The 144,179-nt window shown below is 40.3% G+C and overlaps 2 protein-coding genes across 5 annotated transcripts; both read right to left on the bottom strand.

The window, feature by feature from the left end:
• Positions 1-28,498: 28,498 nt before the first annotated feature.
• On the bottom strand, positions 28,499-95,461 carry Scfd1 (sec1 family domain containing 1). 2 transcript variants are annotated; one of them, XM_021178899.2, is made up of 25 exons: positions 95,364-95,461; positions 91,248-91,318; positions 88,688-88,776; positions 86,217-86,307; positions 85,153-85,275; positions 83,326-83,413; positions 81,656-81,745; positions 78,730-78,785; positions 77,681-77,766; positions 75,168-75,267; positions 65,266-65,405; positions 63,732-63,822; positions 62,990-63,063; positions 62,311-62,392; positions 54,685-54,781; positions 52,112-52,182; positions 50,294-50,373; positions 46,726-46,788; positions 44,904-44,979; positions 39,281-39,334; positions 36,050-36,102; positions 33,635-33,668; positions 32,913-32,978; positions 31,020-31,088; positions 28,499-28,694 (listed from the first exon to the last, which is right to left on the bottom strand). In XM_021178899.2, the coding sequence occupies exons 1-25, from the start codon at positions 95,413-95,415 to the stop codon at positions 28,671-28,673; spliced, it is 1,920 nt and encodes a 639-aa protein (XP_021034558.1). In that variant the 5' UTR covers positions 95,416-95,461; the 3' UTR covers positions 28,499-28,670. The 2 variants fall into 2 exon arrangements, with proteins under 2 accessions (XP_021034558.1, XP_021034559.1); XM_021178900.3 differs by lacking the exon at positions 31,020-31,088.
• A 570-nt stretch (positions 95,462-96,031) lies between these two features.
• G2e3 (G2/M-phase specific E3 ubiquitin protein ligase) lies at positions 96,032-132,289 on the bottom strand. Of its 3 annotated transcripts, none has more exons than XM_021178958.3 (16): positions 131,885-132,289; positions 128,986-129,026; positions 126,659-126,756; positions 126,455-126,556; positions 117,742-117,866; positions 116,376-116,541; positions 113,713-113,819; positions 112,485-112,601; positions 110,221-110,345; positions 109,985-110,114; positions 109,495-109,563; positions 107,976-108,280; positions 105,620-105,801; positions 104,346-104,518; positions 101,666-101,856; positions 96,032-100,642 (listed from the first exon to the last, which is right to left on the bottom strand). In XM_021178958.3, the coding sequence occupies exons 2-16, from the start codon at positions 129,020-129,022 to the stop codon at positions 100,350-100,352; spliced, it is 2,220 nt and encodes a 739-aa protein (XP_021034617.1). In that variant the 5' UTR covers positions 129,023-129,026; positions 131,885-132,289; the 3' UTR covers positions 96,032-100,349. The 3 variants fall into 3 exon arrangements, with proteins under 3 accessions (XP_021034617.1, XP_021034618.1, XP_021034619.1); XM_021178959.3 differs by lacking the exon at positions 131,885-132,289 and adding an exon at positions 129,600-130,192; XM_021178960.3 differs by lacking the exon at positions 109,495-109,563.
• Positions 132,290-144,179: the final 11,890 nt, after the last annotated feature.

Raw genomic sequence — 144,179 nt, 5'->3', positions numbered from 1 at the left:
AAAACAATTCCCAGAAGATTTCACCTCAGTGATGCTGGTCTCTTCTTAATTATTGCTAATTTCTTAGCTCCAGCTAACCAGCATCAATTGTCCCAGTAGTTCCTTCCATTCTTAACTCTAGAACCAAAGCCACATGGCTGAAACTGCCGAGTTCTGCTGCTTGCAGAACTAGAACATGACCCCCTTGTACTATTACATTATCACTGGCTTTCTGTTTTCCAAATCCTTCACTGCCTAAGCTTGGCTATCCTGGATCTTGCTCTGTAGATTGATCTTGAATGCAGAGATCAGCATGCCTATCTCCTGAGATTAAAGGTGTGTACCACCATGCCTAGATCTAAATTTAGTTGGGTAGGATTTGCCCCAAGGTCCCACTTCCTTAATCTCTTATCTCCTAGAACACAGGATTTTGCTCTATTTCACTTCCTGGTACCTCTTTAAAACTCGAACCATTTTTTTGTTTTTGTTTTTTTGAGACAGGGTTTCTCTGTTTAGCCCTGGCTGTCCTGGAACTCACTCTGTAGACCATGCTCGAACTCAGAAATCCACCTGCCTCTGCCTCCCAAGTGCTGGGATCAAAGGTGTGCGCCACCACGCCCGGCTCAAACCATATATTTTATATTTTTCCTTTCTAAGCTTGCTATGCTTGTTCAAACTTCTCTTCATAAGACTTAATCAGAGAACAAAGTCACTGCTGGGCTTTTATGAAACTTCCTTTGTCAATGCAATTAATCTGAGTCTCTTCACCTTAGCCTCAGGCAGACTTTTCAGACAAGGGCAAAAGGTAGGCACATTCTTCACCAAAATACCACAAAAACAGTCTTTATGCCACATTCTGAAATTCTTCTCCTTTGAAATCTCTTGGGCCAGGTCAACACAGTTCAAATTACTCCCAGCAACAAAATCTTCCATATTCCTACTAGGATGACCCATTAAACTCCATTTAAAGCATTCCACTGTGTTCCAAGTCCAAAGTCCCAAAATCTACATTCTTTCTAATAAAAGCTTGGTCAGGCCTATCACAGCAATACCCCACTCCCTGGTACCAATTTTTGTCTTAGTTAGGGTTTTACTGATGTGAACAGACACCATGACCAAGGCAAGGCTTATACAAATAACATTTAATTGGGGCTGGCTTACAGGTTCAGAGGTTCAGTCCACTATCATTAAGGTATGAGCATGGCAGTATCTAGGCAGGCATGGCGCAGGGGGGAGATGAGAGTTCTACGTCTTCATCCAAAGGCTGTTAGTGGAAGACTGACTTCCAGGCAACTAGGGTGAGGGTCTTAAGCCTACACCCACAGTGACATACCTACTCCAACCAGGTCACACTTCCAAATGTTGCCACTCCCTGGTCCAAGAATATACAAACCATCACACCAGACATGAAAGAAAAACAAAACAAAACAAGCATAATAGTCAAAACCAACAACTGTTTCATGAGCTAATCTTGATATGTTGGAGGACAGTAATATCTCTGATGGCAAACTCTGAAGAGCCCCAAGGATGCAACAGTGCCTGAAGAAGAGGCCAGGTCACTGCTGCTTTGAACACAGATTGGTCCAGAGATGTAGTCTAGAACTCACAAAAGCATCATGATTATCTCAAGAAAGAAATAGTGGTGGGTGTGGTGGCACACGCCTTTGATCCCAGCACTCGGAAGGCAGAGGCAGGTGGATTTCTGAGTTCGAGGCCAGCCTGGTCTACAAAGTGAGTTCCAGGACAGCCAGGGCTATACAGAGAAAACCTGTCTTGAAAAAAACAACAACAACAACAAAAAAAAAGAGAGAGAGAGAGAGAAAGAAATAGTGGGACTATTTCTAGTTGCTGTAAGTTCTTGTAGTGTCTATTGCTGTCAGTAGTCAGCTTTATTCCATAATGGTCTGATATAATGCAAGAAATGTTTTCCATTTGGTATACTTGTTGAAACTGTCTTTGTATACTAATATGTGGTCGATTTTAGTGCAAGTTCAATGGGATGCTAAAAAGAATGTGCATACTTTAGTGTTTGGGTGGAATGTTTTGTGGGCATGTTAAATCCATTTGATTTTTGATGTCTTTTAATACTAGAATTTCTCTGTTTAGGTTTTTGTCTATTTGGGTTTTTTGTTTGTTTGTTTGTTGGGTGGTGGTTGTTGTTGTTGTTTAATGGAATGACCACAAGCCTGTGCAAGTTCAGGACAGATGAGATTACAGCATGAAGTCCCACTTCTAGCTAAGGTGCTGTTGGCAACTGATGGCTGCATGGGAAGGAGAGAGTAAGTTGTCCTTAAGGGTGCTGCCCTGGTGGCTTGACCATGCTCGATTGAAGGCCACACATCTGAGTGTATGTGGGCAGCACAGGGTTTTAAGAAAAACAGAGGACACAAAGATGGATGGGAAGCAAGGAGATCTAGAAGGCCAGGGGAAGATCAAGTACACTGTATGAAATTCTCAAAGATCTAATAAAAACGATGGGAAAGAGATTGTTGGAAAAGGCTCCAGCTATTTATTCATTTTTTCAAACCTGTTCATTTTCTGTCAAGCTTCTCAGAGTATTTAGAATCTCACTATCAGACAAAACCCAATGTCATGAGTATGACTAAGCTGACGGCGGAGACGGAGGCTAAAGTGCTGGGCTTGTGAGATTTCAGTCAGGAGCAAGAACACTGACAGAATAGAGCTGCCATGGGGAAGCCACAGAACAGGGGCTCACCATAAGCCACACTGCCTGCAACTGTCATTGGTTTCCCACTTTGGGGCCACTGGCTCTCAAGATGGCGTCAGAAGAAGTAGCCATTCCTGAAGTATTTCATCCCAACAGAACCTGGCTTGAATTGACTTGTTTCCTAGCATAATCTTCTCATGGTGTTACGGTTACTGGCTGAGTAATCAGAATCTCATCCAGATGCTGACCTACTGGATGCTTCACTGTTAGAATTCACATGGACCCAGACTGCAGGCACATTGCAGGCCCTGGAACAGATTTGTTACCAGGACTCGGGAGTCTGGAGAATAGTTCAGTCCTGGGAGGTCAATAAAGATGTTTGGATTTGAGCAGTGCAAACTTTGCCTGTCTGGCTTCTCTTAGGGATTCACTAAAACAAACTAATTCTCCTCTATCAGTGGACTCAGTCACACGGGCCTTGGTCCTAACCTCCTCTGCAGAACAACCTGTTTCACCTAATACTAAGTACCTCTTCCTTTCTGTGTGTCTTGTCTTCACACTCCTTAAAAGAAAGGACTTATGGGTATAGGTACCACCTGTCAGAGGGTTCCCCCTTCATAGGGTTCCCCTTGAGCTAAAATTGCCCTGCCTCAGTTTATAGATGCTATTCTGGTCCAATTACCTGCCTAGACTGGTAGGCCATGTGCTTCTGCACATTTTTAGGATAGCACAGGTATATTTTCAGTCTGTCTTCCTTAGAAAGGACCAAACAATAGGTGGGTATCAAGGTCCCTACTGGACCAGCTTTATGGAACCTGAAGCTAATGAGCTAACCTTTCCCGACTTTGGTAGGGTAAACTATGTCCTGTACAAAGAACCAAGGATTACCACGATACTCCATCTCCATTCTCAGAAATAGTCACTCAGGTCCCACTAACCACCCCAGCCCCATCTCCTATGTGTCCTTGGGTCTTTGGCCAGGCAACTCCAATGCTGCCCCATGAGCAGGCAGCACAGCAGCGGGTGGAGTTTAGAATGATAGTCCAGCCTTCCAATCCCCCACTCTGCCATTGGTTTGTTTGCTTTTGTTTTTGTTTTGATTAATGACATGATTAACTTCCTATGCCTCACCGTTCATTTTTAAAATGGGCATATGAGTAACTCTTTCAGTGAGTTAGTATGAAGAGTACAGGAGAAAAAGTGTGTATCCAGCAGTCATCCAGCCTGCCCTAGCACCAAGCAAGATGGATAATGTTCCTGGGGTCCCTCGAAACCTCCATAGCAGGGCCCAAGGTTGTAGGTTCTCTTGTATTCCATGTGCTCCTGCTCCCAGGGAGGCGGTGATTGTGAAAGTCAGGCCTCCTTTCTAATTCCACTGACTGTTAGTGCGATAGGAATTAGGAAGGCTGGGGTGGAAGACATTTTCTTTTCATATTGACCCACCAGAAAAAAGTGATTAAAATTTGTTTTTGTTCTGGGGGGGGATCTGTAAATAGAAATTTGTCTCTCTTTTCTTTTCTTCTGTTTAAAATTAAATTAGATCAATCTACATAGTGTTGTCCAATTGTGTTGCTCTGTGTGCTGGCTAGCTTGACACAGCTAGAGTCATTTGGGAAGAGGGAACCTCAATTGAGAAAAATGCCTCCCCTGGGTATGCATGTGAGTAAGTCTGTGGGGGTGTTTTCTTGGTTGATGATTGATGTGGGAGGTCCCAGCTTGTTGTGGGTGATGCCAACCCTGGGCTTGGTGGTCCTGAGCGCTCTAACGAAGCAGGCTGAACAAGCCGTGGAGAGGGAGCTAAGAAGCAGTACCCCTTCTTGGCCTCTGCATTAATTTTTTCCATGACTTCCCTAGATAAAGGACTCTAAGCTATAAACTGAAATAAACCCTTCCCTCTCCAAGTGGCTTTTGGTCATAGTGTTTTATCATAGCAATAGATGTGAATCTAAGACACTGCTGGTCTGTGTACAGGGCACTATCTGGGGGATCCACAGGGCTCTGGCCCGGTTGGAGTAGCCAAAGAGTTGGAGTTCTCCGAGGGGAAGCCAGAGCAAGGTGGGCTGCCAGGCCTCTTCTGCTGCCCTAGAGTTGATAGCAGGTGGCAGGATGCAGCAGGCAGCTAGGGGCCAAGGTCAGGGTCACCAATTAGAAAGTGGCTGTGGTAGGCTCGAGCACCCAGCTGGCTGAGCCACGTCAAGGTCCAGCATTGAAAAAGCTTCAGTAGAGAATACTCTTCCTAGAGAGTAACAATTCGATAAGACAGACATTCTCAGACATCTTAGGTGAAATAACCAGTGCACTTTATTCCTTGTCCATAGGACCTTTAAAGCATTTGGGTGTGGGTTGGGATCTAAAGGCTGATGTTTTCTGTTGGCTTGATCTGAGATGTTAGGGATGCCTCATCTGCATGAGAAGGGACTTCAAGATGTTGTCCCTACATGACTGTCATAGTGCTTTTAATGGGGTGTAGTAGTCATGTGTTCCAGGACACGCACCTGCCCAGGAGTAGATTTAAATGCCTACCGTACTTAATTATGAGGATTGCTGGGATTCCTGGATCCACTTGACCTTACCAGGTTTTCTGTCTGGTGGCATAATCCACTGCCTCACAAGACACTGTACATATAACAGAGTATGGTTTAAATGGTTTCAAAATACTTAAGCACATGAACTGCTTAGCCCTGCTGTGGCTTCTGCAAGTGTGTCCACTGTGAGTCACTTCTGTAATTATAGGGGTCCTCAAAGGAAGCACTGCACAGGCAAAAGGAAGGTTGGACTTGAGTTTCCCATGCTGACAGCCTCCTCCTGATGGGCTTTTCATCTGGAGGATGCTGGTGGACCCAGTTATCACGTGCTTCTGGGGAGTGTGTCCTTACACACACCCTGACACACTACACAGGAGATGTTTTTCAGCAAATGGAGCCCATGAGCACAGCTGTGATGACTCTTGGGGAATGAGCAAGGTGGCCCCTAAAGGAGGTGTGCTTACCCACAATTCTCAGAGCTCCTGCTTTCTGATGGCTGCTTGTAAGCATTTTCTTCAAGACAGACTTCCCTCAGCAAAATGATGAGAAGAAGCAGTATTGGAAGTCTGCTTCGCTTGAGCAGATAGAACATGGGACATCCTGTGCTTCCTCAGAGTCAGGTCCAGCTACCCAAGAATGGCTCAGGCTCATACATCTGACTCTTGGGGGACAGGGGGCGGCTGTTCTGGGCAAAGTCTGTTGGTAGAGGTGTCAGAAGAGGACTGGGTGATTGGGCTGAATCACTTGTTGAGCATTCCTGAGTTTCTGTAATCCTGCTTCCAGAAGCTTTTATCTAAGAGGGCAGTGTCTACCAAACTGCGTTAAAGATGTGCTTAGTCAACTACTCCCTTTTCTTTTTAAAATACAATAACTTCATCATAGTCTTTGAAAAGAAAACATGAAATCCAAGTCAGGCAACCTGAGGCCATCCTGAACTACATAGCAAGTTAGTGTCTGTCTGTCTGTCTGAAGTCCCTAAATGCAATGATGGGTCAAAGGGTTTAATGCTGTAGGTCCCTAACAAGAACATACAGGGACATTTGACTGGAAGATAAATTAACCTGGAATAGTCAAGGCTTGGTTTGCATCTCCCTGAGCAGAATACCTACGCTGAATCTACCAGCCTATAGTTTCCTTTCCGTTGCTGCAATAAAGCACTGAGACAAAAACAAACTAGAGAAGGAAAGTGTTTCGATTTAACATTTAATGTCTATCATGGAGAAAAGTCAGGGCAGGATAAACTCAAGTGGAAACCACAGAGGGATGTTTCTTTTATTTGCTCCCAGTTAATGCTTTGGTAGCTTCCTTATACAGCTCAGGACCTGCCTAGGAAATGGTGCTGCTCACAGTGTGCTGGGCCCTCCTATGTCAATGAACCATCAGACATGCCCGTGGGTCATCGCTCTGGGTAATCCTTCAAATGAGACTATGTCTCAGATGACCAGGCTCTATCAAGTTGGCGGTTAAAATTAACTAGAACACCCTGTTAATCTGAAAGGTGGGGAGGGAAGCGAGCTTGAAGAGGTGGAGGAGAAGAAAGTATTAGGCAAGAAGGGTGCTTGCTTGCCTGAAAAACAAAGGACAAAGGTCTCTTTGATGTGGAAGCTTATTTTTACTTTTTGGGGGAAAAAATTGTTGTTTTCAGTAGCTTCAGGTCCCTCTTGCCTTTGAATTACTTTCCCTCCAATCACAAGCAGTTCATTAGAAAGCCATGCAGCAAGCTGCTGGAGCCAGAAGGTTGTCTCCAGGCTAGATCCCCACTGACCATTCCCCTGAAGTTGGGGTGTTGTATGCCAGGGCTGCTGAGGCTGAATCCTGACCTTGCTGAACCTGGAGCATGTCCTGATGTATCAGGATGCAGAGTGGGCCAAGGCAGATGTGTGGGGTGTGGACATTGGCAGATGTGACTATGAGAGCAGCCAGGAAAAATATGACAGCTGGCACGCGGTCCACACGTAGACCACACGAGAATGGTCACATCATCTGCTGCGCCAGAAGGGAGGCAGAGCAAGTCACACATGACAACTGAGGAATGAGAAAACCGACAGGCTTGGTTCCTCCCTTCCTGTAACTGCAGTTAGGGGATGTCTTGGAATGCTTCATGGTACTGTCTGAATCACTGAGTTCACAGGACTTGTGAAGGAGCCACGTCCCTCCAACTGGAGCAGTACACTGCTCCATGGACCCCACTGGCAGCATCCTGAGAGAGGTACAGAACGGGACACAGAATCATGCCTAGCTGTCTGGACCACAGGGCACACCATGGTGGGCGATTTGAACAACAAGGACCACCAAGTCTCTGTGGCTTTTATAAAAGTCTCAGGCAGGAGTCTGACCACATAGGGGGAATCAAAGATGGCAGTGCCAAGGGATCTCCTGGTCCTTGGCAAGAACCATTCCAAGGGAGCTACCTCACATCATGTCTCTAGATCTCTGCTGGGTGCAGTTAGCAGCAGCCCAGGTGGGTGGCAGTGCTTGTCCCCCATGGTATTGGTGTGTGTGTGGCAGGGATGTAAGGGCAGCAGGGAACAGGCACTGAACTTTAAAAATGGGACCTAAGCATAAACCACGAAGGACTGTTCCAATCCACAGACATCTAGCAGGATTCATATGCATCCTCTCCCTTTTAGCAGTAAGGAGATTAAAGCTTATTGGGGCTATGTAGCCTTCTCAAGGCAACACAGCTAATAAGACCCGAGGCTGGAATTGAATTCAGATAGCCTGGTTTCAGATGCCTGGCTAGGGATTAACTTGGGTGAGGTGGGTCATGTTGGCGCTTAAACTCAGGGCTTTATGTGTGCTAGGCAATCCATGTTTGTTTTTTCGCTGATGGCAATAAACAGTAGAATTAGCTGTTTCCAAACTGCATTGTGGCAAATCCACTGTTGTTTTTGAATTTTATTTTTGTGTCTCTCTCCCTCACACCTGCCATGGTATTTTGTAACCTTGATTCTTATCCAAGATGCTGAGACCTTGGAAAGTGACAGAGATAGGTCATAGATCAAATGATTCTCTGGGTACTTTGAAGTCAAGAAGGCTGGAGAATGAGGTCAAGAAGAGAGTCGATGGCAATGCTAAGTGCTTCAGAGAGGTAAAGCTAAGCTGGCCAGCGGTCCATTGGATTCACAGTTCAAGCTAGCGTGCCGAAGTTGCTTTCCCTTATGTAACCATGCACCCCTGGCCCCCTGGCCTCTTTCTAGGAAGCAAACACTATTACCAACTTGTATATACACACAAATACACTATATTTAGTGCTCTACAGCTCTCCTCTACAATTAAAATGAATCCTGTATCTATAGTCATGTAGACTAGGATGCCTTTAGGCTTCTCCGCTGGTGAGTCCTTTCTGCTCGAGAGACTCTTATGTGCCCCCCCAAGTATGTTATAGAACTCCATCATTTACTAATGATAAACCATGAAGAATTTATTTTAAACTAATTCTTATATATATATAAGAATTATATATATATAAGTGTGTGTGTATACACACATATATATAATTTTACCATTTTAAAATGCAAATGCAAATTTGCATACTAATGACATGGAAGCATATTTGTTTAACACAAAGAATTAAATCTTGACTCAATATTTCATACTATAGACCAGCCAATATCAATATTTTGATTTTATGGTTGCCAATGCTGAAAGTCATGCCACTTTACATAAATATGAAATACAAAATGGAAGTAGTACTTTTAGGGCCATTTTTATAAATTGTTGGGAATTCTATCTTAATTCCAAATTCATTCAGTGATTTTTTTAAAAAGGTATTCTTCTCTAATACAACACATCCCAACCACAGTTTCCCTTCCCTCTACTGCTCTCAATTTCCCTCTCCTCCAGATCCATTCCTCCTCCATTTCCCTTCGGAAAAGAGCAGGCCTCCTAGGGATATTAGCTGAGTACATTATAACAAGATACAATAAGGCACAAACCCTTATATCAAGACTAGGCAAAGCAACCCAGTAGGAGGAAAAGGGTCCCAAGAGCAGGCAAAAAAGTCAGAGACACCCTCTTCCCATTGTTAGGAGTCCCACAAAAACACCAACTCACCAACCATAACACCCATGCAGAGGACCTAGCGCAGACCCACACAGGCTCCATGATTGCCCCTCCAGTCTCTGGGAGCCCCTGTGAGCCCTGCTTAGAAGTTTCTGTGGGCTGTGTCTCCTGGTGTCTTTGGCCTGTCTGGCTCCTACCGTTCTTCCTTTTCTTCTTCTGTGGCATTCCTAGAGCTCAAAGGGGAGGGGCCAGATGAAATCTTCTAATTTGGTCTCTCTCCACCTAATGTTTGACTGTGTGTCTCTGTGTCTGCTCCCATCATCTGCCTCTCTGATGACAGTCGGGCTAGGCAGTGACCTATGAGTATAGTAGAGTATAGGAGATATTATTAGGAACCATTTTATTGATTTTTTTTTTTCTATTCTAGGTCTCTGGGCTACCCAGCCTTCAGTTCCTGGCCATCCAGACAGTGTCCAGTGTGGGCTCCTTCTTGCGGCATGGTCTTCAATTCAGACCAGTCATTGGCTGGCTGCTCCTATAAGTTCTGCTTCTCCCCAGCACATCTTTCCGGCAGGATAGGCTATGGGTCAAAGGTTTTGTGGCTGGGTTGGTGTCCCACTCCCTCTACTAGAGTTGCCTGGTTACTGAAGATGGCTGGGTTCAGGCTCTGTATTCTCCATTACTAGGAGTCCCAGGTCCAAAATCATTCATTGATTTCTTTTTTTTTTTTTTAAATATGAAGCTCTGTAAACTACCTTTTAGACCAAATACTCTAACACAATCGAATCTAAAGCTATACCAACCCAGTATGTGCTGAGGTGCTGCGTGATGTTGGGAAATACTGTCTTTGTTTCCCATCATTATGACATTACACTCTATAAGAACAGGGTTTAGTCAGGGTTTGTCTTAGTCAGGGTTTCTATTCCTGCATCATGACCAAGAAGCAAGTTGGGAAGAAAAGGGTTTATTCAGCTTATACTTCCATGTTGCTGTTCATCACCAAAGGAAGTCAGGACTAGAACTCAAGAAGGTCAGGAAGCAGGAGCTGATGCAGAAGCCATGGAGAGATGTTTCTTACTGGCTTGCTTCTCCTGGCTTGCTCAGCTTGTTCTCTTATAGAACCCAAGACTACCAGCCCAGAGATGGTCCCACCCACAAGGGGCCTTTCCCCCTTGATCACTAATTGAGAAAATGTCCCACAGCTGGATCTCATGGATCCAGTTCCCTAACTGAACTCTTTTCTCTGTGATAACTCCAGCCTGTGTCAAGTTGACACACAAAACCCGCCAGTACACACAAGAAACTTTGAACGTATAGTAAAAACGTGGTGGTTAATAATATACCCTAGTCTCGAGTCTGACATTGGTAGTGTTTGCCATGACGGTGTACAGTGTAGTGCACACATGCTGAGTGAAATGTGGGCTGCCATCCGGCAAACATTGCTAATCATACCTCGGGTTCATCCTGCATTTGGTTACAAATTAATGTTTGGCTGCTGTGCATTCAGAACCCCTTTTCTGTGGCCAAATTTTTCACCATCTCCACACTCAGTTGGGGCCACAACTGTAGTTTAAGAGCTGCAATGAAACCATAACAACAATGTAGCAAAAAGGATCGCCATTACTTTTGGTGGTGGCATAGTGTTCCACAGTACGGTTGTATGACGATTGATCTAATGATGGTTTGTCTTGAGCTGATACCACAAAAGCACTTCTATCCAGGAGAGAAGCTGGAGAAGGCTGACTCAGCTCAGCTCAGGAGTGTTAGGTTAAAGAAACTTGCTAAAGTACTAAGGGCTAAGCACCCCCTTTTGTTACCTCTAGTCAGAGTTATCAGGGTAACTCTCTGAAGCAAGAAGACTGGGCTGAGGGCCAACCAAACACCAGGGGGCCAGACTGGGTCCCAATATTGCCAAGGGATTTTTCTTAGACTCTGAACCTTGTTGACTGGCCTAGCTGAACCTAAGGATTCCATTATTGCCAAATGTTTTCTTACAGCTGCAACTCTGATATGATTTAGAACGTCCATTTCTGAATGTGGCTTACTTTTTCATGTGTCATGTATGGTACTGGCTCCAATGTCTGGGAAGTTATAAATCTGTTTTTCCATCTCTGTAACTCTTGCTCCCAGAGCGTTCTGAATGGAGAGAGGTTTAATAAGTGCTACTTCAATGGATGGCTGGTTGGCTGGATGAATGCAAGCAAGCACAAAGGCAATTTGAAGCAAAGTCAAAATGAGGGGTGTGGCTCCGATTGTCTTTACCTATCATCTGTTCGTCCATTAGACATGTTCTGTAAGGACTAGACCCCGCTGAGCCACCTTGGCTAACCAAGTTGTCAGGAGGAAGTACCCTAGTAGGAGTGCCTTAGTCACCCAGTTTTATGTACTCAAATTTCTCATTTCTGATGGGAGAGTCTAAGCACAGATTTGTTCTGTTCAAATGCCATTACTTGCGAGCAACGTAGGACAGGGACTGAATTCTACACTTATCATCTGTAAAGCAGGCTTAAATGAACTTACATGGAGTGGACGTAACAGAGTCCTTGAAAGATGAGAGAGGCATGTTGTTTTCCTCCTCTGCCTTTTGTCAGGTTGACCCATGCAATTGATCGCTGTGGATTTTGAGTATATGTTAGTTAATAACAGGATCAAGTTTAGAAGTCAGATTTCTGTGACTGGCTGGTATCCTAGAATGATAAGGGTCATCCTGTCTGTGCTTTTCCTAAAGTCGACGACAACAAACCAACATTTATTTGTGTTTAATGGTATAGTTAGAAAGTTTAAGAGAACCGGGGCTTGGGAGGTGGCTTAGAGGTTAAGAGTTCTTGCTTGTTCTTGCAGAGAACCTGGGTTCAGTTCCCAACACACAAATGCCTGTAACTCCAGTTTCAGATCGGGGTTCTCTTCGGACATTCTCAGGCTCCTACACACACATGCACACCCTCAGACACACAACACACACATAAAATAAATACATTTAAAAGTTAATAGAACTCAATTAAAGATATTTTGCAGGGGGCTGGTGAGATGGCTCAGTGGGTTAGAGCACCCGACTGCTCTTCCGAAGGTCCAGAGTTCAAATTCCAGCAACCACATGGTGGCTCACAACCATCCGTAACGAGATCTGGCACCCTCTTCTGGAGTGTCTGAGGATAGCTACAGTGTACTTACATATAATAAATAAATAAATCTTTAAAAAAAAAGATATTTTGCAGCACACAAATGATTTTAAAGCTCCATTATTTTGAGAAAGGCTCATAAATAATTAATTGGTCAGACCTAAGTTTAAAAATCACCCATTCACTCTTTTTGTTGTTTTTTTTTAAGTAAGCCATTTGGCTTATGGTCCTTTTTATTTCTATTTTTTGTTTTTTATTAGATATTTTCTCCATTCTAATATTTTATTAGATATTTTCTCCATTCTAATACTCAACTTACAAGCAGCACATTGTTGAGTGGTGGCTTTTATTCTATGGTTATATCTTTTAAAATATTTTATATTCATTGAAAAATTTATATACTTATATGGCTATATCACCAATGTCCATCTTAGCAGTTTTGTGAAGGAGAATGGCAATGATATAAAGACTTCTTTAAAAAGAAGAAAAATGGAAATATTCCCAAACTGTCTTAAGACAAAAGGGGAATCTTTGAAGTGTGTGATGGTTGTTAACTTGGCTGGCTTAAGAGTTGTGAAGTAAATCCGTGTGTCTGTGGGCGGCATTTTTCAGAGGCCTGACGATTGGGATGGTGATGGAGGAAAAGATCCACCCTCAACGTGGGTAGTTAAGAATTAAAAAGTCAGAGGAAAGGTGGTTTACACACACTCCCTTCACTGCTGCTTTCTGAGTGAGGGGTCTGCTGCTGCCATCTCTCCTTGCCAGCTTCTTTGTCCTTGGCAACACTCCGAGAAACCTGCAGGCTCTCACTACCCAACTGGAACTGTCCAGGTGTCTGCTTTTTTTCTTTTCTTTCTTCCTTTCTTTCCTTCTTCCTTCCTTTCCTTCTTTCCTCCTTCCCCCTTTCTTTCTTTCTTTCTTTCTTTCTTTCTTTCTTTCTTTCTTTCTTTCTTTCTTTCTTTCTTTCTCTCTCTCTCTCTCTCTCTCTCTCTCTCTCTCTCTCTCCCTCCCTTCCTTCCTTCCTTCCTTCCTTCCTTTCTTTCTTTCTTTCTTTCTTTCTTTCTTTCTTTCTTTCTTTCTTTCTTTCTTTCTTTCTTTCTCTCTCTCTCTCTCTCTCTCTCTCTTTCTTTCTTTTTTATTAGATATTTTCTTTATATACATTTCAAATGCTATTCTGAAAGTTTCCTATACCCTCCCTCCACCCTGCTCCCCTACCCACCCACTCCCACTTCTTGACCCTGGCATTCCCCTGTACTGGGGCATATAAAGTTTTCAATACCAAGGGGCTCTCTTCCCAGTGATGGCCGACTAGGCCATCTTCTGCTACATATGCAGCTAGAGATATGAGCTCTAGGGGTACTAGTTAGTTCATATTGTGGTTCCACTTATAGGATTGCAGACCCCTTCTGTTCCTTGGGTGCTTTCTCTAGTTTCTCCATTGGGAACCCTGTGTTCCATCTTATAGATGACTGTGAGCATCCACTTCTGTATTTGCCAGGCACTGGCATAGCCTCATATGAGACAGCTATATCAGTGTCCCTTCAGCAAAATCTTTCTGGCATATGCAATAGTGTCTGTGTTTGGTGGCTGATTATGGGATGGATCCCCGGGTGGGGTAGTCTCTGGATGGTCTATCCTTTTGTCTTAGCTTCAAACTTTGTAAGTCCTTTCATGGGTATTTTATTCCCTATTCTAAGGAGGAATGAAGTATCCACCCATTGGTCTTCCCTCTTCTTGATTTTCTTGTGTTTTGCAAATTGTATCTTGGGTGTTCTATGTTTCTGGGCTAATATCCACTTATCAGTGAGTGCATATCTAATGACTTCTTTTGTGATTGGGTTACCTCACTAAGGATGATAGCTGGACTCCAGAAATGCAAATAACCCCATTAAAAATGGGGTTCAGAGCTAAAAAAAGAATTCTCAACTGAGGAATACCGAATGGCTGAGAAGCACCTGAAAAAGTGTTCAACATTCTTTTTTTTTTTTTTAGGTTTTTTTGAGACAGGGTTTCTCTGTATAGTCCTGGCTGTCCTGGAGCTCACTTTGTAGACCAGGCTGGCCTCGAACTCAGAAATCCGCCTGCCTCTGCCTCCCGAGTGCTGGGATCAAAGGCATGCGCCACCACGCCCGGCTGTGTTCAACATTCTTAATCATCAGGGAAATGCAAATCAAAACAACCTTGAGATTCCACTTCACACCAGTCAGAATGGCTAAGATCAAAAATTCAGGTGACAGCAGATACTGGCAAGGATGTGGAGAAAGAGGAACACTCCTCTACTGCTGGTGGGATTGCAAGCTTGTACAACCACTCTGGAAGTCAGTCTGGAGGTTCCTCAGAAAATTGGACATAGTACTACCAGAAGATCCAGCAATACCTCTCCTGGGCATATACCCAGAAGAAGTTCCAACTGGTAATAAGAACACATGCTCTATTATGTTCATAGCAGCCTTATTTATAATAGCCAGAAGCTGGAAAGAACCCAGATGTCCCTCAACAGAAGAATGGATACAGAAAATGTGGTACATTTACACAATGGAGTACTACTCAGCTATTAAAAACAATGGATTTATGAAATTCTTAAGTGTCTAATTTCTTAGACTGAGGTTCTTTCTTAGACCTCTAAGGTTCTCTTCATGCAGACAGACATTTTTAGATTACCCAGCCCTTACCATATTAGACAACCTGACAAATCCCCGAATACTTTGTTACACACACACACACACACACACACACACACACACACACACACACACACTTGATCTGGAGAAGGCTGCCTCTAGTACTTAGAGCTTCTATTTCTGTTATAAAACACCATGACTGAAAGCAGCTTTGGGAGGAAACGGGTTACTTCAGCTTTCAGGTCATGCACTGAGAGAAGTCAGGGTGGGAACTCAAGGCAGGAACGGAAGCGAAAGCTTCCTGGCTTCCTGGCTCGCTCCCCATGATTTTCTCATCCTGCTTTCTTAAGTACCCCAGAACTAGAGGGAACACCACCCACAATGGGCCATGCACGCTCACATCAATCACTAATTAAGAAAATGCCCTACAGGCTTACCTATGGGCAAGAAGGCTTTTTAACTGAACATTTTTTTTCATATGATGTATTTTGGTTATATTTTTCTCTGTTCTACTAATTCTTCCCAGATCTTTCCTACCTCCCCAACTTTATGTTCTTTTTCTCTTTCCTTTCAAAACAAACCATATAAGAAACAAAGGCAAACATAGCTCAAAGACCTTACCCACCCACACAAATGAATATCAAAACAAAAAACTAATAAGACAATAAAATGCTGTGGGCTGTCTTATGGATGGGTTTTCTGATATGTAGTCCCCCTTTCTCAGATAACTCCAGTGTGCGCCATTTTACAAATCAACTGGGTCACTGTCTCATACAAAATGTTCGCCAAAGAGCTTCAAATCTGTACTTATCTTGTCAATGTAAGGTTTTAGTCACAATAATTATTTAGGATTTTTTGTTTATTTAAAATAGGTTTGTGTTTCATTAAAGGTAAGAAAAAAATTTCTTTTCTTTTTTTTTTTTTGAGACAGGGTTTTTCTGTGTAGCCCTGGCTGTCCTAGAACTCACTCTGTAGACCAGGCTGGCCTCAAACTCAGAAATCTGCCTGCCTCTGCCTCCCAAGTGCTGGGATTAAAGACGTGCACCACCACGCCCAGCTAACATTCTGTTTTTATTACTATACTTTTGTAGTACAACTTGAGGTTGTGGGTGTTGATTCCTCCAGCATTTTTACTTTTCGTGATTGTTTTAGCTATCTTTAGATTTTGTGTTTCCATATGAAGCTTAGAATTGACCCTTCAAGACCTGGGAAGAATTGTGTTGGAATTTTGATGGGGATTGCATAAAATCTGTAGATTGCTTTTGGTAGGCTAATCATTTTTATATTAATTCTATTGATCCATGAGCATGGGGGGGGTCTTTCCATCTTTTGACATCTTCAATTTCTTTCTTCAAAGACTTGATGTTTTTATTCGTACAAGTTCTTTTACTTACCCCAATATATCTTATAGAATTTGAGGCTATGGTGAAAGGTGTTGCTTCCCTGATTTCTGTCTCAGTCTGTCATTGGTATGTATATAGGAGGGCTTATGATTTTTGTGAGTTAATTTTGCATCCAGTTACTTTGCTGACAGTGGTTATCAGGTATAGGAGTTTCCCAGTGAAATTATGATCACTTACATATTCTTCTGTGTTGTCTTCAGTCTCTGAAATTCCCCCTTCCATCTCTTGTGTTCTGTGGATGAAGCTTACCTGTGCTTTTGTTTGAGTTCCTACATTTTTTCATATCCAGTTTTACTTTGGGGTTTCTTTAGTGATTCTATTTTTACTTACACAGCTAAAATTGTTTTATTTCCTTCCACTGTTTGTGCTTTATTAGGTTTTATTAATGGATTTATTCATGACCTATATAAGGTCCTTGATCATATTCATACTAGCTATTTAGAAACCCCTTGTCTTATGCTTCTCTATTACATTTCTCAGGGCTACAGTAGTAGGGTTGCCCATGCTGATGGAGACATATTGTCCTGGCTGTTATTGTGTTTATATGCTTGTGTCTAGGTATCTGGGTTTGGAATGGTTGTGATTTCTAGGTGTAGATATCTGGTCTCGTCTTTGTTCAATGGTGTTTTGTTCCTGGGTTTCTGTTTCCCTCTCTGGATAGTAGGAGAGTGTGGAGGCTGTGGGTTCTGTGGTAAGAAGTGCTTCGGAGTCTCTGCCTGGTGTGGCAAATGGGAGTCCTGGGTAGAATGTGTTTCTAGACTTTGGGAGCTGACATGAAAGAGTGGGGATGGACTAGAAGTAGGGGTGCTGACAGGGTCTAGAAGATAGAGGATTGTTGGATCTGCAGAATCTACAGTGATTGGGGGCAGAGGGGGAAGACAGGCCTCTATAGGAATCCTGCCACAGGACTGGGGCTTAAGACTGGAGATAGGAAGACTTGGAGGACAGGAAGGAGAGAAAAGATCACCTACCTGCTTCCAAGGCCAGTATGACTAGCTGTTTTCCATAATGAGAACATAGTAAATTTTATAAATTAAGCTATAAAGAAAAACCTGAAACTTTAAGGAAAATGGGTAGACCTGTAAAGTGAGGTGACTCAAACTCAGAACTCCACATATATGGAACTTAACCTATAATATATACATGAACGTGAGTGTTTGTGTAAATAGGTGAATATCTAAAATTTAGAGAGATCGATGGAGGTAACATTAGATGAAGGACGGAGTACAGGAAAATGGACACAGGAGTCTAGAGAGGATATAAAGTAACTTTGTTTCTATTTCCAATTCCATCGTAAGTGTTCTTTCTTTTGCGCGCGCGCGCACTAGATTTGTAGGTTAAGCTTTCCGAGGACTGAAGTAACAAGAAGCATTTTTGCACTGCAGAAGCATCCACCATGTGCTGTTCCCTGAGGCAAAAACTGTGAACACAGCTTTCTTTTTAATTCTACCGAGTGTCAGTGCAACAGGAACTACATGTGACTGACTGGTCACTAAGTACATTTTTGCACTGACCCACTTGGAGAAAGGAATTTTAAAATTTTGTTATTTTTTTTTTAATGTCAACTGATGCCTCTACTGATTCTTTTCGACACTGTCAATAATATTCTCCTGTTTACACAGAAACACACACTCACCTTCACTTGGCACTTTCTTAGGCTGTCAGGAACCTCTGAGACATTAGTGTCAGAACTCACACCTATAAGCTCACCCCTGTATTCCTGAGTGTGTCCTAAAGGTCCCAGTAAGTTGTATGTTCATTTTCATTGGACTCTAGGAATTTAAAAGTTCTCTAATTTTTATTTTAATTTTAATTTTTTTATTTTTTGGTTTTTCGAGACAGGGTTTCTCTGTGTGTAGCCCTGGCTGTCCTGGAACTCATTCTGTAGACCAGGCTGGCCTCGAACTCAGAAATCCACCTGCCCCTGCCTCCCAATTGCTGGGATTAAAGACGTGCGCCACCACGCCCGGCAAGTTCTCTAATTTTTAAGGTGATGGCTAGCAATTGAAGAGCACATTATTTAATGCTCATATGTTTGTATTTGCTATTGACTTCTAGTTTTGTTCATAGTATTCTGATAAAGTACAAGAAAAAATTTCATTTTTTTTTATTTGTTAGGATATGCTTCATGGTTGAAAGTGTGATTTACTTAAGGAAAAAGTTTGAATGTATTCTCTGTATATTCTCAATATTCTGTGAATGCGTGTTAATTTTTAGAAATTTTTTGAGACAGAGTTTCACTATGGAGCTTTGGAGCTTATTACATAGACCAGGCTGGTTTTGAAATCACAGAGATCCCCCTGCCTCTGCCCCAGAAGTGCTGTGATTAAAGGCGTTTGCCACTGTGCCCAGCTTGCTTATCTTCTTGATGGATAGGTCCTTTTGTTAGTGAACTTCTTAGCAATTTTGTCTTCTAGATATTTCTTTATGTGTGTGCCTATGTTCACAGGAATGCCATGGTATGTGTGGAGGTCAGAGGACAACAGGTAAGCACTGCTTTTCTCCTTCTGCCGTGTGTGTTCTAGAGGCTGACATCAGATCATAAGGCAGGGTGGCAGTGTCCTTACCCATGGTGCCAGCTTGCTGGCCTATTACTTGTGTGGAAATTGGCTTTATCAGATCGATACGAGCTGGTGCTGCTTGCTTTATGGGTCACACTTGTTGGCCTATATGATATTGGTTTCCATCTTGCCACTATCAGTCTGTGTGTCTTTGCCAGTGTTTGTTTCTGGTAGAGAACAATACTTGTATCTTGTTTTTAAACACAGTCAGCTACTCTACATTTTTTTATTGGAGAGTTAAGACCTTGTGTGTCTTTGAAGGCAGGCTTGATAATTCCTGATATTTAATTCCCTAATTGGTTTGAATATTGCTTTGTTCTTTACTTTGTGCCATATTCCTATCAGGGAGTTGCTGGTTTACTGAGCTAGACATACGTGACTGTAATTTTTTTCTGAATCGGTGTCGGGATGAAGTACTTTGTTGACCTTAGGCGTCCCTAGTCATCTTTTCTCTGCCTGATGTGGCTTGTTGGTGATACTGTCCATTGTTCGCTTGATTCTCTGAAATTTCATTTCCAAAATTTGTTTCCTTAATGTTTCATTACTGCATTTCTCCTTGATATTGTTCACCTTGTCTGCTTTAAAATGTAGCATGCACATCATGTATTGTTTTTTCTTCACTTATTCACTTGCTTATATTCTCTTCAAAGCCAGTGACTTCTTTTCCAGGTGGTCTTTTGAAATCTTTGCCTGGAATTTCAGCTATTTCGGTCTCTTTTGAGTTGTTAATTGAAGAGTTATGATGTCCTAGAAGCAACATTTTCTTGTTTACATTTTCATGTTTCTTGTATCTCTGATGCACATCTGTTGGCATGCATAGCTCTTCCCGTTTTATTTGGCGATCCCAGTGAGCTGCTTTTTCTTGAGGGCTTAATCTTTAGTGTCCCTCACTGAGGAGAAAACAAACTCTGTGACCACAACAACAAACCAAATAATACATTCAGATAGGAAACACACTTAACATTAATTAAAGCTAAGTGCTATACTACCAATAACTACAGAACAGAAACTGGCATGATTAGAATGTGCTATGATATTAAGAATAACCTCAAAATAATACCCGAGTATGGGGGAAGGGGAGGACTGTGGAGATGGCTCTGTTGATAAAGTGCTCTCTGATATAGCATGAGGAACTAAGTTTGATCCCCTGAACTCATTTTAAAAAGCCAAGTGCTGCACTGTGCATTTGTAACTCCAGCCTTGGGGAGTTGGAGGAACGAGTGTTTCTCAGCTAGACTGCCACTCTAGCTGAATAAGTAAGTTCCAGGATCAGTGAGAAGCTCAGCCTTAAAAATGATGTAGTGAGCGACTGAAGAAGACACCTGATGGCATCCACATGCACACCTATGCGAACATGTACGCACATGTACATACATACACACATTACATATATGATACATACATACATACATACATACACACATACCCACTTGTCTTAGTCAGGGTTTCTATTCCTGCACAAACATCATGACCAAGAAGCAGTTGGGGAGGAAAGGGTTTATTCGGCTTACACTTCCATCCATACTGCTGTTCATCACCAAAGGAAGTCAGGACTGGAACTCAAGCAGGTCAGGAAGCAGGAGCTGAGCAGAGGCCACGGAGGGATGTTCCTTACTGGCTTGCTTCCCCTGGCTTGCTCAGCCTGCTCTCTTATAGAACCCAAGACTACCAGCCCAGAGATGGCACCACCCACAAGGGGCCTTCCCCCCTTGATCACTAATTGAGAAAATGCCTTACAGTTGGATCTCATGGAGGCATTTCCTCAACTGAAGGTCCTTTCTCTGTGATAACTCCAGCTTTGTCAAGTTGACACAAAACTAACCAGTACAATCGCAAACGCATTTGTAAATTTACAGTGGGGCATTCATATTACTTTATTTATTTATTTTTAAAGATTTATTTATTTATTATATGTAAGTACACTGTAGATGTCTTCAGACACTTCAGAAGAGGGCGCCAGATCTTGTTACAGATGGTTGTGAGCCACCATGTGGTTGCTGGGATTTGAAATCTGGACCTTCGGAAGAGCAGTCGGGTGCTCTTACCCACTGAGCCATCTCACCAGCCCTCATATTACTTTATAATCCTCGTTTCTGCAACTGGTTACGTGGCCTTAATTGGTATTCATAACTACCTTCCTCTACTACCCATTCTGTATTTCCTTCACCTTCAGCCAGCAACCTGGTGGCAGATTGACTACATTGGACCACTTCCTTCGTGGAAAGGACAGCGTTTTGTTCTTACTGGAGTAGATACTTATTCTGGTTATGGATTTGCCTTTCCTGCATGTAATGCCTCTGCTAAAACCACCATTCACGGACTGACAGAATGCCTTATCTATCGTCATGGTATTCCACACAGTATTGCTTCTGACCAAGGAACTCATTTCACAGCCAGAGAAGTACGACAGTGGGCCCACGATCATGGAATTCACTAGTCTTACCATGTTCCCCATCATCCTGAAGCAGCTGGTCTGATAGAAAATGGAATGGCCTTTTGAAGACACAGTTACAGCGCCAATTAGGTGGTAACAGCTTGGAAGGCTGGGGTAGTTCTTCAGAAGGCAGTATATGCTTTGAATCAGCGCTCAATATATGGTACAGTTTCACCCATAGCCAGGATTCATGGGTCCAGGAATCAAGGGGTGGAAAAGGTAATAGTTCCACTCACTATCACTCCTAGTGACCCTCTAGGAAAATTTTTGCTTCCTGTCCCCATAACTCTAGGTTCTGCTGGCCTACAAGTTTTGGCTCCAGAGAGGGGAGTGCTCCTACCAGGAGCTACAACAAACATTCCATTGAACTGGAAGCTCAGACTTCCCCCTGGTCATTTTGGGCTTCTAATGCCCTTAAACCAACAGGCTAAAAAAGGAATAACAGTGTTAGGAGGAGTGATAGATCCAGATTACCATGGGGAAATTGGATTACCTCTTCACAATGGTGGTAAGCAAGATTATGTCTGGAGTGTAGGAGATCCCTTAGGGCGTCTCTTAGTACTACCATGTCCTGTGATTAAAGTCAATGGGAAACTACAACAGCCTAATCCAAGCAGGATGACAAAGGATGCAGACCCATCAGGAATGAAGGTATGGGTCAATCCTCCAGGAAAAGAGCCAAGACCTGCTGAGGTGCTGGCTGAAGGTGAAGGAAATACAGAATGGGTAGTAGAGGAAGGTAGTTATGAATACCAATTAAGGCCACGTAACCAGTTGCAGAAACGAGGATTATAAAGTAATATGAATGCCCCACTGTAAATTTACAAATGCGTTTGCGATTGTACTGGTTAGTTTTGTGTCAACTTGACACAGCTGGAGTTATCACAGAGAAAGGACCTTCAGTTGAGGAAATGCCTCCATGAGATCCAACTGTAAGGCATTTTCTCAATTAGTGATCAAGGGGGGAAGGCCCCTTGTGGGTGGTGCCATCTCTGGGCTGGTAGTCTTGGGTTCTATAAGAGAGCAGGCTGAGCAAGCCAGGAGAAGCAAGCCAGTAAGGAACATCTATGGCCTCTGCTCAGCTCCTGCTTCCTGACCTGCTTGAGTTCCAGTCCTGACTTCCTTTGGTGATGAACAGCAGTATGGATGGAAGTGTAAGCCGAATAAACCCTTTCCTCCCCAACTGCTTCTTGGTCATGATGTTTGTGCAGGAATAGAAACCCTGACTAAGACACCACTTAAACAAGAAAGGAAGGAAGGGAGGGAGAGAGAGAGAGAGAGAGAGAGAGAGAGAGAGAGAGAGAGAGAGAGAGAGAGAGAGAGAGAGAGAGAGAGAGAGAGGGAGAGAGAGGGGGAGGGAGGGAGAGGGAGGGAGAGGGAGGGAGAGGGAGGGAGAGGGAGGGAGAGGGAGGGAGAGGGAGGGAGGGAGAGGGAGGAGAGGGAGGAGAGGGAGAGGGACACACACACACAGGTGAGGTTGTGATGGCTGGAGCCATTGAGCCCACTTGTTTTTGCTGTGCCATTCCTCTGCCCCCCCTTCCCTTCCTCCCTTCTCTTTCTCTTCCTTTTTCTTCTTCTTCTTCTTCTTCTTTTTTTTTTTTTTTTGATACAGACTGTCCTGGAACTCACTGTGTAGACCAGGCTGGTCTTGAACTCACAGATTCACCTGCCTCTCCTTTCCAACTGCTAGGATTAAAGGCATGTGCCAGCATTCTTGTGTGAGGTTTTCAGCTGTCTTATCACAATCCTACGATTTCCAAACTCTTCTCTTTTTGGAATAGAGTCCATTCTTTGTTATTCTGATTCTTCACGTACACCATGTCACATAAAGGATTTTAGATGTTTCATTTTCCATTTCCTTCTTATTGCATCTTCCTGATACTCAAATTTGTTTAAATAATTATTTTCTTTTAAAAAGTATTAAGACATGAATTTGTTTTGTACAATATATCTGTCCTATAGTTGCATTCATTAGTGAGTTTGTGTCTTCTGCTCATTCTGGGATGATTTGTGGGAGAGTCGGGTAAGCTGTATTGGTGTCATTGACCTGCCCTTTCTATTTATCTTCTCTTTAGGCCATTATCTCTTCTATGTCTTTGAATAATCCTTTCCCTAGCCTTTGACATTATCATGGTCCTCTTGGTTTCCAGGAACTTGGGAGTTTGCCCCTGCAATGCATTTCATGTTACTGGAAACTGTCTCCATTCTATGCATTTTTTGAATGACCTGTTTGAGCTCATTAAATTTTGTCTGTTTCTCTATTTGGCTGTTGATAATATTTTGTTCTTTTTTTAAAAATTACATTTATTTACTGATTGTGTGTATATGCCTTGATGCAAATGTGGAGGTGGTCAGAAGATAACCTGTGGAAGTCTATTTTCCCCTCCCACTGTGTGAATTCCAGAGAGGAATCTCAGGCCATCAGGTTGACAAGTGCCTGATGAGCTAACAAAATGTATCTGGTTGTATGTCCAGTTTTTTACTATTGTTCTCCTGAGATATACAAGTAAAAATTGGGGAAGAAAATATCTGGGTCAAAAATAAAAAATCAGGGAAAATGACTATGACAGGCATGTCAAGATGATATTACAATCAGTTTCATTTTCTGGAGAGGGCTAGAGCTCACACAACTGCCTCTGGCTACCCATCACACAAGATACAGGCAGCTTGCTTTCAGGGTAGCCACCTGTCCTCTTGAGAGGGAGCTGCCGTCATGGGCTGATGCTTCATAGATTACAATGGTGAGGTTTCCCCAGTATTAGAAGATACAGCTGTTTAAAGGCAGGCACACATTCAACCTGGAGCCTCAGTGGATAGGGACTTTTGAAATCTCCTAGTTCTGTTGAACCCAGTGTAGTGTGTTGAATCGTTCCCATTTGTTTTCTGCTCAATGTGTTTATTTGGTGTGGTCACTTGAAGGAATCAGAACTTTTGGCTTCCAGATTCATTTACTCACATGTCAGACTGGAAGTTTCATTTCCCGAGGTTTTCTTTTCTCCTCAAATGCTGTAACATTTCAAAAAGTTGTGAGAAACTGTCATCACGAGTGAGATGATCTGGGAGGGGACATTTCGGTGCAGATGTTTTCTTCTTGTGAATATTACTTAAACATCAGGAAACTTAAGGGTATGTGTCGAGGCGTCACCATCTGGAACCAGTCAGGATGTGAGCCATGTGAGCCACACAGTGAGTGACAGACTGGAGGCTCCTGTTTTAGGACAAACTTTTCTGAATTTCTTTTGTTCCTTTTTCTTTTTAGTACAGCCTCATCTACTGTATGAAAATTGATCTTTCTGATAGCATACCAAAATATTAAATTCCTTCCCGATCCCCCGTAGGTCTAAACCTGCCACATCCCGTGGATGAGCTCATTAGGTAAAGACACGTACTTGTTCTGTTGGGCATCCTGAGTTGGCATGTTTGGGTGAGCTGCATGGGTCCCATGTTAAATGTACAGCTGTCATTGAAAGTTTAAAAAGTATTTGACTCTGGATGACTTGTTAGCTGGATTCCCAGCCCCTACTAACTACCCTGCCAGGAACTTGGGACAGTGTGCAGAGATGGACTAGGGATAGAGGTATATATCCTGTCTTTGGCTCCATCATGCATCAAAAGCAACTCTGCGTGGTACCTTAGCGTCTCTGACCTTGTTTCCAGGATATAACTAGAGCTGCTGTGAGAAGTGATAAACCTTTTATATATTTACCTTTCATGTGACCTACACCACTGCTGAGATTTCCTGGGACAGGAACCGATCAATTGTTTAAGGAGAAGAACATTTAGAGGCAGATAAAACTTTCTGAACCAGCCAAGTTGTGGGCATGATGGTATTGGCGTTGTTGACCTGCCTAGCCTGTATGACCCTGACAACATGAAGGATAATCACACTGGTAATCCATGTCAGGATGGGTAGGAAGAGCTATGGGTAAGGAAGACCAAGGTTTTCCTAAAGAGTTATACAAAGAGAGGCCATGAACTGCCATAGGGCCCGGGGATGTTTCTACCTCAAAACCTTGGAAATAACCTGCCCTGCAAAGTATTAAGACAAAGCATTTATGTGAATTTAAGGCAATCTTGAAAATAGTTTTACTTTTTCAAGATTCTTGTATTGTTGTAACGTTTCTCCCTTCCCTGTCCTCCTTCCAAACCTTCCCATAAATTCATCCTCACTTTCCTTCAAATTCATGGCCTCCATTTTCATTCTTATTGCATATGTAATGTGTAAACATGTACATATGTATTACTAAACATAAACTGCCTAGTCCCTATGTCACATGTATGTTTTCAGGGCTGACCATTTGGTATTGGACAACCAATTGGTGTGTTTTCCCTGTGGAGACTATTTCTGCCCTTCCCAGCACTCTCCAGTAGCCTATACTTGTGTAGGGCTGAGGCCTCATGGTCCACATTGCATGTCCACTGGTGTCATCCTTGTTCCACTCATATTTGGGCAGTTGTCTTGGTGAGACTTTCTGGAAACACCCTGCTGCTCCGGCTCTTATCTATCCCCTCTGTCTTCTGCAATGTTCCCTGAGCCTTAAATACAGGAGTGTTTTATAGATGTGTCTGCCGGGCCTGGGCTCCATAACTCTGTATTGTGGTTGGTTGTGTTTTTCTATATTGGTATCCATCTGCTGTATAGAGAGGTTTCCCTGGTGAGGGGTGAAAACTACACTGACCTGTTGGCATAAGGAGAAATGTTTAGATTGATGTTAGGGAATTTTGCTGGTTTGGTAAATTAATGATTACAGACTCTCTCCTCCAATGTCCACTTCACTCGTACTGAATGTTTAGCTGTTTCCCATTACCAGGGCTGGTTTCCCTTTTGTTGAGCAGGTCTTAAGTCCAACTTGAGAATTGCTACTTACCTCCAAGATATGTGTGACACTATTACACCCTTAAAGAGTTTTTGTGCCATACTCATCATCGATGTGGTTTACGGGTGCCATAGCTGGGTGGGACTGTTGATTTCCTCTTTGTTGGAAGCTTGCGTAGTGCCTCAGGGAGGAGGCACTCCAGTCAGTTCCAGCTCATGGGCCTCTGCACCTTGTGTCAAATATGCAGGGTGTCTTTAGCAATAGGAATTTACCCTCTGCTTCTGGGGGACAAGCAAAGGTAATAGCAATAGGCTGTATGTACTGAAATCACTATTAATGAACTGATGGAAATCTGGTTTTTTAGATCCTGAAGTAGAATTTTTTTTTTTTAAATGAATTTGGACACACCAGAGTTTGGTGCATTTATGTAATACCTTCTTCGTTAATTGTTCTCTTGAGTAAAATGTCCCTCTTTATTTCTTCTGATATGTTTTAGTTTGAGGTCTATTTGGTTATATATTATTATAGTGACATCTTCTTGTTTCCTGGTCCCATTTGATTGGAGTACTTTCTGTCTATCCTTTTACTCTAAGGTGGTGCCTATCTTTAAAACTAAGATGTGTCTCTTATAAGCAGCAGATAGATGGATTTTTTTTTTTTCTGGACCCATTCACTCAGTCTATGTCTTTTCATTAAAGAATTGAGGCCATTCCTATTTAAAGTTATTACTGAAATGTGTGTTAATTGTGGTTGCTTTTCGGTGTTCATTTGTTTTCAATGGTGTTTTATGGCTTTGTACTTCTACAACTCCTCTGTTCTGCTCGCATTACTTGCCTCAGCCTGAGATAATGCTTCCAGTGCTTTAAGTTTGGTTTGTTGGATATAATTCTTTTAGGTTGCTTATGTTGTGGGAAGGTTTTTCTCTCTACTTCAGTCATGGCAGACAGTTTTGCTGGGTATTTTATTTTAGGTTGGCTGTCTTCTAGGTCTTTTAGGACATACAAAAGTCCTAAAAGGACTCCAGGCTCTTCTGGATTTCAAAGTTTCCACTGAGAAATCAGCTGTCATTATGATGAATTCAGTACACAGCACCCTGTCACTGATTCTGTTTCAATAATTTCTCTTTTTTTCATATTAAAATATTTTTACATTCAAAGGTTTATTATGTTGTACACATGGAGGGCAGAAGACAAGCATTGGAAATCAGTTCTCTCCGTCTTTTATGTGGCTCTGTGGGTTCAAACTAGCAAAAGCATCGGGTTTGGTTTAACTTATTGAACTAAGCCATCTCTCTGGTCCTTTTTTGTTACATAATTTTTTTTTCTAAGTCATGATGGACAAGTATCAGACAGTTTCCTGATCTTTTAACCATGGTTTTGAACTATACAGATGACTTTAAGCTCTTTACTTGTAACAGTGCGTTTTAGTGTGTGGTGTTTTGCAGTTTTCTCAGAATGCGTTGAAAGTTATGCCTCTAATTTCCCACAGTCTTTTGGATTATTAGTCAGTTACTAGTTCCTAATGTAAATAATGGTGTGAAAAGTCTACAACCAATTCTATTAATCCTGACGGCTCCATGCCAAGGCCAGCATTTTAAATGTCCTGTAGGTACATTGTTCAGTAATTGAGTGCAGAAAGTTTATTAGTCCATCCTTTCACATTTTGTGCCTGTTCTGCATAAATTTCTGCTGTGCCTTTAACTCCCGAGACAGATGTTCCCTAACTTCTGACACAGCTCTTACTCCAGATTATAATTATATAATTATAATTATCCGTGGCCCACTTCCTAGTGCCCGATTCCGAGTACCAGTGAATGGACGATTACTGTTCTCTGTGGTACTGTACATTTTTACTTTCTATTCAGAACTCTCAAGAATGGATGGTTTTTGTCTGTCCATTGCAAATCATATGTTGTCCTATCAACATCTTATAAACAGCAGTCTTTACTCTGTGTGTGTCTCAGAAGAAATACATATCAAAGTGGCTTTAAAATGTCCACCTAAAGATCCATAAGCAATGTGGAAAACCACTGGAAAGGAAATGAAAGGTAAGCCGTGCATGGTGGCGCACGCCTTTAGTCCCAGCACTCGGGAGGCACAGGCAGGCGGATTTCTGAGTTTGAGGCCAGCCTGGTCTAGAGTGAGTTCCAGGACAGCCAGGACTACACAGAGAAATCCTGTCTCGAAAAACAACAACAACAACAAAGACATGAAAGGTAGGTAGGGAATTCCTCAAGCAACGCTGGTGTGTGTGACAACAGCAATGTTGACCAGCTTCCCCTGAGAGCTGTAAGCTGTTTTAGTATCTCTACATTGGGCTTCCTTGTTCCCAATGTATGTTTTCATTTTTCAAACAAGAATAAGCTGTTATTTCTGAAATGGTTTATTATTTTAATCATTATACAGTATATGAAGTATAGAATTTCTTTAAAAATGACTGATTCTGACAGGCTGCAGTTAGGGCATGGCCATGGAGAAGGACACAGCTGGCTCTTTTTACATCTATCCAAACTGATTACCCCACTGTGGTTCTTCTGTGTTATTTTTGTCCAAGCTGTGACAGCTAAAATGAAAGAAAAATTATAAATATAATTTTTATATTACAAAAAACCTAGGTTTCCTACTTATTATATACTCTTAGAACAAAACATTTCAACAAAATAATTTAACATATGCTTTCAAATATAACCCTGTCATGGCATGTAAATCTAAACATTACAAGCAAACCCTGGGCATAAGTCATTGATATTAAACTGTATGAAATTCTCTATAGAGAAATGTAAGTAAGTTCTTAAGAAATAGAAGTGCTAACATATACTTTATATTCCTAAAAGTATATTTATAACATATACTTTATATTCCTAAAAGTATTCCTAAAGTATATTTGCCATATACTTTATATTCCTAAAAGATTATTAAAAGCAGCAACAGAAGATTAAAAAACCCAACTCCACTTCCAGCTCGGGAAGACTAGAAAAACCCCTATAGAACCAACTCTCCCAGAGGTAACAGTATGAAGCCTTCAGCAAGACCACAGAAATCAACTCCCCAGAGGCAGTGGAGAACAACTTAAGGTAAGAAGGTTCTAGAGATGACTTAAGCCTAACCTTTAGATGACTGTGGTTTTGTGGCCCTAGCTGGTGTTGCACAGGCAGGAAGACCTGTGACAGAAACCCTGCAACTGATCAGCTTGCCTGAAGAATCAGAGCAGAGTTTAGGGCAACAGTGAGGGAGAAAGCTCGAAAGCAGTGTGTGGTGGACTCCGTGTTTATGGGGGAAATCATAAACACACAAGTCACACTATACAGCTGAGAATGTAAGGTGATATGTATGAAACACAGAGGCCAAGGGAGGGACTAAAGGGAGAAAAGAAAGAGCAAAATGAGGTAATATTTTAATTAAAAAAAAAAAAAAAAAAAAACAGCTTAGAGTTCAACAACAACAACCACAACCACAACAACACCCTGCATAATGAATTACAAGTCAGGATTCTTTAGAACACTGACATTCATTTGTCAGAGCACAAATCACACACGTGGCTCAGGAGAAAAGGTAATAACAAGAGAAGCAAGCAGGAAACGTAGCACCCTACGTGGCAGGCAATGCCAACGGACAGAGACGACCACACTTTTCAAATAACAGACTCTCAGAATCAGTAATAATTACTACTGGTGAAGGGAAAGAAAATATGCTCACAAAGAACAAAAAAATATTAGCAGAGAAAAAAAATCAACTAAACAAACAAAGCAAACCAACAACAACAAACTCAAATGAAAATAATGGAACTGCTAACTACCCTCTTTAAGGAGAACAGAGAACAGAAATAGAAGAAAGATTTATTAAAACTTGAGATAGAAACAAATGGTTCAGTTTGAGAAACAGAATCCTTAGCAATTTGTGGGCTAAGATATAAAACTCACACTCACTTAATGACGTGCTTGTATTGTGAAATGCAACATGGTGTGAAAACTCCAGAGAGCCTTCATGGTTTAAGCCCACCACACTTCTAGGCTATAAATGCTCTGAGACTGCAAATCTATGTAATAAGTTGCCAACATGGTACTCAACTATGACAATGGCTAGGCACAGTTAAAACGTACAGTGTGAAAGATAAACCGTGTGGCTGGTGAGGACGGTCAGTTAGTGCCCATCATGCAATCATGAGGGCCTGAGTTGAGATTCTCAGGACATTGGTAAAAGCTGGGCTTCAACCTGCTGTAAATGTCTTTAATAGAGCCTCCGACTCCTGCTTAATAAACTCGTTAGTCCTTAAATTCTTTTCAGCATCAAAACCATGAATCATGGTCTGGCCTGAGTTGGCTCCTAAGTCATAAGGAAATTCCAGGGGCTGAGGGTGACAGCGAGAAGCTGTGGCTCCTTTACCTATACCCTCATGCTACTGACCGGGCTACTGGATGGACCGATTAAAAAAAGCTCAGATCAATATAATACTGAGAACGTTAATGGGGAGGATTTAAAAGGACTGTATGGAAATGAGCCCAGTCACTCAGCTACAGGTGCCACTGACATTCAAAGTCGACATAATCATATCAACTGAGCATGCTGCTGTTCAACAAAGGAGTCCTGAGCCCCAAATATCACATGCCTGGCAACACCAGACATGTTGACAACATATAGGAAATGCTCAATTCAATTTGGCTTACTAGGATAACTTCAATTTTAAATAATTACCTTTTCAAAAGGGTTGTTAACCTTATTAAAGTGCACCAGACCTGCCCTTATAGCCATAGTGAAACTTAGTCACTAGATGGACTTTTGTTCAGTTGATTTGACTTCCACTGAATAACTGATAGCTTTTACAGAAGAGAGACCCAAACAGCACCTTGTGTTATGCTAAGAGAAACCAATAAAAAAGGGCCCACTCTACCTGTTTTATGAACTGTGTAGCATTAAAAATCTCACTGCAGCCATATAAAATATGCTTGCCTTGCTTTGCCTGTAAAAAGCAGAAGAGAACTCAGATAGACCTGTGCAACAAGAGAGAGCATACACATTCCCAGGAATGAGCCTGCTGGGCAGTCTGGGGAGAAGGGTTATTCTTAAAAGTCTTTTGTCTGATGCTGGTGTTAGATTTAAAATGTGTGTGTGGTTTTTTTTTTTTTTTTTTTTTTTTTTGGTGTTTCGAGACAGGGTTTCTCTGTGTAGCCCTGGCTGTCCTGGAACTCACTCACCCTATAGACCAGGCTGGCCTAGAACTCAGAAATCCACCTGCCTCTGCCTCTCAAGTGCTGGGATTTAAGCATGTGTGTGTGTGTGTGTGTGTGCCTGTGTGTGTATATGTGTGTGTGTGTATGTGCGTATGTTTGTGTGTGTGTATCCTAAACCGCATAAACATACAGGAAGAAGGTCTTTCTCTCTCAAGAATGGAGCATCATGTTTTCAACAGATCTATACAACAGAAAGGCAACAAATAGCAAATACTAATCCTTTGCATTGTCTAATGAATCAGGTATAATTTTAAAGACACTCAGCTTACCAAATATTCTAGTACTAACTTGTTCTTAGGCCGTCACTTGTGTGCATGCAGCATAAAGATGTTCCTTGTGCAAGACTGGGGGCCCTTGACACACAGATTCTCTTCTTGTCTTTTCTTGTCTTCTTTTCTTGTCTTCTTTTCTTTTCTTCTTTCTTTCTTTCTTTCTTTCTTTCTTTCTTTCTTTCTTTCTTTCTTTCTTTCTTTCTTTCTTTCTTTCTTTCTTTCTCTTTCTCTCTGTCTTTTTCTCTTTCCTCCCCCGCCCCCTCTCTCTCCCTATTTTATCCTCCTCCTGGTCCACCCTCAGACTCTTCTCCATCCCATCCCTCCTCCCCCCCCCCCCCTTCAGACCTCTAAACTCCCTGGGGCCTCCAGTCTCTTGAGGGTTAGGTGCATCTTCTCTGCCTGAACCCAGACCCGGCAGTCCTCTGCTGTGTATGCCTGGCACAGATTCTTAAAAGTACATTAGGGTGCATGACTGAGGGCAAGCAATCAAGTGAGACTCCTGGGAGTAATGTGTTCCCCTGTTCCACTGTAGTTTATATTAATTCCTATGTAAGGAGGGCATAAAGACTGACAATCATACCTTAACAACTGAATAGTTAGGAAATGTCACTCTATTATATAACAATAGCCAATTTTCCAGCCTATAGATTTTATTTTATTTTGATCTTCAAATTAGGCTTGGTGCCTCATGTATTTTTAGTTTTCTACCACTCTAAGGTTTACAGTAGGATTCTATTTCTAATTTGCTACCTTAAATGCTTTTTAGAAGTATGTTGCTGATGTAAGTTAATATAATTGAATAAAGCATGTATTATTTAGGTAAATGAGTTCTATAAATCATCTTAAGGGAGAAAAATCTTGGAAGAGCTTGAGGTCTCTAAATATTTAAAGTACATCAAGAGATTGCCCAAATAATTTATAAAATATTATTTTTAATCCAGTACAATTTTAGTAGAATCATGACTATGACAGAAAAACTGATAAATTGGCAATTTTCTCTATATACAGTATTTGTATTTATATTATTTTTATAAGAGATGAAATCTAGCCAAGTGGCCTCGACTGACCCTGAATTCCTGGGCTCAAGATCCTCTTGCCTTGGCCTCCCAAGTAGCTGGGACTCTAATGTATGATTTAGTGTGTTTTGCTCACAAGTATAACTTAAAAAAACCACCTCTTAGAAAGTAGTTATGCAGAGGTCAGGATAGGCGCTGGCCAATGCTAATTCTCTAATGACATGACTCACACCACCAAGAGAGAGATGAGAAGGCTCAACTGTACCTTTATGTAGTCAACAAGATTCTGATATTCAATATAGTTGCCTCCTCCTACCACAAAGACAATGGCCTAAAAGTACAAACGGAGGAAAAGGGAGAAAACACGGTTAAAGCATTTTACTTTTAAGCAACACAGCTTTCAGTCTGGAAGCTGTTCAGAAACTGAGATATGATGACTAAGACTACAATCTAAGCCCTTTGCTGTCTCAAAGTCTAACTGCAGTATCCGATCCAGTAATAGCAAACAAGAGCAAACAATAGCTCTGAAGGTTAGTTTTGAGTTTTTATTATTTGCTGTAGGCAGAAACACTGGAAAACCCAACATGCAACTTTCAACACATCACTCACAATGAGAAGTGTCTGTATTCAAATAGTCATATAGTCACATCTTCATAAACACTGGAATCACTGTAGGAATTCCATATGTATAATGCTCATATAGTCATATAGTCACATCTTCATAAACACTGGAATCACTGCAGGAATTCCACATGTACAATGCTCACTGCAATGCAAAGACTCCTTTTTCTGCTATTCTGTCACGCGTAAGCTTAAGGAAAGCAGGGTGACACAAGTTGCTGAGGCTGTATCAAGGCTGTATCTTGGGTACGCAGAGTTGAATTTACCTGAAGGCCATTCATGGTCACAAGCTTTGCCCATGACAAACTATTCCTTGGGACTACTGTTACTTTTTTAGGAGCAGAGAAGTTTTTTTGTTAAACTTACCTCTTGGAATGGACTTTTGTTCCTAGGAACTGAGCTGCAATAAAGAGAAACTGCACTGAAAATTTCATCCTTGGCTTCTTTTACAGGTAAGATGGGTATGGGGACACACGTTCATGTGCACTTGTGAGCAGCATTAAGAAGGTATTCCAGGTCCACCTTCTTGGGAAGCAGGGGGTTCTTCAGTTTTGTAGAGGAAGGAGCTAGAAGGTAGATATCTCAATGTCTAAAAGGGAAGGGGACAACCTACTAACAACTGACATAAACTCTAGATAGCCTCTGTGAGAAAGTGAGGAAGGTGGGAACGGGTGCAACCTTGCCACACGCAAACACAACACCTCCTTTTGCATCCTCCTCAGGGTGGGAAGGGGAAATGAGAGGCCAGACCTACAGTCTGTGTTAGCTTCTTCTTTTTTTTTGGCTTTATCGATACAGGGTTTCTCTGTGTAGCTCTGGCTGTCCTGGAACTCACTCTGTAGACCAGGCTGGCCTCGAACTCAGAAATCCGCCTGCCTCTGTCTCCCAAGTGCTGGGATTAAAGGCGTGTGCCACACATGACATTTTTAAAAATAATAACCTGGCATCCAAGAGATCCAAGTTTCCACATGTCAGAGTTGAAATGCACACTGTGGTAAAACTTCATTTTCTCCCAGTGTGAACTGTTTAGTTGTTGAGCATACTTCTGTCATCTTTTCTTACTTCTAATGGCCTGTTTAAATATTCTATACTCCACAAAAATGAATAAATGTTCACCTCAAAAAAATGTTTATATAGTTTAATTCCAGAGTTTTAAGTTCTTCGGAGGTAGAGAGGAGGTGGTGAGAATGGAGACTTAAATAGCACAATATCATGAGTTATTAATAATCAGGGCTTGGGATAACATAGGAAAAGGCTGATAAAAGAGTGTTCGGAGCCTGTTTGTCTTACAATTGCTGGCATCCTTTCTAATTATCTCTAATATGCTTCTTTTAGGAGTAAACAGTTCTCAGCTCCTATGGTTACGCTTAGCTGAGTGCAAGGAAGAATGATTAGCATAGACAGAGTTACACATCCTCTTTGAAGCAAATGACCACGAGTATATGTGCAAACATCACTCTCCAATTGAACATTCTCATCACTCCTAAAGAAAACCCTGGACCACTAGAGGTCAGTCCTCATTCCCTGTTCTGTAATTTGCTGCCAAATTCTCTTTTGCCAGTGACAGCTATTATTAGCTATTATTATTCTTATATACCAGCACCTCTGCTAAGTTCAGAAGAAAAAGAGACTAACACTAGAAATTACCAGGCAATTTAATAACTTAGCAGCTAGCCCACCCCTGCAAACACCCATGCCGACATGAATGCTTGGGAGGAGACTGCTGGGGGTTTACCCTCAGGCACAGGCAGGAAACTTACTCCTGGAGTTTTATTGCTAGGGACATCCAGTCATTTCCTTCTAATTCTGCCTATTTGTTATCTGTCTTTTAAGTTACTTCTCATACTACCAGGAATCCACTCTTGAAAAGTTAATTGGATAGAAAGGGGGAAACGTTGTGTATAGCCCTGGGGCTAATTATATTTGATGTTAATTCCGTTCTCCTATGAACAGTTGAGAACAAAGAGTCAGTACTCAGGTGATTTCCTGTAAACCTGCTTCTCACCTTAATTTGTAAAATAAAGGAGAGCTGATGATTGGGCAGATAAAAGGGAAGGTGAGGAGAGGGAGGAGGAGGAGAAAAAAGAGGGAGAGGATGCAGAGAAGGAGGAAAAAGAAAAAAAGCGGAGCAGAAGCAAATGGCCTGGAGAAACCTCAAGTTCTAAGGGGTCTCATAGATATGGAAGATGGTAGTGTAGTGGTAGATCTGCCCAATCTAGGCGCACAGCATGGATTCATATTAATTGAGTTGTGTTTTCATTGCTGGGGCATATTTAGGTAGAAGATTTACCACAGCATGCCAAGGTCAATTACTATATCCTGTCTTTCATAAAATGCAGAAAATATACAGTGTGTGGATTTATTAGCATAAAATGCTTTTATAGAAATGGCTCTCAGGGACACGAGATTGCCTGGACCATGACAAACCGCCACTCCTGCCGCCACCACCGTAAATAACTGTTTCCATCAGAGTTCTTGTCTTCTCATTTAGTTCAATAACTATATTCACTTAAAAACACTTTCTCTAAATCCTCCACTTTGTTTATGATAACACCATTTCATAAATAGTAAACAGCTAAATTTATTTCTCTGTGTGTACACTAAGGGAAAATAACAAGATACTAATCCTAATTACCAGTGATTATCTCTGAAAGAGATTAAAATACACACTGTTTTAACTAGTCTCCCACAGTTAGAATTTTAGTAAAGTCTTATAACACATTATTTCCATTCTCAGAGGGAAAACCCACAACAAACACCACCACGATAAAAGCTCCTTACCTGTCATTACTCCGCAGCATTTTGGGATCAAAATATCTATAATCATCAGTTTCCTATTAAAAACAAAAATAAGACACATTGCCATGACTATGGAATTTCTGTTTAGAAGGTCATAGTTTGCCACAGTATTTGATTGTAACAAATCTTCCTGTTTCACCGAATGTGTAACAACTGTCCCTAATCCTTAATGAGACGTTACTATGTGTTAATAAGGTGTATTTTCAGGGCTTTCCGTGCACTAATCCTCAATCCTTCAGCCAGTTCCTATTATTACCCCACAGTTTTAGATGGGCAAGCTGGGATAATGGGAGATTATTTGACTTCCCTAAGGTCACATACTTAGTAACAGAAATAGGATGTGAACCCAACTAAGGCATATATTGTTACTGCATAAGGGCTTTTGCTTAGAACTTTGTCTTTCTATGACTTTACTGAATATACAGGACACATAATATATAGGAGGCTCAGACTTTTATATGCAAGTTTTGGGACCGGATCAATTTTAGAATTTAGAATTGAGACATAGATAATCCTGGATATCAGCTGTATATGTGGCCAGCATTTCACCATCTAATGCATTAGAATTTCTTCAGATTAATAATGACTGTTAGCATAAAATAGGATAAATAAGAGCTGAAAAAGAGCTTCAATTTAGTCCAGGGGAGATGTGCCTCAGACTGAGTCACCCACACTCTTAGCTTTCTAAGCTTCTCTGGCTCTATGAGTTGTGGAACGTTATAATAAATGGGAAGCTTCTTGATATTAAAGGAATTGTGATGTACAGATCTGCTACTTCATGCTATAACTACTTCCTGACCTCAGTCTTCTTGCCAAAGAGTCAGACCCCCAGCCCCCTGCAAAAACAAAGCAAAGCAACCCTCTGGCAAATGACAAATGTACACATGCTGGTAACATTCAGTCCCGAGCCTAACGGTCAATACTCTGAAACAGTATAGCACCTCAGGGCAGTCAGACTCCTTCAGCCCACGGGAAAGCCTACCAGCAGACTGGAATGCATTCGTGGGCCTCCAGGATGGTCAGCAGGTAAAGGCACACTTACGGCTAAGCCCGATGCCCTGAATTTCATCTGCAGGACCCATGTGACTTCGAAAAGATCGAACCAACTTCCACAGTTTTCCTCTGACTACACATGTGCCATGCATGCACACACACACACACACAGTAAGGATGTGAGAGTATCTTATGTAGCCTAGCCTGGCCACTAATTGTGTGGCCAAGGATGACCTCAAACTCCAAATCCTCCTGCTTCCACCTTCCAAGTGCTGGGAACAGAGGCATTTGTCTCTATGCTAGGTTTATGTGGTAGTGAGATCTACCCAGGCCTTGAACACCAGCTAAGCTACATGCCCAGTCCAGGCTCCAGTATTTCAAAGCATCTGAAGTGAGATGCATACAGCCATTCACCATTACCTGTCAGGTCTAAGTTATTGTACTTTGCTAACTTCCTCAGTGTCTTCAAATCACCTTGGAATCCTATCTACAAACAGGAGAGGACTGGGAAAGCAGACAGCTCCCTTACATAGCAGGTGGATGAAGAAATATGTTCAAAACAGAAAAAAAGTCTCTTCTAGTTAATAAAAAACCCCATCTGTAGTAATGTGCTTTTAATTATAAACTCAAGAGTATTGATAACTGAACTTCTGCAGCTCAAAGAAACATCTGATTAAGACTCATTCAAATTTAGCTATCCTTGTTTTTATTGTGAAGACTGTGGAAGGAATGGCTGCAACTAGTTCTGGGCCGGAGGAACAGAGGAGCAGAACTCAGTTCTGTTGCATGAAGCAGCCATGTCTCCTGGTCACCTTCTTTCCCTTGTTAAATGACCTGCAATGGTTTTCACTCTATAGTTCTGGGAGTCTGTGAAGAGCATACAGTCCCTACTCTAATTAACACAGTATAATAGTCAAAGAGTTATGTAACCCCAGCAAGTTAACTGACCTCACCCTGTTCCACTCTCCTTATCTATAAAAGGAGAGTAACAGTAGTACTTTGCTTGGATGGTTTAACTGAGGATTAAATTATTTATGAGGTAACAATTTGCTGAGTGTTTCCTGGCACATAAGTACACAATTAATGTACCTGCTGTTATAGTTATTGGTTGATAAGAAAACATCAAGACAAAGACAGACAGAAATCAGTAACAAAGCACCCTGCGTGTCCTTAACCTGCTGTATATGTCCTCTATATTTTCACATTCATGTATGCCCACCTTTATCATGCTCAGGCCACCTTTCAGATTATACTGCCCAGAATGAGATATTTTCTAAGACAACTAGTCATATATGCACAGGGTTTCTTAGTATAGCCCTGGCTATCCTGGAACTCACTCTGTAGACCAGGCTGGCCTTGAGCTCAGAAATCCGCCTGCCTCTGCCTCCCAAGTGCTGGGACTAAAGATGTGTGCCACCACTGTCTGGCTTTATACATATTCTTCAATTCGAGAATCTTTTAAAGTTTATTATACCATATAATTTTCCAGTAACTTTCATAACAGCAGTTGGACATTTTCTGGTGTTTTAGTTTCCACATGTGTGAATTTAAAAATTGTTTTTGCTAATTTCCATAAGCCATGTTTTAACAATTACTGAAGGAGTCACACTGGTTTAAATATTATTTTCATTTTTTTCAGGTCTGAAATCCTCAGCTCCACCGCCACGTCTACAGGCTTCAGATGGACCTAACGTAAGAGTTTCGATGGGTGGACACATGATATAACCAGCTCCTTGGCTGCCAGTGATGAACCATGGTGACAGCTTTCTAAGTCACTGCTGGGAGCAGCCAATGGATAGACAGCTTGACCAACTATTTGCCAACAACTTTGTTATTTACTTGCTTGGCTCAAGGGGATTTAGTGCCATCTGAAATAGTCACAAGTTTTACTATGTACTTTTCTCCTAATTTAATTTCCTTAAATTGGTCTGTTTCTCTCACATTATTGATGGTCAACTTTTTTTTTTTTATAGAAATGTGTTCTTCAGGATGTATTGACATTAAACATGTAAGATTTAGTATAAATTTAATTCAGATGACTACTAATCAGAATGCTTGAATCACAATTCTGTGCTGCTGTCTACAAGATGCCACTGAGAACATGGACTCTGCTACTCTCACACATTGTGTTCAACAACACTGAGTCAGCCTGGATTTATCACCTTTTGTATCCATTGGTCTGGTACAACCGAGAATTTATATAATGTAAATGCTACTTACAGGGTTTGACTTCATCTCCATGAGATTGTCTAAAATTCGAGTAACAGGTAGATTCTGTGGAAGACATTAGTGTTGTTAAATACTAGAATAACAACTTGCTCACTCTATATATGTGAATACGTTTCAATCAAACAAATGCTAAGTTTATGTGCACAGTTAGCACGTCAGAGGTAAATAACCTTAGCACCCAGCCAAAGCATTTCCAGAGCAAGGAAACGCTACAGAGATGAGACTTTCTGTTCCCTTCTTGCTTTCCACCCAGGCCCCACTCACCTTCTGAATCTGAGTGCACAGCTAGAGCTGTGCAGTACAGAAAGAGTATGGAGAAATATATGTCATAAACCAGGAAAGAACAAAGCGTTTTACTCTGAGAATAAGTAGAAATGTAGGCATTTAAACTGTTTATGATGAATCTTTGTGTACTGTAAGAGACGTTCAGGACGGGTATAATTAAATCTTGTTCTGTATTTGATAGCCATACTACAAATGACGACACGTTTGCCAACAAGTATGTGATAACCAGAGGAAACTGTCTTCCTAGCAAAATTGTTCAAGGTCTCGCAATTCTTATATTTTCCATGGTCTCTATAACCTGATAAAAAGAATCAACTACCTCTGCTTCATCCTTCAGTCAATATTTACAGATCATTTTAAGACTAAGGGAAGCCTCCATCTGTACAGAATGAGGAAGGAAACACATCTTTGAAGATAGAAGGCATGGTGCTTATAAAAACAATGGATATGTGTCACCAACTGACACTCCACTAAGGTGTCCTTTGTGTAAATGAAAGCTTGGGTTAATAATTTAAAAAAGAAGTGAGGAGTCTTGGCTTATGCCTGTAATCCCAGCACTCTGTAGGCTAAGGCAGGAGGACTACCATGAGTTAGTGGCCAGCCTGGGCTACAGTGTGAGTCTCATCTAAATAACCAAAGGGGGGAAATCAATTACACACTAAATCTCTTCATAGAAGGTAAGTAAACTCTGTTGTAGTTTCCTCTCTGTTGCTGCGATAAATACTCTGACCAAAACCACCAGGGGAAGAGAGTTTCTTTGGCTTACACTTCCAGGTCATAGCTCATCTAGAGAAGGCAGAACCCATGGAGGAATGCTGCTTGCTGGCTTGCTCACAGGTTCACCCTCAGCTATCGCATAGGCCACAGATGGACAGTTCTCCCCACAGTGGGTCTGGCCCTCCCACATGAATAAAGAAACAAGATAATTAATTTCTCACCAATATGGCCACAGATCAATCTTTCAACTGATACTCCCTAAGGCTCTCGGTTGTGTTAAATAACAGCTGAACTAAGCCAGGACAAACTTTTATGAATGAAGAATTTGAATGGCTGGGTGTGGTGGTGCACACCTTTAACCCAGCACCCGAGGGGGCAGAGGTAGGCAGATCTCTGTGAGTTTCAGGCCAGCCTGGTTTCCATGGTGATTTCCAAGGCAACCAGGGAGACTTGATCACAGAAAAGGAAAATTTGGACTGCAGCCATGTGGACCACAGCAAGTAGAATGCATCAGTCTCCCTGCAGAGAACTACCGTCACAGTTTATAAACCTCACCGAGGGAAGGACAAACAAAATTAGATGAAAACAGTCTAAGCACAATTCTCTCTATACTTAGACACAGGTTTTTAGAAATAAAATGGAAAACACCGTATATTTTGCTTTGTTCTCGAGGCAGGATTTCACTATGTAGCCCTAGCTGGCCTGGTACTTGCTATGGATGGAAGGTTTTTTGGGTGGCCTGAAAATAGAAATCCACTTGTCTCTGGCTCCTAGTGCTAGGATTAAAGGCCTAGGAGGCCTAGACTAGGCATGCTTGGCAGAAAACATTTACATAGATTTAAGATGCAGAGTCCCATAGACAATAAATCATAAATTATGATTCATCATTTAAAAAATCTGTTTCTAAACGGAGAGAAATTTACCAGAAGCAAAAATAAAAACTATATACTAGGAAGGATTTCCTAAGACTGGTTTTATGATGCTGATGGAGGGAGCAGGATTGGAAGCAGGTTCTGCTGTCCCAATCAGTGTGTTGGAGAGTAAAGATGGAAACTCACAGAGGCTAAGGGATAAATAATGTTTCCCAAGTTGTAAGGTAATAGGCTAGAAGCAAATCTACAGACTAATTCCAATGCTCATATTATAGATGAGGAAGCCATAAAATCTTAAGGGACTTTCCTTTTCAATCACAGTGTAATAATGCCTCCAATAAAAATCAACCGAGTAGGATTATATGGGCCCACATCTATCCCTCCACACCTAATTTCACCAGAGAGCTGCAAACTGACGCAAATCTTACAGCCCTCACTATAGTCCTAAAGTGTTCAAACAAGCCCCTTAAGTCATTACTAGACAGACCACAGATATTTCAGTAGATCTCCCAAATGTAACTGGGCCTTAGAAGGAAACCCATCGACAAATTATCTCCACTCCTGCTCATTTTACTAATGTATGCTTGACATTTAGACTGTTAATATACAGTATAGTGCTACGATGTCTATTTATACTGTGAAATGGTTATTATATAATATTCAGAGTTCAAATTTTCTGTTGCACATTATTTTTAGTTTTCTTACAAATAATAATCCTAAATAGAGATCATACATGGCAATCAAGTTTGTCTTCCAGGATGTTTTAATTGGTTGTATTTTATTTATTAATAATTCTTTTTTTAAAAGACAAATTGCTCTGGTAGATGAGTCAAAGACAGTGGGGATTTCTAAATTATGCAACTTCATGCTTTTATCATAATTATATTTTTGTATAATTATGCTTACACAAATTGATTCAAGTCTGTAAATATCACTCAACTGGCTATGTGAAGGTTGATACTTAAGATGCAGAAAACTCATGCTGCCCATAAAACAAAACACAAAGGCTCTTATAAGTAACCTAGAAAACGGAACACTGCTAATTCTATCCGTTTTTAATTTACTGACTAATTTAATTCTTGTCCAATTAGTTAATCTTAATAGTGCCAATGAAAAGCCTCAAGCAAGAAAAGGTGCTTAGTGACCCAAGTTCCATTCCTGGAATCCAGATAAAGGTGGAAAGAGAGAGCCATCTCCACATATGTCCCCTAATATAAATTTAAAAAATTAAAAAGCCAAAACAACCCTTTATAGATGTAAGCAGTATAAATTACAGTATCCTAAGTTTGTATCTGCTCAGTCTTTTTGATGATTCTTCCCGAATTTCCATAGAACTCCATAGTGCAAGTGCCTCTAGATATTGGGTATCAGGATAGTACAATGTCACAATGGCTTCTATGAGTTTAACATGCATTTCTAGACTAGAGAGACTTTACACTGGAGAGCAATTTGGCAATATTTATTAGAATAACTACAAATGTCCATACCCTTTGACTCTTAAGTAAATTCTTAATGCTAAGAATTTACAGTGTGGGTTGGAGTAATCAGAGATGAATACTCATCTGGAAAAACTGAATTTAAAGCTGTATCCACACAACTTCCTTGTTAATACTATGGTTCTGACAGTGGCAGAAGAGTTATATAAATAGGAGAATTCAATTTTCACCACAGAGAAATTTGATTCTCCTCCCCTGCCCCCTATTTATTTCTGAGATGGCATTTCTCTGTATAGCCCTGGCTGTCCTGGAACTCACCCTTTAGACCAGGCTGGCCTTGAACTCAAGATCCACCTGCCTCTGTCCCCTGAGTGCTGGGATTAAAGGTGTGTGTCACCACTGTTGGGCTCAATTTTTACTTTTAAAACTAACTGCCTGTGCCAAAACAGATTTCTTAACAGTTTGAAATGTTATGAAAAGCAAAGTAATTTAAGGTCATAAATGATAATTTTGTATTTCATGAACTCCAAAACAAATTTTTGTGTTGCCATAATAAAATACTTAATAGCAAACCAATTTAGACAATCTTGCATATTACTTTGAGGTGCCGCAGGGCAGTACTGTGAACTAGGTACGGTGCTGCCAGCAAGCACTAAAGCATTTCCTGTACTGAGGCTCACGAGTACTCTCAAATACTCAGGAGATCATGCCACTACCTTAAAAAGAAAACTTGGAAGGCTTTTACTCAACAAAGCAGATGAAGATTTCTCACTATTCCTTATTAACAGCACATGGTGTTCATTTGTTATTTATTCCTAAATAAAAAATTTGAAGGTTCTTTGAAACCAGAAACTCACTTTATGCAAAGTGCCACGGGATTTGTTATATATATACATATATATATACACACATATAATGATTATATAAACTACCATAAGAAAACACGAGAAAGATGTAAAAAGTATGGAGGAGGTTCAGAGAAAGAGAACATCCTGAAACAGGGATCTGTACATCTGACAGTAAGATCCAGCTAAGCATCTTTTAATTTGGCCTTTAAAAGCTCTCCTAAGGATAGAGCCCTCAAGGAGATGGTAACCCCACAGGAGGACCAACACTGTCAACTAACCTGGACCCCCGGAGTTCCCAGACACTGAGCCACCAACCAAGGTATACACAGGCTGGTTTGAAGCCCCAGGCACATATGCAGCAGAGGGCTGCTTTGTCTGGCCTCAGTGGAAGAGGATTCATCTCCTCCTGTAGAGACTTGATGGACAAGGGTGGAGGGATATGGGAGGGGTGGCCTCCCTCTCAGAGGTGAAGCAGAGGGTAGATGGGGGAGGAACTCTATGAGGGGAACCAGAAGGAGAGACAACATTTGGGATATTAAAAAACAACAAAAAAACCTCTTCTAGCCGGGCGTGGTGGTGCACGCCTTTAATCCCAGCACTCCGGAGGCAGAGGCAGGCAGATTTCTGAGTTCGAGGTCGGCCTGGTCTAAGCAGTCTCTGCACTGACATGAAACACTTTATCTAGGTATTTACATGAACCGCTGTATCTCCGTACTGATGAGAAACACTGTATCTTATCTTAGTACTGATATAAAACTCTGTACCTTACATATGCCAGAGATGTTCCAGTTATTAAAACAAACAAACAGCCAGGAGTGGTGGTGCATGCCTTTAATCCCAGCACAGGGGAGGCAGAGGCAGGCAGATTTCTGAGTTTGAGGCCAGCCTGGTCTACAAAGTGAGTTCCAGGAAAGCCAGAGCTACACAGAGAAACCCTGTCTCGAAAAAACAAAAAACAAAAAACAAAACAAACAAACAACAGGCTGGGCAGAGGTGGTGTACGCCTGTAATCCCAGCACTTGGGAGGCAGAGGCAGGTGGATTTCTGAGTTCGAGGACAGCCTGGTCTACAGAGTGAGTTCCAGGACTGCACAGAGAAACCCTGTCTCAGAAAACCAAAACCAAAACCAAAACCAAAACCAAAACCAAAACCAAAACCAAAACCAAACCAAAACAATAAGATAAAAGAAAAGTTGGAAGTCATCAAAACACAGTACAAAAGACAGTACAGTTTAAATAAGCAAATCTTTTTAAAAAAAAGTATATAGTCATAGAGTTCTAAACTACACATAAAAAAGAAGTCTTATTTCCCTACTATGCCAATAAGGATCCTTTGGTTCTAATTTTCTCCTCATACGTCTTACTTGAATAAATCCAGAAGTTTCTCTGCCTGGGTAGCGAACCTATCAACATCTACATTTCAAGTCTGCAAAACGTTTTCTGACAAGTGTACTCACCTGCTGCTTCAATACCAGGTTCTTCACACCTTCCATCACAAACTGGGATCCTGTATTCATGACTCGGGACAGGAGACTGGTATGGGAAAGACAAATGAAGATGGCATTAAGTACAGACTGCTGTACAGTCTGCGCTGACACACAGTTTGCCCAATTACACACCACAGGTTGCTCCCTCTGCCACCACCTTGTTTCCCACAGACAAAAGGGCTGTGAACATTTCTACTTCCATGGATATCATTGCTGCAGTGATATTTAATAAGTGATAAAAAGTTAATAAACATTTATTTAATAATTTAATAAAAGTGATAAAATAATCACTATAAACTATAAAGAGATGCCCTCAATATAATTGCTTAGCCTTGCATATAGTTTCTCTTTGATTGTTTTAATGCAAAAATAATCAGATGTAAGACAGTAATTCAGACTTTGCTTCTGGAGTTCAATCACACATAGTACTATATTGCCTATCAATATTAAAAATATATCAAGTTGCTGTGCTCTCTGCATCACTAGAGTTGGATTCAATTCTGTTACGTGTACCATCTCCACTCTATACACAGAAAACCTACATGTAAGCACAATAAGCAGTGAGCATTGCCTTACTTGTGAACTTTAAACAAACACAGAGAATGCCAATAACTATTTGCCATACTAGGTTTACAGTTCTACTTCAAAGTCTTATATCATGGATCAAAGGACATTTGGTAAGACAAGAATAATTCTATACCACATAAGAAAGCTAGGGGCAGTTTTCAATTTAGCCAAGATTTTCTTAAAGCACATTTATTAATAGCCTCAAGTATAAAATACATAAGGAACGTTAGGCTCTACATATTCTATATGATTTGCAGACACGACACTGGGATATGTACCTATTAAACTCTGGAATTATTTTCCTTTCCCTTATCCTGTCCTTTCTCCTGTGTAACTAAGAGAAACAGGATGGAAAGCCTATGAACAGAGATAAGAGAAGTAACCTTGGATGGGATACATGGCCCTGAAACTATTCTTCATGCCAGGTAAGTCTGTTACTGGGGCAGCAGGGTTTAGGGCAACCCGTATCATGCTCTCCAGAGGGGAGGCCCGCTGGATTGCTGAAACTAGATAAATTTCTTTTTCTCTGGGCTTCATACTTTTATTTTAGCTTAAAAAAAAAAAAAAAACTAGGAATTTGAAATGTGTGTGATATAGAAAAGAGTAGCCAGAATTGCCTTGTCATCAATAGTATAGCAGTCTGTAGAAGAACAGTGGTTCTCAGCCTTCCTAATGCTGAAATCCTTTAATACAGTTCCTCATATTGTGGTGACCCCAACCATAAAATTACTTTCGTTACTGCTTTGTAACTTTAATTTTCCTACTATTATGCACATATGTCATAAACATAAATATCTGGTATGTAGGATATCTGATCTGCAACCCTTGTGGAAGGGTCAGTCAACTCCCAAAGGAGTTGTGATGCACAGGTTGAGTGCACTGTTCCCGAGCGAGGTCTCATCCGCAGCCCTGAGGACTGTATTTGTTACGCTTAGGCTGAGTGGCTAGCTTTAACAATATAGTTTTAACTATATATTCCTAAAAGTGAAGACAATGTTTTAAAAAGAGAGGATCATATGAAACCGATGGCTCATACGCTCGTATCTTTGGGAAAGCTGCCCCCTTACATTTTCAAAGGAGAATCTCAGCTACTCCAGGAAGCCAGGAAAACGCTGACATTCTGTATCATAATGGACTTTCAGGACGGTATTAGATACTGGGTTTTTAAGGCATGAATGCTTAAAGCTTGAGTACAAAGATCCATCCAACATTACTAAATCCTTACCCCATTGGTTTAGTGGTAGTGTTTCCGTAGCTGGCAGGAGTTGAGGCCATCTTGGCAAAAGCCCTATGAAATAAGGAGATATGTATTCACATGTGGACAGTTATCGTTCAGTATGCTGGCATTAAAGGAGTTGACGTCTAAGATGCCCTGGCTTTTTAGAAAAAATAAAAATGTTTTAAACTAATTACATTATATTTAACATCAAAACCTGAGATTCCCTAATGCACAGCAACACAGGGCTGGAGGTAACTCAGTGCCAGAACACTGGAGCAGGTCAAGGCCCAGGGTTCCAACAGCAACACTGCAGAAACAAGCAGAAACCAGAAGTGCAGCCCCGATGGGAGGGGTTCTCCTCTTTCTATCCAGTCACTAACAATAGAACTCAGGCAGAGACGTGCACACATAGGAGAATGAGCATGTACCAACTAAGCTTGGCTTAGAGCTGGGTACAGCACATACTCCCCTGCTCCCTGACAGACCTTTGCTCAAGCTGTGCTTTGGGGACTTCAAACTCACTGCCCTTTTTCACACCAGAGGAAATGCCACACTTCCTCTCAGGACTCAGCTCAGACATACGTCCTTTATCATTAATCTTTTCAGTCACTACCCAGTGATGTTTTCCCTTCAGTTATATTACAAACCATGCAATTTTATATGTAATTGCACAGTCATGTATTTTATGAATTTTATGAGAGTTTAGAATCTCTTTAAATTGTAATTATTAAAAATTGGGGAAAAAAGATATCACTTCAGTGTGTTTTAAAAAAGACCTTCCTCTACATGTTTTTGCAGTCCTTTACACGTTCTGGAATACAGAATGTTCCCAGAGGCTCCCAGTACTCTGAGGTAGTCAACTGCCAGGATGCTGATGTCTGCTCTTCCCACTGCAGATGTGTGCATAAAATGCAACACAGATGACTAAAATGAGAGTCAGCATCCTTTTTGCCCTGGTCCATCACACACTAGTAGCACACGACAGACATTATGGCAACCGTATTTTTTCATGACTTTTAGCTACTTCATATGTTTTTTACAAGAGGAGGGATGGGCAGAAGTGAAAAAAATAGTAATCACTAACAATGGAGTAGTTGAAATATTAAAAATATTCAGCTTCTGTCCTGACAAGAATCAAGTAGCAAGAGAGAAATCCCCAAGTAAACCCAAAATTTTCAGTTTTATTCAAAAATGAGGTTATAAACAAAGCATTATTTACCTCCGGGGACTGGAACTAATGCCTTCACTAGAACTGGCTTTTGTACTGGAAACTACACAAACAGTTAACGGGAATGAATAGAAGTAGCTCTTTATGGCTGAGTTGTGACGAAGCTTCCTCGGCTTCCTGATGAGACATTGCTCTAACAGTGGGACTAGAGGACAAAACACTGCATCACTGATTCAGGGGAAATGTGTAATTATGTAGCCCAGGTTAGCCACGTACTTAAGATCTACCTCAGTCTCCTAAGTCCTGGGACTAGAGACTGTACCATGATTACTAGAACAAGTAAAATTTTCCTTTTCTTTAAAAAATGATTTATTCCTGTTTTGTATATGCATGCATGCTATGATGACCATATGGAGGTCAAAGGGCAACTGTGTGAAGTCAGTTCTCTCTCCTACCTTTAAGTGGATTGTGGGAACTGAATTCACGTCACCAACATTACAGTGACTTCACCTGCTAAGCCATCTTACTGGCCCAAATTGTTTCTCTGTGTAGCCCTGGCTGTCCTGGAACTCACTCTGTAGCCTTGAACTCACAGATTCACCTGTCTCTGCCTTCCAAGTGCTAGGATTAAAGGCGTGTGCTATCAACACCCGGTGAATTTTACCTTCTTTTTTATCTTTCTCAATTTCTTAAAATTGTTAAACTAATATCTTATAATTGGAAAGTAAAACAAATGTTACAAATTAGAGATTAACTATATTTTAAGTGCAAAGAACATGGTCAAACAGAAGAGAAATTTCAAATGTCATCAGAAGCATAGATAATAAAAGGCACCCACATCACCCTCTAGAGAAAGCCACGGTTAAGAACCTGGGTGTTTCTTTCGTAATGGAGACTGGAATGCAGACTTAGTCTTATTGTCTGAAACTGATGAAGAGCAGTTCACAGGCAATGCTTGCTTTAGAGGTCTGAAAGGAAAAGCAGCCAAAGGAGAAGGCCTGCACATGAAGTGACACTCAGGCACACGCTTTTCAGCTACACAACCAAATGTATGCATGTCACATGCAGGCGGATCATACTGTAATCTGTCATTCTATTTCTGGCTCACTGTCGAAGTTTACCCTACTGAGCAAATCTAGTCACTGGCTAAGCTCTTATCACTCAGTGTTACTGTCTCTGAATCATCCAGCAGAGTTCAACATTATTCTTTCATTTGTTTGTTAACTGTTTCTTCAACACATGTAAATCCAATGGCAATGCAGGTCCTGTTCATCATGCTCCCAATTAGGAAATATAGATAGTATTGTCAGGCATTCATGAGGGTTGGTTCCAGAATCCTCAAAAGTATGACAATCTCTGAATGTTCAAGTTCCTTATATAAAATGTATAGTATGTCCATACAACCTCTGCATGCCATCTCCTATAATTGAAACCATCTCTAAATTATATGGAATATAAAATAAAGGCTATGTAAATAACTATTATACTGTATTGTTTAGGAAATAACATTAAGGAGAAAACAAACAAACGTATATACCAAGTTTAGCAGCTGTTTTTTCCAGAGTATTTTCAGCCCATGAATGCTGAGCTGATAGGTATGGGGAGCTCAGAGTATTTATCAAATAAATCATCTAAGTGTTGTAAACAACCCTTCCCTTCTTAACACAGTAACACAAATGTTGCCAATGCCTTAAGTCCCCTATCTTATTTAATCATCCAGCTGGACTCTATCTTACAAAAATACCACAATTTTAGCAAGGATGGACAGATGGACGTGGTGTTGCTATGTAGCCCACGCTGTACTGACTTGTGATGGCGTCTCCTAGCTCAGCCTTGCAAGTGCTGGGATTATAGGAGTGTGCCACTGCACGGGGCTAAAGCACCTCCATTTCCCTGCCCAGTTCACTGCTGGGCACTCAGGCTGGTTTTCACTGCTATACTTTTATGGCTCCAGTAACTTCTTTGGATAAATCCTTAGAAGGAGTAGAAGGTCAAGACCTTTTATGGCATTCTGGAAAATTATTGAAATTTACATTCCTTCTAATAGACTATAAATGCACCAATTAATTTGCCATTTCCTTGGAACAAAGGTCTTAAAATTTGGTATTGTTCTTGCTGCTAGTTGATAGTTTTGACACATTGATCCAGAAGACTTCAGTCTCCAACTTTCTAATGCATCAGAAAAGAAAATACCAAGTTTTTCCCAGGATAAAAGATGTTTCTATTTTATGTAGCTTTAAGTTGTGAATAAGGTGGGCTAGACAAGGAACTGCTCTGCACTTGGACATAAAAATTTTCCACGACATTACTCAGCCTTCTTACCAGCCTTCCTATTTTCTTAGGAACCAAATCTGAATTACGACCTTACCTTAAACCACAGGAGAGTGAAAAGAAACTAAAACTTACTTCCACTGCTTAATATACTGTAAAGGGCTAAGGTTGCAGCCTGCATCTGTTAAAGCCTTTTTATACTGCTCCAAATCAACCTGCAATAAGAAAAGAATTCTATGGTAAAAAAATACTTTCACAGAAGACTGCTGTTATTTGATTAATCAAGATTTTAATCCAAAGCCTGAATTTAAATGCCAGCGCCATGTCAGTCCCTAAGTGGCTATGCATCTGGGGCAGAAAGCACAGTTGATGAGAAGACAGCCATGGGAGTGCAAAGCATGGAACTGGCCTCCCTCAGGAAGTGCATCCCTTTTCTTCTCTTCTGCTTTGCTTCGGGACAAGGCGCACGCCTTCAATCCCAACACTTGGGAGGCAGAGGCAGGTGGATTTCTGAGTTCCAGGCCAGCCTGGTCTACAGAGTGAGTTCCAGGATAGCCAGGGCCACACAGAGAAAAAACCCTGTCTTGAAAAACCAAAAAAAAAAAAAAAAAAAAAAGGAGGAGTGACCCAGGTTGGGAGGGCTTGAGGTGGCTCAGGCTTCTCTCCTCAGTTACACCGGAGGGCTCCAATTCCCTTGCTGAGAAACAGCTGTCTTCCCATTTTAAAACTGTCTTCTCTTTCTTGACTATTCACTTTATTCCCTGATGAGTAAGCTGAACTGAATTTGTGTCAGTTAAGAGCCTAGCACCATAGTGACTCTGATATAAGAGGAAGAAATCCTCTGTGTGTGTTCTTGTGACAGTGTGTGGAGTCCCCTGATCACTCCTCACCCTTTGAAACAGTGTCTCATTGGAGGCCATGGAGTCAGCCTGCAGCTGGTCAGCAGGCCCTGGGATCCTCGTGCTGGGATCACTGGTAAACGGCTGGCTTTTTTTTTTTTTTTTTTTAACACATGGATGCTAGGGACCACACAAGCAAGCACTGTATGAACCAGTTATCTTCCTAGGCCTGCCAAGGGAAAAGCTTTTAAGCTCACCATCAACTTTCAGGATGATTAAGACGATACTGGTCATCATGATTTAATGATCCTAATGATCACCAACGTTTATAAAAAGTCTTTACTAAAAATAAGGTAGTTAAATTAAGGCAATACTAAGGTTTAAAAGAATATGTCCCTAGAATATTAGATAGGACACGGGAGACTAAGCCACAGGCAGACCTTCACTGATAAAAAGCTTTTCTAGGAAAGAAGAACCGCGCTTTTTTCCTGCATAAAGAATAAGAAAAGTTAAGTCATGAACGTAGTCCACAGCAGAGTAAAAGAGCCCCAAGTGAACAGTGATTTAACACACTAATAATTTTTGACTAATGGAAGCTTTACAACTTGTCAAACAATAATAACAAAAACTGGTGTTAACAACTATCTCTCAATAGCACCTTGGAGGCTTTTCTGCTTGCTGCTTATTATCTAAAGCGATGCTTGGTTAATTTAAGGAAGTCCATGGCTTCCAACCCACCTTCCTTATAAACAGCACACAGGGTATATTCTGGAAGAGTCTTTGGTTTTAAAACAATCTTAAAATGATAAGACCAATCTTCTGAAATGTGCAGCAAACTGGGTTAATTTAGTTTAGGACAGCAGTTTTCAGAAGTAAGAATTTTGACCCTTGAGGTCAGTTTATACTTCCCCACTGTGACTGTGGTCAGGTTCCCAAGTGCTGACACAAATACTGGTATAAACTGCAGCTAACAGAATCTGCCATAACCGTTCCAGTTGTTTTGTTCTTTGACTAAATGAGCATCCCATATCTAGTGATCTTTTACTTCCTGTTTTGCAAGTCTAGCTGGCAACTGGAGATAAGCTCCCCACCCCTCAGGTGTCAGCTCCCATACCTCGGACGGGGCTTGCTGTGCGCTTATGTAATAGATGAGAAACAGCCTCATTTTGTCTTCCGGAGTCCCTGCTGCAAAGGAAGGGGAAGGGAAAAAAAGACGTATAATTGTGATTACTGAGCATTATAATTAACAATTAGAAGAACCTTAATTCAAGGCATGTATAAATGTGACAGGACTCCATGTGGTTCTTGCTCATGTGAGCTGAAGGAGGAATAAAACCACAGCGGCATTCACAGGGGACATGAGAGGTGGGTTAGGAGTGACTACAGAAACACCTCACTTGTCTCCCAACTGTGAAGATTGTCCTCAGGCATGAACCAAAAAGGGAAGGATGGGCACATGCAGGTGTGCAGCTCTAAACAGCACATCTTCGATGGCAAGGAATGAACACAGGACTGTCCAAGGCAGAGGTATCATCCCTAGGTGTCAGGTTATAAGATCTGCTAGCTAAATGACAGCAGGAGCTGAGACAAAAGTCTCATTTCCTGTACCCAGCTGCCCCATCTGAGGAGTTTTTACTACAAGGTTGGTGAAAACCATACTTTTATACTAAAACATGAAATGAAGTATATTTACCTCAAACTTTAAGACAAAACTAAAGTTTCAAAGAAATTCCCCATTACCATGGGAGTTTTCCAAGTGATTACTAATATATCTTAAGGCCCAGGTTTTCCAGAGCAGCTCAATCATCCCTCTTCCTCCACAGGGTGCACGCTGACAGAAAAGTGATGAAGAAGTGGCCTTAGTAACCTGCCAAAGCTCACTGGAAAGTGTGTCCTAGGATGTAAAGACTTACAACTATCACGTTCTATTTCATCAGAATAAAAACTAAGAGCTGGTCATACTGAAGTATGCCTGTACTCTCAGCACGAAGAAGACCAGAGAAAGGAGGATTCCAAGTTCAAGACCAGCCTGGGCTAAACATAAGTTCCAGCCCTGATGGACAATATAATGAGGTTCTATCTCAAAAATCGACTACGACTAATCAACAAAACAAAACACCCCAAAAAGAAAGCATAACATTACAAGCAGCTAATAGTAAAACCAGATTTTAAAAAAAAGTGACAGCTGATGACACTTGGAGCTTCACGGGACTCAGACTCCAGATACCCCTCAGTTTATCCTTATTTCCCAAATATGAAACCTCAGCGGCAGTTTTGTCAAGTTCTTGGGTTTACATCCTTTTGGTACGTCTTTCCTGTTAATGTTACATGAGATTTACCTAATGAGGTATTTACTTCAGTTCTTACTGTGACGTTTCTATTTCTGTCTTTATAGTGAACAAGTATTTGTAGTGAAGTACTAGTGTTCAAATATGAAGTGTCTCAAGCAGGCTCATGTACTAGGACTCTTGGCCACCAGCAGAGAGGCTTGGGAAGTGATTGGCTCCTAAGAGTTCTGACCCAACAGACTGACAAAATGATGATACTCTTATCAAATGCCTGGAATGAGGAGGTGGGTCTAACTGGCGGAAGGCGATCACTGGATGGCTATGTGCTGTAGCCCTGATCTTGCAGCATGGTGGCCACCAAGTCAGGCGTTTACTCTCCCACGATGTTCAGTATCACCTCAGAGCAGTGGGACCAGACAACTGTGGACCAAGGCTTCTAAAATCTTTCCTCCTTTAAATGGTTTCAGGTACTTGTCACAGTGATGAAGTCTCATTGAAAGATGCAGTGCTCTGAGGTCATGGAAACATTCTATCAAATTTCAATTATCTCACCCATTTTGCCTATTCAAAATCATGGATTCCTTTCTATCCCACGGGCTCTCACCCATGATTTATTATTATATTTTTATTTGACGGTCATGATTTGGAGCCTTTCACACTGACTGCTAGGTCTTTTTAAATTTGCTGTTGTTGTTGTTACTTGTTTTCTAGGACAACTAATGTTCTAATTTCATTTTTTTTTTAATTTCAATTACTTATCCTATTATTCTATTATTTATCAGCTCCTTCTGTGCTTAGTCCTCATGAAAAATGCCATTTGTAGCCAGAATCTAATGGGGGGGGGTATACATCTGCTCCCAGACCCTTGCAATTGGCAAGTCACAGGGCTCCCCCAGCCCCTGGGCCTCTTCCTTCCAGTACTAGAACAGGCACAGACTGAAGCACCAAGCTGCTCAGGTCCTCCTGTTTGCACTGCCAGCACTCTATCCAGTGAGCCATGTCCCCACCGCAGCTTATGAAGCACCCCACATTATTTTTAAAGTATGTTCCTGAACATTTAAAGTAGAACTCAGTCTTAATTACATTCCCCATCTACTCTCTGGATAAACCACAGTGAGGTAGATAGAGACAATGTCACTCATTCAAATCTCCTGGAGAGAGTGGGAACTGATGGCTCTATAGATCTCATTAAAGAAATGAATACAAAGTATTTAAATACACTACCAAAGGGGGAAAATCATTTTCCATTTTTAAGAACTATGTTGAAAAAATTTCAGCATAAGATAGCTCTTTTAATTAATACAAGAATTACTGACTAATACAGTAATTCCACTTAAATTCTGTCTGGACTGAAACACTGGATTGGTCCCTGTAAACACTCTCAGGTTACGGCACATACCATCAGGGTCGGATATGACGTCTAGGAGGGACTTATCCAGAGTAGTCTTGCTCATTATTTTTTCTTCATATTCAAAATATACATCCAGTTTTCTTGCCTGTTTCGAAAACAAAACACTAGGTAAAAATATAGTAAGGAATAAACTACAGTAAGAGTCTCTTGCTAACAAATTTCTATTTTTTATCATCAAATGTATAACCAATGTATGTTTATTTACAGAGAGTTGAGTTTCTTACTTTTTTTTCAATTTTTTATTAGATATTTTCTTCATTTACATTTCAAATGCTATCCTGAAAGTCCCCTATACCCTCCCCCCACCCTGCTCCCCTACCCACCCACTCCTACTTCTTGGCCCTGGCGTTCCCCTGTACTGGGGTATATAAAGTTTGCTAGACCACGGGGCCTCTCTTCCCAGTGATGGCCGACTAGGCCATCTTCTGTTACATATGCAGCTAGAGGCACGAGCTCTGGGGGTACTTGGTTAGTTCATATTGTTGTTCCACCTATAGGGCTGCAGACCCCTTCAGCTCCTTGGGTACTTTCTCTAGCTCCTCCATTGAGGGCCCTGTGTTCCATCCAGTAGATGACTGTGAGCATCCACTTCTGTATTTTCCAGGCACTGGCATAGCCTCACAAGAGACAGCTTTTTCAGGGTCCTTTCAGCAAAATCTTGCTGGCGTATGCAATGGTATCTGCGTTTGGTGGCTGATTATGGCATGGATTCCTGAGTGGGGTAGTCTCTGGATGGTCTATACCTTTGTCTCAGCTCCAAACTTTGTCTCTATAACTCCCTCCATGGGTATTTTGTTCCCTATTCTGAGGAATGAAGTATCCATGCGTTGGTCTTCCTTCTTTTTTTTTTTTTTTAAAGATTTATTTATTACATGTAAGTACACTGTAGCTGTCTTCAGACACTCCAGAAGAGGGCGCCAGATCTTGTTACGGATGGTTGTGAGCCACCATGTGGTTGCTGGGATTAGAACTCTGGACCTTCGGAAGAGCAGTCGGGTGCTCTTACCCACTGAGCCATCTCACCAGCCCCCGGTCTTCCTTCTTCTTGATCTTCTTGTGTTTTGCCAGTTGTACCTTGGGTATTCTAAGTTTCTGGGCTAATGTCCACTTCTCAGTGATAAGTGCAGAGAGTTTCTTACTTTTGTTTTTTGGTTGTGAGCCTAGCCTTTAGGCTGAGCCATCTCTCCAGCCCCAGTTTACTACTTTGGTCACATCAGAATGATCTGAGCGGCCAACAGATTGAAAGGGGACCAGGTAGTCACGCTGTGCTTACTTTTGTGGCATGTGGATCCACACATTACACTTAACTGGACAGAAGTTACCCAAGTCATGTTATTTCTAGACTCTTTCCAACAAGCAACACACCGTATTTTCATGTCTTTGTTTGTATTTTGTTTCTATACTAAGTTTGAAGTGATTTGGGGACAGAGTCAGCTACTTTCAGTTGGAACTTAACAGGGCACAACAGAATACAAGCTGAGTAGTAAGTCGACCAAGGAATGGCAACAGGAAGCCAGCAACACTCTTTCCAACTCACTCCTGTACAGTGGAGCACAAGGCCAGTTTTACAGCCACGAAGTACTCACACAGATAAACTAAAAATGGGACTGGCAAGATGGCCCACTGGGTAAAGGCCCTTGCTATCAAGCCTGGGGACTCAGTTTGATTCCTAGAACCCACACAGTAGGACATATGATTTCTGACAACAGTCTTCTAACCTCTACATGGGCACTGTGGCACATGTGTATACATAAATGTAATGTCTGTGTGCAATACAAAAGTAAATAAAAACAATAGAGACACATTTACACAGGGAAGGCCTGCCACTCACCTATCTCTCTGCACTGCTCCTAAAAGTATTTGTTGTGTTTTTCCATATTTTTCAGCTATTCTTTCTTTGTGACTTCACTTTTCTCAGACACAGGGCAGCATCTTGTTAAGGTGAGATTTCTGATAAGGATTTTCAGTTTCTATGGTTACTAGCTGACCATCTTGTTTGTAAACATGTGCAGCACTGTTCTCTCAAACAAGACGAGGCAAGCCGAAATAAGAACGTGCACCTTCAACCTCTGTTACAGGCCCCATGAAAACCTGTTATTATTGCTGAAAGAATAGGTAATCTTTCTATTTTAGTTACTCCAAATTCTCAGGTTAAGAATAACTAGAAGGCTATAAACCTAGACCACACTGCCTCACTGGAACTGCTCTCATTCAATTATATTTTATGTCACATCCGTGACCACTAAAGCTCCCTCACCAACCAGCCACGTGAAACCCATAAGTGTGATAACACTAAATACTGCATTCTTTTTTTTTTTTAAGATTTATTTATTTATTATATGTAAGTACACTGTAGCTGTCTTCAGACATTCCAGAAGAGGGAGTCAGATCTCGTTACGGATGGTTGTGAGCCACCATGTGGTTGCTGGGATTTGAACTCCGGACCTTTGGAAGAGCAGTCGGGTGCTTTTACCCACTGAGCCATCTCACCAGCCCTAAATACTGCATTCTTATATCACATAATTTACTCTGGATTAAGACTCAGTGTCAGCAATATATATGTATACACACACATATATTAATTACATGTACACTACACACACACACACACACACATTTAGAGAGTTTCACTATATACATGTAGTTTTGGCTGGCCTAGAATGGTTATGTAGACAAGGTTGGCTTCAAGCTCTCTGAAATCCACCTGTCTCTGCCTCTCCAGTGCTGAGATTAAAGGCATGCAACTATCATGCTGGCCAACTGGTATCTTTTATAATGTGACATAAAGTAATGTTTTTCTTAAAAGGTTTAGAAAACTTTTCTGATAGGAATTTTATCCAAACAATTACATCACCCTCTACTTAAAAAATATTGGTGGCTGGAAAATTTAGATATAAGCAAACTATACTTAGGAACTATTTTGAGTTTTTAAGTGTGTGCCCTTATTATGGGTGACAGTGCAGGTGTGTGGATGTGCCATGGGTGCATGGGGGTGAGAGGACACTCCCCAGTGTTGGTCCTCAGTTCTCTTTTTGTTAATGGCTGCTTTCACCAGGTAGCTGACTTGTGACCTTCTGAGGATTCCCTTGTCCTTACCTCCCATCTCACACCAAGGTCACAGATGCATGGGACCGCACATGGCTTTAAACGGGCAATGGGGATCTGATTTCAAGTTCCTATGCTCGCATGGATTTCCCTCTGAGCCATCTCCCCAGCACCTACTGGAGTTTATAATCTCTTTAGTATGATTTACTATTTGTGGAGGCTGCTCTTAATCTGTTTCAAAATATGGAAACAACTTTAATGTATAAATTTATTCAATATACTGACTTCTACTTCAACAATTTAATCCTACTTATAAGAATCTGTACATATTCTTAAGTGATCAATAATTTCTAGAGCTCTAATATTCAGAATGCTCTGAGAACACTACATAAAAGATATAATATTTTTTGCTAATAAAAAAGAATTGATTGATTAGGAACCTTAAAAAGATAGCCACTTTTATTTTTTTGGACAAGAGCATGCACCATTGAGATAGGGCTTTCTCGGCCTTTCTTTCTTTCTTCCTTTTTATTTTATTTTTTAATTTTTTCAAGACAGGGTTTCTCTGTGTAGCCCTGGCTGTCCTGGAACTCACTTTGTAGACCAGGTAGGCCTCGAACTCAGAAATCTGCCTGTCTCTGCCTCCCAAGTGCTGGGATTAAAGGTGTGCGCCACCACTGCCCGGCAAAAGATGGTTCTTGAGAGAGAGAAAAAATTTTTTTAAATTTTTCTATACTAATAGACTTTTTTTTATATCAGAGTAACCTAATACGTGACTTACTCAGCATAACTGTAATTCATCTGTAGATATTTAAAAATCATGCACCTAGAACCACCAAGCAAGACCAGAAGACAATACATGACTGTTTGATTCTGCAAAGCAATCCTCCTGTCCTAAGAAACAGCATAGAGCATTTCTTTCAATATTTGCCTTGTTGATGTTTTATTTACATGTATGTATTATGCACATATATAAATAAATACATACATTTAGAGGTCAGTTGCTTTATATACCCCCTTAGATAATTTTCTGAGGCAGGACACAAGGAAACCAATCTCTTTAGGAGTCCTGGCCATCATTTGTAATTGCTGTTTTGGCGGACCCTAGCTGGCTAAGGACTGGGGAAATGTTCTCAAGGAACATTTACTAGTCTTTTGGGGGTTTAAGTGGCCCTAGACTTCATTTTGATCTAACAAATTAAAGAATGATTGTTGAATACTCATTTGTTTCACATAATCTGTATTATACACTTCTGCTTTAATGACTTTCTTTGTAGTGCATATGGCTTTCCTACCTCCTAGCTGTTGATCAATGGATGATGTTACTTGCATATAAGTTATTTTAAATATAAAATCACTCTAGTATCTCGAGTGACAAATTAGCTCCTAGCATTAACAACCCTAGACTAAACACTTTTCTAAAACCATGGGGTCTTTCAAGTAGAATTGCTTAGGTCATGAATGATGGCATATTAAACTATCTTTCATAGACGGCCTCTAATGGCATAAACCAATTTGAAAACGTACCCAAACCGTTGGTGTGAAATGACAATCACAAGAAATTTCACATGCAAACTGTACTTTATATGGCACTGTTTTCCTTAGATAGCTTCCTATTTCCAGAATTCTCCGCCTCTCACTCACTATACTTGCCACCTAAAGTACCACATGACTCCATCTTAATGAAACCCTTGCCTTTTGGACTTCATACTCTGTCACTGTCTCCTCAGTGAAACACTGTAGTGCTCCCTGTCCTCAGGCTTTATCCATACCTCCTCTGCCTACAATGGCTGCCTCTGAGATCTCTAATTGGCTGCCTCCAGTGACTCAGAACTCAACTCAAATACCACCATCAAGGCTGATTTGCTTTCTAAACCACCTAACTTCAGACCTGGCCCGTCAGCTGTTCTTTGTGGCTTCTTATCTGCCTGCTTTGCTGCTCTAACACTGCTTCTTGGCATCTTTTCCCCACTATATTCAATATTACTATAATATAAGCTATAGGAGAAGGAAGAAATTGTTTTGCTTACCACAGCATTGTTAGAGCATGACCAAATATATAGCCACTCAATAAACAAGACTGAGTAAGTAAATTATTTTAACCAAAAATGTTCTAAATTTCTAGTCATATCTACTATTAAAGAGTATATTCATAATGATGTATGGTGGAAGGATACATTTGTAAAATGCATCCTTTTGTATAAAATGAATCCAACTTTTCTATAGTCATAACGATAGCATCCTGGAGTCATGCAATCTTGTTTAGTAGCATGAGTGGAGCTTGCATTTTTCTGACTTTTACAGCTAAGAGAAGTAAGTCAGAAACTATTATATGAGAATTAATAAATTTTCAATAATGAAACAATATCAATAAGCCAAAGAAAACCAGGGAATAATATTAAATCTCAAAACATTCACAGGACTATAAACAAATGTTAAACTTCCTCAAATTTTTTTTAATATTTATTTTTATTTTGTGTATGGGTATTTTGCTGGTGTATGTGTCTGTGCACTACTTGTGTGCCCTCAGAGGCCAGAGGACCCCTTGGAAGTTTGTGACCTAAACCATTTGGGTGCTGGGAACTTCTGCCAGGGCAACAAGGGCTCTTAACTGGATCATCTCTTCAGCCTCGAGATTTTAAACTGTCTACTTTCACATGGTGGCCAGCAAAATAACCCAAAAAACAAACAATACCAGAAAAATGAATAGTCAAAAATGTTTGGGGGCTGGAGAGATGGCTCAGCGGTTAAGAGCACTGACTGTTCTTCCAAAGGTCCTGAGTTCAAATCCCAGCAACCACATGGTAGCTTACAACCATCCATAATGAGATCTGACGCCCTCTACTGGTATGTCTGAAGATAGCTGCAGGGTACTTACATATAAATAATAAATAAATCTTAAAAAATGTTTGTTAAGCAGATCACAAAGTTTTAATTACATAATCATACTACAGAACATATATGCCAGAATCTATTTTATTAGTTTAGGGCAGTTAACTTTCTGTACTGGATTTACAGTCTTATCTTAGCATTATAAGAAAAGCCTCTTTTCTCCTACATAAGAAAATAACAGCATCTCACCCGGTGTTAATACAACATGTTATCTCTTCAGGAGATAATGACTTCACATAAATGGGTGGAAGAGTTGTTTTGCCATTTAACAGAGATGCAACACTCTGTTAAATGACACACATGCAAAGATGTGGAGACACTAACAGAAACACTAACAAACTGCACAATTAGTTTTTATATGTGTGAGAATGTGAAAAAAACATTGTGTCAATAATATCAAGGTATCAGCTTAACAGAATTATGCAGGCTGGAGTACCACACTGCACAATGTCTATTATCTATGGATTCTTTTCTAGTGTTTGGGCTTTTTAAATCATCAACAAATAAAATGTCTAATTCCCTTCTCAAAGAACAAAACAAACAAAAAAGTCAATGTACTTTCTGCATCTTTAAGCAGCATATACACTTCTCCTTTAGAGTGATTCACACGGTTGTACAGAGTGGAAAGCAAGTCTACGAGTCCTGCCGTTTGGCCATTGGGTTTAACCTTGGATGCCTTGAGAAGTAGTGACACCAAATGCTGAAGAATTCATTAAGCAAGAAAGGAAGGAAGAAAAAGAACTATGAACACAATACTTATAAGCTCCAATAAATTTGCTTCAAAAATCACTGTCACATGAAAGGAACAAAGGTGCTCTTAAGTTAATAGTCATCTAAGCCCCAAAATTTTAGAAAAAGTTACACAAATGAGTGATGTAATTAATGTGTATTTTAGGCAGTACCATATCAAAAAGAATTTCTACATGGGCACTGAGGTACATAATCTCAGAGTCGGGAGGTGAAGTCAGGAAGACAAAGAGTTTGAGGCTGTTGTGACTTGAGATGTAATATGATTCTAAATATAAAAGATCAGATCTCATCTATAAAATAGAATGGATAATATTTCATGTTCTAAACAGATTATATCTTGAAATACTAGTGTTTTAGACATTAAGGATTATGTACAATATATGACTAAATTACATTTTACTTATTGCTTTTGCCTTTTTAATGCAACTATTAGAAAAATCTAAAATTACACTGGCAACTGATTATATTCTGGTTAAAACCCACTGCTGTATAGCCACTGAACTTTGGTCAATGATAACAAGAACAGAGAGAAAAATAATAATCATAAGTACAACAGAAAAGGATTTAATAAGGCTGAGGCAGGAGGACAGTGAGTTTGAAGACCTGAGCTACACTGCAAAACCACCTCAAAACACAAAAGCCAACACACAAAATTAAACAGAATTAAATTAATCTGCACTGCCCATGGCTGGACACATGGCTGTGTGTTAACAGGATGAGCACAGCAGATGTAGAGACAGTACCGAGACACTGCAGACAGACAGCAGCACATTCCAACGCTAAGCAGCCACGTGGTCCTCCTGCGCTGAGAGAATGAACACAGCCCTGCTGCTCTCTGTAATCACACCTTAAGAACGTAAGAGGCGCTCGCTCGGTGAGATAATGAACAGACATCAGTGCATTGTGGATGGAAAAAGTTACATTTACCTTTATGTGTTCTAAAACAGCAGTGGCAACATTTGTATGGAGATCAATAAGTCTTTTTTTTTCAAGGAGTTCTGGCAAAGAACTACAAGTTACAAAAAATTGAAAATTAACCACAAAGTTTTAAGGAAAGTAATGCAGACTCTAATAAAACCCTGCCTGGTGCTTCATGAGGGAGCTCAAGACCACTGAATCAAAGTGACAAATCAACTTGCCAACTGAACTCAATCGCTAGGCTTGAACTCATAGCACGCACGTCACTTTAATGCAGGTGAGTGGTTATCTTACAACAGTCTAGAGATAACACATTACTTCTATAGTTTCATATTCCGTTTACAATGTTTAGAAGTTTAGAATAAAATAAGATTAGTGAATACATGCTTTTACCTATAGTTCTAAAAGTATTGAAAGCCTGCTTCAACTGAATTAATAGCAATAGCAAAATTAATGATGACTGGCCCTACATTATCACTAATACTGTTTTCCTAGTAAAATTACTCGAATTGAGAATTTGAAACTATTCACAGTGCTATATCTGAGAAGAACAGAAATCAGCCTAAATATGTTCAAAACATTCAATTCCCCAAACTCACAGGTACATTAGCTATTATTATCTACTGCTCCCTATTGTTAGGATTATTACAGATTTTTAAGACTACAAAGGAACACACTGTCTGCTTACCTGACAGCTGATGTGAGCTTAGCAGTGTTATCAGAAAGCATGCTGATGGCCCCTTCATCCTCTCCTTCTAGTCCCTGTGAAGGGATGAAAAGTCTCTTATAACTTTAAAATTGTCAGGCCCAGGCAGAAAAGTCAACACATTCCAAAGATTACTGATAAGCAATGACAAGTTGGGTCACCGAGCATCAACAGATGCTTTACGGGGTAAGCACACACATTTTGACAACTACAGTAAAGTTCTAGGAGCTACCGGTTTAGCAGGAGAGTAAGTAAAGGGTCAGCTGGCACTGTCAAACAAGAAATGCCCTGACATTTGCTGCAGGTGACACAGGACTCAGTCTTACAGCTGAAATCTGACCACAGTACAGAACACCAAGCCATCCTGGGGCACACGTCTATATAAATAATCATATTACTTATATTATTTCTAACCACATCCCATTCCTTAAAATACAGTTTCTTAATATTTAGATTTAAAAACAAACAAATAAGAAAAAAACCTAAGCTAGGTGTGATGGCTTAGGCAGGACTGCCAGGAATCTGAGGCTAGCCTACACTACAGTGTAAGACAGCTCCTTAAAAACAAACAACATTAAGTAAGTTGATAATTTTGTTGTTATTAAGTAATAAGTGGTATTAAACTTTTACAAAGAAAAAGGAAGTAAACATTTTTGTTAAACTTCTGCAGATGTCCTTTCTATACCTTTACTACCATAATGCTCTGGTGCAAACAGATTCTTACCATAATGCTCTTCAGTCGTTTGACCTCATCTTCTTGTGCTCTGTAAGATTCTAGTTCTTGTTGGACTGATTCTGCGACTTCTGGGAATGGACTGAAACAGAATTGCACAAGATTAACTATGAGCGCAGTAGTAAAAGATTCATGTTTTATGTGTACATTTTGAAATATATGTAAGATTGTTATCTTAAAAACACTTATAAATTTGAACATATTTTATGTAAACATGGATATAAAACAGCAAAAGTAAATAAAACTATCATTTAAAATATGTATCATAATCATAAATCTGAATAAATTTTATAGCTAAAAGCCTTTTCATTAGTGAGGTTACATTTTTCAGCTATATATTGTTTAAACAAAAATATTTTTATTTACTTACATGACTGAAAATCAAAGGGATACAAATAAGTCAAATCTATTAAGCATTAGCTAAATATAATCACCAAAATTAGCAGATGTCAGAGGGACCATTTAATTATAATGACAACATTTTTTAAATTGTTCAGTATTAATCCAGTACTCTTAGTATCCTTAATGTTAAGAAGAACATTTCTACCATTTCTTATTGCCTCTCTGATGATATGTAATTTCATGTATGCCACTATTACAGAAGGAAATGTACACATTGAATTCCAAAGTAAAGAATACTATTTAAAATATTTTAATAGTATCTCAAGCTACCAAAGTCAGAAAAGGACATTAACAACTCTTAGTTGAGTTGAGAAGCCAAATCTCTGTTACAAATACATGGCTTTCTTTTCGTTTTTTACATTCTAAATATAAAAACAAATATTACCACCCCCACATCATGTTAAACTCCTATCTTCTCTTTAAACACAATGAAGGATGAGGCTCCAAAGCACCCAGATCATTGACAGAGACAGACCTGTATCTTTACAGACACACATTTTATGATTTTAAAAAAAAATCAATAAAAAACATGTTATTTCTTAAAACAAACAAACAAACAAACAAACCAAAACAAAACAGAAAAACCTTTTCTTTGTTTGGAATGACTTCTCTGGACATAAGTGGCAACTAGATAACTTTTAACAGTTCCTGACCCCATCAGGTAAAAGGACACAACAATAGGATGTCCACACTGGTCTACAACATCATGTGGCAAAACACTGTAATCTTCTCACTCATTGTTTCTGATGACTGAAAATATCTCTGGTCTTTAGACTTAGGTTCTGGCTCCCAAGATATAAAGCATGGGGTTTGTATTAGGGACAACATGTAAAAAAAGGAAAAATATGACCCCAAAGTTTTTCTATCAAACACCAAATGAAAGAAAGGTCCATGGAACCGGCACTAGAGGTGAGAAAGACTGTGCAACCTGCAGGTTGAGCTTCTGAAGAGATGATGCTAGAGAAGTCAGGAAGAAATGGAGCAATACTGACACTCATTTGTGTTTAATTAGAGTTGTTTCTGTTGGGTCACTCAATGACCTCTGTGTTCTGTCTTAGGTTAGGTGGAACTTCAGCCCTGTTTCAAGAATAAACCTTTTAATTACTGATATTTTCTCATTTACCTTCCTTTATGCTTCTGCCAAAATTTATCAACTGGAGTTAAGTCGTAAGACTTCTTGTTTTTCCTCTTTGGTCGAGCACCAGCTGGAGAATTTTCCACTCCTGTAGATTCTTCCAAATTTACTCTGTTTAAGTGGAAATCCTAGGGAACAGTAAACTTGTTTAAATAACTGTTTTCTCAGTTTAGAAGCCACGTTTCCTAGACAAGACAAATAGTGTGGCTGCCCTTTCTAGTATTTCCAAGCACAATACAGACTAATGCTGAACATGTGCCCCTCCAACCCACCACTATTCATAAATGGGCTCTCATTGTGCTGAATTTTAATGAAAGCAATTAAAATTTCAAATATACACACACATAAAAATCATATTGTTTCTCCTAAAAAAGTACACTTTCCTTTTTTCTTTTTCTTTTTTTTTTTTTAAAGATTTATTTATTTTATGTATATGAGTACACTGTAGCTGTCTTCAGACATACCAGAAGAGGGCGTCAGATCCTATTACAGATGGTTGTGAGCCACCATGTGGTTGCTGGGAATTGAACTCAGGACCTTTGGAAGAGCAGTCAGTGCTCTTAACTGCTGAGCCGTCTCTCCAGCCCCCACTTTCCTTTATAGACAACACTTTTATTATATTGCAAGTGCACACTTTGTATCTCCTTATCACTTACTAACACATTTCAGATGATCCCTCCTCTTTGATTATGTTTTTATGACGATGATTATGTTTTCAATAGTTATGATTATTTTTAAAAGGTTAAAACACAAGACTAACAGCATCTCTGTTCACATAAATTCTAAGTGTGGGTCAGACTAGCAGTGGCTACCCACCTCTGCTTGGCTAATTTTACTCCTGTGAGGCTGAGGCTTAATTTAACTGCTTTGTTTTGTTTCTCAAAATCCAAACATAAAGAACAGGTGAAAAATAAAATAAACCTCTTTTATTTTTTTCCCTTTTTTACACTATGTCCGTGGTTTCTTCCACCCTTAAGATCAACTTTGTTCAACAAGAGTAAGAGATAAAACATGGGTTGATGTAAAATGTCCCCCACAAATTCGCATGCCTGAATGCTTGCTCCCCAGCTAGTGGTGCAAATCATCTCGGGGATAAAGATAAGATGCTGAAGGAAGTGGGTCTACCTGGGGTGACAGCTCCAGTTCCTTCTGTTTCCTAAATGCTGACATGATGCAGCAAGCAAACGTCCTGACAGGAGCTAGTCCTGTCACCCTTCCTGCCTAAAAGTACTCTTTATCTTATCCCCTCAAACCACGAGTCAAATAAATCCTTCTCTTGGGCCGGATGAGATGAGGGAATAAGAAAAAACATGGCTGTTTGGTGGTGATAAACAGAATGCTCAGCAAGAAAGAGAAATTATCAGGTGTAACTATGATGCAATCATCTTGGTTCTGTGGTATTGTGATGGTTCCCATATGCACAGCCCAGGGAGTGGCATGATTAGAAGGTGTGGCACTGTTGGAGTTGCTGTGGCACTGTAGGTGTGGGCTATAAGACCCTCATCCTAGCTTCCTGGAAGCCAGTCTTTCACTAACAGCCTTCAGATGAAGATGTTAAACTCTAAAGCTCCTCCTGCACCATGTTTGCCTGGATGCTGCCATGCTCATACCTTGATGATAATGGACTGAACCCTGAACCTGTAAGCCAGCTCCAATTAAATGTTGTCCTTGTTAAGAGTTGCCTTGGTCATGGTATCTGTTCACAGCAGTAAAACCCTAAGACAGGTGTTAATGGGTTTTCTAGGTTTGAGCAAGTTAAGTAGACCTAGCACAATTTAGTCATTCTAGATAAAAGCAAGGTCAACATTGTTGACTTAGAATCCTTAAGAGCATGCTTTCTCACTTTTATAAACTGATCCTTTACCACAGTTTATTGAAGCATCATTTCCTTTCTAATATTAAAAAGATGTGTAAAATATACAGATGACTAAACTGCTAGACTAGAGAAACATGTCTACTTCCTCTCAAATGAATCACAGAATCATGAGGCAGCCTTCTCTTACTGCTACATGAAGTCCATTACCATAGAAGAGCTTCCTTGTGTGGAGAAGGTGCTATTCTTGGGACTGCATCCATTAGTTATCTTTATCATAACAGTTAGAAAAATTAATACAACTTGCATTTCAAAGAAGAAATGAGCAAACCATAAAGAGTTGACTTCGGTGCCCAAGGATCTATAGAAAGTAGCAGAAACAGAATGAGATTCTATTTCTTTGGAGGCTCTGTACACAAGTATTGTGCTAACTTTACCATACTGCACAGCTACTCAGAATCAAATTCTTTAGTATAGATAAAGGCTAGTGAGAGCGACAATAAAATGTCCAGTGTGACAAGGAAGAATAAACTGTTGGCCAAGTATGGTGGCACATGCCTTTAATCCTAGCATTTCTTTGAGTTCAAGGCTAGCCTAGTTTATGAGTTCTAGAATAGCTAGGGCTATACATAGAAATCCTGTCTCAAAAAAAAACAAAACAAAAAAAAAAACAAAAAAAAACAAAAAGAAATAAACTTATATTTAACCTCTAATATATTTCTTAAAACTCTGCATCACAGTTCAAGTATACTAGTAACTGGCTTAGCTACTTCTCAATATCCCATTTTAATATCTAATCTTCACTTTGCACAAAAGCCATCCATACAGGAGTAAAATAAAAAATAGCACAACCATGAAAGCACTTTAAACAGTGAACAGACACTGAGAGTTGTATCTGAGAAGCCTGGCTTTTAAAAGTTACCTAGGAAAACAAAAGACATAGACAGGAAGCATCTTTAAACTGCTAAGCTTTACTAACGGATTTCTAGTGAAGTACCATTTCCATGGTGATGACACAGCCCCTTCAAATACAAGTCACTTGTTAGGAACCTACTGCTCTAAAAATAGGACAGCATATTATTACTAAGTATTGACAAGAGTACTCAAAACACAAAATAATCAAGGAATGAAAGGTGCCAAGAGTTCTGAGAAATAATAGCAGAAAGAACATTCGCATTGTTTATATAATAGCAAGGCAAATAAAAAAGTTAATTTTAATCTCAAAAACTGGGAAGCTAGAACAATTTGTGCTCTGTTCAATCATATAAAAGAAACAACACTCGGACACCAATAAAAAACAACACAAATGATTTATAACACAACAGAAGTTACACCGTTGCCACTGACAGATGGGAAAGGATGGACAATGGGGCCTCAAATGACTAGATATAAATAAAGCCCACTGCCTTCAGCAATCTTGTTCTCCTCCGACAAGCTAGGGCAAATCTATCTGGTCAGCCAAAGACAGCTCATGTGAGTGAACGCCATTGGAACAGCAGATGACACCTACCTAGGCTGAGCTGAGATGTGTGGATATTCATACGTGACAAGGCAAAGCAGAATATAAATAATTCTCATTTGGGCAAGAATTTACAACCTTTTTAATTTCAAATGCTGTCATGGTAATCACTGAACAGCTAGTTTATTGACTATGTACTCAGGAGCCAAAAGTAAAGTGTCAATAACCAAAGTTTTCATACTGATGACAGTAGCTCCCACTACATGATCCTTATATTAACCAATGATAAAGAAATGCACACAGGAAGTGGAAACACAAACTTCTGGGTAATGATGGAAGGAGACACAGCACAGGTACACAAGGTACCACCTACGAGTTCTCTAGTCTCTCAAGGATCTGCTCCTATCCTGGCCCTGCCCATTCAGGACAGAAGAAATGCATGGCCCTGAGCTCAACTCTTCTAGAGCAAAGCTCATCTGAGAGTTAATTGTCCTGTAAATCATATTTCTTTCAGATAAGGTTTATTAGTTAAATAAAGACTAAGTTTCGCCGGGCCGTGGAGGCGCACACCTTTAATCCCAGCACTTGGGAGGCAGAGTCAGGTGGATTTCTGAGTTCGAGGCCAGCCTGGTCTACAGAGTGAGTTCCAGGACAGCCAGGGCTACACAGAGAAACCATGTCTCAAAAACAAACAAAAAAACCAAAAGACTAAGTTTCTTCATTTTTTTTCCAAAGGCAGTAAAAAGAGAAGAGAGCCTTCCATAAAATCAACAGGCAAACATATCAGGTTTTTAGTCAAATGGCAACAGCTTTCACTGACTTTTCTGACAAATTAAAGCATTATCTTAAAAAGATCTTCAAAGGTCTTTCCCAAAACTAATTGCAATAAGGGTAAGTTTTAGACACTAAGTTCTAAGCAAAAGGCAGTTTGCACATTTGCACAGTTGTGAATACCCCAGAGGCAGCTGCAGGTAAGCTATGTGACCTAGAGAGACGATGCCTTTAACAGCCAGGAAACAGTGCAGCTAAGGCCCTGCACTCTATTTCTGAGAACTCAATTATGCACAAGTATTAAGCAATCTTCTATCTCAAGAAGCATGCTACCTACAGAGCTTGATAAGAGCCCACAAGTTGGCATGTAGGGGTGGTCCTGATACTAAGGCCCTTTTCCCTAATTGTTTTTTTTAATCTATCAGTAAAGATGCCACAGGCCAATCGCTAGGCAGAAGGAATAGGTATGCCTTCCAGGTCCCTGCAAGCAGGCTGATGGGGAGAGGAGGGGAGCGGAGGGTAGGGTAGGAGGGAGGGGAGGGGAGAGTTCGCCATGCTTGGGAAGGAGAAAAGCCAAGCAGCTATGTGAGATCTCGGGCACAGTGACCACAGGCTGCTTCTACTACAGGTGGGAGGATCTTAGGCAGAAATCAGGGAAGCTGGACGATTGCTATGGGGCACCACGAGAGGACTGTGGTACTAGGAAGTGAAGCCAAGGTTCACCCATTCTAACTATACCACTGACCCACAACCACATATTTTGATTCTGCTTTTATTTGAAACGTGCCTTAAATGAAATGTAGCCCACAATGTTTTGCTTTGCCATAGTGACATGAGTGTAAGAACTGAGATGGCTTCATCATCCTGAATCTCTGTGTGGATATGAACAGAGCTCCCCTGACCATTCAGATGGAACAAGGAACACAGACACCACAGGAATGAAGTTTTTATCCAACTAAGACGTGAATGTTGGTTAGACTGGTAAGCATGATCTACTTTATTTTAGTTCAGAACCCAAGGAATCCTCTGTCAGCAGTGTTTCTAAAAAGCTTGCTCACTTTTATTTAGTTTTTTACAACCCTAAGATCTGTGAACTGGATAGAATCTATGCTATGGATATAATTATAAAAACACTCTGAATTAATAGAGTCACATTTATAAAGGAGGAATATAAAATATTAATGTTATAAATTGATTGTGTGTTGAGCTAAAATTCACATTATTAGATTATTAAATATTATTAAGATAAATTTCATCTGCTCCTTTTTATCTTTTTAGTGTGACTAAAAGAAAAAAATGGCCGGGCGTGGTGGCGCACGCCTTTAATCCCAGCACTCGGGAGGCAGAGGCAGGCGGATTTCTGAGTTCGAGGCCAGCCTGGTCTACAAAGTGAGTGCCAGGACAGCCAGGGCTACACAGAGAAACCCTGTCTCGAAAAACCAAAAAAAAAAAAAAAAAAGAAAAAAATGCAAATTTACATTGGCAGATGATAATACACTGATTATAAAGTACTGCTTTAGAACCACAAAACTTTGGTCAACAATGACTAGTGGGTTGAGGAAATGAACCCAGAAAACCACCACAAAGGGTACAATGAGATAAGCATGACGGCTCAAGCCTGGAATCCCAGCACTTTGGAGGCTGAGGCAGGAGGACTGCTGTGAGTGCTCTAGCAGGGCTATACAGGAAGACCAGGTCTCAAAAGAGGGATAGAAAATGGTCACAAAGCAATTAGGATGTGAAGGGCCACAGCACAGGAGTTACCATCAGTACTGGTGTGTGAAAGGTACAGGAGACTCCTGAGAGTTGGAGGACAGAGCTCAGTGAGAGAAAAGCTGCCAAGCTGAAGCCTGCGCACTGCTGAGCAAGGGCAAGCGCTCTCGCCTGGTGGACAGCCACATCTGCCCGCCCAAGGCTGAGGCACAATGAAAGCCCCTCACGTCTAATCATTTACTGGTTCTTATATTCTCAAAAACGGAGAAGGATGTTGCAAAGTTTTTTTGTCTGAAGAGCATATTTTCCATTTAAATTTAAAAACTAACCATTTTGACAAACAGAAAAGCCGTCTCAATTATCATAGTTGTTCCCAAGATCTAATATAGAAATAATTATCAATGGTTTAGATGTTTCAGGCCAACATAAGTGATATATTTAAAAAAAAAAATTCAGACGTCAACCTTGTTACTAAAGTAGACGTTTTACTCCATCTTGTGGAGACAAAGGGTATTAACTATGAAGACTTCTAAAAACTGCAAATTCCAAAGTAAGTAGCTTAAAAAAAAATCAGTAAGTAAGGGTCCCTACAGCTCTGTTAGGTTCCGTTGGCTCTCCCTTATTCTCTGTTGTGCCGTTTCTTCCTTTGCTGCCTCACTTCGGACACTAGCAGGTCCCAGGGGAGCTTTTGCTGGTCCCTGGGCTCCCATCATGGCTGGGGCACAGCAGCTTAACTCTCAGGGTGGGGCTCTCCTCATCTCCTCTCCTCAGCTCTCCTCTGCACACGGTCAAGCTTTACAGCCACAATCCCCAGAGGTTTTCCTTTTAAATTAATAAAACCATCCTTGAGCTTAAAAAATAAATAATGGCACAGTTATAATCTGCAGTAAGGGCAGGAGGGCCGCAGTGAGGCGAGTCCCAGATCAGCCTTCGCTATGATATGAGAACCTGTCTCAAAAAACTCAACAACAAATAAAAATTTTAAAAACTGCATTAAAACTAGCAGAAGAAAGTCACCAAACCTTGTGTGGTTTATTATAACCAGCCTCCGTGAGGCTGAAAACTATCATATGATGAATCAAAGGAAAAATAACTTAGCCTCTACTCACTCCTCTCTGCCTCTAGCTCTAAAGTGACTTTGGGAGCCACCATGTTTGCTTTGTCCTAAGCTTTCACTACTTAAATAACGACACAGAGTGTGTTCCAACTTGACAGAGTGGGCGATGAGTGAGTCTACTGAGCAGCATGAAAACTGCCATTCCTCACTCTGATCTCATCGCAAGAGACCCTTGTGAGCCTTGGTCAGTTCTATGTTCCTGTCTTCTGACCAGGACTTAGCATTAATCTTTTCTGTTGAAATTATGTACATATATGTCTTCCTTCCTATACATAAAAGATTTTCTATGTCTTCCTTCCCATATGTACAGGATTTTATATTTCAATGTCCTACATCTAAGAGAGTCAAGGAGCCCAATAATGCTTTAAATGTAGCAATTAGGAAGGATCCTAGCCCAGAGGTGGTGGCACATGCCTTTAAGCAGAGCTAGGTGTATCTTTGACAGCCAGGACTACAAGAAAAACTGTCTCAGAAAGAAAGAAAGAAAGAAAGAAAGAAAGAAAGAAAGAAAGAAAGAAAGAAAGAAAGAAAGAAAGAAAGAGAGAGAGAGGAAGGGGAAGGGAAGGGAAGGGAAGGGAAGGGAAGGGAAGGGAAGGGAAGGGAAGGGAAGGGAAGGGAAGGGAAGGAAAAGAAAAAAAGAAAAGAAAGGAGGGAGGACCCCAAGATACCTCAGGGCTCTGGATAGCTCCCACACCACCACAGACAGGAGAGATGATCCCTAAATGGCATGCTTTTACTCAGACCCTTAAACCCCTGGGTCCCTCAGCACAGCTGGAGGGCTACTGACAAAGCATGACTAGAGGCCACTAAGATGCTCAACATGCCCATTCTGTATGTTTCTCCCCAGCCACCAGATCTCATCTCCCATTTGAACTCAGGTCTGAAAATCCTGCTGTTACAATCTCTGAAACTCAGTCATTGAGAAAAGCCAGTTTGAGTATCTCTCTAAACATCTGTGGGTATTGTTCTCTAATTGAACTCCCAAGGGCTACCTCTTTCCACATGAGATAATTTTCTTTTCCCTTCACACAGCTCTGGACCTGGGACTGTCTTCTTTTTTGCTTTCTCCAAACTGGCTTACCCCTCCTCCCTAAACCTATACCAGTGATGAAACTCACTCCACTAGGCAGCAGTAACTAATGACTGTTCTCCATCAGAGGCAAATATTACCCCGTTCTACCTCTTTTCCCCAGGATACATTTGGTGTGGTGGAAAGAAAACTTTAGGACTGATCAAGGTCAGGGATGTTGACAAATTATCTTATAGAATGTCCATGAGGCCCGCACAACAAAGAATGGCCCAAATGTTAAAGCCACGGTCTATATGACTCACTGTTGCTCCCTGCTGGGCAGTCTTATCTCCTACATCATTAAATATTTTCTTGATCATTCCCATTGGTTCACAAAAATGTGGTAATTTCTCTCATTTTTCTGGACCTCACATTATCCTTCCAGCAACCACTCTCCTTTCCCAACTCTCTAGGCAGGAAAAAAAAAAGGAAGGTTTTTTTTTTCTTCGCATTCTGCCTTAAACTCATTTCAATCTGTTTTGACACGTGACATGAGCCCATGTACTGTACTATATTGCTTCCTATGTCCTATGTAACGTCGCTTCCTTCTCCCTGACTCCCATGCTACCTCACTGTGGCTAGTGTGCTACCCTTCTATTCTTTAAACACACCCAAACCTTTCTACCTAGAGTATTCTGTCCCCAGTTGGCTGCATTTTACAAGTGAGGTCTCTCTGGTTTTAAAATCTCAGTCCTGGTCATCAGCATTTTACTCTAGAGTGCTTTTTTTTTTTTTTTTTTTTTTTACCTTCTGAAGGCTTTGTTTCCTTTGTATATTGCCTGTCTCTTCTTCCCAGAAAGCAGCTTCAGGGAGACAGCAGTACTTGTGTCTTTTTATCGTTGCTAAAGCCTAGGTTCAAACTATCCATTCATTCATTCTACAGTTCTGCTTTCATGCTTATTTCTGGGGCTCTCTTTGGTTCCTTTTGCTTCTGTACTGAAAGGATATTCACTCGTATTTCCTTGACATTCTTCTTAGAGTCCTAGCATAGGATTCTATTGTTGTAGTGGAATTAACAGTTTCTTCCAGCAGCCCTAAATGTGATTTACTTAAGTAAATGCTTTAAAATATCTTGGCTTTAAAAAGATGCACTGTTAAATAGTTATCTGCTGTATGCCTATTTCCTTTTCATATGACACTGTAAATAATCTTTGTAATGATATTATAGTCCTGGAAGTCAATCAACTAGAATGCTTGTTTCAGAGCCAGTGTTCTGGGTTCAGATTCTTTGAACTCTCTCTCAGGCAGGGTCTCACCTGAGCTAAGAGAACCTCAGTGTTCTCTTCCTGCTAAAGCTTCCAGCGTGCTGGGATTACTAAAATGAGCCACTATGCTTGGAAAATTCTCTTGCTTGTCAGTTTTTCTGTCTATAAAACGGAGACTACTGTATGTTACTAGTGTTTTTAAAGAGATGATTGTAGCATATGTTTTCTTTTCATTGCCTTTGCAGGTTGGGCTGTGCTTTATTTCCATACATTACAAAGTAAACATGTAGCTGATGAGTATGAACATAGACAGACATATTTTTAAGCACATAATTAAAACTGTTTCAGAAAACATTAGATAACAGGAAAATACTGTTCCTTTTTTACAATTAAATGAAGTTTATCTGAATCCTAGAGAAAAGTAAGAAATTAGTTTAGCTCTCTAAAGGAAATGATTTCAATTTTTAAATTTTACTTATCATGAAAAAAAATGGCTGCTTATTTCCTTCATTGCTTCCTTCCCATAACTGCCAATAATGCGGCTAATTACCCTTTATTTATTAACTTAGATCATAAGTTCACAACTACAGACTTCTCGAGCACCTATATTGCTAGTATTTTATCCATATTTTTCAGTTTTATTCCTCTTAACTTTGTGCCTATAGCCACACTGTTAGTTTAAAATTAAGGTAACTACTGAATTTATCACAGTTCAATAAGAAGTGCTATATTTACTCTCTTACCAGCACATCGTGTACCAGCGCTTGGTATGTCCACGTATGGTGTAAAGGCGTTGCCAGGTCAATGTTTCTGTCGACAAGGACTAATAAAGGCCTTTGGAAGCTGCAATGCATGTCAAAACATTATATAAATGTCACAGCAATGTACACATTCAAAACTTCCTAGTACTGTCCAGTGTATTTTGATACGAACAGTTGATATTAAAGCTGTATAACAACATTTCTACTACAGTCAGCTATGATCATGAATGAATACTTAATAACTAGATTTTAAGTTTCAAAAGAATTTCTTAAAGGAAGAGATCTATAGAAATACATTTATAGAATAATTTTTATAGTCAAAGAAATTGCTCCTCTGATATAAAGTTCAGATTTTTTGAAAAAACAAAAAAGGAATAGGTATTGCCCAATTTGAGGAAAACAGTAGAATCACATAAATTTACCCAAATGTTTCATAGTTCCATACTCGAAAATTACATTTTTCCTACAAATATAAACACAAATTCAAAAAGGAGCTTTGTAAGGAGGGCATCAAAAAACTCCATCCCCTTATGATATGAAAAATGAAGACACTTGCCACATCAGTAACGACTTACTTAGTGGACAGGGGATATGTCATTTCATGAACTATTTGATTCCATCATCACAATTTAGGTCAAGAGCAACATGGAGGCACAGAGTCTGCCTGCCAGGTGTTTCCAAGTGCTAGTGGTGTCCTCTAGAGGCATCCTGTTGTGCAGTGCACGCTGCTTTCACAAGGCTTGTAACCAGTCACGTTAGCTATACAGGTCTCCTCCTGTGTAAGGACCACATTAGTACCTAGGCAGAGGTCACTGACTCAAGGCTAAATGTCAGTGATAAGACCACTTCGACTGCAGTTTTACTATTCCAGAGTATGTGGAAAGGGAGGAAGATGGCTTATGGCAGGGCTTCTTAACGTAATAGTGATACTACTAACATCTGAGGCTATGTAATTTGCTCATTATGGTTTGTCCTGTGCATGGTAAGTTTAGCATTACAAGATGCTTCTAGATATGCTACAATACACACCACTAGATTCAAGAAGCATACACCTGGTTAAGACTATTAAACATGGCATGTCTGTGGGCAGCGGAATCAAGATGGTTGATAACCATTAGTCTATGGTTGGATTTAAACATATTTAACACCTATCCGACAAATTGCTAATTAAAATAACTTGAAAAACATCCAATAAATTATGATAAAATGTTATATTATGATGAGATTAAAAATTTAAAGTTTATCCAACTAAATAAAACAGTGCCCCTTTATTGGTTCCTAGGGTACACGATTCAGCATGGTAAAAAGGAGACAATCAGGTAAGGTCTGAAAACCAATCAGGGAGAAGTGAGGTTTCCCCTTAATGAGAGATAATACTAATGAAAGCAGAGGAGGGCATACGATGATGTGAGAGTTGGTATGGCCAAATAATTAAACACAAATCCATCGTGAGCTCCACAGACAGGAGCAGTTCATAGTTAAGAAGCCCTCAAAGTTAGAGAATATGAATAAGTAAATGTTATTTCTATACATAATTTCTGTCCCCACGGGCTTTATTAATTAATCAAAACTGTAGGTAAGAAGTCACTTTATGGGGCTGGAGAGATGGCTCAGTGGATAAGAGCACCTGACTGCTCTTCCGAAGGTCCGGAGTTCAAATCCCACATGGTGGCTCACAACCATCCGTAAGGAGATCTGACTCCCTCTTCTGGAGTGGCTGAAGACAGCTACAGTGTACTTACATATAATAAATAAATAAATATTAAAAAAAAAAAAAAAGAAGTCACTATACAAAACTCTCTCCTCTTGATAATTCTTAGACATTTCGGTGAGTTTATTTCTTTATGTCAATAGTTTTTACTTCTGTTAAGAGTCAAAATTCAGGCCAGGTAGTAGTGGCACACGCTTTTAATCCCACCATGTGGGAAGCAGAGGCAGGCAAATCTCAAGGACAGCCTGGTCTACAAAGCGAGTTCTAGGACAGCCAGGGCTACAAAACAAAAAGAAATAAAAACAAAAGAAAACAAACAAAATCAAAATGCACTCTACTATTCATGTTTTTAAAAAATATTCCTACTTGATAGAAATTGAGCAGTCAGTATCTTTGGCATTACCTGCTTATGCTAAATGACAGAAACAGCCTGCAGCTTACTAGTGTCTCAATGTGAAAATGGGAACAACGCAGTCCCATTTATCACCAAGAAGATTACTGATAGCTGAAAGGAAATTGCTTTGAACCTTGAAAGCCATGCAAATGAAAAGCACTGTATAGATGGAAACATAGAGACATTTCTACCAGAAGAAGGTAATTTCTATATGGTATCTATGTATGTTTCACTTAAGTCAAAACCTTGATTCTAATGTCAGATCTAAAAGTAAGAAATAGTTCTCTTATGATAAAAGTATTTTTATCATACAAGGAAAACAAAACAAAAACTCTTATTTTATTTTCAATTACATTAACTCATGTTTGTACTCAAGAGGCAAATAAATACCTGAACTGGCCAGTTCCAAGTGGATCACCAGTGAAAAGGCTGTTTCTTGCATCTCTTAGATTTTCCCGAAGTTTTTTATCTAGTTTCTGAAAATCAAATTTTAGATGAACTATTAATATTTTCTTATAACGTTATGTAGGTGACTCAATGTGTCTTAGCTATATAATCAAGAAGTCTGGACTTTCTTTACAAAGTGGTAATTCTAAAACCTAAATATCTTAGGGTTTTAATTATCTCAATACCATTATAAGTTTAAGTAAATCAACTTTAAAAACATGTTTCCATCTTGGTATCAGCAATGAACACTTTGCAGTGTGACTAAGCTTCTCTTAAGCATGACTGAAATAAAGAAGGCTCATCTGGATGAGCGAAAATAAAGTAAGAGCAGGGTAGAGCACGCTCAGATCAGAGATGGAGCATACGAGGACGTCAGCCTCCACCAGGGCTCACTCGGGCAGCCGAGCCCACACAGCAGTGCATTACACTGTCTTTCTGCACCATGGATACTTTTTTAAAAAGTAATTCTTTGGTTTCCCTAATCCCCCTTTTAATATTTTTTTGTTTTTTGTTTTTTGAAGACAGGTTTTCTCAGTAGCTCTGGCTGTCCTGGAACTCACTCTGTAGACCAGGCTGGCCTCGAACTCAGAAATCCGCCTGCCTCTGCCTCCTCAGTGCTAGAATTAAAGGTGTGCGCCAACACTGCCTGGTCCCACCTTTTTAATCTTTAAAGAAAATTCTCTTCAATTCAACATGAACATTAAAAATGTGTATTGTTAATAAATACTTGCTAATAAAAAGAAGAATATGGAATAATTTGGGGGAAGGTAAGTGTAAAATATGTAAAAGTGCAGTGAAGATCAAGACAAGCACATGGAACTGACAATTTTACTCTACTGCAGAGACATTCACAAAGACGGCCTCCTATTTTGGCAATAATCCCAAAGTAACCAAGTCTCTGTCATTGGTACTTCACGTACAACCCGAGTATCCAGAGTCCTTGTGAGAGAGCACCTCAGAGAGCAGTGTTTGTACTCAGAGGCAGAACTCACCACTGCCACCATTTCTGCCGCCGTTCCTCTTGAGCATCGGATGATGGGAACAGCACCTAGTTAACAGTTAAGTGTTAGCAATGACCACAACTCTGAGCTAAAACGTATACTTTAGCAGATGTCAGGATGCATAGATTTCATGCTAGACACAAAAGGACTTAAACATCTCAAGAGTGAAAACAAGGGTTCAGAAATTCACCTCTCCTTAAGCAATAGACAGCCAGAAGAGGAATCCTTTTACATGGAGCTGATCAGTGGGACTAATTTTCAGGGATGGACTACATCAGCATTCGGACTTCCTCACGCAGTTCAAAGGATAGCTTTACCCTCTAGTCACAGCTTTTACTTTACTTTATTTGGTTCAAAATGAAAGAATAAAAAGAGCTTAGGACTACAACAGTTTGCGACTACTTTAAAAAATAATTTAACAGTAAATGACTGTAATCCTTTTGTAAACCCAAATTAAACGGTACCAGCAAGCATAGTCTTCACTACTGTGATACAATCCTAAATGCCTCCTTCCACAATCACATCAACTCACTGAACCTCCTAATATCTTTCTTTATGACGCAGTAAATGATTTATCAAAGGCTGAACGGTCAGACAGAGAAGCGCGAAGCACGCTAATAATGAACGACCATGCTCGTGCAGCGGTCACGGCACTTGCTTTCCCAGAGAAAGGCGTACTTACTTTCAAGTGAAAATGTACAATGCTATTAATTTTTAAAAGCCTTCTTCTGATGGCCTACATTATGTATGCTGTAAAAAGTTTAAATGATACCTGCAATGTATAAATTCTAGGCATGGAGCACACATCTATAATCCCAGCCCTTGGGAAAGTTGAGATAAGAAACTCAAAGCGTTCAAGACCAGCTCTAGGCTGCACTCCGTATGAGATCCTAAACCTCAGAAGAATCACCCCCAACCAAAAGCAGCAAAAGGGAAAATACACAGACAGAGACAGCCACCTGGGCTAGAAGACTACAAACCCAGCCAGAAGCAGGCTGGAGTGATGGACACTCAAGATGAGCTCAAGCTACACAGGAAGACTCTGTCTCTGAAAACCAACAGCAACGACAACAAACCGATGACATCACCAGACTGTTTTCTACCTACTGCCGTAGTATGTGTAAGGAAAACACTGGATATTAATTTTGTACATCTTTGTTCTAATCTACTGTTAACGTGTAATTACTACTATTCCTATGACTATGACTTCTGCTAGGGACAATGACAACTCTCATGTATGGCATAGGCATAAGGACAGGTAAAAGGCAGGAGAGCATAGGACGGCAGACAGAGGGCAGCATGTCTGTTTGTGACTGTAGGTTATCCACCTGCAGTGCTCTCAGCAGTGAGGACACCAAACACAAAGGCTGGAGAGGCAGCACTGCACTCAGTGCTCACCCAGCACAGCCCTGGGCTCAGCCCATCAGCCAACCAACACCCGAATCCACTGGAGAGCAGTGAGAACACAGGCAAAAACTAGATGGAGGTAAGACTCTTGAAATAATGGAGACACCTAGCAACAGAGAAATAACAGATAGAAAATAAGGAGACCTACAGGGTCAGAAACCAAAGATCTAAGTTTGGGGCTAAGATGTAAAATTGGGGAAGGAATCTCTAAAAGGCAGGAACCTGGGGCCGGCGAGATGGCTCAGCCGGTAAGAGCACTTACGAAGGTGCTCTTTCGAAGGTCCTGAGTTCAAATCCCAGCAACCACATAGTGGCTCACAACCACTTGTAATGAGATCTGACCCCTCTTCTGGTGTGTCGGAAGACAGCTACAGTGTACTTATGTATAATAATAAACAAATCTTTGGGCCAGAGTGAGCAGGGACTGATCAAGCAGGCTGATGGGAGCAAGCAGGGCCAACCAGAGCGAGCTAGGTTGACCGGAGTGAGCAGAGGTCCTAAAATTCAATTCTCAACAACCACATGAAGGCTCACAACCATCTGTACAGCTACAGTATATTCACATATATAAAATGAATAAATAAATCTGAAAAGGGAGGAACACAAGAATTTGTATGAATTTTCCTCATATATCTAAGCCCCATATATGGTTCAAATGGTTTCTCTTTGATTTCCACTTGTGAAAGAGTTTATTAGTATTTATTAATAGAGGTTATTAATCTGTGAGGGTTACCTTAACCAAGAGGTTTTAGGTATGTATAAAATCTAAATTGCAATCACTTTTCTGTAAAGATCTATGACTAAAGTATAAAACCACGTATAAGATAGTAAATTCAATGTAACTGAAATAACTACAGATAATTCAGTGAAACGTTAAACTTGAAGAGCTGATGCACGTTAAGTTCAGTGTTTTCTGGAAGCTCTTGCATTTGCCTTAAAAACTACTATGCACAGACCTTTCTACTCAGAAGTATGATTGAAAGCTTTTATGACAGAAACTAAAGACAGCTAGAAAATAGTCAACAACAGGCTGGAACCATCGACAAACCACTTCAACACTACATTAAGGAGCTGTTCTCTAACTCCCCCTGTTATCTGAGGCATTAGTTAACTCTCAAAAGGTCTGCCGAGCTGGGTATGGTGATGTGTATCTGTCATCTCAGCACTTGGGAGCCCAGGAGAACTCACCTAAAAAGACAAAACAAATCTCAATGCTATCTCACATGGAACAGCTGTATGTTGTTACTACAGTTATTTTATTTAATATTATGGAATGCGTGCTTTATCTCAACTTTAGAGAACCTCTCTATATTCACACAGGTTAAAACAACATTGTAGCCAGATATCATAGCACATATCTTTAGCACTTGGGAGGCAGGCTCATCTCTGTGAGTTCAAGGCCAGCCAGTAAGACTCTGTCTTTAAAAAAAAAATGTTATAAGAGTGTATAACATGTCAAATGAGTTGTTAATTAGTTTCTTTGAAGGAACAGATAGGTTTAAAAGCTTACCTAATGTAACAAAAAAGCAGAAGAGGCTGTCCACAATAGTGTCCATAACAGTTTCCATCTCTGTGTCTGTGATATCTGGCCTATTAATGGCTAAGAGAAAGAGGAAAAAATAAGCAATCAAAATTTACATCTTTATTAAGCCCGCATATATATATATATATATATATATATATGTATATATATGTATATACATATACATATACAATATGTAGATACTAACCTGAATTACAAAACCAATATGTAACATGATCAACATATGAGGAAAGCATCAACTAACTGGACATATCAAAATACCTAAGGAAAGTGTGTCCAAACAGAGAAGATAAAAACAATAATTCACCAGGCAGTACCAAATCCAAGGAAATATGCTGTCACTGAGGTGTCACTACTGACTGTTGTCTAGTCAGGCCAGACGAAACAGGCAGCATGGAGAACACCTGACGAACATTAACTCTGGGTCATTCTGTCAATCATCTGGCACGAGTAAAATCTCTTCAGAAATACAGTCCTCGGGTCTAAACTCCAGTTCCATGTCTATGAACAGGAAGGGACCTTAGCAGCTCCAAACTGTCCATCAGGAATGCCAACACGACTGGTGACATCAAGTTTCCTTGTCTCGGATGACCTCCATTTGACGGAGGCGAGACATGTACACATGTCATCAGATGTGATGGATATTAAAAGTAGAAGTAAAACAACAGGAATGCACATTTTACCCAAGGGCTACTGTGTAAGTATTGACTGCTTAAGGCACTTCATATTTAGTACAAGTTTAGTCATTTTTAAAAATTACTTAACATTAGGCAGTTTTGTTTAATAGGCTTATAAATTTGCCTTGACTGGCTGAATCGCTTTTAAAAGAAAAAGACTGAACTAAATTTATAACTGCAACAGTACGTGCCTGATGGAACTTAACAGTGGAGTGTCCTAGCTCAGCAGGATGAGCAGGACTGACAGAGACTGGCTGGGACAATGTAATTGGCCAAGGAAAAAATTAAAGATGCTTGTTTTCATTTTTGTCAGATTTATAATTAAAATTCCTAAGCATAAAGGCTTATGGGAAGCTAGGTTTCAAACACAAGATTAGGTGCTAATTAGTTTGAAAAATCAACAAATGGTAAACAGCCTTCTGTGAATAACAACTGACATAGAAAACCTCAGCTGAGCCCAGGATGGCGGGGTTGATATCTGAAAGCCTTTGGAACGCTGAGGCAGGAGGACCCCAAGTTTGAAGCTAGCTTAGGCCTCAAAACAAGACCATGTCTCTTGAACAAATTGTTTTCTCTAATTACAATAAGAAAGAGTATTAGAGATCTCAATGAAGCCAAGAGAATGTTGTCTGTTCTCAGAAGCTCACAATCTGGACCAGAGCTTAATAAATACAGAAGTAAAATATGTTACTTTTGTCTAAGGTCAAGGTAAGAGATAACTACCTGTCTTGCATGGAGACACTGCCTTAGTATGAGTGCATCATGTGTGTAAGCTGTCCTGGGGATTTCGAGCAGGCCAGAGAGCTGGTATTTAACTGAATTACAAACCAAATTTATTATGTCTTACTTATCTATGACATCATTTAATCTGAAGCTTGTGCTTTGTGTACTTTAAGAATCACACTGCTATTTATTTTGTCAAATACTACAATGACTTGTAAAATTTATATTTTTACATACCACGATATGAAACAAGTTCCTTATTTTGATTACATAATACAAACATGTCATCTTCCAAAGTAATAAAATTGAGATACTGGTCAAAAACCTAGAAACAAACAAACAAACAATTTTACAATATAGCTATAGTAAAAATTTAATTTAGTTGAATCACCAAATGGCAAAAGTAGGGAAATTATAATTAAATATAAATAAAAATTAAGCCGGGCGTGGTGGTGCACTTGGGAGGCAGAGGCAGGCGGATTTCTGAGTTCAAGGCCAGCCTGGTCTACACAGTGAGTTCCAGGACAGCCAGGGCTACACAGAGAAACCCTGTCTCGAAAAATTAAAATATAAATAAATAAAAATTAAAAATTAAAAAATAATTAAAAATTATGCCAAGTAGCAGAATGCCTACCTATATAAATAAAGAGAGTTAAAAACAGGATCTGGAGAAATAGCTCAGTAGTTACAAGGGTTTGCTTGCTCTCCCAGAGACCCCAGGTTTAGTGCCAGCACCCATGTGTGTAGACTACAATATGTAACTCCAGCCCTCTTCTGGCCTACACACATGTGGCATACATTCATACACACAGACACATAAACAAAAATACGCATTTTTTAAAAAGGAGATTAAGATTAATAAAAACAAAAACAAAACAAAAATATTTTTAAACCAATGAAAACAAATTTGGGGCAATCTAAAGAGTGATATTTTCAGAAAACAAAATTGAAACAGATACGGAAAGTAAAATTGTGGCTGTGATGGGAATGGACGCCCCTTTGAAGGAAAACTGTAATTTACAGTTCTCTACTCTGTAGCCTCATGTTCTTAACAACCACACAGTAGCTGCTTCTGCACCATGACATTTGTAAATTTATAAGTTCAAATTTTATAACACTACCAGAGGTTGGACAGGCGGGATGGATCAGAGGCCAAATTGTTTTCCCAGAGGAAAACTGTTTAACCAGACTTAGTTTTACAGCACCCACCTAAGGTGTTGTTCCAAGCTCACAACTGCTCGGAACTCCAGCCCCAGGGAATCTGATCCCCTCCTCTGACCCCAACGTGTACATACACACACATATACACATAAGTAAAAGTATTCTAAAAAAACCTATCTGAACGATAGTTAAGTTTAGTTCAACAAACTGAAACAATTCCTATGCTTGTTTGAAATTAGTGAGAATTTCTAAGTGACAGCACATAGGAAGAAGCCTGAAAAGCTACTTACAAGTAGCAATGGGCTATATCTAAGTCTAAGATACAGTGAGGGTAACTGCAAATGCATGCTTCATCTTTCCTGTCTATACAGTCCCTACAACAACTGGTGTCCTCTCAAAATTCTAGAAACACACACAACGCAGGGTAAAGCCGGGATTATCTGAGAGTGCCTGTAGCTGAAGTGTCACTGGCTAAGATGTCACTAGGATTCTGGCCTGCTGTACATTTTTATCCTTAGAGTATACTCTGTGGTTTCTTTAGATATGTTTTCCTAAATAAGAAAAGATTTGGAGGACCCAGTGACTTACTGTAGTAAGTGCAGATAAAGCAATGTCAATATGATCACAAATAATGTACAACAAACTTTCAAATTATTTCTAAAATGAGCTACAAGGATCCCATGACTCCCAGCCCCAAATAAATATACATCTACTATGAATTTGTCTCACAAGTCAGCAAGTTGTAAATTCTTCTAGTCTGCCTTATTTTTCTACCTTAAGTTAAAGTCAGACAACAAGTGGCCATGTTTTTAAGGAGGACGTCTAACTCCGTAGGCTGTTTTGGTTGGATGTTAACATCTGGAGGCTTTACATTAGCAATACTGTTGATCAAGGGCCTCTTACCTTGGCAACTTGTGTGACTGCACTAGCGGCCAATGCTGCATTCGCAATGTCTTCCAGTTTACTTCTTGAAATCGCAGAAATAAAATTTAAATAATAGGATTCATAGAGCTGATTTCGAAGATCCTAGAAATATAATCAATGTGTAACTCTTACTATTGAAAGTATGCTCAAGAAAAAAGCTCTTAAAACTAAAAGCCAGGCTCTGGAGTATGTGACACGCGTTAAAAGACGGGATATAGAAATGACAAAAATGTACTCTATGAGAACAAAGTCACGACAGAGCCGGAACCATAAAACTTATAAAAGAAACCATGGACTTGGGGTGTTTCTTAAATAGGATAACAGAAGCACAAACTGACTGTCTAGAGAATGCATAAAAATACTATTATATACCTGATAAGAGTCTAGCACACAAAGAACTCTGAGATGCTGGACTTGACAGTACATGCTTTTGATCCCAGCATCAGGTAGCAAGACAAAAGGATTACAATTTGGAGGCTATGAGTCCCTGTTTCAGAAAAGAAAGAAAACTAACAAGTACGCTAACAACTCAATGCTTAAACGACCGTGCAACTTAACAGTGGACAAAGAGAGTGCATCCAGTGGTGGACACAGCAGGGGCAGGGGCTCAAATTCACCTCCAGCTACACGGTGAGTTCAAGGCCAGCCTGGGTACATGAGACCCTCCTAGGCTATTTTCAAATCTGTTACTGTTGTTTTGAGATATGCTCTAACAATGCAGCACCTGTGGGCCTCAAATTTTGTCACGTAGCCCAGGTCTTCAACAATAATCCTCTTGCATCACCCCTGAGTGCTGGGATTAGAGGCAGGTTCCACTATGCCAGGCTTAGTATTTACTGATATAATGCTTCTCCAGCCAAAAATTAGAAATCTATTCCACCAAAACTAAGAGTCTCAAAACTCAAAGTGGAAGATGGTAAAGGAATTTATGATTCTCCATAATGAGCATCTTTTTTTTTTTTTTTTTTTTTTTAAGGAAAAAGTCTGCCTTGATATTCAAACAATCAGGTAATTTTAAGTTCCAGATAAAATCCACTTATCACCTGGCACAGTCTGTCAATATTTTCTTCGGTTGGCATCACAAAGTACACTGCAGGAACATCTGGAATCGGATCTCGGTCTGAGTGCAAAAGGCTGGAAAACAGAAAGAACAACAGCAACTCATTTTTCCCCTTAGGTACTTTTTTGTTGTTGTTGTTTTGTTTTTTTGAGACAGGGTTTCTCTGTGTGGCCCTGGCTGTCCTGGAACTCACTCTAGAGCAGGCTGGCCTCGAACTCAGAAATCTGCCTGCCTCTGCCTCCTAAGGGCTGGGATTAAAGGCGTGCGTCACCACCGCCCGGCTTTGTTTCCCCCCGCCCCTAAGGTACTTTTAAAGAGACAGTATAAAAGAATAGTTCTCAAAGTCGAAGTCTGTAGCTCAGTGACTAGTGCTCCTAACACGCCTATTGCAATCAGTCACTAAGTTAACCTGGTCTTTACCTTAAAAAGAGGAAAAACAAACAAAACCCACACTGCTGACATTGCTAATACCTACTTGTAGGATCATTTCTTTGTATTTTCATTTTTCCCCATTTTAAAAAAAGCTTTATTTATTATTATATGTAAGCACACTATAGCTGTCTTCAGACACACCAGAAGAGGGCATCAGATCTCATTACAGATGGCTGTGAGCCACCATGTGGTTGCTGGGATTTGAATTCAGGACCTGTGGAAGAGCAGTCATTGCTCCCAACCGCTAAGCCATCTCTCCAGCCCTTTCTCTGTATAGCCCTGGCTGTCCTGGAACTCACTTTGTAGACCAGGCTGGCCTTGAACTCAGAAATTCGCCTGCCTCTGCCTCCCGAGTGCTGGGATTAAAGGCGTGTGCCACCACGCCCGGCTCTCCAGCCCTTTTTTAAGGTTTTTAGTATTACCTATGGCCAGACATTCTCTCTTACCACCACCCTCCAGGAAGAACAACTATATATTCAAAGTCAACATCAACTTTCATAGAAATACATGGAGAGGGTTGTGGACCAAAAACTGGGAAGCAGGGCTGGCCCTGTGGAAGGAATGTAAGATGGGAAGCACACATGGAGTAGGCAGCATTGCGAAATGAAAAGTAGACGGAACTTTCTTACTATCTGATATTTAACCCCTTCTGTTGTTCTTTACTTTCTGCATGATGCTGCAGGTGGAAGGCAGAAACTTGCATTTGCTAAGCACACATCTGTACAGCTGAGCTCTATCCCCAACCCTATCTTGACCAATCTGCTGCTTCCTAACTGAACGCACAGGAGATCATCGGATAATCTCAAACTTGACATGCTCAGGTCTTCTCTTGGTGATTCGGGGATTAATTTCATTTAGTTATCTCCATTTCACATAAGAAAATCTATTTGTTGGCCAGGCGGTGGTGGCACATGCCTTTAATCCCAGCACTTGGGAGGCAGAGGCAGGCGGATTTCTGAGTTTCTGTCCTGGTCTACAAAGTGAGTTCCAGGACAGCCAGGGCTACACAGAGAAACCCTGTCTCAAATAAAAAAAAAAAAAAAAATCTATTTGTCATAGCAATGTAGTGGTTATAATGCTTATGATATGAAATATGGCTAGCCTTCTGGATACAGACTCTTCATTCATGCCTGTAGTCAACAAGAAGGACACAGGGGCGCCTGCTGCTGGTCACAATGCATTAGTAAGCTTGCGTCTGTCCAGATGAGAAGTATGTGATGGCAGCCATAGGCCGTTTTCTTTGTGTGCTCTCTGCTCAACCATCTACACGGTGTAACTGTATTTCTAGGAACCAGTGGTTACTGCTTCCTTCAAAGTGAGCTAACCTAGGCTGTTGCAGAGGCTACATTCTCTGATAAAGTTTATTCAGGCAGCCGCCAGGCTGTCAGGGATCATCCACGGCTATACAGCCTTTCCATCTGGTGACAGCATGTTCTGCTTCCTCTACTTGCAAACTGGCAGACCATCCTGTTTCCCTTAAGCCAGTATGAGTTAGAGCTCAACTGTACTTGTCACTGCCACTATGAGCCATGAGACAAACAGCATGGCCACAGCTCTGTCATCACCCAGTATGCAGCAATCATAGTTTTCTATGCTACAGTCTGTTCTCTGGTACCAGAAAGAGGTTACATGTTTAGGAGCCAAGACAGCAAAGAAGAAAGGCCATTGTTTCATGTAGTCACTTAACATGCTCACGTTACTGATAAACTAATTTAGGTTTTTTAAAAGTATACTTAAATTAGACAAAATCCTTTTAGAGATTGAAGAGTACCAAAGAGCATGAGTTTCATTTTCTTCAAAGATTAACCACATCTACTGGAAAATAAAACAAATATTTAAATTCTGAAATTATATAGCTCAAAGTGAGACTATTTTTAAACCTCAAGGTTACACAGGTACTATAACCAAACTTTAATTTTCTCTGCAAACAGCCCTTAAAAATTTGACTTTTAAAGTGACCAAAGAAATCTTTCTCAATAAAATCTGAAAATGCATGCCAGTGTCAGAAGCGTTAAAACTTACAGATGCAGAGTGATGCCCATGTCTCTCAGCTCCTTCACAGACAGCAGAGGAGAGATGATATCTTGGCCAAATCTGTCATAAATGAGTACCTTTAAAAAAGGGGGTTGTTTAAACAGCATTATTAATGAACAACCAATTGAGAACCCACATTAAGATAGCATACGCTAATGTTATTTAGTAATCATTATAGTGAATTCTTACCCATGTTTAGTTTAGTATTTCCTCTACTACTCAAATGCCCATCCACATAGTTCTATATTATGTAAAACACTATCAGTTAGGTTTAAATAAAGCAACACTTTTAGAAACTTCTTATAAAAATTCTAAGTTTAAAAGTCAGACTATAAAGTCTTTATTTTAACCTGTAAAAAAGAACTTAGAACAAATCATACTTGTTTTTTCCTAGTTCATAAATATCCTTTCTAGGAACATGTAAAGATGAGATAAAAATTTAGCCCCTTTCAAACTAAAATACAGGGCTTGGCAGATGCGGTTCTAAGAACACTGGCTGCTCTTCAGAGGACCTAGGTTTGAGTCCCAGCACCCACATGGCGGCTCACAACCATCCGATAATCCAGTCACAGGGATCTGTACTGGCTGGGTCTTTGCAATAACTTGACACAAGCTGGAGTCATCAGTTGAGGAAATGCTTCCATGAGACCCAGCTGTAAGGCATTTTTTTCAATTGGTGATCAATGGGGCCCAGCCCAGCCCATGGTGGGTGGTGCTATCCCTGGGCTGGTAGCTCCAATGATGTAAGAAGGCAGGGTGAGCAAGCCATGAAGCAATGAAGCAAGCCAATAAGCAACACCTCTCCACAGCTTCTGCAACAGCTCCTACCTCAAGGATCCTGCCCTGTTTGAGTTCCTGACCTGATTTCCTTCAATACTGAACATGCAATATGGAATTGTAAGCCAAATAAATCCTTTCCTTTTTGGTCATGGAGTTTCATTAAAGCAATAGATACCCCAATTAAGACAGGATCCAACACCTTTCTCTGGCTGCTGTAAGCACCAGGCACTTACATGGTGCACACATATGCAAGGAAAACACACATATATGTATATGTATGTGTGTATGTACATGTGCATGTGTGTATGTATGGATGTATGTGTGTGTGCGTGTGTGTATGTATGTATGTGTGTATGTATGTATGTATGTGTGTGTATGTATGTATGTGTGTGTATGTGTGTATGTATGTGTATGTGTGTGTATGTATGTGTGTATGTGTGTGTGTATGTGTGTATGTACATGTGCATGTGTGTAGGTATGTATGTATGTGTGTGCGTGTATGTATGTGTGTGTGTGTGTATGTATGTATGTGTGTCTGTGTATGAATGAACAGATAAGATAACGCCAGAAATTTAACAAGTTCCAACATAAAGAAAACTTAGAAATTTAAGCAGTTTAGGTAAACTAGACAGTGACTTAAAAAGTTAAGTCCCTAAACCAGATGCAGTGGCTCACACCTGCAATGGAGCACTCTGGGGCTGAGGCAGGAGTGCAGTGAGTTTGAGGTCAATCTGGGCTACAGTCCAAGACAATGTCTTAACAATATCAATGACAAAAACTAACAAAACCCCACATAAAACAAAGATTCCAAATCTAAACCATGACTCCATCTCAGCCAGCCACCTCACTACTAGCTATAGAGCCCGGGCTGGCTAGTGAGACCTTCAATGGCGGTGTTTCACAACGACCTTAGTGCTACTGAGATGAGATGAACTCTGCTATTGTTATTAAATGTCATTCTTAAATGCCAGGAATTTCTTTAGAGAAACTAAAATCTGCTATGGCTAGTAAAGGTGCTTAATCTTTCAAAACTCTTCTCTAATCCTTAAATATAGAATAGTCCCTAACCCGCAGTTTCTACTTCTACAGCCTCAGTTATCTCTAGACAACCAGGGTCAGAAAATATTAAATGGAAAATGACAGTAATAAGCAACCCACAATGTAAGCCACAGGAGTAGAACAAAGTTTCATATGTCCTATCCTACTCTGCCAAAGCCTCCTGCAGTTCTGCTCTATACTGTCTACGGCATGAAAAATCTCTTTGTTCAACACTTCTCCCCACTCTTTAGTCACCCAGTGCTGTCTGTTATCAGATCTCCTGCCACGATACCACAATGCTTACTTTCCAGTAGCATTTCCAGTGCCTCGAAAACACAAGAGCAGTGATCTGGCAATTAGTCACAATTGATAACTTCTTCTGTACTTAACTTACAAAGCAAACATTATCACAACTATACGTATATAGCCAGAGGGAACATATACAGCAGTTCCTAGATATTCTTGGGTTTGGGTCCAGGACCTGCTAAGGTACGAAATTCTTAGACACTCAAGTTCTTTCTACAAAACGACAGAGCTTAGCACATATCCTATATGGTCCTCTTGTAGGCTGCACATGCTACATAAACAGCTATTATTGTGTAGAAAATAAAATATTCAGTAACTCTAATTAAAATATACCACTGGTTTTATATTTTCAAGAAATTTCTTCTAATTCCTATCATTTCAGCTCTAAGAAGAAGCCCACAGTTCCCACTAAAGAAGCCCTTACCTTCCATACTGGTTCTCCAGTACTGTTTTTAACATGAGGCACATTAAAATTCAACATCCGCTTCAGAGCCACTGAAAATAAAGTTTATATCAGTTATTTATAGTAGGCTTTGGCTTTTTTCTCACCATACACAAAATGCATAAATGCTAACAAAACTGACTAAAATGATTGGATGTGTAAAAACTAGGGTCAGATCTTTAAGATAATTTCACCAACAGCCAACTGGCATCTGTTTGGGAGCTAAAAAACAAAACAAAACAAACAAAAAACAAAGCAAAACAAAACAAGGCACCCGTCCCAAAAGCTATGAGAACTAAACAGGACAAAGCACTTTAGTTAAGGTCTGGGGTATAGCTCAGGGGCATAGCACTTGCCCAGAACACATGAGTTTGATCCTTAACATTGTGGGAAACAAAAATGACAAAAACCCCATGCTCCTGAAAAAGTGTCTGTTTCCCCTGACAAACCCATAATGCCTTTTACACACAAGTCAAAAGAAAGTGCTTTATCATGATCTCACAGCAGCCTTAGTAGCTAACTGCTTACTGATGAAGAAAGCCTTTATAAAAACAAGACTATCTATGGCATGCTCAACTGTTTCAAATGGGGATTCATTACAGTAGGTCTATTTCTTGGTTACGAGTATATTTCACAGTCAATAAACCCACTGAAAGGTCACACAACTCCATTGCTCTATAGTCCTCGGGGAAAATGAGACTTCGTAATGTAAGAGGTAAGTGGGAACTGAAGTTGTCCACTCTGAGAACCCACAGCAGCCATGCTTGACAGGTTACAGTACCTTCTGCTCTTTCTTGCTCACTGTTTAAACCACAGTAGATTTAAAAAAAAAAAAGATTCCAAGGAAAATGAAAATCTGCTGTGTTGGCTGGTGCTACTTCTCTGTGTGTGCACGTGTCTGTGTGACTTTTTCCTTTTTCCAATACAGTCGTATTAAGTCAGTCTCAAGTTCCTTGTGTAGCTGCGGATGGCCTTGAACCTCTAATGTTCTTGCCTCTCCCTCCTAACTGCTGGGGTAACTGAGAGGCAAGCACTACCACAGCCCCTGGGTTTTATGTGGTGCAGAAGAGTGAACAGATGACGTCCTGCACACAGGCACTTGAAACTCAGACAGCCAAGCATTCAAGAAAATGTACAAATCAGGTGATTTAAGAGTGACTACCTTCAGCCGGGCGGTGGTGGCACACGCCTTTAATCCCAGCGCTTGGGAGGCGGAGGCAGGCAGATTTCTGAGTTCGAGGCCAGCCTGGTCTACAGAGTGAGTTCCAGGACAGCCAAGGCTACACAGAGAAACTTGAAAAAGAAACAAACAACAACAACAAAAAAGAGTGACTACTTTCAAACTTACTTTATTAATTGAATTGAGACAAGGTCTTACAGCTCTGGTTGCCTTGTAACTCACCATGTACACTAGAGTGTCCTCAAACTCACAGAGATCTGCTTTCCTCTGACTCCTGAATGCTATGATCAAAGACATGTGCCACCATGCCAGGCTACTTTGATTTTTAAACACGTGTGAACATTCAGTAATGTGGAATAATCTATAATTCAAACTACAAATATAGCACTATATAACACACAAACAAATACCTTATGGCCTATGCACCCATCAAAGAACTGATATTAAACGCAGGGTGAGGTGGGTAGGTGGTGACGCTGCTCAGCACTCTCCTTGGAAAGGCTGCAGTTCAACACACTCCGTCATCCACATCAGAACCTCGTTTAGATACTAAAATGCCTTGGATACGCAAGCCCCTAACATCTAATATACCTTTGATAATATTTTAAAACCTAAAATGGTATAGTATTTGCATATAATCTAGGGGAACTCCCTTAAATCATAGCAGATTAGCTGTTAATACCTAGACCAATGTAAATGACAGGTTGTTGTACTTCATTGTTAAGGAACAATGACAAGAAAAATGTCTGTACACATTTAGTAAAAACACATTTTACTTATAATCATTTTGATTTGCAATTGTCTGAATCCAGATAGAAAAGCCATAGATATAGAGAGCTAATTAAAGGAGGGTAGTTATGTGTGTACATAACCATTTTTATTTTTTACACTTATTGGGTGCGCCTGTGTGCATGCACTTATGTCATTCCACACATGTGAAGGCCATGAGACAATCTGTGGGAGTTGGTTCTTTTCTTCTCCCATGTGGGTCCTAGAGATCAAAGTCAGGCCATCAGTTTGGTGGCAAGCCCCTTTACCTGATGAGCCATGCAGCTAGCCCAACCTATATATTTTTTCCCTGAAAATACTGGCACTACAGTAATACACATCACTAACAACTTATGCTTACTTCTAAGAGTGCCAGAGGTTACAGACTTCTATAAATACACATGAATAGCACAAACACAGTGCTCCTGGACTGATTGCTTTCAGTGGTGCTCTCCTCCTATGACCAGGCACTAAAGACACGAGAAAACCCTGTTTCTAGAAGCGGATCATGTTCCTGACTCAATGACAAGCAGGAAGTACCCCAGCCTGGCTGCCCTGTAAGTTGGCATGTGGCATTCTCCAGAGTTAATAGACATTCACTCACGTTACCATGAAAGACCAGTCCCAGCAGGTAATCTCACATTGTTTTGGCTCAACTAGGAAAGCTTCTGCAACTCCAGGCCTCGGCTAACTTGTCAAAGATGTTTTGATGCAAGTGATTTTTAATGAAGCATAGAGCATATATTTAAAGAGTGATAAAAGTATGTAATTCTACTTGACTAGAGTTTAACACTCTAAAAAAATCACTGCTTCAACCGGGTGGTGGTGGCGCACGCCTTTAATCCCAGCGCTTGGGAGGCGGAGGCAGGCGGATTTCTGAGTTCGAGGCCAGCCTGGTCTACAGAGTGAGTTCCAGGACAGCCAGGGATACACAGAGAAACCCTGTCTCAGAAGAAACAAACAAACAAACAAACAAACAAAAAGATATTGTACCCAAACTTCTAAGAGAACCTGGGCTTCTGTTTGCTTGCAAATTAATTATCAAGCATTCTCAAATAATATTTGCTTTCCATATTTAAGTTATGCTAAATTACTAAAAATTACTAAATTACTTTTACTAAATTACCTACTGAGAAATGTAGAACTCAGTATGTTTTCTGTTAAGCATGCTACATTCAAATCTATCTTATATATATATTTTTAACACAAGGGAAGGAATCAGGCACAGTTCAAATTCTATTGCTATGTTGTATTGCTTGTAACCAATTATTTTTCATACAAATAAGCATAGGTTCAAGAGAATTAAAGTTCTTTATGGCTTATGGACGATTTCTATTCTCTTTGGGAGTTACTAGATAAGTAGTATATGTAAATCATTTTGATTTATACATATCACATTATATATGATATATGTATAGGTAATTATTCTGGGATCAATATACATACACTAAGTTTCTAGAGTTGTTTACTGAAAATAAGGAAAATCAGGTGTATCTCACATGGAAAAAAAAACCTAAAACCAAGGGAAGAAATATATATCTTTAAACTTTACTTTATAAATGGGTGTACAAATGTGCTTTACTTAAGATACAACTGTTCTATATTTTAAATTACTATCTGTGGAACAACTGAAAGGGGACGCAGTTAATTTGATTTGACATTCCGAAGTCTCTTCCAGCTTTATCACCTGGCATTTTCCATTAGCTTCTCCCAAAGGGTCCAAAGATGATGGCATAAAGTAAGGAGCTCGGAAAAGAATACTTAGATTTTGTAATCATGGCTCAAGTGTCAAAAACAGGTTTTAAAAAAAAAACCTAAAACTGAAAGTGAAAACCAAACCGACCTGGGAGACTTGAAATACGAACACAAACCTATAGACCTCGTTAAGTGACAAGACAGGAGAGAAAACACCAGCTGCCGGTCCTTGCCGTGATGGCCTTCTAAAACTCGGCAATTAAAAAATAAGTAGCTAGCACTGTAGCAAGCAGCCTGTGGTAACAGGCAAAGGCTGTGAAGCTTACAGGCATCTCTTCCCCACAACCTCAAAACGCAGCAGCTCTCAAAGCTCAACTCCGAGCTGTACGAACAACTCAGAGATGATGACAGGCCGCTGCTGAGGCACTCACTGCAGAGAAGGAAATACCGAGTACCTGTTTGCCTCTCCCGAATGCTGGCCGTGGCCGCCATCTTGCTTCCCACCATCCACTGCCCGGCTGGCACTGGGAGCCCGAAGATGACGTGGCCCTACCTCCCGCGCCGGAAGCAGAACCAGGAGGCGGGCCATGGGGCAGCCGACCTGCCTCCCCGGTCCCAGCCCTCGCCTTTCGTCGCAGACATTGGTGTTTCCCGATTTCCCAGCAGCGTTTCCAACCAATCGGGGCGAGCCTCCGGACGTCGCTACTCTTAAACCGCTTCTCAGGGCATGGGCGTGGTGGAGCGCTTACAACCTAATTGATAGTGCACTTCTCATGAAGTTTAAATCCTCATAAAAATTACAAGGCCAAATGAGACACCAGAAATTGCGTTTTCTTGATTTCCATAATAGTAGTGTCCCTTCCCTCTTTCCTCTGGGAAAAAAAAAAAAAAAACTACAAGCGTGGTAATTTATTCGGTCTGATCTCTTCAGGAAAATGACCTAGCTTAGGGCTTTGGCCTGCTGGGGTATAAAATCACAGAAAAGCCAAATGGCAGAATTTCCTCTCAGTAGTGCAAATTAAAAAAACAAATGATTGTGAGCAGAATCCGGATGATCACAGACTGGTTTGGTACATTTAAAGCCCTGTGGTTATGAAATAAATCTCACATCGACCATTTTCATAATAGATTTTATTAATGTCAAAATATATACAATGACAACTTATTACCAACCAATGAACCCACCGATGACACTGCATTACGGGTTAATTCTCAGGCAGTCAGATTCTGAAATGAAATCATACTTTCAAAAATTTGGCTTTCAAAATTATACAAATAATTTATCTTATTTTTTAAAATCAAGATTGCTTTTTTTTTTTACAATAAAAACATATTTGACAGATGTAGATACCTATTTTTATAAAGTTACAACAGGTTATCTATAACTACCAGTTTGTAGGGGAAGAAGTATCTCAATTCTGGTGTCCATGGACTCTTGAGCAGAATGGCTTTCCCACCTTCCAATGAGTTTAATCTTACTCACCTGAGCAGTCCCACTTTTAAGTACAAATTTGTCATTTGACCATTTCAGTTCCATACTAACTCCTTCCAAGACTATAAGGCACATTATCATAAAATACTAAGACAATGCTAACATTTATACAGTGTGCATGTATGCGTATTTCTGTCCAATGGTGTGTAATGTGGGGAATAAACAAAGATATATTCATCAGAAGAGTAACTATATAGAACAGTCCTGCAAAGCTATGACCAAGAATGATATTAATGTTGAGTATTAGAATAAAAATCATGACTTCAGAGTTAAATTTATTATAGTGGTTTAACTCCAGATGTTTTGGTTTAAATAATTGAACATCAGGGGATAGTTTTATCTTAGAAAATTTGCTGAGAACTGTTTCTTGAGTTCAAAGAGCTCTCAGAGGAGAAGAGTAAAGGATTTTGGATCTTACCCACTTTAATAACATCAGCCTCATAACTTGTTTAAGACAATCCTGGAAATAGGGAAGGGGTTAAGTATGAGGCAATAAGGGGAGTGGGTATGACCAAAGCTCATTACACACATGTATGCATATATGTGTCATGACAGCCTTTGTTTTAAACAATTATATACTAATAAAAAGGAAAAGAAACACATCTGCATTAAAAGACCACCCCATCCTTATTAGATGCCTGACATGCATCTAGAGAAATGCAAGCAGAGAACACTTCAACTGAGAAAATGGCTCCATGAAACCAGGAAGTAAGCAACCTTGAAAGGCATTTTCTTAATTAGTGGCGAATGGGAAGGGCCCAGCCCGTGTGCAGTGCCACCCTGGACTAGTGGCCTTGGCTTCTGTAAGAAAGCAAATGAGCAAGCCAGGGAAAGCAAGGCAGTAGGCAGCAATCACTTTGTATCAACCCCCACCGGCAGGCTCCTGCCTTGACTTCCTTCCTTGAGGAACAGTGCTATGGAAGGGAGCAAAATAAACCCTTTCTGTCCCAAGCTGCTTTTGGTCAGTTTCATCACAGCAATAGTAATCCTAACTAAGATAGATTCCCAACACATTTATTTAGTTTATATGAGCACTTCACAACTTCACATTTTAGTGGAATAAAAACATTTACTTAGAAATGTTATTGTTAAGTGTTCATGCTTTTTTTTTTTTTAAATGTTTTGGTCATGCTTTAAAATTAAACCCAAGGCCTTCCACATACTAGCTAGGCAAACCATTCTACCACCACGCCTAATCCCCAGCAGTATGTGTTTTGATACATTTTAAACAGGCCGACTTATAAACTACTTCTACACACAGATTCTAATACACAGTGGGTAGTGGAGTATATATGAAGGTGGTCAAAAATAGAACTTGAAAACTGGGTCTCTTTTAAGGACTACAAAATTTCCCAAGTTACAGGTAATATAAATTCAAGTAATTCATCATTAAATGTGTGTGTAATGATTTATACTGCATTACCTGAAGCACAACAAATATGTAATAGTAACCGTGTTTTATCAACAGGGTCTAGTTCTTACCATTTTCGTATGACTAAACACTAAAGCAAAGTCACCATTATACACCCCTTTACAAACACTGAATGTGCAAGTTCCAAAAGCTTCCAATATAATTAGGGGGAAACATAAATGCAGACAGAGACCACACTAGTTCTGGCTTTTTACTTAACCAAACATAAAACTGTTCCTTCATAATTTTGAAACTAAGTATGTTAATGTAAGAACTATACTATAAAACACAATAGGAACAATTACAAGCATGACACAGTAACACGGCAGTTTCTCTGATAAGCCTCAAGTGTATATAGACTGATCTAGAGACCATGCAAAACAGCTTCGAACCAGAAGACATCTTGAAATCTGATGCTTCACTTGAAGTAAGTATCCTGTTAATATTTAGACCATCTCACCAATGCCACTGTCTTACATACAGAGTAAGTGGAATAAAATCACTTGTAGCCAGCCAGTCCAAGGCTCCATAATCCCACCCTGTTTTATGAAGGCTGTGTTCGCTTTATCTTAGGGGAAAACAAAAAACAAACAAACAAAAACCCCTCAAACTAAAAGCTAAAAAATAGCATTTTGGAGTTGTATGGATGTAACAGCCTTTAAAACTCTGTAGGAATTAAACATTTTGCACATATCTCAGGACTGAACTCATGACCTTTAGAAGGGCAGACGGTGCTCTTAACCACTGAGCCATCTCCCCAGCTGGAATTAAACCGGTTAAAACATAAAGATCCAACTTATCAACACACTTGAAATAAAAGGTGTCTATTAAGTTTGAGATTTAAATTATTCATGATGGCCCACTTAATTACTTTTGAAACATCCAGCAAAATTTAACACAAGATAAAAAAATGCTTTCTTGCTAAATGCTCAAGATAAAGAGAAACTATTAGTTCTGTTAAGTACAACTTGGAAGGTTCTGATGTAACCAAGAAAATGGCACTATGATGACAACTGAGTTTTCCTTTGGCATTAAGAAGGGCACTGTCAATACCAAGTCAATCCTGTTGTTTAAGGGATCTAAGTCCCTTTTAAATCTTGTGTTTCTTAGGAGTAACAATACATGACCAACAGATAACACATACTTTGTGTTAGTGTGAAGACACTACCGTGAGTGGGTCATGTCCTTATTTCTTTCTTTACTGAGCAGGGTATCCTGTAGGCCAGGACGGTTTTAAATTTGCGTTATCACTCCTGATCCTCTTGCCTTAGTCTCTCGGGGCATGGATTACAGGAGAGTGATGTCATGCCTTGAAATGAGACTGTACATATCTTGATTTTATTACATGGTTTTTTGTTACTCTTGACAGCATTCATATACTCAAAAAATAAACATTGCTAGGCACATTGATATACGTCATAATCCCAGCACCTAAGTGACTAAGGCAGGAAGATTACAAATTTAGAACAGTTGGGCTCTATAGAAAGACCCTGTCATAACACAATAAAAATTGAAAAATAAATAGTTTATAAAGAATATACAAAATACATTATTTATCTCTATGTGGCAAAATTAGAGTATTTCTTTTAACTTGTAGTTTTAAATTATAATTCATTCATTGATTATACAATGTATATCTTTTGAAAGCAAAAGAAGGTAACTATAGAATGCTATGGTGAGATCTTACCAATCATACAACAATCTTAGTAATAAATAGCAGTTATGGCGAGAAACCATGATAGTCCAGACACTCTTCAGACACCTAGATGGTTTCAAGCATGAGACATTCTGACTACAAAAGAACATAAACAGTCTGTACTTTCTAAGGGATTTTCAAGCACACCTGAAAATCCCTCAGCCATGATTTTAAGCTTAAGGAGGACACATAGGTTCTAGAGATATTTGTAAAGCCTTACTTTTAATAGACTATTTCCAATCAGTCATTTAATTGATATATCGGTCACTTAATTGCAAAACATTAAAAAAGTATCTCTGATTTATGAGGTGACTTAGCCAACTTTTCTATTTATTGCTTTAATTTGACAGCTTGTTCTACATAGCTAAGTTCCAAGACAACCAGGACTATGTAGAGAAAAACAAACAAAAAAACAAAAAACAAAAAAACCCCACAAACAGTAAAGGAGAACAAACAAAACAAAACAAATCTGATAGCTGCACAAAACTAGAGTGTCATCCTAAAAAAATATTTCTAATTTTAAAAAAATCGAGAAAACAGATTTTCATAGGTCATGCTAATATAGCTGAGCACCTGTACAGCTGAACAGTTTGTACAACCATTCTAAAAATATATGAAGTTATCAAGAAAGCACAGTAATAGAAAATATTCATATTGGTTACGAAGGCAGCACAGTAATAGAAAGCTATCACCAAACATGACTAGAAGGCCTTAACCAAACCTTCAGTGGTTTGGAAGCCAAACCATCCCTTTATGAGAAAGTTATAAATTTTGTTGCACCAAGAAGCTGGCCAGAATGTTCAAAAGTGATGATTAATAAAAATAGGTATCAATAGCAGCCTTTAAATAAGCATTTCTTCATTAGAAGAAGCATTCAATGTCCGAGGTCGTGTGTGAGACCTGTCTTCCTTTTCTAGTCTTAGAGTGTCTCTTATGGCGAAATCCATATTTGCTTGGAACTCTTCATATGTGTTGGTGGCTGGTAGAACTAAATGGTTTCTATATTTGTCTGCAACAGGAAAATCCACATGTAGACATTCAACTGACAGAGAGGGTTTAAATCCAGTTGGTGGGACGGAGCTACAACCAGTTGCAAAGAAAAGAATGTCTTCCATTGTTGTTGTACATTTACCATCTGAAAAGTCAGCAGTTAAACAGGAAAGATAATTAAATCCATGGAACATACACTTTCAAAGACTACTGCTAACTAGACTGAGATTTCTGAAGTGACAGATTCTGACATTCATCTAGCACAAACGAAGACACAAAGTGTGCTAAAGGGTACATCCAATATGCAAATCAATGTAGGACTCAAAAGAAAAATCAAGGTCTACCCATCTATTGTTAACTTCTTTTAAGTAATCACTAATATGATAGCTTAATAAATGCAGAATGGTAAAAACCAAAAACTTATAGGAAAACTTGAAAGTAAAAATTCTTTTATAAAATGAGTATAGGTAATGTTTATTAACAAATACTCTTGTTACCATGAGTAGAGTTGATATAGACTAATTCAGTGACTTTAAGCTGAAATAGATGGGACAGAGATTAGCTTCAGGACTGCTCGACGCTATTATGACCACCCATATTTAAAGTTTTAGTTTCCTTTTAATAAGAAAAATGTTCGCATCTTAAACCACATGTGTTGTATTTATGATATAAGTGTACTGTACTGGCTATTTTTGTGTCAACTTGACACAGCTGGAGTTATCACAGAGAAAGGAGCTTCAGTTGAGGAAATGCCTCCATGAGATCCAACTGTAAGGCATTTTCTCAATTAGTGATCAAGGGGGAAAGGCCCCTTGTGGGTGGGACCATCCCTGGGCTGGTAGTCTTGGGTTCTATAAGAGAGTAGGCTGAGCAAGCCAGAGGAGGCAAGCCAGTAAAGAACATCCCTCCATGGCCTCTGCATCAGCTCCTGCTTTCTGACCTGCTTGAGTTCCAGTCCTGACTTCCTTTGGTGATGAACAGCGGTATGGAAGTGTAAGCCGAATAAACCCTTTCTTCCCCAACTTGCTTCTTGGTCATGATGTTTGTACAGGAATAGAAACCCTGACTAAGACATGTACTGAGTAACTTTCCTCATCACTTTTATGCTTGTTTCCTCTGTAAATACATGTAAACGATAAAAAACATACTGAAAAAAAACTTCACATACCCTCTATAGCCTTTAAGTAACTGTTCCAAAACCTCAAAGTCTGTACGTCCGCTAACGTGTGAATTGTGAACAGGTCACTGAGGCTTTTTGCAGAGAGATTCTCAGGTTTATGACATAGGATCTTATAAAATGCTTCTGGGTAAGTTTGAATTTTCTCTAAAACACCAAGCGTTTCCAGACCCTGTTTAAAACTTGAAGAGAGAAATAAGGCAACATACATACAAATTTACCTGGCTTTTTTTTTTTTTTAAAGATGCATTAATTTATTATGTACACAGTGTTGGGCCTGAATATTCCTTGCACACCAAAAGAGAGCACCAAATCTCATTACAGATGGTTGTGGGCCACCATATGGTTGGCTGCTGGGAATAGAACTGAGGACTTCTGAACGAGCAGTCAGTGCTCTTTACCTCTGGGCCTTCTCTCCAGTCCTTACCTGGCATTTTATAAATAGCCAATTAAAACAAAAACCAAGACAGCCCAAGAAGAACTATTACATGCCTTTAGATGAGATAAGATACTAGGATATACTTTCAAATCAACAAGCAACTGGATTAATAATTAATGAAAAGAATCACTTGCCTTTCTAGATTTAAAATTGTATTTTATTGAAAGTAGTAAGTACTATATTGCATGACTGGATAAACTTCCTATACATGGTTACTAAATGAAATACTAGGGCCGGGCAGTGGTGGCACATACCTTTAATCCCAGCACTTGGGAGGCAGAGCTAGCCTCCCAAGGTCTACAGAATGAGTTCCAGGACAGCCAGGGCTATACAGAGAAACCTGGTCTCAAAAAACCAAAAAAGAAGAAGAAAGAAGAAGAAGAAGGAAGAAGAAGGAAGAAGAAGGAAGAAGAAAGAAGAAAGAAAGAAGAAAGAAGAAGAAAGAAAAAGGAAGGAGAAAGGAGAAAGGAGAAAGGAGAAAGGAGAAAGGAGAAGAAGAAGAAGAAGAAGAAGAAGAAGAAGAAGAAGAAGAAGAAGAAGAAGAAGAAGAAGAAGAAGAAGAGAAGGAAGGGAGGGAGGAAGGAAGGAAGGAAGGAAGGAATCCTAAGGATAAGTCCCTTAAGTATGGTGGCTCAGAGGTCTGTAAAACAGAGGTAACTGCCAGTGCTCTTGGTTGCCCACCAAACTATATGTTAAAACCCTACATTGTGTGCATACATCATGAACTTTGATTGCAAGAAACACAGGTAGAGTGTGGGGAATTGCAGGCTGGTCTCCAGTCGAGCTGAGGTCTGAACCCCGATGGTCATGATTCACCTTCATCACATGGTAGGCATTTCTTCATGCTCCTGGAACTCTGGCCGTTGCCTAAGGTACCACCTCCCACAGCCCCCACAAGAGAAGCATGGTCAGTAGTCATGTAAGCAATGGCCCAAGTTTCTGACCTTCAGGCTAAACTCCTCCCCAGTTACCTAGCAACAGTGGAGACCATAAAAGGGGCTGTTCAGCCCCCACCTCACTCTTACTCTCTTACTCCTTTGTTCCTTTACCTCTCACTTCTCTCTCCTCTTCCCTCTCTTTGTCTTCTCCTCTTCTCTCCTCCTCCTCCTTCTTCTCTCTCTCTCCCCCTTCTCTCTTTCCCCTGCATTTCTACAATAAAGCTCTTAAACCATAGAGAGTCTCTGCTCCATCAAGATCTGCTGCACACTCTGGTCAGTGTTGGGAACCTCTCCCCTATTCCCTCTCTCCTATACCCCTGGGGCTACAGAAGTTTTGTCTATGTGACTACTGACCATGCTTCTCTTGTGGGGGCTGTGGGAGGTGGTGGTACCTTAGGCAAGGGCCAGAGTTCCAGGAGCACAAGGGAGCGCCTACAATGTCATGAAGGTGAATTATGACCATCGGGGTTCAGACCTCAGCTCGACTGGAGACCAGTCTGCAATTCCCCACAGTAGAGGGGCTGACAAGATGGCTCCGTGGGTAAGATCACTGATTGCTCTTCTGAAAGTCCTGAATTCAAATCCCAGCAACCACATTACGGCTGAACCCGTAATGAGATATGATGTCCTCTTCTGGAGAATCTGAAGACAGCTATAGTGTACTTACTTATAATAATAAATAAATATTTTAAAAAAGGAAGTAATTAAGAAGTAGCAATGAACTAAGTTTGAGGTTGTGGTCAGCACAACATGAGGAACTGTGTTACAGGATTGGAACATTAGGAAGGTTAAGAACCTTGGCCCATAATTCAACATTATCCTTAAGTATGAGGACTGACTTGGGATTATTGACCAGATATGACAGCATATATCTGTCATTTCTGCACTTGGGAAGTAGAAAAGGCATAACACAGCTCAAAGTCATCCTTAGCTATGTAAACACTTGGAAGACAGCCTGGGCCTTAAAGAAAAAAAGTAAAAGCCAAATGTATTTGGTTCCTATTTACCCAACAGATGACAGGTGTGCAATACTGATTATATGAATGAGTAGACACAGTAGTTCAAATGGTTACAAAAGTGAGTTCTCATTAGGAAAAAGATTACTAATTGAAGTGCTGATTGTCTGCCCCTGAGGAACCCGTTCCTGTAATCTGGACAGAATTAAAGCAGGGCTCATTCAGGAGAGGTTAACATTTTAAATAGCATTAACATTCCCTGAAATTAAACATTTATATTTATTACCAAATAAATAAGTAATTTTATAGAATCTTTAACATAGAAATAGGCAACTTACCTCTCAAAAGGTGCCTTGACTCTATTAATTACATGGTAGAAAAGGATGTCTTTTACCAACATGAATTTATCACTTAATGATGTTGTAAGTCTTAAACATCCACTGACCTCTAAGTAGTTATAGTGTTGTTTTATTACTGAATTTAAAATGTTTAAATCAGTTGCAGAATCTATCTGTAACAGGAAAAATATACTCATGTTACCCATTTATTCTCAGCGATTGCTGCAATTCAAATGATAACACATTTTATATTCAATTTTTATAAAATTCTTTAAAAATTTTTTTTATGTGTGTATGGCATGTGCTTGTTGTGAGTGCAGGCGCCTGTAGAGGATATGGAGCTACAAATGGCTGGGAGCTGCCTGCCATGCATGCATGCTGTGATCTAATTTGGATCTTCTGACAAAAGCAGTAGCATCTTTCTTGAGACAGAGTCTTTACTACACAGTCTCTTGTCAGGCCTAGCACTCTCTCTGCAGACCAGGCTGACCATGACCTGCAGGATCCACCTGTTTCTGCCAGCTAGGCTCTGGGATGAAAGGCATGCAGCACCACCCCAGGTGACTCACTAGATGCACTCTTAACTATGGAGCCATATCTCCAGTCCTATACTTAATTCTTTAGTAAAACAGGGTAGAATAAAATTATGCCAAGAAATATAAGAGATGTCCATTTTCCATCCTAGAAACCACATGATGAAAAAAGAAAACCAATTCCCACAGGTCCCCCCTCTGGCATCCTGGCATCTACATACACACTGAGGCATGAACACTTACCACATCCAGCAAATCCTGCAGACTATTAATTTGCTAGTCCCCACTCTAAAATCTAGCATGCTCACCTCTATCTTGGCTTTTATGTTACTTTTTGGGTTGTTTTTTTTTTAAAGTTTTATTTATTTATTATATATAAGTATACTGTAGCTGTTTTCAGACACACCAGAAGAAGGCATCAGATCTCATTATGGATGGTTGTGAGCCACCATGTGGTTGCTGAGATTTGAACTCAGGACTTCAGAAGAGCAGTCAGTGCTCTTAACTGCTGAACCCTCTCGCCAGCCCCTATTGTTGTTAAAACAGGTCTCGCTATGCAGTCTAGGTTACCCTTGAAGCCTTAAATTGGTGACATTTATACAGGTGTGTTCAATCATGCCCACCTATATTGGTTTCTGAAATGGTTCTGAACTCTTTTGGGTACATATTACAGATCTATCACTTATACTAAAATACAACTAGAATGTAATTTATATTTTAAGGAGCGGGTATATTTCTTACCTTGATTATAATCTGTGCAACATCAATGTCTGATACATCATCCAAAGTTGGTAGAACATTTTCTGGTCCATAAGCAAGGCACTTAAACAAGGTTTCAGACAAGAAACCAGGTGAAGGACCACCATGAACTAAAGAAATGGCAAGCATTTTGCCAACTTCATAGTAAAGATTTTCTTTCACAGCTGTAAATACAGATAAAAATAAACTATAAAGGACAATTTAAAATAAAGACATATATAGCTAGAAAGAAACTTAAAAATGGAAACATTTGTAAAATAACCATAAGAAGCTACCATCCTGTATATCGACCTTTCCTAGAAATCTATTTGAAAACATCCCACTTGGTTAGAAATAACCTAATGTAGAACGAAATGTAAATCTCTGGGAAAAGAAACTATGACCAGGGGCTGGAGTTACGACACTTGCACAAGTCATGGATTCTGTTCCCAGCCCCCACACAGTAGCTCCCAAACATCTGTAACTCCAATTCCAGGGAGATCTGCTGTACTTTTCTGACCTCTGCAGGCACCAGGCACATGAGTGGTGCATACATATACAGGCAAACAAAACACTCATTCACACGAGATAACCTTTGAAACTGTGATTATAATTAATTGTATCTCGTTAAGTGTACATCCCCTGGCTTACTTTGGTCTGTTATTGAGGAAATATACACATAATTGGATTCCTATTTTTCCCAAGCACTATATTGTAAAATTTTCTAAATTTATTCAAAACAGGTTTACACCACAGCTATTAGATGATTAGACTAGAATGCATCCTTTCCTCCTGGTTTTCCAGGTTCGGTGACCTACTTAATTGTCAGACATGTAACCACCAGCAGCTTACATATGTTGGCTCAATCACTTATAGGATCTGAGCAGATCCATTCATACACACGGTATTAGTGAATCAAAGCATATGAACATTTTTAAGGTTGTTGCTATATATTATCTTACAAAAGCGGAGATTTACTCAACACTAAATGCTACCATACCACACTCATAACTTTAAATACTTAAAAAACGGTTATTAAAAATGTTTATCAGTAACTCTGATGGGCAAGAAAGCTATATAAATGTCATTTTATAATTATACTAGTTCTTCAAAACAATAAGTAACATTTAGAATATTATATCTTCATTAACAATCTTATTTGCAGCTAGATTTTCTAGCTGATTAAAAAAAAAACCTATATGAGGGAGGGTAATTCATCATGGAAGTGAGAGCCACTAGATGGCTAGAGAGACTTAAGTTCAGGTTTCATAGCTGCATTCCTGTGCTTTACTCACTGTGCCGGAGTTACCTTGAGTAACAACTCAGTATCTGGGAAGGCATTATTGGGGTAGAACTAAGTTGTTTATAAATAGAAAAAAATTATGCTTCGGGCAATAAGACAAAGGAAGAAATTAAAATGTAATAAATCTCCTTATTCTTTTTCAATTTCCTTGTAACAAAAAAACTCCTAAGAAGAAACACCATTATCCATTGTTCTCAAGTGTTTATTCAACCAAAATAGATCATTACCTAAAGATAGAAAGGCACATATGAAATTGTTAAAAGAAAGCCCTGTACACCAAGTCCATGTAAAAGTGTTAACTCCAGAGCAGTAGCCCCACACTAGCCTCTCATTCCTGAGACTTAGTGCATTTAAAAAAGATAGATATAAATCATAAAACAAACTTAACATAAGGTCCATGTTGTAAAAAAAACACCAAGTGCTTAATTACAGTGAACATGCCTTCAATCCCACTTGTGAGGCAGAGGTAGGCTGTCTCTTAAGTTCAAGACCAGCCTGGTCTACAGAGCAAGTTCCAGGTCAGCCAAGGCTATACAGGGAAACCCTGTCTCAAAAATCTTAAGAATGAATAAAAAGAGCCCAAATAACTATCCATTTCACATGGTGATGTGAGTCAAATGAAATTCAAGAAAATACAAATCTAAATAAACATTTAATTATGAAATCATTGAGCATACGGCTATAGTACAGATATAAGAATTATGTTTTGATTCCAAGTCTGCATAACTAAACCTTGTGTGTGCATGTATATAAAAGAGTTCAGGTGCCCAAGGAGGGCCCAGCTGTTGGATGCCCTGAAGCTGGAGCTGTGAGCTCCTTACTGTGGGCACTGCAAATGGAACTTGAGTCGTCTCAAGCACAGCAAGCATTCCTAGCACCAAGTCATTTCTCCAAACCCAGATGTACTCCAGTCTTTACTTTCAAAACCATCAAATTCTGATTCACCGACAAATGTAAATTATTTATTCCAGATATACCTAAAGAATATTCAAACCAAGTACTTTGGTTTTAGCTACACATGCTACCTTCAGTGTGTATAATAATAAAAATAATTACCTTGAGAATTTAGAGACAAGTTCTTTGCCAAGGACCCTTCAAACACTGATGAATTCTCAAGATGGTGCATTAAATGACTCAGAAATTCCTGCTTTGATCCAAGATGCTGGCTTCCAGCCTCATTGCCATTAATATACACTACGTCAATGGCGTATGAAGGGTTAAACTTCTGGCTCTGGAACTGCTCTAAGGCACTCCTCCACACATTGGCTTTGTTGATGTATAATGTCTTAGTTTTCTTTTTAATTTGGAATCCTAACTCTATCAATATTGTTGAAATGTCTCTCCTAAATTTGCTGCCTTGCCTATAAAATACAGATTTGAATAAAGAACATTAAAGGAGTTTATGTGAAACAGCAGGTATAGAGCATTAAAAGTTGTAGGTTTGTCTGTTTTGTTCGGTTTTTAATTTTAAAAAGACAAGTCTTTTTATAATCTGGAACCAAAACCAAAAACATTTATCTGATTATCCACTTTTAAATTCCCCCATTATAACTAACTACCAACTTATGATCATTTGCAGCAATTTGAAGATTATTTGAATGCCTAATGTGGACTCAGATTTAAGGGTATAAAAATTGAATTCTTGCTTCCTTCCTTGCCAATAACTAAAACAATTATCTACAATGAAGCTTTAACAAATAGTACAGCTAATATTATCAACAGAACTCACATTCACTTAAATTTTAGTCTAGACCCTCTAGGTCAACAATTCTTAAAAGTGTGGTCCTAGAGCAGCAGCATCATCTATGAGCGAGTTACAAAGGAACATCCCTGAGCCCCAGTCAGAACCTCTCTCTCTGTGGACTAACATCCATGGGTCACATGAGTGAGCCATCTGCAGGGAGAAGTAATGGACTCAATGTACACAGATCATCTTTCTGTAACACTGTCCTACCCCAAACATTGCACACACATGGTATTATAACAGCTGAGTTCTTGCTCCTTAAGAATGTCAGTGCTACTCTTCAGGCATATGACTGGACATTAAAACAGAAACAAGCAGTCAAGTTCCTCTAGTGTAACATCTTTGGAAAGCTAAACATCAAAATTATTTTCCAACTATATAAATATAAAACAATGATCATTTTAATATAAAAGTACTTAATTTATTATAAGAAGTTTTTCAGTTGAATTAGTAAGTCACTTTTTTGGCAAGTATCTAATAGTCTACTTTTCTGCAAACAATTATCAAATATTTTCAAAAAAATTCCCTCTTTCGTGTTTTAAAACCTTTTTTACAACAAAGAACTTCATGCAGTTACATTTTTCTACAGTGCAAAGACTCCAACTTTTTTTTAAGTTATGCAAAGTTAAAAATCATAACTATAAAAACATACCCGATAAAACATAAAATTTAGAATTACTTAGTTTAGGACTTTGTGGAAGTAGAAATAAATAAGCACAATAATATTTACAGATAAGCCTTGAGTTTCTAAAGGGAAAGAGCTGACATTTAAGGCTCCTGACATTGATTATATATAGAAAGCAAGCAATGGTTTTAACATCAAAAACCAACCTTTGTGTTAAACAGGACTCTCTTCTAAAAGTACACGCTGTGCTTGATAACTGAATTTCTTGCTTTAGTCTGGAATCAAGTAATGTTGGAAAGATATTTTTCTATGATGTTTATATCTTTAAGATTATTTTATATTCTGACTCAGTATAGATTAATGTATAGACTCCAATTGATTAATGTAGTCTGACATTTTGCTGTCCCCTCCCCAGCTCCCTCCCTTCACTCTTCCTCCCTAACTTCCTTTATGACACAGATCCTCATGCCTCAAGCTGGTCTCCAATTCAAACTACAGCTATGTGAGCACCCTCAGCTACTTTATTTTCTCCCACCTTTCCATGACTTCATGCACCCCATGTTAGGCCCTATAGTTTGAAAATTCATTCTTCTAAACAATTGCATGATCAGTCAATAGCCTGTGTACGAGTGGCATCTGAAGTAATAATTTTCTTCAAAGAGATTTTTATGTTTTTCTAAAATTCAAAATACTTACCTCAGTAGTTCTTTATGCTGGGCTACAGTTGACTGTCTGGGGAGCTTAGATGATGACTCTTCCAACAAGCAGTCAGTAACTGTCACATTAGTAGAGTTGGCTAATGGGTGTTTGGGGGCCTTTTGGAAATCTACATATTTAAATCTCGAAGTTAGCTCATTAAAAACATAGGCAAAACATTTTCAACAACATGCACTTGAACAAAAGCATCTTTATTCAAAATTACAAACTATTACCTGAAGTGTAGGTAATTCTTCTACAGTCCAAACACTCCCAATTTTGTTCCCAAGACTGTAGTGAGGAACAGGCTAAGTGCGTTCCACTAGAACCACAACTCTGACATCGCTTTACTTCCCATTTGCTGAGGACATAAAGGAAAGTATAGATGTGTGTTCTGTTAGTGCTGGATTACAGTCAGATCACTAGCTGTGCCTACAGTTCAGCCCACTGCTATAACCCACAACCAGTCTACCAAAGGAAGGAAAAGATTATAGTATTTCATTTCTCCCTTTGAAGTACTAACTGACTTAGGAAAGGTCTGGACTCTAGTCCAGGTTGGCCTGGAATCACTATGCAGCCCAGGCTGGCCATTTTCCCAAGTGCTGTGATTACAGACATGCCTCACCACACCTGACTCTAAAGTATTTTCTCTTATTTTAAGTTTGTAATCTCTTCCTCCAAACATCCTTGACTTAAAAACCTAAACTAATACCAACACACACATATATATATATACAAAGAATGTAGTTATCAGAAAGGCTTATGATAAGCAGAAAAATATTTTCCTTTACATTTCAGACAGTACTTTTACAGAGAGACTACTTTTCTACGAAGTCTGATATGGAAGCATCAAGTATTAGCAGTATCTGATCTGCAGCATCAAGGTACACAGTATATCCTAACCCAAACGAATAAAAAACCTTGTTCTGACATTTCAGGTGCTGTGCAGTATAGCACAATCCAGAGTTTGTTCCTAGCTCATATTCATACTCCTCTGTCTCTCATTGTGCCCTGTGATATGACAATCCATATACATTCCCATACAGGTGCATATATTAGGGTTTCTATTGTGGTGATAAAACACCATGACCAAAGTAACTTTGGGAGGAAAGTGTTTATGGGCCCATCACTGTGAGAACACAGGTCAGAAACTCAGGGCAGGAGCTGATGCTAAGGCCATGGAGGGGTGATGCTTACTGGCTAGCTCTCCATATTTTGCTTAGCCTGCCTTCATTTAGAACACAGGACTACCAGTCCAAGGGCAGCCCCACCCACATGGACTGGCCCCTCCCAAATCAATCACTAATTAAGAAAATGCCTACATCTAGATCTTATGGAAGCATTGTCTCAATTGAGTTTCTCTCCTCTCAGAGGACTAGCTTGTATCAAGTTGGCATAAAACTATTCAACACACAAAGGTAATAGGCAAGACGCCTCTTTCACAATGTGTGGGAATGAGTACACAATCTTTTGCATAGAGACAAATATATTCCTTAAATATATGAAAATATTGGTGGCAGTTAGGTGCTAGATATTCTCCCAAAACCTGTATGTGTGGGCATCTTCTCCTGAGAGTGTGAATGGATAGGGCATAAGTGCCTGACTCTCTTCTAAAAGATATTCTGCCCACTCACAATGAGGAAAAAGAGTGAAAATAAGTGTTTATTACATACATGGCCCTCTTTAAGATTCTCCCAACTTTGAAAGAGGAAAGAAGCGCTATTCTTTAAGAGGAAACTTAATCACATAGGGTTAATTTCCCTAAGCTAATATACTGCTGCATGCCTTAGAGTAAGGTTTCCCACAAAGTTTACCTTGATTTTAGATACATGGTCCAGCTATTACCTTAAGCTGCCTTTTACCATTAGAATGCAAAGTGTACAATAATAAAGGCCAGAATCTAGGTACCAGCTGTTTGTGTCCCGAGACAAAAGGTTAAACCGTGATAGTAATACGAAGGAAGAATTCAAAGCTGGTCAGCACTCAGAGATTATCACATCCACAACTTGATACATGAGAACCAGTTTTTATGAAAAAACAAAAAAAAACCCCAAAAAAACCCAACACATCTCCTTCACTCTATGCCTCTTATGATAAGGAAGATTACGTGAACAGGAACAATAACATGTTTTTAGAGAGAGTGATAGGCCACAGACAAGAGAGAAAACCACGAGAACACAGTGGAGAGACTGTCACCTGCATCATCTCTAGACAACACTCTTGAGAAATCAGTCACAAGGCCCTAGTTGTGGGACTCTAGCCCCTGAACAATCTTCCATGTATTGTTACAGGAGCCTGTGTGTAACTAACACTTACAACACCCCCTCAACTTGGAATAGCCTCATGAAAATTTACTACAAAGTATTTCTGTTAACATACACACTTAATAAACATGCTTAATCTTAAGTTAAAGCCTTAAGCATCCTCTAATCCACCAGAAAACCAACACTCCTAGCTACATCTTAGAAAGGGACAACTAAACATAAGCTTGCAGAATTACCTGTTAGGTTCGTTGTAGTCGCGGCCTTTTTTGCAGTGACATCTTCGAATATCACAGCGGTCGTGGCTCTGCAGCAGCTCTTGATACGCATTTTCTTCTAACTCCCAGGATGCATCTCTATAATGAAAGGATATATAAAGTGTGCTTTGGTTTAGCAGAATTGATCATTTACAGACAAGGATTAAAGTTAGCAATTTTAGGCTGATCTCTTCATCACAGAAACCCATTATGTTAATTTACCTTACAATTGTTTTTTTTTTTTTTTTGGTTTTTCAAGACAGGGTTTCTCTGTGTAGCCCTGGCTGTCCTGGAACTTCCTTTGTAGACCAGGCTGGCCTCGAACTCAGAAATCCACCTGCCTCTGCCTCCTGAGTGCTGGGATTAAAGGCGTGCACCACCACTGCCCGGCACAATGCCTTTTTTTTTTTCTTAATTATTATTTATTTAATGTATTTAAGTACTCTGTAGTTTTCTTCAGACACATCAGAAGAGGGCATCAGATCCCGTTACAGATGGTTGTAAGCCACCATGTGGTTGCTGGGAATTGAACTCAGGACCTCTGGAAGAGTAGTCAGTGCTCTTAACCACTGAGCCATCTCTCCAGCCCTCTTATAGTCAATTTCACAGTGAACTTTCAAATACTATGTGAGAAGCTGAACAAACTTTCTAAAACCTACTTTTTTCTAGTATTTCAATTTTTGTTGTTACACTCTAGGTTAGCTTCAAATTCCAGTTTTTCTCCAGCTCCTCAAGTGCTGGGACTACACGTTTGTTTGGTATTTCTTTCTTTCTCTCTCTGCCCCAAGACTGGAGCCTGGGCAACCCTGGAACTCAGTTCCCAGCCCATGGTGGCCTGTCGACCCTCAGCTTCTCAAGGACAGGCATCCTAAGCTTTACTCTCAAGGTTACTATCACTACTCAGCACTTCTCTCCTTGGGAAATTACTAAAATTCTCCCTTTCCATTTTAAACCCATTTAGCCTGGCTCAGATCACTTAAAGATGCTATACAAATCACCCAGAGCTGGACTGGACGGAGACACAGCATCTAACTAGGGACTGCCATGATAGTGCCCATTCTCCAAAAGCTGGCCATCTGGGACGAGGCATGTGATCCAATACAACATGGCTACTTAGCCACAGTCACTAATCAGGCGTACACGGTTATTGTTAGTGTTAGTAAATACTACATTTAAAGGCTTTTTGGTCAAAAAGCCAAATGTTACTCACTTTTCAGGAATATGAATTCCCATTCTCAACATCTCCTTCTGAAAGATATCTGTATTATTGCATAGTGTACATCTAAAGAAAAACACTCCTGCATTTATTGCTTGAACCTACAGCAAAAAAATGGGGAAAATCTATTGTTAGCAATGCATCTCTCATCAGGTTGTGAATGAAATAACTAATAGAACATGCTCTTTGCCTTTCTGTATCATGAGAATATTTCCTGTTAGAACTATAAGCAAAGCCACCCTAAACAAAGACAACTCTTTTTTTCAGTTTAAAAACATCTAATGAATACATGATTTTTGCCTTTTCAGCAGTTAGCAATTTACTTTCATAAACTTTAAGACTATTCTAGTTTGCTTTCTGTCACTATTAAGAAAACACTCATGAACACTGACATCGGAAGAGGAGGGTTTATTTTTATTTTGTCTTACAGCTCCGAGGTCACACCATCACTGAGAGAAAGAACTCAGAGCAGGAGCCTGGAGCAGCTGCTTCCTGCTCAGAAAATGATATCTACCGTGTGCAACTATAGATGTGTAAAAATATTATTCATATGTGTATGTAGTGTATGTCTGTCTTCCTGAGTGTGCATGGGTGTGCATGTGGAGGTCAGAGGTGAAGTCAGTCTTTTCATCTGTTCAGCTAGACTGATTTGGGAAGTGAGCTCCAAGAATCTCTCTCTGAACCCTTCCACTACCATCCTATAAAGGCCTATGCTGAAGTTACTGCCTAACACTACTGTGCTGACATGCCTAGCTTTAAAAGTGCCATTTTTTTTTAAAGTATATACATGAAGAAAGAGGAAAAAACCCATTTAGAAGAAACAAAGGAAAATAGGAAGACATTTCAAGGACCACATGCATGGAAAGACAGAGAACATGCAATTAGGAAAATTATAATTGACAATATATCTTGATATGACATTCTGGGAAAATTGAACTATTAATAAGATTAAACAGGTGAATCAGATGCAAAAGAAAGACTATGCTTTAAGAATAGCATAACTGATAGGAAGTAATATACCTAGAATCCCAGTTGGTATTTTAGAGAAGCAAGTGAGTGGTTACAAGAGAGAGGACACACAATACAAGGTGGACTGATACAGCTGATGGATGCTAAAGAAGGAAAGAGGATGGTAGGCAAATGATACCCACACACAGCAAAGTATTACATTGCTACAGTAATTCATTGCAGACAAAAGAAGGTATCTTACTAAACATGAGGTTTAATACAAAGACATATCTGGTAGAAAAAGAAACAAGCAGAAACAACCCCAGAGACAAAACCGGCTGAATAGCAAGCACAAAACATGTGGAGGAGGATACCAGACCATGACAGAGCGATCCAAACTGGGGAAGTAGCACTCTTTTCATTTTAATGTCTAGTCTCTTTTTCACGAAATTTCTACATGCAGTAATCAAAGTAGTCAGAAATACTGTTTAGCCATATACTGTAAGCCAGAGTGGGTATAGTTCAGATTTTAGTTAGGTTCTGTAATCATGAGTGGAAAAGTCTCTATAGATTCTGTTAAGAGAAAGTGACTGAAGAATTAGCATGTTCTAATTATAGCAACTCCTATCGACATTTATTTAACAGTCAGGTTGCTATGTGGATATAATTCTGAATTAATGTTTTTTAAAAAAAACAGCACTTTTTTGTTAGCATTATTTCTACAGTCTGCCTCCCTCTCCCTATATAGTACTGTCTCTGTGTGTGTCTATCTGTGTGTCTGTGTCTGTGTGAGAGAGAGACAGACAGGCATTCTATAAGGAGCTAGATCCCAGTCCAATGCTTCTAGTTTTAAATGACTAGTTCATGAAAACATTAGGTCAAATCTAAGAACTCTCTCTACTTTATTAACAAATACAAAGCAAATCTTTATAAAATTAAGACATACTCATCAATAAAGTCAGTTAAATACAAGTCTTTAAGAAATATTACTTTTTAAAACGCTCTCACATAAAATTAAATTGCACGTCATGATGGTTATTAACTGTTCTCTAAAACATACGTTTGTATGGAGAATTAGCAAACATTTCCAAGAAAACAGTCTCCAATTTATCACCTCTAACTGAATAACCGAAGTATAAAAGTTTAAGAGATTATTAAAAAAACAAAACAAAACCAGAAATCAGACAAGCTTCATTGAGTCTTTTTTGAAATATAAGGCACCTTAACATCTGATAACTTTGAACAGTTAATAACCAAACCATTTTATTTTACTAAGCAAACTAAAATCTAAGCTTTACAAAACAATTTAAAAAGTTAAGTAAATCTTTATTTGGCCTGGTTTTGACTAACAACACTTTTCTATACTATAAGAATGTTCTAAATAAAGCCATTCAATCAAGTTGAGAATGCAATCAGTCCATCTGACTGTTTTCAGTGAGTATTAATCCAAGGGGACTCACACACACTAGATGAGAAGCCAGCCGACCACTGAACTACAGCTCGGGTTTTTATGATACTGTTTCTTCGTTTGAGCAGAGTAAACACAGATTTATTAAGAAGTGAGAAGAGAGCTCCCAAGACTGTAATAGGCTCCAAGAGAGGAATAGTGGTATTTTATGATATTATATTTCATGACACCAGATTAAAATTCAAATTGATAAGCAATAGATTTTATATTATGGAGTCAAAGATTAAAAAAGCTATCTTACCTGTAAACAGTCTCTATGAAACCAAGCATTCTTACAACAGGGACTTTGTAGTATGTTATAAGTAGGAATAGGCTCGACAAATTCCAAACAGATAGTACATGGTAAAGAACTACTATATTTATTAGATGTAATTGCTTGAACGGGTCGATGTTTCCAGCAAAATGACCTAAACGTAGAAATTTTTAAAGAATATATAAGGAAGAGAAAAGCACAACTCAGTTTATAATCTCTTCTGTTTCATATATGTGGGCACTATAGTCTAGCATCCTGTAATCAAGGAAAGCCAAATGCTTTGAAACAAACTTTGGGAGGTAAGACTTCCTCACAGACTAGTATCAGTATTTTGTTAGTAACAGAGGACCTTTACCCTTGTACTCCACCAGAGCACACACTACTGGACTAATTACTAATAGTCTATTTACCCTTGTACCCAGGGAGCACACACTACTGCATTCAGTATCACCTAAGTTAAAAGAACTTAACATCTATCATGTGTGACACGTCACATGTAAGTAACAAAGTGTTCCTAATCTTCTTCTTTCTTTTGTATTTTCTAAGGCTCATTTATATCCCATTTTGCTTAACCATTATATAAATAGAAATACAAAAAACTCAAGAAAGAACTGGTTAAGAGCACCAACTGCTCTTTCGAAGGTCCCGAGTTCAAATCCCAGCAACCACATGGTGGCTCACAACCATCCGTAATGAGATCTGATGCCCTCTTCTGGTGCATTTGAAGACAGCTACAGTGTACTTAGATATACTAATAAAGAAATCTTAAAAAAAAAAAACTCAAGAAATACTCAGGGTACCAAATGCCAAAATTCATAAAATCTTCATGTTTGAAGCTGTACTCAGGGGGTACGCCATAGTAAATTTGACTTTTTTTTTTTAACTCAACAAAGTTTATAAGGCAATTTAATTTCTGAACTGAGTGATATGAAATGTTTCAGAGAAATATAAATCCAAAGTTCATCCTCAAGCTGAAAGTGAGTAATAATCTTGGTGTCCATCTCAGGCCTTGAAACTCAAGTTTCACCAGATAGAATTAACTCCAGAGACAATCACGTGATAGAATAGAATATTATATACAAGTACACACTCACACACTCATATATCTTGCAAGTGGAATTTGTATGTATAAATTCAGTACAACTTTAAAAAGTAATTTTACATGGGGACTATATCTTTAGGCCAGTTGTCATCATTCTTTAACAAGAACAAAAGTTTCAGACAGTTTCGAGATGCCAGGTGGGTGCTGGAGGCCAAGCCTGGGTCCCCTGGAAGAGCAGCCAATATTCTTAACTGCTGAATCATTAGCCCAGCTCCTCATATTTAGTATTTAATTAGCAGTTAAATAACTCACGCAAAATTGTCAGTGAACTGGAAAATACATTCTTTCTGAAGTCCACAAGGCAAGTGATAACTTCGTTTACACGTGGGTACCACACATCCAATTGAAGCACCATTCTTCTTGCAAACTGTACACTTCTAGAAGAAATATGAAAAGAGGAGTATAATACAAAAACGTTCGGTACTACAGTTTGATAAAATAATGAGTGTTCCTAGTGGAAAGACTGAAAATTATTGCTATAATACATTCTATCCTAACCCAAGTGACAAAGTTTTAAGATCTGTGTTGGGTAGTTTTTCCTTTTTTGTCAGTTTGACACAGTCTAGTATTAGAGAAAAGGAGCCTCAGATTAAGAAAATGTCTCCACCAGATTGGCCTGTAGGCAAGTCTGTGGGGGTATTTTCACCATCAGTGATGGGGTGTGTGGTATCTCCACCTACGGTGGCTGCGATGTTGGTCCTGGGCTGTATAGGAAAGCAGGCTGAGCAAGTCATGGGCAGCGAGCCAGAAAGCCACATTCTTCCAGTCTCTATGTCATTTCCTGTCCCTGGGTTTCTGTCTTGAGAACCTTCCCTCAACAAAAGGCTGTATCATGGGAATTAAAGATAAAATACACCACAGCTCGAGAGATTGGCGAGTGGTTAAGAGTACTGCCTGTTCTTTCAGAGGTTCTGAGTTTAATTCCCAGCAACCACATGGTGCTCACAACCATTTGTAATGAGATCTGATGCCTTTTTCTGGTGTGGTAGCACTCAGCTCAGGTGAAAATATTCCCAAAGGTTCACAGTGCACTCAGAGAATTTGTATATATTAAGAAAACTAGCAGCTACCAAAACTTGTAAGGAAGATTCCTCTTAATTCCAAGTCTGCGAGAGCCACAGGCCTCATCCGGCCGGACCAGCACCTGCGTAGCGAGAGCGCAGGGTCTGCTGACACCCGCCAGCTACCCACGACCCCCGCCACAGGATTTTGAGACTGCTGGTGAGTGGAACACAGCTTCTGCTCCAGTCCAATCACGCGGGACCTGAGACTGCTTTGGTTGGGGAGGCAGAAATCCGGCCTACATAGGGCCACAAGCCTCTTCCGGTCAGAAAAGCACCGGGGTAGCTAGGGCGCAGGGTCGGCTGACACTCGCCAGCTACCCACAACACCAGCCACAGGATCTTAAGACTTCTGGTGAGTGGAACACAGCTTCTGCTCCAATCCAATTGCGAGCGGGACCTGAGACTGCATTAGTTAGGGAAGCAGAAACCGGCCTGACTAGGGCCACAGGCCTCATCCGGCTGGACCAGCACCGGGGTAGCTAGAGCGCAGGGTTGCCTGACACCCGCCAGCTACCCACGACCCCCGCCACAGGATTTTGAGACTGCTGGTGAGTGGAACACAGCTTCTGCTCCAGTCCAATCACTCGGGACCTGAGACTGCTTTGGTTGGGGAGGCAGAAATCCGGCCTACATAGGGCCACAAGCCTCTTCCGGTCAGAAAAGCACCGGGGTAGCTAGGGCGCAGGGTCGGCTGACACTCGCCAGCTACCCACAACACCAGCCACAGGATCTTAAGACTTCTGGTGAGTGGAACACAGCTTCGGCTCCAATCCAATTGCGCGCGGGAACTGAGACTGCATTAGTTAGGGAAGCAGAAAACCAGCCTGAATAGGACCACAGGCCTCTTCCAGCGTACCACCAGCTACCCACGACCCCCGCCACAGGATTTTGAGACTGCTGGTGAGTGGAACACAGCTTCTGCTCCAATCTTTAAACAGTGACATCGACAACAACTAACCCCAAAGATTACCAGATGGTGAAAGGTAAACGTAATAATCTTACTAACAGAAACCAAGACCACTCACCATCATCAGAACCCAGCACTCCCACTTCGCCCAGTCCAGGGCACCCCAACACACCGGAAAAGCTAGACACGGATCTAAAAGCATATCTCATGATGATGGTAGAGGACTTCAAGAAGGACTTTAATAACACACTTAAAGAAATACAAAGGAACACTGGTAAACAGGTAGAAGACAGTAAAGAGGAAGCACAAAAATCCCTTAAAGAATTGCAGGAGAACACTGCTAAAGAGTTACAAATCCTTAAAGAAAAACAGGATAACCTAATCAAACAGGTAGAAGTCCTTAATGAAAAGCAGGAAAACACATCCAAACAGATGATGGAAATGAACAAAACTATACTAGACCTGAAAAGGGAAGTAGACACAATAAAGAAAACCCAAAATGAGGCAACACTGGAGATAGAAACCCTAGGAAAGAAATCTGGAACCATAGATATCAGCATCAGCAACAGAATACAAGAGATGGAAGAGAGAATCTCAGGTGCAGAAGATTCCATAGAGAACATCGGCACAACAATCAAGGAAAATGTAAAATGCAAAAAGATCCTAACTCAAAACATCCAAGAAATACAGGACACAATGAGAAGACCAAACCTACGGATAATAGGAGTGGATGAGAATGAAGATTTTCAACTCAAAGGACCAGCAAACATCTTCAACAAAATTATAGAAGAAAACTTCCCAAATCTAAAGAAAGAGATGCCCATGAACATACAAGAAGCCTACAGAACTCCAAATAGACTGGACCAGAAAAGAAATACCTCCCGACACATAATAATCAGAACAACAAATGCTCAAAATAAAGATAGAATACTAAAAGCAGTAAGAGAAAAAGGCCAAGTAACATATAAAGAAAAGCCTATCAGAATTACACCAGATTTTTCACCAGAGACTATGAAAGCCAGAAGATCCTGGACGGATGTTATACAGACACTAAAAGAACACAAATTCCAGCCCAGGCTACTATACCCAGCCAAACTCTCAATTAACATAGATGGAGAAACCAAAATAATCCACGACAAAACCAAATTCACACATTATCTCTCCACGAATCCAGCCCTTCAAAGGATAATAACAGAAAAAAACTAATACAAGGACAGGAACCACGCCCTAGAAACAACAAGAAGGTAATCCCTCAACAAACCTAAAAGAAGACAGCCACAAGAACAAAATGCCAACTAAACAACAAAAATAACAGGAAACAACAATTACTTTTCCTTAATATCTCTTAATATCAATGGACTCAACTCCCCGATAAAAAGACATAGACTAACAAACTGGCTACACAAACAAGACCCAACATTTTGCTGCTTATAGGAAACTCATCTCAGAGAAAAAGATAGACACTACCTCAGAATGAAAGGCTGGAAAACAATTTTCCAAGCAAATGGTATGAAGAAACAAGCTGGAGTAGCCATTCTAATATCTGATAAGATTGACTTCCAACCCAAAGTCATTAAAAAAGACAGGGAGGGACACTTCATACTCATCAAAGGTAAAATCCTCCAAGAGGAACTATCAATCCTGAATATCTATGCTCCAAATACAAAGGCAGCCACATTCATTAAAGAAACTTTAGTAAATCTCAAAGCACACATTGCACCTCATACAATAATAGTGGGAGACTTCAACACACCACTTTCACCAATGGACAGATCATGGAAACAGAAACTAAACAGAGACACCGAGAAACTAAGAGAAATTATGAATCAAATAGATCTGGCAGATATCTACAGAACATTCTATCCTAAAACAAAAGGATATACCTTCTTCTCAGCACCTCATGGTACCGTCTCCAAAATTGACCACATAATTGGTCACAAAACAGGCCTCAACAGATACAAAAATATTGAAATTGTCCCATGCATCCTATCAGATCACCATAGACTAAGGCTGATCTTCAATAACAAAATAAATAATAGAAAGCCAACATTCACGTGGAAACTGAACAACACTCTTCTCAATGATACCTTGGTCAAGGAAGGAATAAAGAAAGAAATTAAGGACTTTTTAGAATTCAATGAAAATGAAGCCACAACATACCCAAACTTATGGGACGCAATGAAAGCATTTCTAAGAGGAAAACTCATAGCTCTGAGTGCCTCCAAAAGGAAACTAGAGAGAGCACACATTAGCTGCTTGACAACACACCTAAAAGCACTAGAACAAAAGGAAGCAAATTCACCCAAGAGGAGTAGACGGCAAGAAATAATCAAACTCAGGGGCGAAATCAACCAAGTGGAAACAAGAAGAACTATTCAAAGAATCAACCAATCAAGGAGCTGGTTCTTTGAGAAAATCAACAAGATAGATAAACCCTTAGCCAGACTCACTAGAGGGCACAGGGAAAGCATCCTAATTAACAAAATCAGAAATGAAAAAGGAGACATAACAACAGATCCTGAAGACATCCAAAACACCATCAGATCCTTCTACCAAAGGCTATACTCAACAAAACTGGAGAACCTGGATGAAATGGACAAGTTCCTAGACAGATACCAGGTACCAAAGTTGAATCAAGATCAGGTTAATGATCTAAACAGCCCTATATCCCCCAAAGAAATAGAAGCAGTCATTAATAGTCTCCCAACTAAAAAAAGCCCAGGACCAGATGGGTTTAGTGCAGAGTTCTATCAGACCTTCAAAGAAGATCTAATCCCAGTTCTTCACAAACTATTCCACAAAATAGAAACAGAAGGTACTCTACCCAACTCATTCTATGAAGCCACAATTACTCTCATACCTAAACCACAAAAAGACCCAACAAAGATAGAAAACTTCAGACCAATATCCCTTATGAATATTGATGCAAAAATCCTTAATAAAGATCTTGCTAACCGAATCCAAGAACACATCAAAACAATCATCCATCCTGACCAAGTAGGTTTCATCCCAGGGATGCAGGGATGGTTCAATATACGGAAATCCATCAACGTAATCCAGTATATAAACAAACTCAAAGACAAAAACCACATGGTCATCTTGTTAGATGCAGAAAAAGCATTTGACAAGATCCAACACCCATTCATGATAAAAGTCTTGGAAAGATCAGGAATTCAAGGCCCATACCTAAACATGATAAAAGCAATCTAGAGCAAACCAGTAGCCAACATCAAAGTAAATGGTGAGAAGCTTGAAGCAATCCCTCTAAAATCAGGGACTAGACAAGGCTGTCCACTTTCTCCATACCTATTCAACATTGTACTTGAAGTCCTAGCCAGAGCAATTCGACAACAAAAGGAGATCAAAGGGATACAAATTGGAAAAGATGAAGTCAAAATATCACTTTTTGCAGATGATATGATAGTATATCTAAGTGACCCTAAAAATTCCACCAGAGAACTCCTAAGCCTGATAAACAGCTTCGGTGAAGTAGCTGGATATAAAATTAACTCAAACAAATCAATGGCCTTTCTCTACACAAAGAATAAACAGGCTGAGAAAGAAATTAGGGAAACAACACCCTTCTCAATAGTCACAAATAATATAAAATATCTTGGCGTGACTCTAACTAAGGAAGTGAAAGATCTGTATAATAAAAACTTCAAGTCTCTGAAGAAAGAAATTATAGAAGATCTCAGAAGATGGAAAGATCTCCCATGCTCATGGATTGGCAGGATCAACATTGTAAAAATGGCTATCTTGCCAAAAGCAATCTACAGATTCAATGCAATCCCCATCAAAATTCCAAATCAATTCTTCAACGAATTAGAAAGTGCAATCTGCAAATTCATCTGGAATAACAAAAAACCTAGGATAGCAAAAACTCTTCTCAAGGATAAAAGAACCTCTGGTGGAATCACCATGCCGGACCTAAAGCTCTACTACAGAGCAATTGTGATAAAAACTGCATGGTACTGGTATAGTGACAGACAAATAGACCAATGGAATAGAATTGAAGACCCAGAAATGAACCCACACACCTACGGTCACTTGATCTTCGACAAGGGAGCTAAAAACATCCAGTGGAAGAAAGACAGCATTTTCAACAAATGGTGCTGGCACAACTGGTTGTTAACATGTAGAAGAATGCGAATCGATCCATTCCTATCTCCTTGTACTAAGGTCAAGTCTAAGTGGATCAAGGAACTTCACATAAAACCAGAGACACTGAAACTTATAGAGGAGAAAGTGGGGAAAAGCCTTGAAGATATGGGCACAGGGGAAAAATTCCTGAACAGTAATGGCTTGTGCTGTAAGATCGAGAATTGACAAGTGGGACCTCATGAAACTACAAAGCTTCTGCAAGGCTAAAGACACCATCAATAAGACAAAAAAACCACCAACAGATTGGGAAAGGATCTTCACCTATCCTAAATCAGATAAGGGACTAATATCCAATATATATAAAGAACTCAAGAAGGTGGACTCCAGAAAGTCAAATAACCCCATTAAAAAATGGGGCTCAGAACTGAACAAAGAATTCTCACCTGAAGAATACCGAATGGCAGAGAAGCACCTGAAAAAATGTTCAACATCCTTAATCATCAGGGAAATGCAAATCAAAACAACCCTGAGATTCCACCTCACACCAGTCAGAATGGCTAAGATCAAAAATTCAGGTGACAGCAGATGCTGGCGAGGATGTGGAGAAAGAGGAACACTCCTCCATTGTTGGTGGGATTGCAAGCTTGTACAACCACTCTGGAAATCAGTCTGGCGGTTCCTCAGAAAATTGGACATAGTACTACCGGAGGATCCAGCAATACCTCTCCTGGGCATATATCCAGAAGATGTCCCAACCGGTAAAAAGGACACATGCTCCACTATGTTCATAGCAGCCCTATTTATAATAGCCAGAAGCTGGAAAGAACCCAGATGTCCCTCAACAGAGGAATGGATACAGAAATTATGGTACATTTACACAATGGAGTACTACTCAGCTATTAAAAAGAATGAATTTATGAAATTCCTAGCCAAATGGATGGACCTGGAGGGCATCATCTTGAGTGAAGTAACACAATCACAAAAGAACTCACACAATATGTATTCACTGATAAGTGGATATTAGCCCAAAACTTAGGATACCCAAGATATAAGATACAATTTGCTAAACGCATGAAACTCAAGAAGAATGAAGACCAAAGTGTGGACACTGTGCCCCTTCTTAGAATTGGGAACAAAACACTCAGGGAAGGAGTTACAGAGACAAAGTTCGTAGCTGTGATGAAAGGATGGACCATTTAGAGACTGCCGTATCCAGGGATCCATCCCATAATCAGCTTCTAAACGCTGACACCATTGCATACACTAGCAAGATTTTGCTGAAAGGACCCAAATATAGCTATCTCTTGTGAGACGATGCCGGGGCCTAGCAAACACAGGAGTGGATGTTCACAGTCAGCTATTGGATTTATCACAGGGCTCCCAGTGGAGAAGCTAGAGAAAGTACCCAAGGAGCTAAAGGGATCTGCAACCCTATTGTTGGAACAACATGATGTACTAACCAGAACCCCGGAGCTCTTGTCTCTAGCTGCATATGTATCGAAAGATGGCCTAGTCGGCCATCAATGGAAAGAGAGGCCCATTGGACTTGCAAACTTTATATGCCCCAATATAGGGGAATGCCAGGGCCAAAAGAATGGGAATGGGTGGGTAGGGAAGTGGGGGGCGCTATGGGGGACTTTTGGGATAGCATTGGAAATGTAATTGAGGAAAATATGTAATAAAAATATTAAAAATTAAAAAAAAAATTCCAAGTCTGCTATTAAGAGGTTAAGAAATCTTGACACTGCATCCCTACCAAGTCCTTTGGCTTACTGGAACCATTCAGAGAATGTTCCTCTAGAGCCCCAGATCCTCTATTTCACTACTGGCTCCCTTTATGCTAACCACTCACCCAACGTTTTTATATAGTGACCGTCTCCAGCAAATAAATGCTTCCTCCCTATGTATTCTGTGTTAAGTTCTCATGAGTGACACGGCTTTCTTTTCCCATCAACCTTACTTTTTACAACTGGCACACATTGAGATGAACTACAGTGACAGAGGAGAGAAATATACTACTTTATAGAGAGGATACATTGTGTGTTGTATCCTGATTCGTCACCTATGGCCTATGGCTTAGGCAGGAAATAGATGTGGAAAGAGGAAGGATTCTGGGATAGAGCCAGGCAGGAGAGTTGCCCAAGAAATGAGAGGAGTCAGACACATGGTACCTGAGACAGGGAACCCCAGACACTGCAGAATGTAGATTAAAACAAATAGCTTATTTTAAGTTATGATTCTATTTTTTTGTTGTTGTTTTTATTTTTGTTTTTTTCAAGATAGGGCTTCTCTGTGTAGCCCTGGCTGTCCTGGAACTCTCTCTGTAGACCAAGCTGGCCTTGAACTCAGAAATCAGCCTGCCTCTGCCCCCAAGAGCTGGGATTAAAGGCGTGCACCACCACCGCCTGGCAAGTTATGATTCTAGTAAGAGAAGAGCCTAGCAATAAGACCACTGTAAATTTATTGTGAGTCTGAGTCTTATTTCTGAGAGAATGGGGCTGGGAGGAAGAACTGGGCTATGTTAGAGATTGCAGGGCATCACACACTAGGTCATTCGTAAGTAACTAGTGATACTTCCCCTTCTGTTACCCTGTCTCGAAAAAAAGAAAAAAAAGAACAACGCTTGTAGGCCAACTTCAAAAACTAAAACTAAATCAAACCGAGAATGAGTGAAATAATGAACAGAAGTTCCCTCCTGATAAACTGTTTTTCAGTGCAGGTTAAGCTCTTCTTTGTAAAAATATAAAAACGTTTATTAAAACTTATCATATTTGGTAAAGATGTCCATTAGAATAAGATACTGTAGTCAAGTTTCTAATCCGGGGACTGACCGAAGAAACCTCCCAAGGCAAGCACTAGCAGCACCTGTGGTACTCAGCGTAGTACTTACCAGTTTGGAAGCTCTCTGGACTTCCTTCCTGATGTCTTCTATTAGGAAGCCATAAACTCCTTCTTCTTCTTTACCTCTCTGCCAAATTCCACTTGACATTAACTATGAATATATTCTCAATTAGAAAATACACTCCAAAACGGGTAGGAATTTAACAAATGTATACATGACCATTCAAGAGGCAACGCACGCCACCTGACTTACCAAGCAGTAGTAGTGGACACTAAAATTCCATTTTTCATATGTTTTCTTTTCTCCGTATTTATTGGGACAATCATCATTTTTTCGGCAGAAAACACAAGCTAACAGCAAAAAAAGAAAGAAAAGAAATTTAAAATTACAAAATAATGTATAGGATTAGTGCTTCTCTGAAGTGTATATGCATGTGCACCAGTGTGCATGTGTGACCAGTGGCCATGGGTCACATATGGAGGTCAGGAGACACCTCATGTTTTTTAATACTCCCTTTTCTAGCTGCTTCCTGGGCTTTCTGGGAGTGTCCAGTCGATGCCACACATCCAGAACACTAGGAGTTATAGCCATGTGCTACCATGCCCAACTTTATGTGAGTTCTAGAGAACTCAAGCATTCAGACCAGCAGGACGAGTACCTTACCCACTGCTGCACATCCCCAGATCAATTTTGTCTAGATGGCCTTGGTTGGTTCATTCATGTCGATGGCAATAGACTGCTAGACTAAAAGGAAGTAACTCAGACCTCATTCCCAGATAACTGTGGGTTGTGCTTTTACACCTATGTGGTAACTCCCTAAGGGATGAAGGCAAATGCCTGCTTGTTTTACCAGCATCAGAATTCTCTTAGGGTTAAACACAAACGGTAGTCGTAAAAATCTGGGGCACGCAGCTGATAGGCCAAAAACAACCTGGTTTAGAAGTTGGGAAGAATGGATCTATACAGGAGTAAGGGTTTTAAAAAGCTCACGTATGTATATGTATTAAAGTGCACAGGGGTCTTATGTGCACCCATAGACCAACCTCATAAAAATACAAGAAAGACAAACTTGGGCTGCTGAAGGATCTCGAGGTGCATCCAACCCAATACAAGACCTTGAATCAATAAAGGTTCAAGCATTTATCTTTATAATTTTTATATCAGACTAGTTAAAATTCATTAAAACTGTTCTAATTCACTTTATTTACTGTTAAAATTACCTTTTACTACAGCAAATACTGGTTCCTATTAAGCACACTGATATAAGTAAAGACTAGAGGCATTAACCTGGAGGGAAATTAAGTTGGGATAAGAATACATCCAGCCAACGTACAACGGTATTACATAAATCATCAACATTTCCCAACTCCTGGCATCACTGATATAATCAGGAGGCATAATAAGACAAGACAACAGGTATATGGGGTGCAGGAGTTGGTAGGAGCAAAGTTCCTTATTCAAAATAGAGTCAACAGATACAATAAAATGATTGTGAAGAGAATTATTAAGGTAGTTGGCGTAAGGTTTGTCACGCAAGCATGAGGACCTGAGTTTAAATCTGTAGCACCTACAAAGAAGGTAGACTCGCCGGGCAGTGGTGGCACACGGCTTTAATCCCAGCACTCGGAAGACAGAGGCAGGCAAATTTCTGAGTTTGAGGCCAGCCTGGTCTACAAAATGAGCTCCAGGACAGCCAGGGCTATATAGAAACCCTGTCTTGAAAATGGGGGGAAAAAAATGTTGACTCAACTGTGAATGTCTATAATTCCTGTGCCAAGGGCGAGAAACCTGGATGCTTTCCTTGCCTGTTGAGCCAAATAGAGGAGTTCAAGAGTCAATGAGGCTGGGCGTGGTGGCGCACGCCTTTAATCCCAGCACTCGGAAGGCAGAGGCAGGTGGATTTCTGAGTTCGAGGCCAGCCTGGTCTACAGAGTGATTTCCAGGACAGCCAGGGCTACACAGAGAAACCCTGTCTCAAAAAAAACAAGCTAGGCACAGGAATGATGGCACACACCTTTGATCCCAGCGCAAGGGAGGGAGGTGGATTTGAGTTCAAGGCTGGCCTAGTCTACATAGTGAGCACATTGCATTTGCTAGTCAGAAAAAAACAGTGAGACTGGCTCAAAACCAAACAAGTAAGAGCCCCACCAAGCCTAAGTGGAGGAGCAGTGCATCCAAGTCTACAGTAATCATTTAGATTCCTCATCATTCACGGTAGCAAGTCAACAAGTTCTGTTTCTAAAACAGCGATGTATCAACAGGGAAAATTGTAAACTTAGAAATTTTCCTTTTCATGTTAGATTTCTGTCTACTAATTGGCCTCATTTATCAAAGGGAAAACCATTAAAAATTAGTTTTCTCAGATTCATAATGTATCTGATAAATTGTATAAAATATGGATAAATAAATTTGACAAGATGTCTTCTAGCAGCAAATCTAGCTTGTGGAAATGAACATAATCACAATAATTTAATAGAACATATTAACTAAGCATGCATCAGAATACTCATTCTTGCTGGCTGGATAGCATTCTAAATGGATTTTATTATAATACAAATATTTTAAATTCAGTTACTTACCAAGACTTTGTGAATTATCAGGTTTATTTTCATTCATTTTACTAGGAAAAATAAGAGCATATTGATACCTTAATTTCAAAAATCTCACATTAACCATTTTATTAAATTTAGTATATGATTATAATCATAATAATCACTTCACACTATATAATACAGTACGTAACCTCCTCACTTGGGAACAAGTAACAGTTCAAGTAGAGTGGCAGATTTGAAGATACTAGAGAGAGTATTTCTTAAAACATTTAAGTACTAGGATTGTACGATGCCCTACTGTGCACCACAAAGTCCTACACAACATAACTGCCTGGACTCTTACATTCCTGAATAAATATTAAGCCAATACCCATTAAACATCTTCTCCTTTCTCCCTTCCTTTTGCTATGTTAGAACTGTTTGTCCAGAACTGCAACTCCTGTGTAAAACAAAGCACTCTGTATTTAATTTGAAAACCTGTTCAATGGCATCCTGTGAGCAGCAATTCGGCTCCTGGTTAGTGCCCTGTACAGCACTACTTTATGTTTCTATTGTGCCTGGAGAACTTGCCATCCTGTCCTGCTCAGCAGTGCTCAAACCGCTTATAATTTATATACTGCCATGTCATAAACGTGCGTTACCTCCTCCTGTTCTCTGGTCATGTCTAGAAGCTTACTGCCAGATGACAAGAACTTCCAAGACGTTCCTTGAAGAAGTCTGTTCAGTACGGAATGCAGGTCTCTAGACATGAGCTTTATGACATAAGCACATGCTGCCATTTGTCTAAGACTTCTGGTGACAGAGTCTGAGGTCACTTCAGAGAGGCCCTGAGGTGGTCCCTAATTCTTGATCCAGACATACTACCATGACTTTTGTTTTATTTTAAACCGAGTTTCAGAGGTGATTTAGAGTGTTAATAGATGGATAATATAACAGTAAGCCGCATTCCCTCCCACTCCGCCTAATGGCTACCCAGCAAAGAAAGCATGGTAATTAAAATCCAGAAGTGACAATCTATCCAATAAATACTATAGAAAGAACTGACTTTTGGGGAGGAAAAAAATAAACACCGACTTCCATACAGAAAAACTACACCAAAAACATTAACGTTCTAAGAGAAAAACTAGTTTTGATCCTGGCAAAGGAAGAATTTTCCAAGTTAAGAAAATGGAAAGATGCACAATGAAAAAACATTTGCAGAATGTATCTGACAAAGGATTTACATTTGGGATGCATAAAGAAAGAACACAACTCAGAGCCGGGCGTGGTGGCGCACGCCTTTGATCCCAGCACTCGGGAGGCAGAGGCAGGCGGATTTCTGAGTTCGAGGCCAGCCTGGTCTACAAAGTGAGTTCCAGGGCAGCCAGGGCTACACAGAGAAACCCTGTCCTGAAAAACTGAAAAGAAAAAAAGGAGAAAAAAAAAAAAAAAGGAAATGCATGCTATGGTTAGTAGCTATATTTTTGGCATCTGTTCTCATTGACTATGCTTCATATACATGTAATAGTTCCTAGAATTCCCACAATAATCACACAAGGAAGTCTTTATCCCCATTACCTAAGAGACTTTAATCAGGGAGGTTAAACAGTTTCCCTAGTCAAGGTTACACAGCTATGAGGTCCTAGGGAATGGGAATTCTAAGCAAGAAGTCTGGTTCTAGTTGTATGTCTTTAACTAATATATTACCAGGTTGTTCTAGGAAGTCCATGTTTTGAAACCTCTGGTAGACTAGTCTAACTTTTCAGTTAAAAGGCATTATCCAAGTCCATCTTCTAGAAAGTTAAAATCTCTGACGTTTGAGTACAGGCCATCAGTGTGGGAGCCCTTATAGGAAGGAGTATGCATGCATACAATGAAGTGTGACATTTACTGATGTGGGTAAACAACAACAAAACCAACCAACCAACCAAACAAACAAACAAACAAACAAAAGGCACATTAGGATACAGAAAATCTACAACACGTTACTCGCTGGTACCATTTAGGAAGCTAGCAGATCTGACTGCACTCTTTCTGAGATAAAGGCTAGCCAATAGCTTTGTGGCAGACTCATTGAAAACACTTTCAATGATCTTGCTTTTTAATTTTTTTCCTACTTGAATATCGAAAACAGCATTCACTAGCAGGCATGAAAGAGGATGAAGAAATGGTTTTACTTCGGATGTTACTAAGTACCACTTTAAAATGATGTTTATACATTTTTAACAACACCGTTACTCAGTTGGTAAAACCTTAAAAGGATCTCTGTTACATTTTTTCTACAAAACACACAAGCAACCGGACAGTTTTTACTAAGGCAAACTTGTTTCAAAAGAAAGTTTATGTTTACCGTGCACATCTAAGCTATTCAAAAAAGTGTGGCTTTTTGTTGGGGTGAGAGTCCAGTTCATCATAAAAGATGAACAACAACAACAAAACAAACAAAAACGCCCGAAGAAAACTCAATTCCTGAGGCACTGAGTCCCTCTAAAATAACTCGATAATAACAGTCACCCAATGAATGAAGAGGGTGAAAAGCGGGGACGGGGCGGAACGGGTGGGGGTTGGGGGTGACACTAGACCCTATCCCCATTGTTAGCAAACTTAACATCAGTGAGCCACCGCTGCTACTGTAGCCAGTTTAAATGAGCAATAGGGCTCGGATTTTTGCGGTACACAAGAAATGTCAAGGTGTGAAAGAAAAATACCCCGGTTTTAAACACAAAGGATACTCGGATTTCAGCTTAAATCCCCTCGAGGCATTTCAAGGCTGTCATTTCTCTGCGGTGAGGGACCGGTCTCAGGAGCACCTGGGAGCCACAACGGGCGCCCCACCGTGAAGCCCTCCCTCCTTCCCTCGTTAATTAATAAAGAGCAGCTCGGGGCTCGACAGAGGCAGTGCGCGCACGTCCAGCGCGTGGAGAAGCCCCCTACCGCTCACACCTACCCGGCCGCCCGTGACACCTCCGTCCGTCCCCGGGCACGTCTTCACCAGGCGCGGGGCACAAGTCCCAGGCTCGCCGCGTTACCGCTCACGACGACCGCAGCGCTGCCGTACGCCCAACCCGCTCAGCCCCATCCAACGGCTCGCACAATTCAAATTCATCGTCCACTTCCGTTTGCGACCCGGAACCCACGGCTGCTCCGCCCCCTCCCCGGGGAAGTGGACGCAGGGAGGCTGCGTCTGCGCCTTGGCTTTGGGGGGGCGGGGGGTGTTTGAAGTTCGGGCGTGCGCGCAGGGGCGGCTGCGCAGCCCCGGCCAGGAAAACAACTCCCTGTCCTGCACGTCCGCGGAGGCGTGCCGAGTGCACCAGTCACCCCCCAACAGGCCACACGCTGGGAGGAGGCTTGCCCATGCTAATGAGAAGGCGCGCGAAGGCGAATTCTCCCGGCCCTCTCCCGTAAGGAATTCTTTTGCATCACAGTTCCCCTATTGTCCTAAAAGTTCCTCGCTTGGCTCTGGGAGGTCGGTTTTCTTTAGCGAGGGCCAGAATGAAAATTTTAATCCCAGAGATGTCTGGAGTTTCTGAAGGGATTACATTTGAGGGGGTTTAAGAGACTTCCACAAGGCTTTAGATCCTTTAGGCAGATATCTGAAAGATCAGAACTGTAAGCATTAGAGCTAGGATTAATAGCGGGTCAGCTAACACCTGATAGAACTGATTTCGAACTTGATTTATCCTAGCGGCGCTTCCTCAGCGCCTTTCAAAACACAACTTGAAAGATTTGCTGGATTTCTAGAATCTAGATACCTAACACGAAGGTAGATAGTAGTTTTTAACCGATGTAACGTTTTTTAACAGTGGGAAATGATGTTTAACAATAAAGTATGACTTTTTTGGATTTTGTATGCTGATACTGAAAGCATTCAAAGATAAGATTTTGAAATACTAAAAAGTCAACTTTAGAAGGACTATGTATGTAATGCCCTTCTTTTGAAGTATGCATGTGTGTGCCTGTGGCAATGCAAACGTTTCAGGGTGGAAGAGCAAACTACTAATTAATCAAATCGGGCAGTGCGATTGGTAAATAGGGAGGGCAAAAGGGGGAGGATTTTTTTTAAAGTTATAAACAGCTGAATATTCAGATTAAGACTATTTGATACTGCCAAATTTGTGTTAGGAATGGAATATATTCTAAATACAGAAACAGGCAGGGTAAATGAATGTGTGAATGTATCTTAGTTGGCTAGGCTGTTTACATCGTTCAACAGTAATTGAAGGTCTGGAGACAAGGACCAGCAGCAAAGAGCAGTGGCTGCGTTTCCACTGGTCCTGGGTTCAATTACAGCACCCACATGATGGTTCACAACCTGGAACTTGAGTTTCGGGGAATCCGGTCTTCTCAGGTACTGAGCACACAAGACGCGCATACACGCAGGCAAAATACCCAAACACATAAAATAAAATAAAAACAAAAATGTACGAATTATGTATTATGCCCTATGTAGTCGTAGGGCAGCGGTGGCGCACGCCTTTAATTCCAGCACTTGGGAGGCAGAGGCAGGTGGATTTCTGAGTTCGAGGCCAGCCTGGTTTACAGAGTGAGTTCCAGGACAGCCAGGGCTACACAGAGAAACCCTGTCTAGAAAAACCAAAACAAACAAACAAACACGAAAAGAGAATGATGTAGCCACATATTTTGCCCTTCTTATGTTTTACTACTTAATAATATATATTGAAGGCAGACACTAAATCTTCCTACGTATTTTACAATCCGTTGCACTTTCTCTCCAGTAAGTTTTATCTTTCACAGGAACTGAAAGTCTCAAGCTGACCTTAAAACAAAGTTAAATATTCTGGGGTAGGCAGTGTAGTTCAGTTGATACAGTCAAGAGATCTTTTTTTTTTTTTTTTTAAGATTTATTTATTTATTATATGTAAGTGCACTGTAGCTGTCTTCAGACACTCCAGAAGAGGGCGCCAGATCTCGTTACAGATGGTTGTGAGCTACCATGTGGTTGCTGGGATTTGAACTCTGGACCTTCGGAAGAGCAGTCAGGTGCTCTTACCCACTGAGCCATCTCACCAGCCCCCAGTCAAGAGATCTTGATTGGTTCATTGTCTCTTCCTGTTAAAGAATTGAAAGGCAGGAAAAGTCCTGAGTATTACTGTCAGCATCACAAAAATCTCAATACCAGAGGCAGCATCAGCTACAGAAGAAAGGCAGTTCCTGGGCATGAGTAAACACACACAGTCCTACAGCAGACACATAGACGGGAGGGGGGGGGGTGGTTAATTAGCCCACAACTGTGGTGTAACCCGTCCTGATCTTGCCTTGAACCAGTTGTGCCAGTCTCTCAGCAGGGGGCCTGTGGAGAGGAGGCGGGAAGCCTACAGGGCCTTTGTTTTAAATTGCTGGGTTCTTTCCTCAAATCAAGATGGTGAGGAAGAAGCCCGCTGTTTTGAAATTTCTCACCTTTATATTCCCTTCCCTTGGCCTGCTCCTTACCTGTCTGCCAACCAGGGTGTCTAACTCCTAGTTTCTCATAGTGTTAGAGCATTTTTCTAGTGCTTAATCTGTGGCACCATCAAAACACAAACAAACAAAAACAAAAATCCACCCCCCCCACACACCCCCAGAAATCCAAAAAGTTCAGTATATTCACATTTCTTTGAAAATACTCAGCCGGGCGTGGTGGCGCACGCCTTTGATCCCAGCACTCGGGAGGCAGAGGCAGGCGGATTTCTGAGTTCGAGGCCAGCCTGGTCTACAAAAGTGAGTTCCAGGACAGCCAGGGCTATACAGAAAAACCCTGTCTCGAAAAAAACCAAAAAAAAAAAAAAAAAAAAAAAGAAAATACTCCTTGTATTAGTCAGGGTTCTCTAGACTTACAGAATTTATAGAATGAATCTATATAAAAAGGTGATTTATTAGATTGACTTTCAGGCTGAAGTCCTGCTAATCCAACAGCGGCTGCCTAGGAACGGAGAAGTCAAGAATCCAGAAGTTGCTCTGACCATAAGGCTGGATGTCTCAGCTGGTTTTCAGCGTACACTGGAATCCTGGCTCCAATGCCAGGAAAGGAATAGACTTGTTAGCAAGCAGGCAAAGAGAAAAAGCTTCCTCCTTCTGTGTCCTTCGGCTCCAGCAGAAAGTGTGGACCAGATTAGTTCATTGTTAAAGATCTAGATGGAAGGTGTGCCTTCCTATCTCAAAGACCTGAATTAGAAGTAGATCTTCCCACTTCAAATTAAGCAGCAATCCCTCACAGGGGTGCCCTCTGTCTTTGAGCTTTAAGTTATTCCAGATGTAGTTGACAACCAAGAATAGTCATCATAAATTCACTCCTTGCTAACTAATTTCCAAATGAAAACAATAACCAGGACATAGTAACACCTAAACATAAAATAACTATTTCATGTACAATTGCAAAGACATTATGTATTTAACCAGGTGTCTTAGGGTTTTACTGCTGTGAACAGACACCATGATCAAGGCAAGTCTTATAAAAAACAACATTTAATTGGGGCTGGCTTACAGATTCAGAGGTTCAGAGGTTCCGTCCATTACCATCAAGGTGGGAGCATGGCAGCATCCAGGCAGGCATGGTGCAGGCAGAGCTGAGAGTTCTACGTCTTCATCCAAAGGCTGCTAGTGGAAGACTGACTTCCAGGCAACTAGGGTGAGGATCTTATGCCCACACCCACAGTGACACACCTACTCCAAACAGGTCACACCTATTCCAACAAGGCCACACCTCCAAATGGTGCCACTCTCTGGTCCAAGAATATACAAACCATCACATTCCACTCCCTGGCCCCCATAGATTGTTCAAACACATGAGTCTATAGGGGGCCATACTTAAACATAGCATAATGCAAAATGCATTTAGTCCAACTTTCAAAGTCCTCATAGTATATAGCAGTCTCAACAATGTTAAAAGTCGGGCTGGAAAGATGGCTCAGCGGTTAAGAGCACTGACTGCTCTTTCAGAGGTCCTGAGTTCAATTCCCAGCAACCACATGGTGGCTCACAACCATCTGTAATGAGATCTGATGCCCTCTTCTGGTGTCTCTAAAGACAGCTAGTGGGCTGGTGAGATGGCTCAGTGGGTAAGAGCACCCTACTGCTCTTCCGAAGGTCCAGAGTTTGAATCCCAGCAACCACATGGTGGCTCACAACCATCCGTAACGAGATCTGGCGCCCTCTTCTGGAGTGTCTGAAGACAGCTACAGTGTACTTACATATAATAAATAAATAAATCTTAAAAAAAAAAATTCAGTTCTCTTTTAAAAAAAAAAACAAAAAAAACCAAAAAAAAGACAGCTAGTGTACTTACATTAAATAAATAAATAAATAAATAAATAAATACAATGTTAAAAGTTCAAAGTTGAAGGTCTCTTTTGAGATTCATCCAATCACTTAACTGTAATTCTCAAAGAAAGACAGGAACCCAGCTGGGCAAATTCCAAACACTGCATCTCCATGACTGATGTCAAAGCGGTCTTCAGATCTCCACTCCTTTTTCATCTGCAACAAACTGCTTTCTTCTGGGCTGGTTCCACTCCCTGTTAGCAGTTTTCCTCAGCATGTATTCCATGACTCTGGCATCTTTAACATCTTTGAGTCTCCAAGGCAATTTCAATGTTACAGCTTCTTGTTTCAGTGTCTGGGATTCCACTTGATCTTTTGGGCTCCTCCTAAGGACTGGCATCACTTCTCCAGCTCTGCCCTCTCTGGTACTCTAAACTCAGGTTGATCCATTCCACTATGGCTTCTGTTCTTGGTGATCATCCCATGGTACTGACATCTCCAATACACGTTCCACTCCAACTAGGCTTCATAGGCTCTCTTCATGGTGCCAAACCTCAAATCCTTTGCATGACCCCTTCAGTCCTGGGCCATCAACTTCAACTGAGGCTGCACCTTCACCAATGGCCTTCCACGGCTTCTCACAGTGCCAAGCCTCAGCTGCTCTTCATAACCCCTTCATGCTTTCAAAACCAATACCACCTTAGTGACTCTTTCCCATTACCAAGTACAGCTGCAGTGGGAGGTACAACCTTGGCTATCTCTGAAACACAGTTTCTATATGCTCGCAGAAAACACTTCCCAGAAGATTTCACCTCAGCGATGCTGGTCTCTTCTTAATCACCGCTAATTTCTTAGCTCCAGCTAACCAGCATCATTGTCCAAGTAGTCCTTTCTATTATTCACTCTAAAGCCAGAGCCACATGGCTGAAACTGCAGAGTTCTGCTGCTTGCAGGAGCTGGAACATGGCCCGCTTGTTCTGTTACATTATCACCAGCTTTCTGTTCTCCAACTCCTTCACTACCTAAGATTGGCTATTCTAGGTCTTGCTCTGTAGATTGACCTTGAATTTAGAGATCACCATGCCCTTCTCCTGAGATTTAAGGTGTGTACCACCATGCCTGGATCTAAATTTAGCTGGGTAGGATCTTGCCCCAAGGTCCCACTCCCTTAATCTGTTATCTCCTAGAACACAGGATTTTGCTCCATTTCACTTCCTGGTACCCTTTAATACTCAAACCATATATTTTATATTTTTCCTTTCTAAGCTTGCTATGTTTGTTCAAGCTTCTCTTCATAAGACTTAACCAGAGAACAAAGTCTCTGCTGGGCTTTTTTGAAACTTCCTTTGTCAATGCAATAAATCTGAGTCTCTTCGCCTTAGTCTCAGGCAGACTTTTCAGACAAGGGCAAAAAGTAGCCACATTCTTCACCAAAATACCACAAAAACAGTCTTTATGGCACATTCTGAAATTATTCTTCTTTAAATCTCTTGGGCCAGGTCAATACAGTTCAAATCACTCCCAGCAACAAAGTCTTCCATATTTCTACTAGGATGACCCATTAAGCCCCATTTAAAGCATTCCACTGCTTTCCAAATCCAAAGTCCCAAAATCCACATTCTTTCAAATAAAAGCATGGTCAGGCCTATCATAGCAATACCCCACTCCTGGTACCAATTTGTCTTAGTCAGGGTTTCTATTCCTGCACAAACATCATGATCAAGAAGGAAGTTGGGGAGGAAAGGGTTTATTCAGCTTTCCACTTTCCACATTGCTGTTAATCACCAAAGGATGTCAGGACTGGAACTCAAGCAGGTCAGGAAGCAGGAGCTGATGCAGAGAACATGGAGGGATGTTCCTTACTGGCTTGCTTCCCCTGGCTTGCTCAGCCTGCTCTCTTATAGAACCCAAGACTACTAGCCCAGAGATGATCCCACCTACAAGGGGCCTTTCCCTTGATCACTAATTGAGAAAATGCCTTACAGCTGGATCTCATGGAGCCATTTCCTCAACTGAAGCTCCTTTCTCTGTGATAACTCCAGCTTGTATCAAGTTGACACAAAACTAACCAGCACACCAGGTCATAACTATGCCTCATTGAGGATACATCATATGATAAATTGAGAAATGAAAACACAAGTATCATACAAACTCATTCTTAACAAAATACAACAGAAACACTCAAATCAATTATAATCCTCTTTTTCTGCAACTGGTCACATAATCTTAGCTGGTATTTACAACTACCTTCCTCTCCTACCCATTCTGTATTTCCTCTACCCTCAGCAAGCACCTCAGCAGGAGTTGGCTCTGTTTCTAGATGAGTGACTCATTTCTGAAGGGTCTGTGTGCCTTTTATCATCCTGCCTGGATTAATTTCCCATAGGCTTTAATCCTAGGATGTGGTATCTCCAAGAGATGCCCTAACCTAACTGATCTGACATAATCCTCCTTACCTCCACTATGGAGAAGCAATCCAATTCCCCCTATGGTAATCTGGATCAACCACCCCTCCTAATACTATTATTCCTTTCTTAGCCTATTGGCTTAAGGGCATCAGAAGTCCAAAGTAGCCAGGGAAAAGTCTGAGCTTCTAGTTCAATGGAATGTTTGCTATGGCTCCAGGAAGGGGGATTCCCCAGCTCTGGAACCAAAACATCTAGGCCAGCAGAACAGAAAGCAAAAAAGGTTTCCTAGTGGCTAATGAGGGGTGACAGTGAGGGAACCGTTCCCTTTTCCACTCCTTGTTTCCTGGACTATTGGAGAAACCATATCATGTATCAGATGTTGATTCAAAGCTTATACTGTCTTCTAGAGAACTTTGCCCCAACCCTCCCTGCTGCCGCCACCTAAATGACACTGTAATTGTATCTTCAAAAGACCGTTCCATCTTTCTATCATGTTGACTGCCCCCGGATGCTGGAGAACATGGTAAGACCAGACCCCATGGTTGTGAGCTCACTGTTTCACTTCTCTGACAGTGAAGTGAGTTCCTCGGTCAGAAGCAAAACTGTGTGGAATACCATGACGATGGATAAAACATTCTGTAAGTCCATGAAACGTCCAAGTTTTGGCAGAAACATCACATCCAGGAAAGGTAAGGACAACACAGTGTCCTTTCCATGGAGGAAGTGGTCCAAGGCAGTCAACCTGCCACCAGGCCACAGGCTGCTTACTATGGGGAACAGTGCCATATCTGGGGCTCATTGTTGGTCTTGGCTTGTTGGCAGATCTGGCACTCAGCAGCACCAAGCCAGGTCAGCCTCCATGAGTGGAGTATTGTCCAGCCAATGAATAACCCTCATTCTGTCACCATGACCTCTTTGTTCCTGGGTGCACTGGGCAATGATAGGAATGGCTGGGGAAAGAGGTTGACTGTGCTTCCACCAGATCATTCTATCTGCTTGATTACTGAACTTCTCAGCTGAAGTTTCCTTTTGATGAACATTTATTTATATGGGAAACAAGAATCCTCACATCCTTTACCCATTTGAAGAGATCTACCCCAGATGCTTTTCTCATCCATTTTCCAATCATGTCCTTTCCAAGTTCATGGCCATCAGCCAATCCATTGGCTACAACCCATGAGTCAATGAACAATCACAATCTGGCCATTTCTCCTTCAAAATAAAATGTATGATTATGTGTATTGCCTGAAGGTCTGCCCACTATGAAATTTTTCCTTTACCAGTGTCTTTCAGAGTTGTCCCAGATAGGGGTTGTGATGGGGCAGCTGTCCACATCTGAGTGGTGCCTATATAACATGCAGAACCATCAGTAAACCAGGTTCTAGACTTCTCTTCCTCAGTCAGTCGTAGCGCACACCGCATGAGGCTATAGATGCATCCCATGTTACAGGATCCCATTCTTTACCACTTATGCCCTTACTTTAACTGCTGACACCCTCCAAGGCTAGGGGTTGAATTTTCACTGTAACTTAGCCAACTTTATAACGAGGGCTTCAGTTTAATTTTCTACAACTTGGAGGGAAGATTCTCTTCCAGGGCATACTTAGAAGCTCTTAGACTGTTCTCGAATACCTGTTTTATCACTAAGTTCATTGTTATCCTTCACTGTACCCTAAGATGCTAAAAGTTGGTTAGTTTTCTCACAGCACTCATTCTTATCCTTTGTCAGTTTATCCAGAGATGGTAAGAGTAACTGACCAGTATCATCGCTATTCTTATTTTTCCATGAATTGTCAGTAGATTTTTATACAGAGTCATTAAATCCATTGCCTCTCACACCTGGTAAATTAGGGTAATCAAATGCATTAATCCCCTTAAGTGTGTAATATAGTTAACCCCATGAGTTTAGAATAGTCTCTGAGCTTCCACGAGAGGCTTCAACAATTGGAGAGGCTTCAGTAACTGTGGGAATTGACAAATTGGAAAGGTGAATTCAAGTATTAAAAAAAAATTCAACCCTTGATGCCAGCTGTGAGATGGTGGATGCCTTTAATCCCAGCCCTCCAGAGACACAGGTGTAAGGACTCAAAAATTGCTGAAGGAAGACTCCTGACTCAAATAATATGCAAAAATAGTGTTTATTTTGCAGAAACATCCAGCATGCAGGGGGTCAACCCTTCTCTAAAATGTTGAACACTTCTTTTTCTTTTCTTTCTTTTTTTTTTTGGGGGGGGGTGAGACAGGGTTTCTCTGTGTAGCCCTGGTTGTCCTGGAACTCACTCTGTAGACCAGGCTTGCCTCAAACTGAGAAATCCGCCTGCCTCTGCCTCCCAAGTGCTGGGATTAAAGGTGTGTGCCACCACTGCCTGGCACACACAAGATTTCTTATAAGGAACTGGGGAACTCTCTAGAAGGATTAGGTAATCTAAAATTTCACTGGTGGGTGCTAGGGAGTCACAGGTGGTCAGCGGTCTGCATTCCTACATCATGAAAATTTAACCATGTGATAAGATAGGGCTGCCCAGCACAGATGGCCCATTCTGAGACAAAACAGACATGTAGATCAATAGCACATCGTAGAATAGAATAGAATAGAATCGATTTCATACAGCTACATTGTTTTCAACAAAGACGTTAAAAGTATACACTGGATAAAAGACATCAACTAGTTCTGGGGAAACTAGATATCTACATGTAAAACAATGAAACTAGATCCCTTCCTCTCACCCTGCACAAAAATCAACTCTAAGTAAATCAAACAGCTTAATGTAAAACCAAAACTCTGAAACCACTACAGGAAGAGGTCAGGAGTACAATATACAGCTGCAGATAAGGACTTTCAAGATAAGATTCTAGTTGCTGAGAAAGGCAACTTAATAAATGAAAAGCAGATCTCATAAAGTGAAAGACTTCTTCTTTTTTTTTTTTTTTTTTTTTTTGCACAATACAGGTAATAAAGTGAAGGAGCAGCTTACACAATGGGTGAAAAAGCTTTGCTAGCTACATATCTGATCAAGTATTACTATCTAGAATATATAAGGAATATAAAAAAATAAGCATCAAAGGCAGACAAAATGGTTTAGAGGATAAGGGTACTTGAAAAGGCAGGCCTAGAGACCCTAGTTCAGTCCCCAGAACCCACATAAAAGTTTCAGAAGAAGAGAACTGACCTCCATTTGTGTGCACACGCATCAATAATGAGTACAATTTATATTTTAAAACTAAGCATCAAGAAAACAATTAGGGGCTGGAGAGATGGCTCAGTGGGTAAGAGCACCCGACTGCTCTTCCGAAGGTCCAGAGTTCAAATCTCAGCAACCACATGGTGGCTCACAACCATCTGTAACGAGATCTGGCGCCCTCTTCTGGAGTGTCTGAAGACAGCTTATAATCAATAAATAAATCTTAAAAAAAAAAAAAAAAAAAGAAAAAGAAAACAATTAAAGGACTGGAGAGATGGCTCAGTGGTTAAGAGCACCGACTGCTCTTCTGAACATCCTGAGTTCAAATCCCAGCAACCACATGGTGGCTCACAACTATCTTTAATGAGATCTGATGCCCTCTTCTGAGGTGTCTGAAGACAGCTACAGTGTACTCACATATAATAAAGGAAGAAAGAAAGACAGAAAGACAGAAAGAAAGAAAGAAAGAAAGAAAGAAAGAGAGAGAGAGAGAGAGAGAGAGAGAGAGAGAGAGAGAGAGAGAGAGAAAGAAAGGAAGGAAGGAAGGAAGAAAGAAAGAAAGAAAGAAAGAGAGAGAGAGAGAAAGAAAGGAAAGGAAGGAAGGAAGGAAGGAAGAAAGAAAAGAAAGAAAGAAAGAAAGAAAGGAAGGAAAGGAAGGAAGGAAGAAAGCTTTAAAAAGGGAAAACAATTAAAAAACAAGCGATGGATCTGAATAGAGTTCTCAAAAGGAACATAAATGACTAATACACATCTTTAAAAGTGCTTAATATTGGTAGCCAACAGGGAAATGTAAATTAACGTTTTGACATTCCATCTTACCGCAGTCGAAAACCCAGGATCATACAGCTGGTCTACAACCTGACAGGTTGGGGTAACAGTAAACAAAAATCCAAACACCTACCCAACAAAGGCAATCTCCAGATCTCCACAACATGAAACACTGTAAGTATTCTCACTCCAAATGTTTGTGTCCTACTGCAAAAAAAAAAAAAAAAAAAAAAAAAAGAAAGAGAGAGAGAGAAAAGAACAAGTAATATGACATGCTTCTTCTAGCAACCAGGACATCCCCAATATTTCCTGAGAAAATGATATAGAAGACAAGAACTTAAAAATAGCAATTATATTTGGCTGTGGGTCTCTGCATCTGTCTCTATACCCTGCTGGATGAAGCCTCTCAGGAGACAGTTATGCTAGGGTCCTGTCTGCAAGCATAGAAAGAATATCATTAATAGTGTCAGGGGGCTGGAGGGATGGCTCAGTGGTTAAGAGCACTGACTGCTCTTCTAGAGGTCCTAAGTTCAATTCCCAGCAACCACATGGTGGCTCACAACCATCTGTAATGGGGACCCCATGCCCTCTTCTGGTGCGTCTGAAGACAGTGAGAGTGTACTCACATACATGAAATAAATAAATAAAATAAATAAATAGTGTCAGGAATTGGCTACCTTACATGGGATGTGTTTCAAGTTGGGCCCGTCATTGGCTGACCATTCCCTCAATTTCTGCTCCGACTTTATTGCTGTGCATCTTGTAGGTAGGACAATTTATGTTGAAGGTTTTGTGGGTGGGTTGATGTCCTCCTTCTCCCCCTAGAAGTCCCACCTGTTTACAGGAGGTGACCTGCTATTAGGAATCTCAACTAGGGGTCACCACCATAGAGTCCCAGGAACATCTCCCACCCCAGGTCTCCAATTACTCCACATCAGTTGCTATTCTCCCAGTCAGTGCTCCAGGAGTCTTGTAGAAGATTGTGGAACAGAATTGAGCTGGAGGAGGTCAATGACACCACAAGAAGACCTACAGAATCAAATGACCTGGGGCTAGGGGTGCTCACAGAGACCAAATGGCATGCTGGGATTGGACCTAGGCCCCTTACACATTTGTAGCAGATGTGCAGCTTGGTCTTCAGGTGGGTCCTTTAGCAATCCGAGCTGAGGCTGTCCCTGATTCAGTCGTCTGCTACTGGATCCCTTTCTTCTATCTAGTTGGGCCTCTGTGGGAGAGAATGCACATAGTTAGACCTATGGTGACTAGATGTCCCAGGGTGGGGTGAGACGGGGGTGGGGGGAACTCTCGAAGGGGACGGGATAGCAGAGGGGGAGAGATTTGTGAGGGCAGGACTGGGAAGAGAGGAGGAATGGGGAGCCACAATCTGGATGTAAAGTGAATTGATTAATTAATTAATAATAAACTTATAGAGGAAACATGGTACAAAAAATAGCAATTATAAATATATTCAAGGAGTTCAAAGAGAATATGAATAAATGACTGAATGAAGGGTATGGAAATACAATTATTAAATGAAACAAAGCAGCTAAGATATGAAAATAGAATTTAACAAAGAAATGGAATCTTTGTAGAAAAGACAAATTGAAATAAAACTCAAAGTGAAAAA

The sequence above is a fragment of the Mus caroli genome, unplaced genomic scaffold, assembly GCF_978045245.1.
Source record: "Mus caroli unplaced genomic scaffold, Mus_caroli_1 scaffold_14, whole genome shotgun sequence".
NCBI classification, from domain to species: domain Eukaryota; kingdom Metazoa; phylum Chordata; class Mammalia; order Rodentia; family Muridae; genus Mus; species Mus caroli.
Note: the sequence above shows the minus strand (reverse complement) of the source record. Positions and strands in the feature narration are given on the sequence as shown.

Coding starts and splice junctions, on each gene's coding strand:
- Scfd1 (XM_021178899.2), bottom strand. CDS start 95,415: ATGGTGGGAAGCAAGATGGCGGCCACGGCCAGCATTCGGGAGAGGCAA. Junction 86,308..88,687: donor ATGGGCATCACTCTGCATCT/GTAAGTTTTAAC, acceptor TCTGTTTTCCAG/CCTTTTGCACTCAGACCGAG. Junction 75,268..77,680: donor CTTGGAACTGGCCAGTTCAG/GTATTTATTTGC, acceptor CATGCATTGCAG/CTTCCAAAGGCCTTTATTAG.
- G2e3 (XM_021178958.3), bottom strand. CDS start 129,022: ATGAATGAAAATAAACCTGATAATTCACAAAGTCTTG. Junction 112,602..113,712: donor GGAATTCATATTCCTGAAAA/GTGAGTAACATT, acceptor CTTTCATTATAG/AGATGCATCCTGGGAGTTAG. Junction 100,643..101,665: donor TTACTTAAAGGCTATAGAGG/GTATGTGAAGTT, acceptor CTGACTTTTCAG/ATGGTAAATGTACAACAACA.